Here is a 124,269-nt window from a genome sequence, read left to right as displayed (position 1 = left end):
ATTTAAAGATAATGAGTGAAGAAAGTGTGGAATTAAAACAAAGAACAATGGAAATTAAGGGAATTCAAGTGTTTGTGTGTGAAAGGTCTGAATGTGCTAGTGCAAGAATGGCTGAGTTGGAAAGAAAGTGCACCAGTTTAGGATTTGGTTTGAATGAATCAGGACAAGCCAAAGAACAAAGGATGGAGGATGGTGCAGCAGGAAGGTTTACAAGCTCAGGCAGCAAGTCAGGAATGCACAGGGGTGTGAACGTCCTAACAGCTGTGCTAGGTCCAGCAGTAATTAAAAAGCACACACACTTAGGTTCAGTAATTCGAAACCTGACTGACCAGTTGTGTAAAAAGACAGCCTATGAATCTCCATGCAATAAAATGGAGAAAAGTGAGCTGGTCTTGGGTAAAGAACACAGGTCAGTTTTAGGAGAGATGCTGGATTTAGAATTGGGATTTTGGAGAGGTTATAGCCCACACTTTCAAGTAGCAGTTACCATAAAGTAAAAAAAAATAAAAACGACACACAGGCAAATGAAAAAAAAAATAGAAGGGTAGCACAGGAAGACAGGAAAGGGAAAGTAGTTATTTCTGTTTCCATTTTCTGGCCTTTTGCAATAGTGCTACTTCTATTGTAAGGTTTTATGGACTTTAAGTGTTTGTGCAGGTAACAAATAGTGAAAGGCAATTAGCAGTGTAAAATCCATGCAGGAGATTGGGTTACCACTAACACATTGTAGCAGAGTGGCACTAGTGGCCAAGCTGTTCCAATAAATGCCAGGCAGCAAAGTTTGAGTGTTGGCACCAGGTTAACAACCAAGAAGATGAGATGGACAGAAACTGCTTTGTCACCTTCCATTTTGCAGACCTGCCTACATAGCGGAATGAAAAAAAAAAGAAAGAGGAAAAGACAACAAGCAAAGACTAAAGACAAAGACGTAAAGAAGAACTGAAGAGACAGCAAGAAAAGACACTTACTGGGGTTTAAGTGAGTAACAAGTCCACAAGTCATGCAATGATAAGGCTAGTCAGAATGGCTATAGTTTAAAACGAAAGGTTTGTTCATTACTGCAGCAAATTTATATTCCAAGGGGTGGAAACTGAACAAACCAGTTAGGAATGCCAAAATAAGGGGATTAATTTTGGGTTCATAAAGTATACATTCTGGGTATTAATTAATTAAGTGGAATAATAATATAATTAATACTATTATTAAGGAAAATGTATACTAAGAAAGTTGGTGAACATTTCAGGAAAGCAGATGCAGCTGGTACATTTGCAAGTCATATGGGCTCCGATGTTTAGGTATAGTCTAATTGGGAAAATACGGAAGCCCTGCTGAGGTTGTCAGCTGTGGTACAAGCAGAGGACCAGTGGGCCAATTCTGAACTGAGGTGTTTAGCACAACGGGTATGCATATGGTGAGCAAACAACTCTAGGGATGGCCTACAGGGGGAATGATGAGTTGCATAGCTGTGATGTCTCATGGTGGTGATGCCAGCCTATACTGGTAAAGGCTGATGGCAGTCAAGAGTTGCACCATGGGTAGGAAAGCACAAGAGGCAACTAAATCAACCCCAAATGTGTGAAGAGGGGCCACAAAGGTTGGTTTGTGAACAGTTTATGCAGTGGCACATGTGCTCTCACTTGGGCAGAACTGGTTGTACTGGCACCTGTGGCATGTTACCTTTGAAATTTTGATGTTAATTGTACAGATAGATAGATAGATAGATAGATAGATAGATAGATAGATAGATAGATAGATAGATAGATAGATACTTTATTAATCCCAATGGGAAATTCACATTCTTCAGCAGCAGCATACTGATACAATAAATAATATTAAATTAAAGAATGATAATAATACAGGTGAAAAAAAAAAAAAAAAACAGACAATAACTATGTATAATGTTAAATATTAACGTTTACCCCCCCTGGTGGAATTAAAGAGTCGCATAGTTTGGGGGAGGAACGATCTCCTCAATCTGTCTGTGGAGCAGGACAGTGACAGCAGTCTGTCGCTGAAGCTGCTCTTCTGTCTGGAGATGACATTATTTAGTGGATGCAGTGCTTAAATGAATAGTTTGGGACAGGGGTCTAATTAGCAGTTAGACACAAAACCAGTAAAGACCAAAGGTCACTTTTAGGAATTCACACAACAGACTAAATTGCAGTGGGCTAGTTTAGTGGAAGGTGTGGACTTGTCTCATTTTGAACCACCAGACCTGATGACATATGAAGACTGCAGAAAGCTAAAGGAACAGTTGAAGCAAGCCGGAGCAGATACAAGTCATCAGAAGCACATCCAAGTTCTTCAGATTGTCTTTGAAATAAAGAAGATATGTAATGGACAAATGGTCACGGACAACTTTTAACACTGGGACAGCAAATACTGCAAATCAATGCACAAGTTATGCATCAGACTCGTTAAACAATTAAGACTGTTTATAAAGACATTGTACAAAACATTCATCGGGGTGGAGTGTTGTGATGTGAGATTTTACATATAACTTGATAAATATTTTGTACTGTATATCTTTATTTGTAATTTAGACAAAGCAATGTAATTTAGTGTTTACCTCCCCCAAATTAGGAATGGGTCTGTTTGAATTTTACGACAGGATTTGGGGGATGTGTGTTTTAAATCAGTTTGGCAAGTGTTTCCTTGCTAAAGTCATTTTTACCCCCCGCAAATGGGCTAAGGTGTACTTTAACATATGGTTTAGGGGCAGGTGTTAAGATGTTCTATTTCCCCCATTGGTCTGAAGTATGGCTGTTTGGAATTGGCTTGGTTCAGAAGCCTTTAAGTACCATGCTGTGCTATTGGCTCTCAGGGTTGGACGGAACATCTATAAATGTATGCGTTTAACCTCAGTATCTCTCTCTTACCAACCAACATATGATGAAGAAGCATCTCTCTTGCTAACCTGAAGAGAACACAGTGAAGAGCACAGCTCAGCAGCCATTTTGAACAGACATGTGGCTGAAAGCTGAGCACCAATGATGCCTTAACTAGAGACATTTAAGTAACCAGAAGACTGTGTGCCACCTGAACTACATACAGGGCCGGATTTTCCTATAGGCTAACTAGGCTTCAGCCTAGGGCCTCAAGATCAAGAGGGGCCTACATTCAAATTGTTAGCAAAATTAAAATTACACTATTCTAAAAACAGTGAACACTAAAACACTGAACCGAAAATAAGGAGAAATTCTACGCATATGACTAATAAACAAACATAAAAATGTATTGGTTAATCACAGTAATGATGTATTTTATTATCTCTCATGTAATTTACAAACTTAAAAATGGAAGGTGAAAGGGCCTCATAAGTGGAATAGCCTAGGGCCTCTTTTCATATAAATCCGGCCCTGACTACATATCATCATTTAATCAGGTTGTATGGTTGCCAATATTCAAATGTACTTTGCATTTTGTTATTATTTATGAATATTATCAATAATACTAATACATTGTTTAAACTGTAACTTAACTTCTGCTTGTCTTTTACTACATCTAATTGCCTAAGGTTATCCATATTACTAACCGAGAATGCTAAACCGGATGATGGACGCAGGCACATCCGGCAATGGGCCGTAGCTGCAAAAAGACGTACTGCGCAGGCGCAAAAAGAGTCCGCGAGAGTCGGCTGAGGAGCCGAGAAAGGCGGACAAAAGAGGGCGAGAGAGGCGGACAAGACCACAGAAAAAAGGAGTGAGCACAGGAAAAATGGAGAAATGAGGCGCAAAGAGCACCGAAAAAAGGAAAAGGCACATAAAAAAGTATTCAAACGCAAGCAAAGCACGAAACTAGACCCAAAAAAAAAAAAAAAAAAAAAAAGAGGCTCGCGCACAACAGCAAGGCACCCCCCCCCCCTACAGGCACCGGACAGGACACACACCAAGAGGGGGATTCAAAAAGCCCATGCAACACAAAAAAAAGAACACAAAACCACCCCACAGACCCTACAAGCAAGGGACGGGACACACACAAAGAGGGGGATTCAACAACACACAGGAACACAAAAAGAAAGAAGACGCTCGCGCGACAACAATCCTCAACCCCCCCAACACACACACACACACATCCATAAGAAGTGACACCCAAAGCCACATATTCTAAAGTGAACATCAACACCTTCACACTAGACAGCATTGGTGGATCTCCTTACAATAAAGCACTATTAACCGTTCAACTGCAGAAAAGGAAACATATTAACAGTGACTGCGATCCTCCTTATTACTTATCCATATTTCGCATGCTGAGAAAGAAACAAGTCATGAATACACGGTCACGGGTACAAAACGAAAAGGAAAGGATAACAGGAACAAACACACGAACACGAAAGAAACAACAAAATAGACGGCTATGCAGCATAGGTGGATCTCATTACAATAAGGCACTATTAACCGTTCAACCGCAGAAAAGGCTCCATATTAACAGTGAGTGCAATACTCCTTATTACTTATCCATATTTCTAAAAGAAAAAATGACTCGACTCCAAAAACGCAAAGCTCAACTAAAGCTTCTAACTAACGATGTACCTAAAAGTAAAAACTTTATGAACTGCATTAGATCCTACAATAGTTCATTTGCTTTTGCATATACCGGAGTAAATATCAGGCCACCAAAAGGCAATGGCCCATACTGCTTTCGCATATGTGCACAAATACTGCATCGCATTGGAACAGTGCACCCTGAAACAAATCAACAACGCAAATATGCACAAATCTACATCCTAGATCCACATTACGCAAACTATCAATCAAAGTGCTGCATCGCAACAGGCACGGATTCAAAACGAAACACCTCCCGTCTCAGACATACGTTAATGGTAGCGAAGGCTACAACGGGCTTCTCACACAGCACAGGCAAATCGATTACAGCTCCAAAACAACACGTCCCAAATACTACACATGCAACAACGCGCCTCTCAAACGGCACAAGCAAAACATACACCAGGAAAATTCATTCAGGTTAATGAATGTCATTTGCAATCATTGTCATTCAGTTCACTTCCCTGAAGAAACAACTGGCAATACAGGTTATACATTTACACGTTGTTGTCAAAAGGGTCAAATTAGACTGCCTTCTTTACATTCATATACTGAATATCTACAGAAGCTTATAACTGACGATGTACCTGAAAGTGAAATCTTTATCAACTGCATTAGATCCTACAAATCGGTATTCACTATGAACATTAACGGTGGCACTGCACGTGACATCCGTCTTGAAAAAATGTTGTTTATTGATGAATGTTCAATGGCATCCAGTCACTTACTCAACACCATTCATAAACTTCTACAAACGTTTATGAATAATAATATTCGATTTGGAGGAAAGGTACTTTTATGAGGAGGAGATTTTAGACAGTGATTAGCTATTCTTCCAGATGCCATGCACTCAGCTATTGTTCAGTGCACCTTAAAATACGCAGACAATTGGCATTGCTTTCAAAAGATACAGTTAGTAAAAAAGATACGATGTCCAGAACCAGATCATAACAATTGCTTATTACAACTGAGAGATGGTACACTCACCAATACAGATGGACTTCAGCCACATATTATTACAATTCCTCAAGCCTTTATCTGCGACGACTTAGTTACAGAGACATTTGGAACAGCAATCTCATTAGACCAAATGCCCCTTTTAACACAACGCACTATATTATGTCCAAAAAATATTAATGTAGAAAACATTAATACCCAAGTCATTCCATTACTTCCTGGAGAGACACAACTCTTTCTAAGCTCTGACAAACTTGACTCTGATCACAACAATAACCATCTTAAATGACCTTACAAGTTCTGAGCTGGAATTACCTTTTACACTTAAACGGCGTGTACAAAGAAATTTTCAAATAAACCTTTACACTGTGCCACACACTTTATTGTTTGCTTTCTATTTGCATCATCTACACCGTCACACTATTCTATATCTCATTCATACATCACGCTCTTTGTCATTCCCAACACCAGGGGTTGGCGAGCGAAGCGAGCAGGGGGCGGAGCCCCCTAGTAGATATAGAAGGGAAGGTGGGGATAAGTTATATACAATAATACCTTATAAACAGTGGTAAGTCTGTGAGATTAAGCATTCTAAGGCTACATATTAATAATACAATAGGGGAAAGTAGAGCAATATATATTACTCTACCAAGACAAAACAACATCTCATAACGAGTTACGTCAAGTTCAGATACTGGTTCATTCCCTACCTTTGTCTCTATGTGTGACCTTGACTTGTTAGGAGAGCAACATGATTTACAGAAAGTTTTCTTAACATGTGTTACACTTGTCAATGAGCAACCATTCACACATTTACACACATTCTCCAATTTTGACAAAAGTGTTTTCAGATTTTTCAGATAAGGAAGACAGAAATTCATAGGTTCACACTTTTTTACATCGTTGAAATTTTCTTACAGGTGGCACAGGTTCACAGTCCTCAGGCCTCATGCATAATGCCATGTGTAGAATTCACACTAAAACATGGCATACAGACAAAAGCGGAAATGTGCATACGCACAAAAAATCCAGATGCATAAATCTGTGCGAACGCCAACTTCCATGTTCTTCCGCTCCATAAATCCAGGTCAGCATGAAAAGTAACGCACGTGCACACGCCTGCTGCCCCACCCCAACTCCTCCCAGAATTACGACTCTTGGAATATGCAAATCAATATACAGTTGATTTGAAAAGTTTGGGAACCCCTCTCAGCCTGCATAATAATTTACTTTCAACAAAAAAGGTAACAGTGGTATGTCTTTCATTTCATAGGAACATCTGAGTACTGGGGTGTTTTCCGAACAAAGATTTTTATTGAAGCAGTATTTAGTTGTATGAAATTAAATCAAATGTGAAAAACTGGCTGTACAAATTGGTTGGATTAGCTCGGTAAGCCTTGAACTTCATAGACAGGTGTGTCCAATCATGAGAAAAGGTATTTAAGGTGGTCAATTGCAAGTTGTGCTTCCATTTGACTCTCCTCTGAAGTGTGACAGCATGGGATCCTCAAAGCAACTCTCAAAAGATCTGAAAACCAAGATTGTTCAGTCTCATGGTTTAGGGGAAGGCTACAAAAAGCTATCTCAGAGGTTTAAACTGTCAGTTTCAACTGTAAGGAATGTAATCAGGAAATGCTGTTAAACCCAGCAGGTCTGGTAAGCCAAGAAAAATACAGGAGCGGCATATGCACAGGATTGTGAGTATGGTTACAGGCAACCCACAGATCACCTTCAAAGACCTGCAAGAACATCTTGCTGCAGATAGCGTATCCACATCATTCTACAATTCAGTGCAATTTACACAAAGAACATCTGTATGGCAGGGTGATGAGAAAGAAGCCCTTTCTGCACTCAGGCCACAAACAGAGTCGCTTGTATGCAAATGCTCATTTAAACAAGCCAGATTAATTTTGGAACAAAGTACTTTGGACTGATGAGACAAAAATTGAGTTATTTGGTCATAACAAAAAGCACTTTGCATGGTGGAAGAAAAACACCGCATTCCAAGAAAAACACCTGCTACCTACTGTCAAATTTGGTGGAGGGTCCATCATGCTGTGGGGCTGTGTGGCTAGTTCAGGGACTGGGGCCCTTGTTAAAGTCGAGGGTCAGATGAATTCAACCCAAAATCAACAAATTCTTCAGGATAATGTTCAAGCTTCAGTCACAAAGTTGAAGTTACACAGGGGTTGGATATTCCAACAAGACAATGACCCAAAACACAGTTCGAAATCTACAAAGTCATTCATGCAGATGGAGAAGTACAATGTTCTAGAATGGCCGTCACAGTCGCCTGTCTTGAATATCATTGAAAATCTATGGGATGATTTGAAGCAGGCTATCCATGCATGGCAGCCATCAAATTTAACTGAACTGGAGAGATTTTGTATGGAAGAATGGTCAAAAATACCTCCATCCAGAATCCAGACACTCATCGAAGGCTATAGGAGGTGTCTAGAGGCTGTTATAATTGCAAAAGGAAGCTCAACTAAGTATTGATGTAATATCTCTGTTAGGGTGCCCATATTTATGCACCTATCTAATTTTGTTATGATGCATATTGCATATTTTCTGTTAATCCAATAAACTTAATGTCAGTGCTGAAATGCTACTGTTTCTATAAGGCATGTCATATATTAAAAGGAAGTTGCTACTTTGAAAGCTCAGCCAATGATAAACAAAAATCCAAAGAATTAAGAGGGGTTCCCAAACTTTTTCATATGACTGTAAATAGCCCTTTGTAAATATATACTTGATATCATTTTCATATCATATTATTAAGTATGTGAATTTCCCCTTGGGATTAATAAAGTATCTAAGTATCTATCTATCTATCTATCTATCTGATGATAGGAGTTAAAGAATGTTATTAAACATGGGAACATGGTGGCGCAGTGATAGTGACGAGCTGGCGCCCAGTCCAGAGATTGTTCCTGCCTCCTGCAAGATGCTTGCTGCGCCGTGTGTGACCTTTGATGAAATAATTTATGGCAGCAGTTCTGTCTTTTTCAAATGTACTAACCCCCAATTCCTGTCCTTCCTTTTCTTTCTCCAAGTAACCAATCGCCACACAATCAGCTCTGTAATAGATGTTAACCCACCTGTAAGCTTAGAACGCTGATTCTTCAAAACTTTTAAGGAACATTGAAATTTCTTTGTAGTACATGTCTAATTATTCTATCCCTCTATCCTTTCAGTGCGAGGCAGGAACAATCCCTGAGCTAGCTAGCGCTGCGACATCGTGTCCTCACATATTTAATTATTAACAATATAGATTATTTAAATGATTTTAACATTTTATCTGTATAATGTAATAAACATATTTTGCTGCATTTCATCTTAAAAATGATACCGTTATCATATGTAAATACAGTAATCCCTCCTCCATCGTGGGGGTTGCGTTCCAGAGCCACCCGCGAAATAAGAAAATCCGCGAAGTAGAAACCATATGTTCATGTGGTTATTTTTATATATTTTAAGCCCTTATAAACTCTCCCACACTATTATAAACATTTCACGCACAATTATACAGCATAAACCCTTTGTATTCTCTTAGATATTAGTTAAGATTCGTTGAAATTATGTATATAAACACAGTTTACATACAGTAAAACCTAAATATTATTTTAAAGATATCGAGCGTCTCCGATATCACATATGTTACAGCCATTACAACAGACAGGCCACCATCAATAAATACGTACAATGCAAGAAAAATTGTATACAATAAAATGTGTGTACAGTGACACTAAACTATGTACATGTAATAAGTATTGTACGTAAATAATTAATTATGGTTACTCACCAACAATGACACGACGACTTGTCCGATAACGATGAGTTTAATTTTACTGCACAACAAAGGATAGCGTTACAGCTCTTCTAAAGGAGCCTCTTCAGGCGACTGTTTAGCACCGCCGTTGTTCTTCTTCCATCACTCTTCAATCCAAATCCCTAAAGCAGGTTCCATCCAGACTACTGCCTTACAACGTCCACTTGCAACTCATTTTGCGCCCTGGTTAAAAGACACTGCGGCCGTAGATCTTATATGCTTTTCCTCCTTTTTAAATAAAAAGAATCGTGGACTCATTTATGTTGTAATGGTGTCCTGCAGCGGTGTAGCTGTTTCCTTCCTTCAACATATCCAAAACTTTTACATTTTCTGCAATCATTTGCATCTTCTGTTGGCGCTTGTGCACGTTAATTCTGAATGAGTGAGATTAGTACTTCCTGGTTAATGCAGCACTCCGTCACTGAGCCAATCAGCAGCACACAGGAACTTAACCGCATGCTCTGATTGGGTAGCTTCTCAGCCATCCACCAATAGCATCCCTTGTTTCAATTCAAATGCGTCCTTGTTTCAATTCAAATGGGCAAATCAACTGAGGAAGCACACGTACTGTAGACCGCAGACATCCGCGAAGCAGTGAAAAATCCGCGATATATATTCACATATGCTTACATTTAAAATCCGCAATGGAGTGAAGCCGCGATAGACGAAGTGCGATATAGCGAGGGATCACTGTACGTGCTTTATAAAGTGTCTCAGGTTGTGCAATATTACAACTGTATCGCAAGTTTACAGTGAGGTAATTGTACTTATAGGTACAAACAGTTCTACAAGGAGCACTTGATGGACTGATTGAGTGCGTTTATAGTTCTTGGGATGAAACTGTTTCTGAACCGCGATGTCCCTACAGGAGAGGCTCTGAAGTGTTTGCCGTATGAGAACAGTCCAATAGACAGTGCGCATGGCTGAGGCAGCATGTGCTTGATGCTGTCTACTGATAATTCTCTTTCCGATCAGCTGCTGTAGAGCTGTGATTCCAGACTCAGATACAGTAGGATAAATACTCTGAGTGGTGCATTGAGAGGAACAACGTTAAAGCAGCTATAGTATTTGGAATAGTTTGGCCATTCCGTGCACCATTATATTGTTACAGGTTAATTACAATCAGATGCCTTAAAATAATAAACAATATGCGGTTAATTTCAGTGTAGTATTTGATAAAGCCACGTTAGGGATGTGGATCTAAAAAAGAAAGGGAAACCACACTTGAACAAAATCACTGCTTTGACGCTGGGTGCCGCCAGTTTGCAAAACCAAGCGGAGAACTTGCATACGCCAAGCATTTAGCTGGCTTGAAAATGTTAGTGGCTTTATGCCAAGATTAGGTTTTATACATCGTGATCTGAGCATGGAAATGGGAGTATGCAACATTTTTGTGCATACGCACTGTTTATACATGAGGCCCCAGGTCTTTCATGCATGGAGTTTGCACATTTTCCCTGTGTCTGTGTGGGTTTCCTCCCAAGGTCCGAAGACATACTGTACTAGTCTATGTCTGGCCTGTAATAGACTAGCACCCTGTTTGGGGTTTGTTCTCGACTCCCACACTATGCTAGCTGGGATACGCCCCAGCATCCCTTTGACCCTGGTCAGAATTAAGTGCATTAGGAAATAACATGACATTATATTACCTTACTGGATGCTGTGTTATTGGACTATAGACTGCTGGTAATTCCCTTGCGTGCCAGCAGATGCTGCTACATACATGCTTAAAACTGTTAAATTCATACCAACAAATAATCTACAATTGCAGCATTTACTCAGTAGTAATCAAAGATGGGATGAGATTTGAATAGGATGTAGTTACTGGATGTAAAATGTAATGTGCCAGATAATCATGAAATGCATCTTTCACGTCTAACTTCTTCAGAGGAAATCAAGTACCTGGTGGTAGATGGCCAGGGCGCCTCTTCCTTGTATGGTCCGGGAGAGCAAGCATAGACAGAACAGTACCTCCCCTGGGACACTAGATGGCAGCCCCCATGGGTGGCAGTGGTGCCTCGGATTCCCACAGGGCTCCATGGGAGATGGAGTTCTCTACAACCCTGTTGGGATCCAAGGGTGCCGCCAGGGAGTGCTGCAGTTGTTCCTGAGCCAATATGGGCGGTTCTTCTGCCACACCCGGAAGTGCAGCCAGATATAGGTCATCAAACACCTGAAGCACTTCCGGGTGGGCTATAAAAGGAGCCAGCAGCCACCACTCCAGGAGCCAGAGTTGGGAGGAAGGAAACCAAGCTTGCTGGAGAGGAGTGGAGGAGAAAAGAGACAAGTAGAACAGTTATTTGTATTGTTGTGGTAGTGCTTATTGGGATTGTGTTGTGCCTGTGGGACACGAGGAAGGCATTGCCCACAGGCGAAGAAAAGAAAACGTTTGCGTTTTATTAGTGTGCCTCCTGCATCTGGTTAAGCACTGGTATAGCATCATTGTCACAACACACATGCAGAAATGTACTAATTTTATTAGGCAAATTATTTAGGTAAATTATTTTCATGTATTGTAGCAATGAAAATACAGTGTTGCTTGAAAAATGATATAGAGGTAGAGAGTTAGCACAGTACTTAAATCTTTTTCATTGTAATGGGTTCAAATCCCAGTCTGAACACTATGTAATTAGTCTGTTCCCCTGGGGTCAGTGTGGATTTTTCTCAGAGATTTAAAAAATGTTCAGGGGCCTCATGTATAACGCCGTGCGTAGAACTCACACTATAACATGGCATAAGCACAAAAGCGGGATTGTGCGTACGCACAGAAAAATCCAGATGCAGGAATCTGTGCGCACGCAAACTTTCACGTTCTTCCACTACATAAATTCCAATCAGCGTGAAAAGTAACGCACGTGCACGCGCCTTCTGTCCCGCCCCAACTCCTCCCAGAATTACGCCTCTTTGAATATGCAAATCAATATAAATAGCCTTCTGTGAAAAGACAATGGGAAAAGCACAGGGGAAAATATAAGAATTTCAGCGAATACCAAGTGGAGGCAAAGGAAAAGCGTACTATTTGTTGGTTTAAACAGTGGTATAAACAACAAAAGGAATTTGATCGAGTGACAGAGTGTCGGAGAAACTCGAAAGATCCAAGTTCACAAAGTCGCACAGTGCCCGAAATAAAAAAGAAATCACATATCAAAGTCGCCGTGAAAAGGCAAGTTGTAGCCCACCGTCTGAGTGTCATATGAAAGCTTATTAGGGTACAGACAAAAAAAATAGGCACACAGTGGGAAAAAAGCACGAAATGGCAACTTTAATCTCGAAATTTCCACTTTAATCACATAGTTTATTTTGCCATTAAAGTAGAACATCATAAACTTCATCTTAAAATCATTTATTTTACTAGTTTCTCAAGTAGCATGTTAAATGCTTTGTTCTGTATTTGATCTTCTATGTGCTCTATATGTGTGTATCACTACGTTCTTCCGTTCTTTCTCTTTCTCCGACAGGACACAGAATCCATTACATTCGTGATATTACAGCTCTCTGAATAATTAAAATACTGAGATGTATATGTGATATCATTTTCATGATGATGGGAATGAAAGCATGTTATTAAACATGGGAACACGGTGGCGCAGTGATTGTTCATATCTCACGCAAGAGGCTTGCTGCGCCATGTGTGTGACCTTCGATGAAACAATTTATTACAGAAGTACTGTCTCTTTCAAACGTACTAACCTCCAATTCCTGTACTTACTTTTCTTTCTCCAAATACCCAATCGCCACACAATCAGCCCTGTAATAGACGTTAAGCCATCTGTAAGCTTAGAACAACGATTCTTCAAAACTTTTAAGGAACATTGAAATATCTTCGTAGTACATGTTTAATTATTCAATCCGTCTATTCTTCCTGTGTCGCGTCAGCACCAGCAATAACACAGCGCAAGGCAGGAGCTATCCGTGAACTAGCTAGTGCTGCGGCACCATGTCCTCACATGTTTAATTATTAACAATACAGATTATTTAAATGAAGTTAAAGTTTTATCTGTATACTATAAGCAACATATTTTGCTGTATTTCATCTTAAAAATGATATTGTCATCATACGCACTTTATAAAGTAGCGCAGGTTGTGCAATATTAACACCGTAGTGTAAGTTTACAGTGAGGTAATTGTACTTGTAAGTACAAACAGTTCTACAAGGAGCACTTGATGGACTGATTGAGTGCGTTTATAGTTCTTGGGATGAAACTGTTTCTGAAACGCAAGGTCCGTACAGGAAAGGCTTTGACGCTTTTTGCCGTGGTTGAGGTAGTGTGTGCTTGAAACTGTATACCGATAATTCTCTTTCCGATCAGCTGCTGCTGTGATTCCCCACTCAGATACAGTGATATAAATACTCTGAGTGGTGCAGTGAGAGTAATATGGAAAAAGATGATCCGCTGTGGCAACCCTTAACGGGAGCAGCTGAAAGAAGAAGATGCAGTGAGCGTAACAACGCTAAAGCAGTTATGGTATTTGGAATACTATGGCTATTCCCTGGTTCCATTATATTGCTACAGGTTAATTACAATCAGATGCATTACACTAATAAACAATATGCAGTTAATTTCAGTGTATTTATAAAGCCGCGTCAGGAATGTGGAGCTAAGAAAGAAAGGGTGACCACACAGGAACAGTAGCACTGCTTTGACGCTGGGTGCCACCAGTCTGCAAAACCGAGCAGAGAAATTGCGTACGCCAAGGTATGATGTACCGTGGAAATGTGCATGGCTTTACGCCAAGTTTAGGTTTTATACATCGCGATCTGAGCGTGGAAACGTTCGTACGCAACATTTCTGTGTGTATGCACTGTTTATACATGAGGCCCCAGGTTAGTTTGATAGGCCTCACTATATTTGCTTTACAGGTGTGCCCATTGCTGCCAGGATTAGCTTTAGTTATTTGGAACAAGTAAGTCTGGACAATGTACTGTGTATATATGTATTGTAGATCTGCTAGCACACACCCTGTTTAGATATTGTGCAGCCCCACCCTCACATACAGAGATACCTATATAGACTAAAATAAAAAAAATATATAAATTATAATGGTGCTGTTTTGTGATTGCTGCTGAAAAACGAGACTTTGGCTCCCTATGAACTTGAATTCAACCAAGTGTGCTATACATTTATGGAGAAGTTATCACTTATTCAACCAAGTGTGCTATACATTTATGGAGAAGTTATCACTTCACACAATGTAATGTACATTTAGAGTTTTAGCCTAATCGAACAAAAAAAGTGCTAGCCTACAACTATAAATGTTACATACAGACACACACAAATTTGTTGGTACCCTGAGTTGCCTGCCTCCTGTTAAGTCATTAAATGAAGAGTAATTGTCCCATGCACACCGGCATGCAGTTGACAAAGCAAACAAGTGTGAAAAGAGATCAAGTATTGCTTATTCTACAAAGATATTCTAAAATGACCCGGGTTCGCTTCCCGGGTCCACCCTGCGTGGAGTTTGCATGTTCTCCCCGTGTCTGCGTGGGTTTCCTCTGGGCGCTCCGGTTTCCTCCCACAGTCCAAAGACATGCAGGTTAGGTGGATTGGTGATTCTAAATTGGCCCTAGTGTGTGCTTGGTGTGTGGGTGTGTTTGTGTGTGTCCTGTGGTGGGTTGGCACCCTGCCCGGGACTGGTTCCCTGCCTTGTGCCCTGTGTTGGCTGGGATTGGCTCCAGCAGACCCCCGTGACATTGTGTTCGGATTCAGCGGGTTGGAAAATGGATGGATGGATGGATATTCTAAAATGACCAGGGCACATTTGTTGGTACACCTAGAAAAGTTCTTAAATACAGTAATTGGATTTGACTGATTTTTCAAACTAGCTGTTTTCTTTAATTAGTATCAGGCATGTCTCCAATTGTGCAATCAGTCATTTGGCCCATTAAAATGAAGAAAAGTAATCAATCTGCTGTTTGGTATCTTTGTATGCCCCAAACTGAATATGGACCTGAGAAAGCAAGGGTTAAGAGTATTCTGTGGAGATCAGAAAGAACATTATTGTGACGGTGCAGGTCGGCTCCTTGCTCCCACTTCATTTTTGCGAGCCTCTTGAATATAACACTGCCAATAATGTAAACAGATGAGCGTGGCAGATGAGGACAAAACACACCTGAAGCATGGAGATAGTGAAAAGTGCAATTGCTTTTATTTAATAAAAAAAAAAAAAAATACTCCAAAGAGTGTCCAAAGTGCAGTGCTCCATACTGTCAATAAAAAATAATAAAATGAAGTGTTCTGTACAAGGATTAAAATCAAAAAATAGAAAAATCCATTAAATATGAGGTTAAAACAACACAGTGCAGCAAACCCATTTAAAATATGCAAGCCCTGGTACCTTCCCTTAAAACAGATGTCTCTCTGGCTTATCCTATTTGGACCTCGCAGTCCAGAGTGACGTCGACCAGAAGGTGCAGACACCTACCTCAACAGGCCTGTGTCCCCATCACCAATTCCACAGCGTCTCCTGGCAACCCCGAGCTCTGCTCCACCTGAACCTCTGCCTATCCAGCTTCCACCCAGCACAGGCACTCTGCACATCCACCGCTGCCAATGGCTTCACCCGACGAAAGTACCTGCCGAGTATGATGGTGCTCCTACTTCCAAGTTGTTGAATAGGAACAACCCACAGCCCCCTTCCTGAGCAATGGCCACATGCTCCACTTTGGGGATTCACTCCTGTCCACCAGCTCCCGTTCATTCCACAGGCTTGTTCTCTCTTACCTATCTGCTTCATCTCCTGTCTTTTAACCTCCATTCCCTCTTGTGATCTTGTGCTCCCCTTTATAGGTTGGGGAACAGACGCAGGTGTGATTGCCTGAATGCTGCCCCGGACTGATACAGAGACAATCAGACCACGACTGATACAGAGACAATCAGACCACCCGTAAGTGCCAGCAAGGCAATACACAGTTGGCTGACCGCCTCGTACCAACCCGGAGATGAGCCATCCTCACAGACAATTGCCCGCACATGCTCCACTCCCTGAGGTGAGCGCATTATTTATTTATTAAAACTGCCAGTTTTCCTGAGCCGTGAACCCACTATACCACAATTACAGACAAATACACAGTACTAAAGGAAAATGCTGTAAGACTACCTCCAAGTAGACTGATGTTCCTGTGACAACAACTGTAAATATTAATAAGAAGTTTAAGATCCATGGTACTGAATCCAACTTCCATGGATGCAGCTGCAAGTGGAAAATCAACCCGAACGATGAAATCCCAAGACTTTCAAGACATTCTGAAGTGAAACCTAATGTCTAGTGTCAGAAAGCTCTGTCTCAGTTGCAGATCATGGATCCTCCAACAGAATAAGGACCCAAAAATACACAGCTAAAAGCACCCAAGAATGGCTAAGAACAAAACATTGGACTATTGTGAAGAGGCCTTCTATGAGCCTTAATTTGAATCATATCAAACATCTATGGAAAGAACTGAAACATGCAGTCTGGAGAAGGCCCCCTTGAAACCTCACACAGCTGGAGCAGTTTGCTCAGGAAGAGTGGGCCAAACTACTTGCTGACAAGTCTCGCTGAGACCTACAGCAATCGCTTGTTTGCGGTGATTGTGCAACAAAACATTACGTGAAGGGTCCAATCATTTTTGTCCCTGCCGTTTTTAATTGTGTTATTATTAAAAATACTTTGTTGAATCAAAACTCTAAAGCAAAGACTCATTTGTGTCAAAGACAGAATAAACAATGATGGGTGCCGACTTTTGTCAGTTTCAAGTTATTTCAGAGACAATTGTGAGTTCTTCTTTTTTCGTGGGGGCGTACCAACAAATTTGTCTACATCTGTAGGTGAAGTTGATTATTCCCTGTAACTGGAGAGTAAAATATAAAATTAGAGGAAACAGAAAATGCTCTTAATTAATATTTTCAAAGTTTTAATCTGTGTGAACAAGTTCGGAACCTCTCAATGGCTACAGTAAATATTAAAGAACATGAATTACTTAGAGGTGTTGCTATAATTAAAGAGGGAAATTTGAAATAAAATCTCTGATGCAAGTGCCATTTAATTAAGAATGCTCAAAGTGATTATATATGTAAATCCTGGTGTTTTTCATTTCTTACTATAAACAACACTAAAGACTGGAAGATGGAAAATGTTTAAAAAAAGTGATAATGCCAATCAGAGTAATTACAGGGCAGTTAACTTAATATTTATAGAGGAGAAATCTGAGGAAGCAATTAGTAAAAACAAAATTAAGCAACACTAAGTGCGGGTGCATTTGAAGAAGTCACTTAACCTCCATGGACTTTAACATAGTTCTCTTTAGGTCAATTGCCTTCAGATGGTGTATTGCTTAATTTATGTACTTTAAAGCTGAGCTCATCTTGTTGTCTTCTCTGGAATGTGAATGTGTATGTTTGCGTGAAGAACCCACAATTGGAAAAAAATGATCTCTTTTGTATGCTGGTGCCATGCGTTTTCTTGATCTATACAGGGAGAACGTTATGCAGTGATTATGAACACAAAACAGTGAAAGAATAAAAATGCTCCAAAACAAGAATGGATGTATGTGAAATATGAACAAACAATATCAAGCATGTCTTATTTCTTTATTAGTACTCCACACAGTCCTTTGGTATAAAATGAATTAAACACCAAAGTTACAATGAATACACAAACACCAAAATATACAGATGGGATACATTATTTAAAGGTAATGTCACAATTTTGCAGAAAATTAAATTTATAACATGAAGTAGATGGATAAAACAGGCACTTGTAGACATTCTGCTGTTCACTTTGGTGGGGGGGGGGCAAAATTATAAATACACAGTTGGTTCTATACTATACAGGCACTGAAAATTTTTAAAGTAAAATCTATTTTACATTATGAACAAAACATATTCAACATGAGAGCATCATAAAGCTCTAAATACACAATGAAATAAAACAGCAAATCAGCAGCACCATTTAAAACCTGCTTTATGTAATGTACTAGAATAAAAGTTTGACAATTACAGAAGATCTTTTCAAAACTTTAAAAGAAATTTAAAAGCCACTAAAATTATGATACAAAATACTTAATACTTATAATTTTTTTTTTCAGTATTGCATGTTTTTTGCTTTCCTTACAATGAAAACACGTATGCTATAATTTAATATAAAAAAGCGAAGTGACTATTGCATGTGTTCCAAGGCACAGGGGGTGTATGGCGGGATATCTTGCTACATGTAACTTATAAAACAGCAACAAAAAGAAAAACATTACTGTAATAGTGTTGTTGCAATTTCAGTCTCAATTTATGACATTTTAAGTGGCAGCAAAAGGAGGCATTTTCATTTTTCACCAGCTAAAAAAACCAGACAGACCATCACAATTAAATTTACACCTAAGTGTAAAGGTTTACCTTTTATTTCTTAAATGTCTAAATATTGTGATCTTAAAAATACATTTTTAAAATCACTTTGACTGCCTTTAAAATTATATTAATGACACTTATGAAATAACTTTAATCAAAATATATAAAAAAAAGGATGTAAACAATAACCATGTGAGAGTAGGATCAATTATTGAAAATATCACTTTTTTATAATATTCTCAAAACTATTTTTCACAGTAATTACAGATTAAATGAGAATTCTACTGTTAATGTTTAGTGTGAGGAGCTTTCAATTTTTAAACCTAATAAATACTTATTTTTAACCAGTACAGAAAAAATATATTTACAAGAAAGTAAATTTCATTTTAAAACAAATACTCATTTATGTTGTCTTTACAGATACTGGTTCATATTTTGTCCAAGACCAATCTTGATCCTGAAAACAAAAGAACAAACAAAAAGAAAAAAAAATTACGGAGTAGAAAACGTTTAGTTTGGCACACAAGTAACACATCTCGATTTTAGCTAATCCTTTGCTTTTGAATGAACATTTCTAACTTTTACAAAAAACTGTTACAATTACAGAACACGGTAACTCTGCTTTCACTAGCTGGCAAGATTTTCATTTTTGGTTTGATACTAAAAAAAAATCTACACATTAAGATTTATTGAGATAGCATATAATAAGGATGTAGACCCTGTGCACTAAGTAAACGTAAGTACTTTGGGATGCGTGCTTTAATGATTAATACATGAGATCAAATTTGCTGACATCTGCCTATGTCTGTATTGAAAGATAACATTGGTTTTTCCTCATTATAGTTTACAATGTATATACAGGTGCATCTTAATAAATTAGAATATCATCAAAAAGTTAATTTATTTCAGTAATTCAATTCAAAAGTGGAACTCATATTATATAGATTCGTTACACACAGAGTGATATATTTCAAGTGTTTATTTCTTTTCATTTTGCTGACAGCCGCAATTACAAATTATTGTGGATTATAGACAAATCTAAGTAACAATATATATGATATGAACTAAAAGATGTGCAAGGCAGGCATCGTGTAAAAAATGCATATTTGGTATACATTTGGTATACATTGGTCATAGGAATCCATTTTCTTTACTGGGAAGGGAATACATTTCATAAGGGATTTTAAAGGTGTATGTACTTCAGCAGCTAAAATGGGGTTCATTATTGTATAATGGCAGTTTAACTATACTAAAATATTATTCCAGCCATCATTATTATAGAAAAGTCCTCCTGAGAGTATACTCAGGGTAGGTTTGTGTAAAAAGGGTGAGAGCCAATCCAAAAAACATACACCGTACATCAACTGTTTTATGTTCCTTACCATTAAAAAAATGCTCATGTCTAACAGTTGCTTATATTGTATTAATTACTATTCCTTTTGCAGAACACGGTCATTTAAGCATAAATGTTCACTTGTGATCATATACAGTCATATGAAAAAGTTTGGGAACCCCTCTCTGTCTGCATAATAATTTACTCTACTTTCAACAAAAAAGATAACAGTGGTATGTCTTTCATTTCCTAGGAACATCTGAGTACTAGTACGGAGTACTTTTAGTGAAGCAGTATTTAGTTGTATGAAATCAAATGTGAAAATCTGGGTCCTCTTGTAATTTTGCTGATTTGAATGCATGTAACTGCTCAATACGGATTACTTGCAACACCTAATTGGTTGGCTTAGCTTGTTAAGCCTTGAACTTCAACTGCAAGTTGTGCTTCCCTTTCGACTCTCCTCTAAAGAGGAGCAGCATGGGATCCTCAAAGCAACTCTCAAAAGATCTGAAAACAAAGATTGTTCAGTATCATGGTTTAGGGGAAGGCTACAAAAAGCTATCTCAGAGGTTTAAACTGTCGTTTCAACTGTAAGGAATGTAATCAGGAAATGTAAGGCCATAGGCACAGTTGCTGTTAAACCTAGGTCTAGCAGGCCAAGAAAAATACAGGAGTGGCATATGCACAGGATTGTGAGAATGGAGGTGATCTGTGGGTTGTCTGTAACCAAAGACCTGCAAGAACATCTTGCTGCAGATGGTGTATCTGTACGTCATTCTACAATTCAGCGCAATTTGCACAAAGAACATCTGTATGGCAGGGTGATGAGAAAGAAGTCCTTTCTGTACTCATGCCACAAACAGAGTTGCTTGTTGTATGAAAATACTCATTTAGACAAGCCAGATTAATTTTGGAACAAAGCGCTTTGGACTGATGAGACAAAAATGGAGTTATTTGGTCATAACAAAAAGCACTTTGCATGGCGGAAGAAGAACACCGCATTCCAGGAAAAACACCTGCTACCTACTGTCAAATATGGTGGAGGTTTCATCATGCTGCCGGGCTGCGTGGCTAGTTCAGGGACTGGGGCCCTTGTTAAAGTCGAGTGTCGGATGAATTCAACCCGATAATGTTCAAGCATCAGTCACAAAGTTGAAGTTACGCAGGGGTTAGATATTCCAACAAGACAATGACCAAAACACAGTTCGAAATCAACAAAGGCATTCATGCAGAGGGAGAAGTACAATGTTCTGGAATGGCCGTCACAGTCCCGACTTGAATATCATCGAAAATCTATGGCATGATTTGAAGAAGGCTGTCCATGCTCGGCAGCCATCAAATTTAACTGAACTGTGAGATTTTGTATGGAAGAATGGTCAAAAATACCACCATCCAGAATCCAGACACTCATCAATGGCTATAGGAAGCGTCTAGAGGCTGTTATATTTGCAAAAGGAGGCTCAACTAAGTATTGATGTAATATCTCAGTTGGGGTGCCCAAATTTATGCACCTGTCTAATTTTGTTATGATGCATATTACATATTTTCTGTTAATCCAATAAACTTAATGTCACTGCTGAAATACTACTGTTTCCATAAGGCAGGTCATATATTAAAAGGAAGTTGCTACTTTGAAAGCTCAGCCAATGATAAACAAAAATCCAAAGAATTAATAGGGGTTCCCAAACTTTTTCATATGACTGTGTATGTATGTATGTGTATTATATATATATATATATATATATATATATATATATATATATATATATATATATATATATATATATATATATATATATATATACACACACACACACAGTAATCCCTCCTCCATCACGGGGGTTGCGTTCCAGAGCCACCCGCAAAATAAGAAAATCCGCGAAGTAGAAACCATATGTTTATATGGTTATTTTTATATTGTCATGCTTGGGTCACAGATTTGCGCAGAAACACAGGAGGTTGTAGAGAGACAGGAACGTTATTCAAACACTGCAAACAAACATTTGTCTCTTTTTCAAAAGTTTAAACTGTGCTCCATGACAAGACAGAGATGACAGTTCCATCTCACAATTAAAAGAATGCAAACATATTTTCCTCTTCAAAGGAGTGCGCGTCAGGAGCAGAGTCTGTCAGAAAGACAGAGGAAAGCAAATAAATCAATAGGGCTGTTTGCTTTTAAGTATGCGAAGCACCGCGGCACAAAGCTGTTGAAGGCGGCAGCTCACACCCCCTCCGTCAGGAGCAGGAAGAGAGAGAGAGAGAGAGAGAGAGACAGAGTTTGTTTTTCAATCAAAAATCAATACGTGCCCTTCGAGCTTTTAAGTATGCGAAGCACCATGCAGCATGTCGTTTCAGGAAGCAGCTGCACAAAAGATAGCAACGTGAAGATAATCTTTCAGCATTGTTAGACGAGCGTCCTTATCGTCTAGGTGTACGAACAGCCCCCCTGCTCAATCCCCCTACGTCAGGATCAGAGAAAGTCAGCGCAAGAGAGACAGAAAAGTAAGCCGGGTAGCTTCTCAGCCATCTGCCAATAGCGTCCCTTGTATGAAATTAACTGGGCAAACCAACTGAGGAAGCATGTACCAGAAATTAAAAGACCCACTGTCCGCAGAAATCCGCGAACATATAAAATCCGCGATGGAGTGAAGCCGCGAAAGGCGAAGCGCGATATAGCAAGGGATTACTGTATATAGTGCATATATATGTATATAACGTACACAAACACAGACACACCCACCCCTTATGTTAATATTTTACTTAAGTTAACACTTTTTTGCCATAGTAATGTCAGTTGCATGGAATTCAAGAGGGTGAATCTCACACATAATACATAATGACAACTGTAATGACCAATTTAACAAAAACACATTTTCTCGTAAAATGTGACCTTAGGATTTGATTAATTTTAAACAGTCACTACAGCCTTATTATAAATAAACTTTTTGTAGTTTAAAAAACCGTTTAGATTCTCCAGCATTAAGACTAATTTGGCAATATTTGCTATGTATAAAAAATGGCCACCAGGAGGCAGTTGGTTCACTGGAAGGAATTTCTCTGCATTAGTTTAAACAAGCATATACAGTACTATATAGTATTACATTAATTATTCATCTATTCATGTTCTGAACTCAGTTACTCGGGTCAAGCTTCATTAAGTACAGGACAGGACACATCACAGGGCACATTCATTCACAAACCCTTCTACCTTTAATATTTTTTTAATACAGGAATGTACATTTTTACATATTCTAAAAAAGCACCAAAGAAATTAGTGTACAAAAATGTATTTCACCTTAATTATATTTGCACACATTTGCATAGTTGAATGATAAAGTTGCATTTCTTTTCAACACACCACTGCTATTATAGCCAGCTATATCAGACGTATCTGATATAAGTAACCCCACAAAAATGCAAACACATTGAAGCTAAGTAGCCATAATTTACATTTACCAATTCACATTAAGAGAAGGTCATGCTAACTTAACAAGATCATCAGAATCCACATAATTTACTCTTAGCTCGAAAGAGGAATAAATAGATTATGCACTTTTAATTGAAAGGAAAATATTTTTGGTGAGGGGTTTTATTATTGTTATGTGAGCAAAACGTGACTATGAAAATAGCTTATCGCTGAATATGAACATAGAGGAAAATTTTAGTTTCATTCTTCATTTAAAATCTGTTTAAAACACACTATATTCCTACAAGCATAGTTTACAGTAATGAAAGATAGCTTGATCAAAAGCATAATGCATGAATGTTTGGATGGTTTACAATACCTAGCGGAAGTAAGCAAGTTATATGTTTCAGATACAAGAAGCACTAGTACACAGTAAGCAGTACTACAAACTTTCTTTGGCAGAAATCAAAAAATAAAATTTCTTTACAAGCTATAAACCAGGCTTGTGTAATTTACTGATGATATTGCTAAAAGGCTTTCCTGTTTGCCAGCTTACCATTATACTCTTTGTCTGTTCCTCTTCTTCCTGAATCAAACCTGTTAACTGACTCAGGAACTTCTGGTTTTCTTGTAGTAAATGTGTCACAGTGTCACTATAGAATAAATCACAACATAAATAAACACACCATACTACAAATATGAGAAAAAATGAATACAAAAATAATAATAAAACAGTTTACGTAAAATGGCTTTTGTAAATTGCCTCGAGTAATAGAATCTAATACATTTTTAGAATCATTAAAAATATTTCAAAATAACTTCTAAAGGGTAATTCGCTCCTTACAAGGGTCCCTGAACTAGAAGCATCTGTTGAAATAACATTGTGAAGGGTGCCTTAAGTAAATCTTAAAATTAAAGGTGGGCTCCTATGAACAAACTTCTAAGGATGTCATTTATTGATTACCTTGCAAAGTTAAAATCTGAAGCAAGTATTTGCAGCATTTCACAGGAAATAGGATTTTAAGTCATTATCATCAAAAGTGACTGAAGCAAATTAACGTTAAATTTGACACTACAATGTAGTGAGGGGAGGTTTAAGCAGGTCACTATTGCTGGGCTCAACAGTAATTAGTAAACATTAAGCTTGGTGATGAATATTCCATTTTAAGAACTTTACGTAGATCTTGTTATGAAATGGCCATGCCCTGTCTTTATTTAGTAATTCTGAAAGATCTGATGGGAATGGCAATTCAAATAATTACCCAAAGCAACATTTAAAAAATGAGCATAATGTAATCTATCAAATTTCCTTACTTTCACAAAATTACAACAATGTATTAGAATGCCCCATTTTATTAACTGGCTCATAAGAACATTCATAAATTTAGAATCAATACATTTGAAGGTTGTCCTGTCCAGCTTTAATTTCATTCTTGCACCCAGTGGTGCAAGCATAAGTTTTGCCTCTCTTTGAAATGGATGGAGTAAGAGGGTTCAGTACAACAGATGTCTGGATGGACCTTCGCAGGTGCAAATGTATGCTTGCTCGAGTCAGAAATAAATATTTGGTAGTCTGTCAATCTAATAAACAATTGTTACCTTCACTGCAGACCTCAAAAACTTACAAAATAATAAAAATGATTATAAAGTAAATAAAGTATTAAAGGTCCCCTCCCATGAAATATAAACTGCTGGAAAGCTAAAAAGCTACAGACATGCATGTTCCAAAACTAAACTCAAATGAACTCAAAAAATTATGTATACAGTATCTATAGGCAATAAACTCAAGGAATACAAATAGGGGATTGAAATTCACAAAAAACTGGAACTGGTATATTTGAATGCAACCATGTTATTCTTTCATTTTATCTTTCTGCTGCCCAGGATTCTGGGAAATCCATGTTTATCCGAGGTAACTGGAGTATAGCAGGAATTAGCTCTTAAATAAAAAGCCAACCAATCAAGAGACACACTAGCAAGCATGCCCAAAAATTTGGAAATACCTTGTACTAAAATGGCTCTGAACAAACAAGAACCCTTGAAATAAACCCATAAAAAAGACCATCAGATCATGCAGACTCTACAGAGAAAATGTTCCAGTTTGGAGTGGGATTTTCTACACTGCCACCACAGTTAATATTTATTTCAAAAACAGAAACTAATTTTAAAAGTGAACTGCGGGATTAGTTTCCTCCTAGGTCCTAGGTATAGATAGTACCAGGCCTTCTTGGAGTCACTGGAGGGGATCCTGGAAAGGGTCCCAGCAGGGGACTCCATAGTTCTGCTTGGAGACTTCAATGCTCACGTGGGTAATGTTGGAGTCGCCTGAAGAGGAGTGACTGGGAGGAATGGCCTTCCTGATCTAAACCCGAGTGGTGTTTTGTTATTTCTGTGCTAGGCACTGTATTCATAACAAACACCACGTTCAAATATAAAGGTGGCTCGTAAGTGTACTTCTCTAATCTATGATGGATTTCATCAGTTGTGAGGGTGTACGTTCTGGATACTAATGTGAAGAAATGGACAAAACATTCAACTGATCACCGCCTGGAAACCTCTGTCCAGAAAATTTTCAACTCCAACTGCAGAAAGAGCTCTTCCAACATTCCGGGGGAGGCTGGGGACATAAAAGTCCAAACGGGCCTTGTTCAAAGCCTCAGTTGCGAAAGTGGCTGCGAAGAGGTGCCTCTTGAGATAGCAACCCAAGGACCCAATGAAGGACACTAGGTCACTAGACACTGAAGGATGCCACACGGCTGAAAATGGAGGCTTTCCATGTATGGCCAAAATGAGCTTTCTCCTCAGAGAGGCTGGACACTCCTTAGAGATAGTGTGAGAAGTGCACACATCCGGGAGAGGCTCAGAGTAGAGCCGCTGTCCCTTTGAATTAACCATTCAAGCTGGTTCGGGTTTCTGACACAGATGGCGCCTGGACATCTCCCCATGGAGTTTTACTGGCACGATCAGCTGGAAGGAGACCCCAGTGAAGATCCAAAGCTCGCTGGGAGGATTGTATCTCCCAGATCACCTGGGAATATCTTAGGATCCCACAGTATGAGCTGGCAAGTGTGACTGGGGAAAAGGGCAGATAGGCTTCAGTGCTAAGATTTTTGCCCCCATGATCTAGCTTCGGATAAGCAGTGGAAAATGGATGGATGGATGGATGGGTGATTTCTCCTTTTATTTTTAATTGTGTCTATAAATTTCTGTGTTGGTTTATTCTTATAGTCCACTCAATTTTTATTGCAATACAAAATTCAATTTATACTGTATATGTCTTAAGTAAAGAAATGAACAAACACCTCATGTTGGATTTGACACGCTTATGTTGTTTAAAATGTAACCCAGCCACAAGGGATGCACAAACCAGTGTGTTTCTTCGTGCCGGTCCTAAGCCCGGATAAATGGGAAGGGTTAAGTCGAGAAAGGCATCCGGTGTAAAATTTTGCCAAATCAATATGCGGAAAACAATACAAATTTCCATACCGGATCGGTCAAGCCCCGGGTTAACAACAACCGCCACCAGTACTATTAGCCAACAGGGTGCTGGCAGAAATTGGGCTACTGTTGGCCGAAGAAGAAGAGGGGGGGGAGACGTGTCCAGAGGCAGGGGGAGATGAGAAAGGTAAAGAGAGTGGAACTGAGGGTAGGAACTTTGAATGTTGGCAGGTAAAGGGAGAGAGTTAGCAGAAATTATGGAGAGAAGGAAGGTTGATATATTGTGCGTGCAAGAGACTACATTGAAGGGGAGTAAGGCCAGGTGGATCAGAGGTGGATTCAAATTGTTCTATCATGGTGTGGATAGGAGGAGAAATGGAGTAGGAGTTATTCTGAAGGAACAGCATGTCAAGAGTGTTTTGGGGGTGAAAAGAGTGTCACAGAGTGATGATTATGAAGCTGGAAATTGGCGGTGTGATGATGAATGTTGTTAGTGCATATGCACCGCAAGTTGGCTGTGCAATGAATGAGAAAGAAGATTTTTGGATTGAGTTGGATGAAGTGATGAACAGTGTACCCAAGGTACAGAAAGCGGTGATTGGAGCGGATTTCAATGGACATGTTGGTGAAGGGAACAGAAGAGACGAGGAGGTGATGGGTAGGTATGGTGTCAAGGAGAGGAATGAAGAAGGTCAGAGGATAGTGGATTTTGCCAAAAGGATGGACATGGCTGTGCTGAATGCGTATTTTAAGAAGAGGGAGGAACATAGGGTTTACGTACAAGAGTGGAGGAAGATGCACACAAGTAGATTACATCATATGCAGAAGAGTTAATCTGAATGAGATTGAAGGCTGCAAAGTGGTGGCAGGGGAAAGTGTAGTTAAGCAGCATAGGATGGTGGTCTGTAGGGTGACGTTGGAGATCAAAAAGAGGAAGACAGTGAGGGCAGACTGCAAGGTTGTGTTTATGGAGAAGGTGAGACAGGCACTGGGTGGTAGTGAAGAATTACCAGACAGTTAGGAAACTACAGCAGATGTAGTAAGGGTGACAGCAAGAAGGGTGCTTGGCATGAAGGAAGTAAAGGAAACCTGGTGGTGGAATGGAGAAGTACAGGAGAGTATACAGAGGAAGAGGATGACAAAGACGTGGGATAGTCAGAGAGATGCAGAAAATAGACAAGAGTACAAGGTGATAAGGCACAAGGTGAAGAGAGAGGTGGCGAAGGCTAAAGAAAAGGCATATGATGAGTTGTATGAGAGGTTGGACACTAAGGAGGAAGAAAAGAACCTGTACCGATTGGCTAGACAGAGGGACCAAGCTGGGAAAGATGTGCAGCAGGTTAGGGTAATAAAGGATAAAGATGGAAATGTACTCACAAGCGAGGAGAGTGTGTTGAGCAGATGGAAAGATTACTTTGAGAGGCTGATGAATGAAGAGAACGAGAGAGAGAAGAGGTTGGATGATGTGGAGATGGTGAATCAGGAAGTGCAACAGATTAGCAAGGAGGAAGTAAGGACAGCTATGAAGAGGATGAAGAATGGAAAAGCCGTTGGTCCAGATGACATACCTGTGGAAGCATGGAGGTGTTTAGGAGAGATGGCAGTGGAGTTTTTTAACCAGATTGTTTAATGGAATCTTGGAAAGTGAGAGGATGCCTGAGGAGTGGAGAAGGAGTGTACTAATGCCGATATTTAAGAATAAAGGGGATGTGCAGGACTGTAGTAACTACAGGGGGATAAAATCAATCAGCCACAGCATGAAGTTATGGGAAAGAGTAGTGGAAGCTAGGTTAAGTGGACCATCTTTGTGGACCTGGAGAAAGCATATGACAGGGTGCCTCGAGAGCAGTTGTGGTATTGTATGAGGAAATGAGGAGTGTCAGAGAAGTATGTAAGAGTTGTATAGGATATGTATGAGGGAAGTGTGACCATGGTGAGGTCTGCAGTAGGAGTGACCGATGCATTCAAAGTGGAGGTGGGATTACATCAAGTATCGGCTCTGAGCCCTTTCTTATTTGCAATGGTGATGGACAGGTTGACAGACGAGATTAGACAGGAATCCCCATGGACTATGAAGTTTGCTGATGACATTGTTATCTGTAGCGAGAGTAAGGAGCAGGTTGAGGAGACCCTGGAGAGGTGGAGATATGCTCTAGAGAGGAGAGGAATGAAGGTCAGTAGGAACAAGACAGAATACATGTGTGTAAATGAGAGGAAGGTCAGTGGAATGGTGAGGATGTAAGGAGTAGAGTTGGCAAAGGTGGATGAATTTAAATACTTGGAATCAACAGTACAGAGTAATGGGGATTGTGGAAGAGACATGAAAATGAGTGCAGGCAGGGTGGAATGGGTGGAGAAGAGTGTCAGGAGTGATTTGTGACAGACGGGTATCAGCAAGAGTGAAAGTGAAGGTCTACAGCAGTGGTCCCCAACCTTTTTGACAGCAAGGACCACTTTATTAGATGCAAAATTTTCCACGGACCGGTCGGGGTGTGTGTGTGTGTGTGTGTGTGTGTGTGTGGGGGGGGGGGGGGGGGGGGGGGGGGGGGGGGGGGGGGGGCGGGGGGGCAATTTTATACACAATTTACATAACATTTCTTTTATTATTAAGTTATTAAGCAGTTCGCATACGTTTGCAACCTGAGATTTTTCTTCTTTTTTTGCATATAACAAAGACATAATACTTTGCATTTGCCATTCCAACAGATTGCAATCACAAACATTAACACTGTTATCGTTTTTTTCGTGTCTGCCGTTTCTATAGGAGGGTGACAATGAGTTAAATTCCAATGGATGTTTTTCAAATGTTGACAAGCAATAAGCAAAAGGAATCAATGAAAACCACAGACAACAAAAACAGCAAAAAAAAAAACAGTATGAGGAAAGTTCGAAGAAAGAATTTTTTTTTTACAATGTTTCTGTTTGGGGATCGTTGTGCAAACGTGCACATCTGAGCTGCGACCACAGAACTAACTGCTCTGTGGATGATTCATTCAGGCATTTCAAGGTCACTTCATTGTAATCAAAGCATCTGCTGAATGTACTTCGTAGTAACGCGATTTCTATACACTCGTGTCATATGGGGAAAATGTCGGGACCGTAACAATACTTTGTTGTAATACTCTCTCACCTCGGTCTCTCTCCTCTCTCAGCACCGCTGCGAAGCCCCGCCCACCAAGCGTTCTGAAAAGTCTGAGTGAGTCTCCGTTGCTGGCAGTTCTCTCGCGGCCCGGCTGTCAGACGGCTGCAGCCCGGTAGTGGGTCGCGGACCGGTGGTTGGGGACCACTGGTCTACAGGACGGTAGTGAGACCAGCTATGTTATATGGGTTGGAGACAGTGGCACTGACCAGAAAGCGGGAGACAGAGCTGGAGGTAGCAGAGTTAAAGATGCTAAGATTTACATTGGGTGTGACAAGGATGGACAGGAGTAGAAATGAGGACATTAGAGGGTCAGCTCAAGTTGGACGGTTGGGAGACAAAGTCAGAGTGGGGAGATTGTGTTGGTTTAGACATGTACAGAGGAGAGATGCTGGGTATATTGGGAGAAGGATGCTAAGGATAGAGCTGCCAGGCAACAGAAAAAGAGGAAGGCCTAAGAGAAGGTTTATGGATGTGGTGAGAGAGGACATGCAAGTGATGGGTGTAACAGCAAGATGCAGAGGACAGAAAGGTATGGAAAAAGATGATCCGCTGTTGCGATCCCTAACAGGAGCGGCCGAAAGAAGAAGATGTTTTTTAAAATGTATCAATATTTTTATGTACTGTAGTATAATTAACAATATGCATCATCACAAGGTTTTCCAAAGGGTAAATAAGCTTAAAATGCAAACAAGCCTTATATGTTGATGTATACAGTATGTCATAAAAATACAAAGCCTTCTATAACTCTTACAAACATAAATCACAAAGCAGAGTCCTACAGAGTAAAGAACAAAAGAGGAAAAACACATCTAAACAGACATGGCCTTTAATTAAGAGCAGGAATTTATCTCTGGTTATATAACTGTCCTGAAAGACAAAGTTTGAAAAGCATTTTTTTTCTTCAAGTACTGCAGAAATGTTTGTTAATAAGGTTCATGGACAATAATATGAATCCCAGAGCCTGTGTGTATTGACTTTAACATGTGTGTGATTTTAACCAACATTAATAAAATGTAGGTTATATGCTATTGAATGTTATTTCTGTATACAATGTGTAACTGAAAAATTACTAACTACTAAAGCCTTTAGCTTTAATATTTTTACCTTTCACTTGGCCTAGATAGGGAAGAGAGGGGATGAGGTGCATTTACATTGGCATTAGCGGCATGCCCTTGCTGGGTCCACTGCAACATCTGTGACGAACTGGAGGGTTCAGGGACTGGAGCTGGAATTGGTCGAGTTGAACTTTGAGCCTAAGACAATTCACAGAATAAAAGTTTAGTTAAGACAGACAAAAAAAAAAGCATGTGCGAAACTGTAAGAGCAACAATGGCCAAATGGATACAAATAAACGTAGGCAGTAATATGCAAAAAATAACATTACACATACACCCAATGAGCAAATTATCAGGAAGAATATACTAATTCTGGGTAGTGCCTCATTTTGCTCTCAAAACAGCCACAGTTCTTCATTGCATGGATTCTATAAGATGTTCACAACTTTCCTTTGAGATTCTGGTCCATATTGACATTATTGACATGATTGCAATTCTGCAGATTTGTCAGCTGTACAATCATGCTGAAAAGATCCCTTTCTACCACATTTCAAAGGTGTTCCATTGGACACAGACATGGTGACTGAGAAGGCCACAGAAAAATACTGATTTCACTTTTTGGTTCATGCGTCCTGTTTCAACCAAATTCTGCATTGTCACCTGGTGCATTTTAATGCTGGAAGTAGCCATTAGAAGATGGGTAAATCATGGCCATGAAGGGATGCACACGATCAGCAACAATACTCAAATAAGCTGTAGCATTCATGCGATGATTGATTGGTATTAACGGGCCCACAGTGTACCACTGCTCCCACCAGCCTCGACTGTTGACAAATGGTGGGTTGGGTGCATGGATTCATGGCTAATGCTGCCAAATTCTGATTCAACCATCTGTGTGCCTCTGCAGAAATCAAGATTCATCAGACCAGGCAATGTTTTTCTAGTCTTCAGCTGTCCAGTTTGTGGAGTCTTTGCCCACTGCACATCATTATGCATTCTGAGATAATTTTCTCCTCACCACAATTGTACACAGTGGTTATCTGAGTTACTGTAGCTTTTCTGTCAGTACAAACCAGTCTGGCTATTTTCCTCTGACCTCTCACATCAGCAAGGAGTTTTCCTCTGCATGACTGCCACTCACTGTATGTTTTTGCTTTTTTTTTTTTTTTTTTTTAACACCATTCTGAGCCAACTCTAGAGCACCATTTATTGGGATACGGAAAATATATGATATTGTAAAAGAATGAAAGAGGGAGTCAGAAGACAAAATGTACATAGTTGTAAAAATAAGAATCGGGTGGATAAAAGTGCAATCAAAATATGGGACTGCAAACTGGAGGATGAAATTATACAGGCTGAGTCTAGACAAATGGCACCAAGCCAAGATGGTAAATTTTACCTCACACAATTATTTTAGTGACCAAATATATCTTCTGAAAAACTACAGAAAAACAGACTATTTACCAAACAAAGGACAATAATGTTTAGTTTTCTTGTTAAAAACAAGCAACAATGCAAGCAACAAACTGCATTCCATACAATTAATGAAATATAAAAACTGTCAAATTTAAACTATTTTCAGTTCTACCCTACTCAAAAATATTTCACACCTGCAAAAAATGTAATTTTAAGTAAAAGGTCAATTGTACTTACACAAGCAATTTTTAACAAGTGCCAGAATTCTCTTTGCCTCTTTGCTTGCATTTGCATTACACTGTTGTCTGCTTCCTTGATATTTTCGAGAGCTTTTTCAATTTTTGGAAACAAATCAATAATCTTTTGCTTGCTTGAAAGAATCTTACTATGAAGAGAAAAATTAAATATTCTACATATAAACCAGCTTTCAAACTTTCAAAGCACTCATTTAAAGAAAATTTTTTATCTTCTGTATTTATTCTTTTTGTATTTCTGGACTTGTTCTTAATAAATAGATGATAATTTTGTGCTTATATTTAATTACATTTATATTAACTATAGCCTTGGCTCAGAGATCTGACATAAGAAGATATAAAGGGAGATTTTTGCTGTGTATTATCCGATTTACAAACACAGCTAAAACAGATGTAAAATAAAAGTAAATTTAATTTGAAGCACGCATAGTAAAAAGCCCTGAATATGTTAAATTAAAAAAATGTATATTTTACCTTAAATGAGAAAAAAGGTCCTTTAACACCTTCTCTTGACTCTGAATTGCCTGTATAACGACTTTTACCATATCTGCACTGTCACTATAACCAGGCTGGGATTCTGTAATATAAAGGTCAAAAAGTGAGAAATAAACCTAAATAAATTATTTAATGAATAACAATGCTAAAAAGTAACCATTCTGCATAACAGAAAAGAGGCTTTTACAAACCTTCACTTACGAAAATTTGGATTTACAGTACCTTTACATTTCTCTTTTAGACGCTTATATAATTCAATAGCTTTTTCTTCACTGCAGCAAAAAAAACAAAAAAAAAAAAACAAAATTAAATAGCTTATTACAATTAAACTCCATATTCTAAAGTCTACAGGACGGTAGTGAGACCAGCTATGTTATATGGGTTGGAGACGGTGGCACTGACCAGAAAGCAGGAGACAGAGCTGGAGGTGGCAGAGTTAAAGATGCTAAGATTTGCACTGGGTGTGACGAGGATGGATGGGATTAGAAATGAGTACATTAGAGGGTCAGCTCAAGTTGGACAGTTGGGAGACAAAGTCAGAGAGGCGAGATTGCGTTGGTTTGGTCATGTGCAGAGGAGAGATGCTGGGTATATTGGGAGAAGGATGCTAAGGATAGAGCTGCCAGGGAAGAGGAAAAGAGGAAGGCCTAAGAGAAGGTTTATGGGTGTGGTGAGAGAGGACATGCAGGTGATGGGTGTAACAGAGCAAGATGCAGAGGACAGAAAGATATGGAAGAAGATGATCCGCTGTGGCAACCCCTAACGGGAGCAGCCAAAAGAAGAAGAATCCCAGTGTACTGTATTTATTGTTTTGCGTACAATACATACATTCAAGTTGTATTTCTTATATGCAGGCACCAGAACAGAATTTTTATTTGTGTTTGGTCTCTCAGTATGATATGACAATGGACTTTATGCAAATGGTTGTTGATTTGCTTTCACATCTTACACATAACATTAAGATGCATCTTTGTAGTGATAAAGCATGTAAAAGTGATTATGTGTTAAGCAAAAACTTTTCTTGTAACCCTCTGTGTACCAGAGAATAGGCTATGCCTGCTCTACTGGCAGTATACCAGGTCGTAATCAGTATAAACAACAATGAATGTTACTGCATGAGCTACATGCATATTAGTGACAGGCTGTATCTGCAAGGCCAAAAAAACAAGTTTGCACTACCAGGTCTATGAGTGAAGCGATGAGCTAGTGTTAGGTTCAAGGACATAAAGTAAGTTGTGGTTTATACTGTGTTCCATTTAAACTGGGAAGTTGAAATTTCCAAGTTCTGAGTAGGACATTTCAACTGGAATGCTTCCACAAGTTGAATATCCTACTTGGAGAATCTAAGTGCCTCACAATCCCTGACTTCAAAATCTTAGATGGTTTCACCACACATCAACAGAAATGAAAGCTGTAGTATTACACTATTTGTTAGCAATTCTGTCTATTTAGGTATCATTAAATCAGTAGAAGAAGACACAGTACTCTCCAATTTCTATCTGAGTACATGTTGCTACGTTTCGATGCGGAAAATACAATGTAATGCGTTTTTATCAGCTTGTTCAGTAGTTGTCTGTATTCTGAAAGAGCAAGCTCAATAGATTTTCCTGGAGGCATGTATATTGATTTTTTGAATGTTTTACTGGCACATGGTCAGCACAGATGTGATGTCATTCCCAGTTCCGACATCCGATGTATGGGGTAAATGAACGTAGTATTAACCAGGATTGGTCCAAGGATATGAGACCTGAAAATGACAGTCAAGTCACTATTATGCCCCATTGGTTGAGGTGCAGCAGGTAAACAAAAAAGCAGTATAAATTCAGAGCTATACAGACTATGCCAGATCTGAGACAGGATAGCTCATAACATGAAAGAGATATCTAGGCACAACGGCTGTCTAGACTCCTAGCAAGAATAGCTGCTATACACCCAGGTTGGACTGATGTAATTTGTCATACTCATTTGCTTAGCTTCTGCTCTGGGATCATTAAGAACCTTAAATTATAGAATGTTTATCTATAATGTGTAAATTAAAACCTGGTGTCATAGATAGATATAAGATAATGGGAAAAGTTTTTAGCTGCAGTAGCAGTCAATCCTAAGAGCGACCACAAGTGCAGCTGTAGACTGCATCTGTACCTTCAGGGTAAGCTGGCAAGTATAAAACATACAAAGACTATAGTGTGGATTTAGGACACACTGTTCAAGTCTATTTAAGAGAGAGTATGAAAGTGAGAATAGGGTAACACTATAGGACCACTATATGATAGAGAAACTAAATAAAAAAAAAATAAAAAATGACAAACGTTTTCTGTTGCAAAAGGTATGTTATCTGAAAGGAAGTGCCTGGTAGTAAATCAAATTGCTGCAAGTTGTTTGGTATTCTTGACTAGACGCAGCTGGAAACACTCACAGGCTAGAAGGCCTGTAAAGTCAGAGGATTAATGAAGAGTGCATTGAGATTTCACTTTAGTTCACTATTTCAACCGATGGCAAGGCTCTAACTCATAACACTTTCTAAGGATCAATGACAACAGTAGATCAAAATCAATCTCTTAGAAACAGAGCAAATGCTTGATAAATACTAGAGCTCAGATTTTCAAAGTTTATCCTCTTTAAACATATCAATCCATCCATTTTCCAACCCACTGAATCCGAACATAGGGTCACGGGGGTCTGCTGGAGCCAATCCCAGCCAACACAGGGGACAAGGCAGGAACCAATCCCGGGCAGGGTGCCAACCCACCGCAGGACACACACAAACACACCCACACACCAAGCACACACTAGGGCCAATTTAGAATCGCCAATCCGCCTAACCTGCATGTCTTTGGACTGTGGGAGGAAACCGGAGCGCCCGCAGGAAACCCATGCAGACACGGGGAGAACATGCAAACTCCATGCAGGGAGGACCCGGGAAGCAAACCCGGGTCTCCTAACTGCGAGGCAGCAGCGCTACCACTGCGCCACCGTGCCGCCCTCTTTAAACATATCAACATTTCTAATGACACACACATGAACAGGTGGAATTCCACCATCCAAAATATGATTACTTTCAAAACTTAGAATTAAATTAAATTGTAAATGGTTTGGAAACCTGTTGCTGCACTGGTCTCTGCAACGGGGAAGGGAATCAGCACCTGGTTCTCTCTTGGTTAAGCCTGGCTTATTCCTTACTGGTAAGGCATTCCAGTTGCCCAAGTCAAGAACTTTAATTGTCTAGAAGTTGTGCTCTTGAATGAGTGTAAATCACTAGATTGTTCAATGAATTAACGCAGCTACAGTACTACTATAAATGTTTATCCTGGGGCATGATAGTGAAACTAGAGGTAAGTCCTCACACAGATCTTTCGATTTGCTGATCTAGCCTCCAGGCACCCATTTGGTGAAAGCCAAGGTATAGACCCCACACATGCTGTAGCAATTACATCTACAGACTGGTCTAAGGATGCCTTGAATAAAAAAAGATAATAGTATTTTAGTAACTTAGGCTTTAATACTTCCAATCGTCTCTACACCTTTTTATTATTTGAAGGTGCATAATATATTTTGAGGTTGAGAGGAGACTATATAACTGAACCAGTTTAAACACTATCAAAACATTGGGGACATTGATCAAAAAGAAAAATAGTTTTAAACTACTGAAAGATAACAACAAACATATTTAAAGTTCAGTATACTGACTCTGGCTACAAAAACTGATTTAATGTCACAGTTGTCCAATGGAAAAATGTCTTCCACTTGAAAATATATTGAGGATTCTAAAAAGAGAATTTTGAAATTTCACACGTTTGTTTCTTCAGTGTCTTTGAAGAGAAATGATTAACTAATGTATCATGGAAGCATGGACAAGGCTGTTAAGTTTTTAAATATGTAGTAACTGATGCACTGAACAAACAGATCTTTCTCTTGTACTCATTTCAGATGGGTTGATTTGGAACTACAGTAATCCCTCGCTATATCACGCTTCGCCTTTCGCGGCTTCACTCCATCGCGGATTTTATATGTAAACATATTTAAATATATATCGCGGATTTTTCGCTGCTTCGCGGGTTTCTGCGGACAATGGGTCTTTTAATTTCTGGTACATGCTTCCTCAGTTGGTTTGCCCAGTTGATTTCATACAAGGGACGCTATTGGCAGATGGCTGAGAAGCTACCCGGCTTACTTTTCTCTCTCTCTTGCGCTGACTTTCTCTGATCCTGACGTAGGGGGATTGAGCAGGGGGGCTGTTCTCACACCTAGACGATATGGATGCTCGTCTAAAAATGCTGAAAGATTATCTTCACGTTGCTATCTTTTGTGCAGCTGCTTCCTGAAACGACATGCTGCTCGGTGCTTTGCATACTTAAAAGCACGAAGGGCACGTATTGATTTTTTTATCTGTCTCTCTCTCTCTCTGCTCCTGACGGAGGGGGTGTGAGCTGCTGCCTTCAACAGCTTTGTGCCGCAGTGCTTCGCATACTTAAAAGCCAAACAGCCCTATTGATTTGTTTGCTCCTTTGAACAGGAAGATATGTTTGCATTCTTTTAATTGTGAGACTGAACTGTCATCTCTGTCTTGTCATGGAGCACAGTTTAAACTTTTGAAAAAGAGACAAATGTTTGTTTGCAGTGTTTGAATAACGTTCCTGTCTCTCTACAACCTCCTGTGTTTCTGCACAAATCTGTGACCCAAGCATGACAATATAAAAATAACCATATAAACATATGGTTTCTACTTCGCGGATTTTCTTATTTCGCGGGTGGCTCTGGAACGCAACCCCCGCGATGGAGGAGGGATTACTGTACTCACTATTGATCAAAAAGAACATTTCTAGTAATTTATTTTAAAAATTGACAAAAATGCCAATAAAATCTGATACTAGTGGCATCACTGAATAAAAATATAAAATTTAAACAGACAAGCTGCCTATGGCCTCTCTTATTTAAACATTGAAAAATTCTTTCACAGGTTTGTTCAAGTTAGATGCAAATTGGACTTAAAAAGATTATGAGCCAGAACCTGCACTGACTTTGATTGACTGTAATCCTCGTTATGTTGTTCCGTTCATGCCATTATTACACTTTTGAACCAAATTTATGTAAAATCTTTTCATTTTTGCCCTTGAGTGCCTCCTTCTGCATTAAATAAATATGGGTAACTAATGATATAAAATAAATTTTATATACTGATAACAGAAATGATAAATACTAGAAGAACAATTAAGAAAAGGGAATTAATAGGTCAGTTGGTCACTTACAGCTCTTCCATGACATCATTTTGCCTTCTGGCATAAGGACTTCTCTGAAGTTCAACTATTTCTGAATGAAGAGACATTATTTCTTCATCTAAGTGGCTGACCTCTGCAACCTTTATGAAAGGGTAGCAAAACAAATATATTTAAAAATATATACTAACACATGCAAATGTGGTTAGTGAAAGGCATTAAAATACAGCCTGTAGTCACTTTTCTAAAGTATATAAAGTGGGCAATACGACATTTATTAATTGAAAAGAAATATACCTATTAAATATTGTGGCCACAGGTGGACTTCACTTTGAGTGGTTAAAAACATTCTTGTATTCTTAAAGGTTACTGTTTTCTGGTTAATACCATTCATGGTAACCTTTATGCTGTATATCATAAAAGATTTATCATTGGCACTTAGTTTTATAAAGGGATTTGTAACAAAATTACGGTATACTTAAAATAGGTTTGTAACAATATTTTGTAATCATATAATTAAAATAAAGAAAACAACCTGTGCAAAGGCATCTGCTTTCTCTTCATTCTCTTGCCACGCCTTTAACATCTTTTCAGAAGCTTTGAAAATCAAAATATATGTTTTATTTAATTCACAAGAGAAAAAAAGATTTAAAGCTTTACATTTTTTTCCAAATAAACAGAAGCAAAACTGTAGTCTACAGAGTACAATATTAAATATTAAAAACATTATTGTAGGTGTTGAATGTTAAAAATGGTATAAAATGGAAACAGAATTTAACAGTGGCTAGTTTTACAACAAAGATGACATTTTCATTAAAATAATGAAACTGTCACAATTTCAAAGATACAGAAAATGCATAAAAAGTCACCTAAATGTTATTATTCTAAAAAAATGTAATTAGTAAGAAAGATCACTGTATTGAAACATTCACTATGTAAGTTCATTATTGTTCTTTATATTTTTAATTAACTTACATATTCCATACTGCATCTGGTCACTGTATTTCTCCAAGTCAAACTGAATGCTACTCTTAAAAAACTCCAACTTTGCCTTTAATTGCTGAGAGACTGAAAACATCAAATTCTTGAACCGTGTAAGGTTAGTGTTATACCGCAGAAGGCTTAACCTACAATTGAAAATGCACAACATTTTATAATATAGAAATCAAAATCTCCCCACCCCTCTTTCTATAGCACACACACACATTATATTATATATATCTATCTATCTATCTATATATATATCTATCTATCTATATATATATCTATCTATCTATATCTATCTATCTATATCTATCTATCTATATCTATATATATATCTATATATATATATATATATATATATATATATATATATCTATATATATATATATATATATATATATCTATATCTATATATATATATCTATATATATATATATATATATATATATATATATATATATATATATATATATATATATATATATATATATATATTATATATATATATATATATATATATATATATATATATATCTATATATATATATATATATATATATATATATATATATATATATATATATATATAATATAATGTGTGTGTGTGTGCTAGAGAAAGAGGGGTGGGGAGATTTTGACACACACATTATATATATACACTTGTATGTATATTATCCCAATCCCAATATTCAAAGGTATGTAAACTTTTGATCAGTCCCATTTGTTAGTTATCATTAGGAGTTAAAAAGGACATACCCAATTATGTGATGACAAATTGCTTTGACTGAGCACACTCCCTAATTAAAAGAAAAGCTTTCTGCATGGTTACTTATACTTTCCAAATAATGGCCAATATTTCACAGATTCTGAAGAGGAAAATATACTTATGAGCACAACTGTATATACACACAAACTACATATATCTGAACTGATGTATACAGTATATTATACACACACACACACACACACACACACACACACACACACACACACACACACACAGAGTCAGTGTATATGCATGTGAAAATAGCGAAATGCATTTGAAATGTAACTTTTTGAAATATAGCAATGTCACTGTATGGGAATATTTTATAAATTAAAAAAAACATAAAAATTAAATAAAATCAACATATTATTTACATACATTGCTGCACGCTGTCCTTGAAAAAGTCTGCTATAATCTTCTTTAAGACCACAGATATAACCTACAGCATCTCCCCAACCTTTTCTCAGTGTTTTGATAGGAAACTGTTTTTTGGACTCCCTCACTATATTTAAGAAAAAAAAAATACATATATCAACTTAAGAATGTTTGAATTAAAAATTTTAAAGACACTCATGAATAAATTACAAAAATATGTCATTTTTTAAATATAGATTATCTTACCAATATAATTCACATAATCTGGGAGTTTACGGTCAGCAAAAGGTCCAGGGTATACAGTAAGGCTTCTGTCAAACAAGTAAACAATATAGCTATCCCAGCCTCTCTAAAAAAACAAAAAAAAAAAACAGATAACGCTTTAAATATAAAATCATCAAATGTGTGGAGAAAGTAGGCATTGCCCCATTTTGGTTATCTGGGGTGTACAAGAACATACTTTATAAAGAAATACAGAAGCTGACCTGCCACCCCAGCAACCAACACATTCTAGAGGGACACATAATTGAGTGGTTGAGCTTCTCTGTAGATCTACAATATGACATTTACTCAGCTTGCTTTCTGAATTTCAGCTGTGCACCTCCCCAAAAATGTGACTATACTTCACATCAACGTGAAATGTACACAAACCCTATGACTTTGATTGGGCAATCTGGTAACTACGTATTTCCTGAAGTGCGTTCCATTTGTGTTCCACTATTCTGAAGTAAACATTTAGCAGATCAAGGAAGGACTTGAAGAAGTTAGATACTTCATCACAACACTACAAAAACAGCCAAATGGCAGCCAATTTGTGGTGCGAAATATCAGCTAACACTGGTTTGGAAGACGGTGAATGTATGAAATAGCTTAAAAATGTGAGGTATAAATATGGTAGTCCTAGAGAGCAAAAGGTTTTTTTTGTCCTGGCTGGCATCACTTTTAATGGATCATTCACTTTTCTTACGGTTCAAACATCGACAATTAGTGTTCAGGCATGTGCAGGCACAGAAATATAAACTTTTTTTGACATCATAGGCTTCTCATGTAGCTTTGGGGGTAGGCTTGACACAAAATTAGAAACCAGCCTTAAGTGGTGCCTTAAGGAAATTTATTTTAAGATCTGAATGCAAGCTGAACTCTGACTTATACTGAAGAGCACACTCATGGACATATAAGATGGATAAAAATAACACTGATATTTCTGATGAAGTTGTAAACTATTTCTGGAGTTTACATGGAGGCTACATATTGACTATATAATGGAGTATGTGAGCACTCATAAATGTGCCAAGTGATGATGTCTGGTCTAGGCAGATTTTTTCCCTTTTCGTGTATTTTTCTTTGACTTTTTGAATAAGTATGTTAAATTTTATTTATTTATTTTTTTACTTTTTCATGCTTTCTGGTTCTATACACCAAATACATATGTTTTTGCTGCATATGGCTATATATGGTAGGTCTTTGTAAATTAATAAACCTGACTGAAAACATCCAAAGAGCTATTAACTAATGTAGTGATATATCGCACATGAGACAATTTCTAAGAATGCTTCCAGGATGGAAGGGTCAACATTTAATTTAGACTTACCACTCCATCTAATACACATTGTGATGCAGGTTTCCTTGGGTCAAGTGAAATTCCTGTCTCCAGTAGTAATTCTTGATTAAGTGGAGAAATAAATGTTTCTTTTGCAATCCGTAACTGAAGAGAATGTAGACTTTCATCAGAGACCAACTGAAATGAATGGACCTTGGCAGAAGTCATATTCAAGATGTGCACCACCTGATAACAAAAATAAATTTACCACAAAGTCCTGCTACTTCAAATATATCAAAATAGAATTGGCCTCACAGTACTGTATATGAAAGTGAGGATGCACCAAAGTTCTTTTACATGTGATCACACCACATTAACTAAGGCAACAAAGTGTTTACACTGATGGATGGTTGGGGAAAAAGTTGTTTTTGTTACCCCAAATATAACTGAAAACACATTTGTGGCAAATGTAATATAATGGAATGAGAAAAGAACACAGAAATAAAAATACAGTATGCACCTGTTTAACGATATTAATGAATAAAAACAAACATGACAAAAATCGTTTGAAAGTTTCTACAGTAACTAAACAGGCACAGTAACACTTAAGAGATTACCAAAAACTTCAATGCTTCAGGGTGGCCTGATCACCTAATAACAGCAGGTATCATTTTAATCAACCAACCAGAACCTACTAGGAAATATCCTGTCTCAAGTTTTCATTCTGCTCATTCTCCACGGCATGTGAAGTAGCCAGTTAACAACTCACCAACAGTTCACTACCTCATAGGCTATTAAAAGATACACAACACACTCGGACATCATCCTGTAACAAGATGCATCTCATTACAGTGGCTCATTCTCCACGGCATGTGAAGTAGCCAGTAACAACTCACCAACAGTTCACTACCTTATAGGCTATTAAAAGATACACAACACACTCGGACATCATCCTGTAACAAGATGCATCTCATTACAGTGCTGCATTTTAAACATTAAGAGTTTATCCTAAAATTCTGAACACATCTATGTAACCATGACGGCTTATTTTTACAGGACTTGACAGATCAATGTGGAGGAACTACAATAAGGACATGTACAGTATCAATTAGGCACAGAGTACCTAAAAACGAATTTAGAAAGCCACTGTGCAGGTAGACTGACCGCTACCTGAGTTACCATACAACTGCAGTAGCAAAAGAGATATGGAATGAGGAAACAGAACATGAAATATCGGTAAGGAAATATGACTACTGAGTATTTCCTTTTATTGACGTGTGGGGTGATCTTCAGTTTATTCCTGTAATGATGTTTCCATTACCTTCTGCCACTAGTTGAAAAGTAAGGATATATTTAGGTTGAAATTTCCACTCACCTGACATGAACAAATGCATGTCCTAAACCAGAAAACAATTTCTGCTGATATCTAGTTATACTATTTATTTTTATGTTAGTAGAGTCTCAACTGACATCAAAAGAAAAAGAAAAGAAAAAAAAAAAAAGGACTGGCAAAGCTAATTCTGGGGAGGTGATAAATGACAATGTCTCAAAGTACACGCTATGGCTGTGGTGTTAAATAACTGCATTATGCAGAAAATTGAAATTAGGCAATTACAGTTCTTTTTTTTATATAAAACATCAAATAATACTACAAATAATTACTTGAGTGTGTTCAGAGGTTTCTAAAATAGATAAAAACTTTCTTCATGATGCCTAAGTTCTCTAATTCTCACTAACCTTCATGCTCAATATTTGGTCCAAAAGGAAAAAGCATTGAGGCCGCTTGGACTCAGAGGTTAAGCCACCTCCTCTTTGTACAGGATCCCACCTTAACATCAGCTGTAGCCAGTTTTCTAAAGGGTCAATGATTGCTCTGGAAGATAAATATTTAGATATAATTCATGGAAAAATAATAAGCTATTTTTTTAAATTATTCCACTTTGAGTGCAAAAATAAAATCATAGAAATGTATGCCTTTAGTACCCATTAACATGATTTTTGTCATATTTAAATAAGTGTATATACAGTAGTGCATATTACATTCAGTAAGTTACATCTTCTAAACTTTGTCTCAACAACTACCATACATTATAATATATTGTTAAATAAGCTCCATCTTTTGGTACAAGTAGACCAACAATAGGGTGAAACTTAAATCACATAAGCAATCGAGAATAGGAAATGCATTATATAAATAAAATGTTACTTCTATTATTATAACGGCATGGGAATACTGACCTGACTTTAAAACACATACATATTGGTATTTTAAAACTCCTATAGACATAAGTAGCTTTGTAAAAATACTAACATTAATATTCTGCTGGCTGTAGCATTCGATATCTGATAAGTGTAACATTCTTTTTTTTTTTACTGACCATGAACCAAAGGAAGTTTAAGTTTGTCTAACAGGGTAAGTTAATAAACCTATAGCAGCTCTTGAGCCAGAAGTACTTTGGTTTTTACTCTAGCTGAATGTATTTTATTGGATGTTAATCAGAAAAATTACTTAGACAAAAAGGAAATAAAATTTTAAAAAAATTTTGCAATACAGAAATGCATGTCAATAATATGTAAAAATGGAGACTATGAAATATTTTATGCATATACACAATGCATATAAAGAAATCATACTTGCTCAGGTTATTAGTATCTGGAAGGTGGGTGTAAAACTTGATTTCTCCGAACATATCTTCACAAGCCATGATGTCCTTTGGACCTTTGTTACGAATTTTATTATTCCTGGAGAGAAAAAATAATTGTGACTTTAATACTGCAAATATGAGGTGAGGCAAATTTAAAATGTTTTTATATTATTAGTGATGAATACATTTAAAATGGAATTCCATACCCATATAGATAACTTCTTACTCCATTCCTTTCTACTGCAAAACCAATTTTTTCCTAATTGTCTAGGGGTTTGTGCCAAAAAGGGGTCAGTTCCCTAACACTCCCCCATAAGACTTTGTGGCAGTGGCTAACTTCAGTCAAAGATGTTTAAGGAGTAAAGTGCTCAGAAAAGAGCCAAACCCATTCACCCATCTAAGGTGACTGCAATCATTACTGAAAAAAAAAACAGTTGCAAGATTGGATATCTGTGGAGAAACACATGAAATTTGCTCAGTAAGAGGTCATCATCAAAGCTGGACAGACAAGACAATAGCCATTCTGTTAAACCTCTTTTTTCTATTTGCATCATGAAAGTCTATTTGATGTTTAAAAATACAGCAATTTGTGTACTTAAATTGTTGTTACTTTCACCTTTACTGTTAAACTAGCATTACATTAATAAGGAAAAAAAAACAAATGATTGGACAAATATTTATATACAGAGTTATCAAAATGGAGAGCAAGCTATTAATATATTGTTGAATCGTTTACATCAGCACCATATATTAATTACACTCAAGAGAATGCAAAGGAACAACATGCACACTGTAATAACTAATTGTAGTGTTGACAAAACTACAGAAAAGGCTTAAATGGCCATTATAGACAAGGGTAACACCTTTTCAGCAAAATTGGTCACAACATGTAGTTTATCAAGCGCTAATGAGCATACAGTGTAGTGCAGTGCAGTGTTTCGAGAAATCAACTGCCACTGTAGTTTAGCACTGCAGGTTCATATCCCCAGGAGACTGGGCTGGAGTATTGTAGAACATTAGAACAATCTAGATGAGAACAGGCCATTCAGCCCAACAAAGCTTGCCAATCCTATCCATTTATCTTTATATATAAAAAAAAAAAAAAAAATCAAGTCTAGTTTTGAAAGTCCAACTGTCTACCACAGTGGTGCCCAACCTTTCATAATATGGGGGCCAAACTTGACTTTGCTGTGAATTTCGTGGGCCACAACGTATGCGAAAATTAAATATGGATATTTAAAATTATTCTAGTTACCGAAACGTGAGAAAAGAAATGAAAAATCAATAATTGGTGGACTCACCATCCGATGCTTATTTTATTAGTGTGATGTCTGCAGTTGTTTTTCAGAAACCAGTTTCGGAATTTTTGGGTCAAGATTTGTCACATTGATCCTTAACACAGAATGAAGATGATCATCTGTAATGCAAGAACGTGACCCGGTTTTTGCTCTCTTCATCACGGAGAAAGTTTGTTCACAAACATATGTGCTTGCAAACGCCATGGTCATTTTTAGTCCTTCCTTTCGCAAATTTGGAAAGTTCACTGGTAACAGTTCAGCATAAAACTCTGGTAGAGATTTTTCTCTAAATTTATCCTTCAGAGACGTATTGCATTGTAACTCGATCAGTTCCAGTTGTAAATCAGTTTGCGCAGTGGGAACGTCAACTGAAAACGGATTTTCAAATAAATGGATTTCACTCCCGAGGTCATGGAAATCTGCAAACCTCTCCTCAAAATTTTCACTCAGCAGCTTCAGAAGTTGGACCATTCTTCTTTTTGGGAAGTGAACGTTCATCTGTGCCTGTTGTAGTGCAGTACACGTCGGAAAATGCACCAATTGCTCCCTTTCAGCGTGTTGCATGAAAAGTCTCAATTTAGCTTGAAATGCACTTATATCCGCATACACATGGCAGATAAGCTTGTTTTTTCCTTGCAGTTTTATATTGAGTTCGTTCAAATATTGAGTTAAATCGCACAAAATTACAAAATCCCATAGCTACGAGGGATCGCTAAGCTCAGGAAATTGCTTTGATTTTTCAGTCATGAAGATATCTATCTCGTGCCGCAGGTCAAAAAACCGTTTTAACACTTTGCCTCGACTCAACCAACGAACTTCACTGTGATATTTTCTGAAAGTCCTGTGATTAAGCGCGTGTGATCTTATGAAGTTCACAGTTTTAACAACGACCTTCATAACATGTTTTAATTTCAATTGCTTTCCACAGAGATTCTGCTGTTGAATTATGCAGTGGAGCTGTAAGGGTCAAGAACCATTTGATGCGAGCACTTTTTGACTTATTCTGGAAGCCAACCCATTGTGCTGTCCAACCATGCTTTTTGCACCATCCGTAGTCACTCCTACAAGTTTACTCCAGTCGAGCCCAAGGTCGTCAATCACTTGTGATACTTCTCTGAACAAGTCTTCCCCAGTAGTTGTTCCACTCATACTTTTCATTGCCGCCAACTCCTCAGTAATTTGAAAAGTAGTGTTTGTACCACGAATAAACACCAACAATTGAGCAGTGTCTGTGACATCTGTAGATTCATCAGCAGCAATTGAAAACATTTCAAATTGACCCGCCTTCGTCTTCAGTTGCAGCAGAAGATCGCTTCCCAAATCTTCAACTCGTCTTGTGATTGTCATTCGAGACAAACTAACAGTCTCAATTGCACTCTTTTTCTCCGGGCAAAGTTCTTCTACCACTGCAAGAATGCACTTTTTCACACATTCACCTTCGGAAAAAGGTTTGGCTTCCTTACTCAATATGTGAGCAACCCAAAAACTCACTCGAACTGCTGCTTCATTTTCTTTTCTTCTATTATTAAACAGTTTTGTTAATCCACCAACCTCTTCACGCCACTTGGCAATCTTCTCTTCATGCGGCAAACTAACACATTGATCATACTTTGTTTTGTGTTTAGTTTCATAGTGTCTTTTAATATTGTGCTCCTTGAATACTGCAACCGTCTCCTTCCACTTGAGACACAGTGGTTTCTCATCTTGTTGTACAAAAAAATACAAATTTGTCCACTTCTCCTGAAAATTTCTGCACTCCGAGTCAACCTTTCGTTTCTTCCTTTCCGGCATTTTCCATGGCTACACCGATAGCACCATCCGCTCAAATCAAATGCCGAAGGCGAACTGTCTGACATGGGAAAATATCGCAATTACGATGACCCGTAGTATTTCTTGTAAGGTGCAGGGGGACGCCACACATGTTACGAAGCAAGTTTCTGCTTCATTCCTCAACGACGTTGAGTCAACGTGGTTGGTCATTATTCGAAGGTAGGAGGGGCGTGGGAAGACATACCAGACCCCATTAGCACCACAGATAAGAAAGAATTAACAAAATTTGTTCGTCTGGCTTCTGAAAACAGTTACGGTTAAGTAAAGAGCGACCCTCCGGCGCCATCAGGGATCGTCCCTGACTGAAAGTTATTCTAATATTAGCATACAGTCATACATCACTAAATAACTATGTGAATATAGGAATAAAAGAGTGGGCCATATGTAACACCTTCACGGGCCGGATATGGCCCGGGGGCCGTAGGTTGGGCATCACTGGTCTACCACACTACTTGGTAGCTTATTCCAAGTGTTTATGGTTTTCTATTTAAAGAACAAAAATCCTAATGTTTGTGTGAAATTTACACTTAACATGTTTCAAACTGTGTCGCATTGTTCTTGATGAACTCATTTTAAAATAAAAGTCTCAATCCACTGTACTAATTCCCTTCGTAATTTTAGGCAAAATCATGTCTCCTCTTAATCTTCTTTTGCTTAAACTGAAAAGGCTCTGCTCTTTTAATCCTTCTTCATAGTCCTGGAATCAGCCTAGTTGCTCATCTTTGGACTTTTTCTAGTGCTCCTAAGTCAATTTTGTAGCTTGGAGACCAAAACTGCACACAGTATTCCAGATGTGGCCTCACTAGTGCATTATAAAGCTTCAGCTTAACCTCCCTAGAGTTGTACTCTACACATTGTGCTATATAACCTAACATTCGTTTAGATTTCTTATTTCTTCTGAACACAGTCTGGAAGTTTATAGTGTAGAACATACAAACCTATCATACCAAGACTAACCTACTTGTCTAGTCATTTGTTGTGTGGAGTCTGCACACAATGCCCATATCTTTTATGAGTTACTCTGCTAATCCCAAATGGTTTTTTTCATTCACATCCCACCTATGTGATTTGTGACTTTCAAAAGGACCAGTACTATTGCATGCGAGTACCAAAGAGTGTTCCTCACTAAGGGTGAACATACTGCCAAATATTACTTTCTGCCCTATGGCGAATTTTGCCAGATAGGAGGCTCCAAATCCCATAACCGAGGACTTCATTAAGCAGGTTTGATAATGGGTGACCGAGTCTGAAATTGGATGGATTGATGGATACTGTATGTGTTATAATTCTATAATGCTAAATGTTATACTTTCAATTTTGTAAAACTAAAACACACCTAGTAACTTTGAATGTTAAGACCACTAATATTCACTAAAAGCTTGATTCATCATTGTCTCTGATGCAAATGAATTAATCATATTTTCCATCAAAAATAAATTTTATGAGAGCAAATAAACACTTGAGTTATTGTTAACAATTTATAATTTACAACAAAATACATATCTTCATATTGATTTCCAATTTTCAAGTAGCCAGGACCATGATTGAATGAAGCATATTTTTAGAAGGTCCTGAGTTAAATGTAAATGCCATGAACAACATCTATCACATTGTTTTAGACAAACAATTTATGTATTTGACATTACCATTGCACTGGTTGATGATTGTGTAAAAAAGGCCGGAAACCACAGCTGCACTCAAACACCACTGTACCAAAACTCCAGTAATCTACTGTCACTGTATAGGGTTTATTCTCAAATAGCTCAGGTGCCTAAAAAACGAATAAGGAAGGAAAAGAACATGTTACCCAACAGATATTTACAGTAACATTTAAAGGATTACCAAAACTGGATTGCAGATTTTAAATATTATAAACTATTCCATTATAAGCCAAATATTGTAAATATAAAATATGCGCAGCAAATCAACCTTAATAATTACCAGCAATGGCTTAACACCACAAAGAATACACTAATTACAGGTATAACAAAAGAAACTAAAGATGTGAATGCAGTGTGGAAGCGAGCCCTGGACACAGACAGACAGACCCCTCCATGTCTAGAAAAGCACACGATTATTTATAGTGAAAGTCCACAGCACAAAGTGCCACTGCACCAATCACCCTTCTTCTCTGTCCTTTACAAAGTCCTTTACAAGGTCCTTCACCACCTCCACTCTTCTCCACGGAGCTCTGTCCTCTTCCTCCTGACTGCAGGCATCAAATGGACGGAGGCGTCCCCTTTTATACACACCCGGATGTGCTCCAGGTGCCTCCCGATTAGCTTCCGCCGACACTCCCCAGTGTGGCGGAAGTACCGGCTGCACACCCGGAAGCACTCCGGGTGTCCCTGGTCTTCTTCCCCCCAGCACTTCCGGGTGTGGTGGAAGTGTTGAGGGCCAGGGCTCCATAGGCATTGGGGCGCCCCCTAGCGGTGACCACGGGCCCCTATAGGGTTGAGCTTCTAAGCTCTGTTCCCGTGGTCCCCAAAGCCACCAGGGCGGTCACCCCCACGTGGTCTGGGGGAGACACAAGCCCTCCTCCGGTCCTTCTGGGCATCCTGGCTAGGTACCACCACCAGCCTCCTGTGACAGCAGATGTACTATACACTATGAGGTGCTTTAATCTTTCTCAATGCACAACTCAGATTTACTTTTTAAACTAGAGTGACTGGAAATAATTACTTAATTTGATGCAATATGCCATGCATGCAGAGAGTAGCACTCATATTTTAAATAATTATTCAGGGCAGCAGGGCAAATAACAGCTTTTTAAAATATTTGCATTTTTGAATTGTTTAACTCTACTTCTATTAAACAAAATGTTTACAGACTGCAAAAATTAAGGACACATTCTTCACAACTTTTAAAATGAAGTGTAAAATACAGAATTGCATGTAACAATGATATTGATCTGATTGCCATTATGTTTATCTGGTACCGTCTCTTAAAATTGTGCATTGCTGTGCTGTTCTTCAATAGGCATACTGCACGGATTCATTTCTATTATTTTCCAGTTGCATACTTCAGGCACCACCTAAATGATGAAGGGTTAAAACAAACTCCATTAAGTAACACGACGCATCTTTCCGTGACACACCTTGACATTGAAGGGTGAAGGTTGTGTGATATTCACAAAGCACTGAATTGATTGCCTTGCTAAAATATACTTACTTGCTTGTTGCCAGCCATTACATTATTAAATGAATGGCTCAAAAGAGCATAACCAGTGTCAGCCTTTCAGTGTCCACATGGTTGTCAGTTGACATAGACAAGATAGTTTACTAAAGAGGAAGATTAATGTTTATTTAATTTAATCCATCTTTCTCACCAGCAGCATATAGCATTAAGCCACTTTGGATGGGAAACTACTCCACTAATTGCATATTCACCCAAAATAAACTTTTAACAGTAACTGTTTAAACTTCATAAATACTTTTAAAATTATATCAATTTATTATTATTTATCATTCAGACTCGTATATATATATATCTATATCTATATATATCTATATATATATATATATATATATATCTATATCTATATATATCTATATATATATCTATATATATATATATATATATATATATATATTATTGTTCATTAGTCATTTCTTTTCTACAGAAACTTGCACTTTATGGACAGTATCTGAATGTCTGTATATTTTAAATATTCTGGAAATTTATTAAACTCATAGCAGCTATTCTCAATGATATACTGAGTTGTGAATTGTTATTATCCTCTAGTCTTTTCAGACATTCATATTCAATTATCTTGCAAATTGTTTATTTCTTTTGAGTAAAAAACAAACAGATGCAGTTGCAAGAAATTTTATTGTTGCAAAATGATTAATTTTACTAATCCTGAGCAGGATAGTGCATGCTATTTTTTTCTTCCTTTATTGATATTCTTATTCTGCTCTCTGTTTTTGTAACTGATGCAGTTTACACTAACTTTTTATTTTAATAAGTTTAGAATAAAAACCAATTCTTAACACCTCTGAATTAAATTGTACCAGAAATGTGCAATACCAACAATCATGATTGTTAAGACAAAAGTAACTATTTACATTTAATTCTCCTATTTAATACATTTACCTAATCATCTAAAAAACACACAAAATAATAATATTATTAACTGATACAAGCAGGTTTTTTTTGCATTTGAAGGTATCAAAAAACATCTTCCACTGGAAATGCTCTTCTTGTACACGCCAAAACTCTGTGCTTATTTTGAAACTTCATAACACAGTTATTTCAGTGGAAGAGAGAAATGTACTTAATTATCAACACAGTTGGATGTTTAACTTGATTTATTTATAAAGGACCAGTAACAGCGGACTGCACGATAATGTGCAGTTAATACACTTGACTTATAGTTTTCATACTCTGTATGGTTAGCATTCGTTTGCTCAGAGGTTGATGCGCTTGCTGCTTCGTCAGCAGCTTGTTTTCTCCACTCTAGCAGCCCGCTTCTTCTCTTCTTCTGTCGGCATCTTTTCATGTTAAAGCTGATTAAATCAGTTTGTGTTGCAATTACTTAGTAAGTTTTTCTTAATTTTTCACTTAAGCTGGCACTTAAGTATTCAATCTGCCTCAAGAATGATTTAAGATATGAAGATGTAGGGGAAGTGACAGTGAAGGTGGTAGCAATGAGAGCGGCGTCCGTACGCATGCACTGCACGGCCGCCCTGCTGCCGAGAGTGGATTCTACAATAAAATAAAATAAAAATAAAAAGAGTAATAAAAATCATCACCCCGAAAGCAGACAATAGGGGTCACGTAGTATATGTGTACCAAATTACAGGTCAATAGGTCATGAGAAGCATATTGTTAAAAAAACGCTACTTTGAATCATCAGCAGCTTTAAAACTTACAAACATTCTAAGCAATCAGTCCGTTTATAGTGCCAACTACAATAGTGAGGATAATGTAAATAGAAAGGTGGAAAGATTTAATACTAAAGTGAGAGCTGCTGTTGACATAGTTGCACCTGAAAAGACGGTTAAAAAATCTTCTAGCATTGTTATACCATGGAAGACCCAAAGAGTGTCTGATTTAAAGAGAACATGTCGTAGAGCTGAGCATAAATGGAGGAAAACTAAACTAACTATCCACTATGAAATATTGAAGGTTAAAATAACAGAATACAATAACACAGTTCATCTTGAGAGGCGCTGCTATCTCTCTAAGATTATAAATAACAATGCTAGTAATCCCAGAGTCTTATTCTCTACGATTGATCGTCTGCTAAACCCAGGTAACTCAAAGGAATGCCTCCTAAGTACTTCCAGTAAAACCTGTGAGGCTATTGCTGTATTTTTCAATCAAAAAATTAATGATATTAGAAATAACATAGTATATCTTCCCAACACTGAGGATCCTCCTAAACCCCAGTACTCAGTTATAAACGAATTAAATTCTTTCACCAGGATAGATTTACCTGATTTACATAAAATCGTTTCTCAACTGAAACCTTCCACCTGCGTCCTTGACCCAATACCAACAAATTTTTTCAAAGAAGTATCGGGCGTGCTAATTGATAATATTCTTGACATAGTAAATTTGTCATTAGATACGGGGGTCTTCCCAGACTGTCTTAAGACTGCTGTAGTTAAACCTCTACTTAAGAAAAATAATTTTGACCCCTCTGCTCTTGAAAATTTTAGACCCATCTCTAACTTGCCTTTTTTAAGTAAATTTCTAGAGAAGGCAGTCATTATGCAGTTAAATGACCACCTCAATAAACATGCTATTCTTGATAAATTTCAGTCAGGTTTTAGAACAAATCACAGCACGGAAGCTGCACTCGTTAAAGTAGTAAATGACTTGCGGGTAAATGCAGATAGAGGCCATTTATCTGTTCTCATCCTCTTAGATCTGAGTGCCGCATTTGACACCATTGATCATAATATTCTTAGAAATCGCCTTAGTCAATGGGTAGGCCTCTCTGACTGTGTCTTAAATTGGTTTGAATCCTACCTGGCAGGGAGAAAATTCTTTGTTAGTTGTGGTAATTACAACTCAAAGACACATGATATCCTATATGGTGTTCCACAGGCTCTATCCTGGGTCCGCTGCTCTTCTCAATCTACATGCTTCTGTTAAGTCAGATTATCTCAGGGCACAACATGAGCTACCACAGCTATGTTGATGACACACAGCTGTATTTATCAATAGCACCTGATTACCCCGATTCTCTTGATTCACTAACACAATGTCTTACTTGTATTTCTGAATGGATGAATAGTAACTTTCTAAAGCTAAATAAAGAGAAAACTGAAATTTTAGTGATTGGCAATAATGGATACAATGAGGCCATTAGAAATAAACTGGATGCATTAGGATTAAAAGTCAAGACGGAGGTAAAAAGCTTAGGGGTAACTGTTGACTGTAATCTGAATTTTAAATTGCATATTAATCAGATCACTAGGACAGCATTTTTTCACTTAAGAAACATAGCAAAAGTTAGACCTCTTATATCATTGAAAGATACTGAGAAATTAGTTCACACGTTTGTCTTCAGTCGACTAGATTACTGTAATGCACTCCTCTCAGGAATACCCAAAAATGACAAAAATCGTTTGCAACTAGTGCAGAATGCTGCTGCTGCTAGAATCCTAACTAGGAAAAGAAAATCCGAGCACATTTCTCCAGTTTTGATGTCACTACACTAGTTACCGGTGTCATTCAGGATTGACTTTAAAATTCTGCTTATGGTTTATAAAGCCTTAAATAATGTCGCTCCATCTTATATATCGGAATGTCTGACACCTTATATTCCAAATTGTAACCTTCGATCCTCAAATGAGTGTCTCCTTAGAATTCCAAGAGCAAAACTTAAAAGAAGTGGTGAGGCGGCCTTCTTCTGTTATGCACCTAAAATCTGGAATAGCCTGCCAATAGGAATTCGCCAGGCTAATACAGTGCAGCACTTTAAAAAAACTGCTGAAACTCATTACTTTAACATGGCTTTCTCATAACTTCACTTTAATTTAATCCTACTACTCTGTATATCCAATTCTTTATAATAACTCTTCATGGTGGCTCTAAACTCCGTATTAACCCCTACTCTCTCTTCAGTTTGTTTTTCCAGTTTCCTTTTGGTGGTGACCATCATCATTTAGTCCTTCTGTGAGAACTCTAAATACAAAGAGGACTATTTCATTTATGTTAGGTAGAATGCCCAGAAGGGACTGGGCGGTCTCGTGGCCTGGAACCCCTGCAGATTTTATTTTTTTCTCCAGCCGTCTGGAGTTTTTTTTTTTTATTATTATTTTTTTCTGTCCTCCCTGGCCATCGGACCCTATTCTTATTCTATGTTAACTAATATGGTCTTATTTTAATTTCTTACTTTGTCTTTTATTTTTCTTTTCTTCATTAAGCAAAGCACTTTGAGCTACTTTTTTGTATGAAAATGTGCTATATGAATAAATGTTGTTGTTGTTGTTGTAGGTAAGAAATACGTACTGCATAATTAAAATGACAGTCCATATTTATAATTACACCTCAAGAGTTAGGAATATCTATCTGGCACATGGTTTGGGCACCCTTGCTTAAAATGTCTGTTACTGTGAAAAGTTAAGTGAGCAGAAGATGAATTGATCACCAAATGGCATAAAGTTAAAGATCATACATTTCTTTTCAGCATTTTATGCAAGATTAGTGCATTGTTTTTGTTTTGTACTATTGTAGAATGAAAAAAGGAGAACCATGCAAAAGTTTGGGTATTCCAAGATATTTGAGGTCTCAGATAATTTTTGCCAAGATCTCGGACCTTCATAACTTTTTAGGGCTATGGCTTATTTACAGTCATTGTTTGTAAACTCCACGTGATGCAAATTGCAAAGCTGTATAAAATTCTCGACTTCTTAAATCTTGTTCCAACAATCAGCAGCAACTGGCTCCTCGAAGTAGCTGCCTAGTATCTAAAAAATAAAGAACTGATGGTCACAATGCAGGAGAAGGGTACATGTAAAGTTATTAAGAAATGGCAGTTAACAGGAATGGTGGAGGTCAAGTTGAGGTCTGGAAGAACAAGAAAACTTTCTGAAAGAACTGCTCATTGGATTGCTAGAAAGGCAAATAAAACCTCTATTTCACTGCAAAAGACCTTCAGGAAGATTTAGCAGACTCTGGAAAGGTGGTACACTGTTCTATTGTGTAGTGACACCTGTACAAATATGGCCTTCGTGATAGTCAGCAGAACAAAACCTTTCCTGCCTCCTACCCACAAAATTCAGCACCTGATGCATTTTAGAAACAAGTTCTGTGGACTGATTAAGTCAAAATAGAAGTTTTTGGCCACAATGTACAAAGGTATGTTTGGAGAGAAAAGTGTGTTGAATTCCAGGAAAAGAACACCCCTCCAACTATCAAGCATGTCAGTGGTTCGATCATGCTTTGGGTTTGTGTTGCAGCAAGTGGCACAGGGAACATGTCGTTGGTAGAGGTAAGAATGGATTCAAATAAACAGCAGCAAATTCTGGAAGCAAACATCACACCATCTGTAAAAAAGTTGGAAGTTAAAAAGAGGAAGGGTCCTACAACAAGATAATGATCTGAAACTCACCACAAAATCTAGAATGGAATACTTGAAGAGACAAAAGCTGACAGTTTTGCTATGGCCCTCACAGTCCCCTGACCTAAACATCATTGAAAATCTTGGGCTAAATTTCAAAAGACCATTGCATTCAAGATGGCTGAAGAATCTTACAGAATTAGAAGCCTTTTGCAAGGACAAATGGGCTAAAATACACCAAGAAAGAAATGAAAGACTCTTAGCTGGCTACAACAAGCGTTTACAAGCTTTGATACTTGCCAAAGGGGTGTTACTAAGCACTGACCATGTCGGGTGCCCAAACGTTTTCTTCGGGCCCTTATCAGTTTTTTTGGTATTTTGTACTTGTGAATGATGCAAATAAAAATGTAATCTTGCTTAAAATATTAAAAAAATGTGTCATCTTTAACTTTATGCCTTTTGGTGATCAGTTCATCTACTTCTTAAGTAACTATTCTCAGTAACAGCCATTTTAATCAAAGGTTCCCAAACTTTTGCGTGTCACTGTATATAAATATAGCAAATGTATAAAAAGCTGTACTGCAATTAAGGATTAAAAATGATTAAAACATGTAAGTGCATGTATATTTACATTTAAACAGTGTTTAACTGCCAATATAATTTAACTGAACCAATGTGTGAGACTATATATATTTTTTTGACAAATTGTGAAAATATTTTTATGGTCACTGACCAATAAGCCTAAAGAATTTTGTTTTGTTAATAGGAAAAAAACAGGTAACTCCTGTGGTCTATAGTTTAAGTATAAAACTACTGATATTTACAGTTTAATACAGATCATAAGGCTTCTACTTTAGTCTTATTTATCTGTATCAAACTCAGAAACTGAATTTGTGCTTAATTCTCATCATGTAGGTTTCAGATACGACAGATAATAACCATTTGAAAAAAGAAGGCAGTTAGGAAACTGGATAGCAAACCCAAGAATGAGTAAATTTGAGTTATACTGGTCTGAGAGGACTAAAGTAAGCAGAGAGATATGTCAGCGCCATCAGTACCTAAAATTAAATGCTCATCCTCCCATACAATACTGTAGTGGACAAAGCCACCTTCAAAAATGAATGGACAAAAAAAATATTAACATACAAACAAAATATTTAATAAGTCAAGACTCACCAAGTACTGTAAAGTTCCTACGAATGACGTACAAAGGCTTCCTTGATCAAGGTCTTTAGCATAACCAAGGTCAATTATTTTATGAACCAGCTATAAGAACAAAAAATAAGGAAAAAAATGTTTTAATTGGATATTTTCATATTTAGCACAATAAATAGGGGATAGATCCATGTTTAATGAGTACTCCTATAACATGTAATAAGCACTGAAATATTTTTATACAAATACATGAGAAAAGAATACCATGCACAAATGTATCACTCATCTCAAGGTAAACTGGGTAGTTTGTGCATGGTGAAATACCAAAATTGCAACATTTTTTTTTTAAAAATGTGACTATTCCTGTAGTTAATGTAAATATTAATTTTTTAGTCCTTTTCATCAGTAAATCCTTAAGGCAACAACACTAAGAAAATGACTACAAAATGTAATTACCATTCTTATAAAAAAAAGAAGTAGAAAAATATATACACCTTTAGGGGAAGGGAAAAAGTTGTATATTATTGTGGACAGGGATTATTTTAACAAATTAAAAATAAAACATTTTTACAAAAAGAAAAAGTTTTTTTCAGCCTGTGTAGTGTGGAAGCATTTGCCATAGAGTAATTCACCCACAGGGTGGTCTTTTATTTAGGAATTTGGGGGGGGGTTCAGGTGTCAGATAAGCTGTCTCAAACACCAGTTGGAAATCCTACAAAAGTAAAGCCACAGGTAGGCTTTTACATGGTATACTGAGAATTATTATTTTCTTTGTGCTAATGTGTTCTCCTTGTATCAGGTTAAGACCTTGATTTTGCAGAAAGTGTGGTGCAGCAAAAATGGTACTGGTCTGTAAACCACATGTGCTCACTCTTCACCTATAACATAGTAATCCTGACAAAGTCATTAATCCCTGTTTGTGCTCCAGCTATAAAAACAGAATAAACAGCAAATAGAAGAGTATTGTGAACTATGGTGTACACTGTTTTAAAAAGTAAATACCAATCATATTAAATGTTAAACTAGTTATCAGTATGAACATAAATGTTTAAAATAATAATATTACAAGTAAACAGTCAGTCAGTCATTGTCCAACCCGCTATATCCTAACACAGGGTCACGGGGGTCTGCTGGAGCCAATCCCAGCCAACACAGGGCACAAGGCAGGAACAAACCCTGGGCAGGGAGCCAGCCCACCACAGTAAAGTAAACATTAAATCTGAAAATGGCAGTGACAGTAGATTTTTGTTGTCCCCCCAATCATCAATACCACCTCTGTCAATCTTAAATTCTGGAGGGCTGCATGGCTTCAGTGTCTCTTTCGTGCCACTTTCATCATTAGCAACCAATCTCTGCTGGAAATGAAGCATACTTATGTTGTCTCAATTTAATTGACTTGCTTTTTAACACCTAGACCCCTCTTTTCTTTTGTGTTAAATTGGCAGTGAAACCGTAATGAGGTGTAAAGCGAGCCAACACATAACAAGCTAACTTAGTCCCATTTGCACTTGTGTGTCCCTCATACAGCATCTGTTTTAATAACATTTGAAAAGAAAGAAAAGTGAAGATCTGAACTGATCTACTCTGTTACAATAATCATTTTGATGATCTCCTGATAAAAAAGAAAATCAACAGTTACTGAGATGTCAGGTGTGTCAGAGTGAGAGCACCAACACGAATGTGTTTCATAACAAATAGAATTGGATTGTAATTAAGAAATTGGTTAGAGTTTGCCCAATCCCCCCGGCTTAGCTGGTCATTTGTTGTCTTGCTTTATGACTGGAATGAAAACCTTCATCCATGGTGGCCCTCCAGTACGAGTTTGACACCCCTGCACCACACTTTATGCGAAAAGCCATTTTGTTTCACATGTGCATTACAATTAACAATGTCTTCTATAAGTACCTTATATACAACCCTTCAAAAACATCTACACTACAATACTTTCATCAAACAAAATTTTGTCAAAAATGAAGTTTGCTAGGAAGGGAAATTATTAACCAAGAAAAACTTGAAATACAAAGTATTATAAGGTTTTTAATGGACACATATTTTACAGAATGCATTTTCTCACCTTTCCATTAATGTCCTGAAGTACTATATTTTCTGGCTTTAGGTCTCTGTGAATAATCCTGTTTTCATGCAAGTACTGAATGCCTGAACCTGAAATTAAATTCAGTAAAGATTAGCATATGTCAATTTGTCGAAGTATACCTGGAGACTACTGCTACACATTAGGTGGATTATTCTGTTCAATGGACATGATGTCACTATGTCCTGGTACAAACAACAAAAAGTAAAAATGTTCTTTAGAACATTCTTTTAGAAGAATTAAATAAATTATTACCATGATTACTCTATCTTACACGTTGAGTATGCTTGTATAGAAGTTGTATAAATCAGAAACATTACTCCCTACATGATTATTTACTTAGTTTATTAGCTAATTAATTATTTAAACAACCTTAGTCTGTGTATATAAATGTTGGATTCCAGAGAGCCACAGTCAAAATATTGGCTGCACTGTAACCAGTCCTAGAATGGACACAAGTCTATGAAGCTAAGCATGTTTGAGCCCAATTAGTACTTGGATGGGAGAACATCTAGGAAAAATTTGGGTTGCTGCTGGAAGATGTGCTGGTGAAGCCAGCAAGGGATTTTGGAGACAACAAGTGAAATTAAAGAAGATGAAAAAGGAGACTGTTGAAATTATATACAGACAGTGCCCGAGTGGTGGCATCGTAGTGTATTCGCTATGTGAAATAATTACATTTAAAATAGGTTTATACAAAAAGTACTTGCATAAAAAGTAAAAACTACACATACCAACATCACTAAGTAAGGACAGAACTTCACTCTCTTTCAGTCCACAACAATTCTCCGGTTTATTTAATAACTATAAAAAAAAAACAAATTACTTTAATTAACCTGGACAACAAAATAATTATTTTCACTAGAGTTTGCTGTGGTTGTACATAAACAATACTGAAAATTCCACACTTACTTTTCTTAAATCACCTTTTGAACAATATTCCATAGCCAACAGAGGCAGATCATTAAAGGAAATGTTCTTCATTTCTTCTGGTACTTCCCTTGCTATAACTACATTAGGATGATTCAGCCTTAGAGAGATGAGATAGAGAGAACATAAAATTTTGGCATAATTCTGTCAAGTCCCAGAGATATATTTATCTCAACTCATATTGCAAAGAAAAATAGTTAAGTGGTTTGACTATTCTAATCTGGCCAAGTGTACAATTGTGGGTACATGGGCATGCGGTCTAGTACTTCTTCATGCACAGTTCTACTGTGATAGACTGTGTCCTACTACAACCAAGTAGGCAAAATGAGAGTTCAGAAAAAAGATGGATTTCAATTGCTAGACTGGTGAATTGTTGGATTCATAAAATTTATAATACCTAGTAAATGACTTTATTTAGCTATTTTGAGTGTCAATTATTTTTTAAAACAAATGGGGACTAAAAAGTAATTCATAAACTTACAAAACTGTAACATAGTTGTAGTTTTGAAAAATCTCTTTCCTACAAAATTGGACAATTGCTAGACATATGCATTAAAGGCTGGTGTAATTTCAGGTGCTTTATAGACATTATGATCATTAAAATTAATGGGTATTCTGCTTTACACATACTGTACGTAAGACCTATAAAGAAATGACTATCATTAAATAATTTTGGCACTTGCTAGTTACATTGTGCTATGAAGGGTCAATCAATACAATTGTGGATAAAAGGACTACTGACCCAATGCTCCAAATATCTGTGGTCTCTTGATGGTGGAAAATATATTTCAGCTTCTTTAAAAAGTGTACAAGGGCAGACACACACAAACACAATTTAATATTTTACTCCAAGAAACATGGCAAGGTTTTAAAGTATGTCAAACATTCACTAAACTACTGTAAAAATCTGAGTTTTGATTTGTATGCAAATATGTTACCAGCCAGATGACCAGCCAGCTCACCTGCTACCAAGTACACCAGCTCTTATTCAGTGAGTTGTCACACAAATAAGTCTGAATAACAAAGTCTGATCCATAAAATGTACTGACAGATGAGATTTTTTTTTCCAGGAAGGGCCCCAGTAACACATATTCACAGGTAAGGGCTACATCTATAAATGGTTATCAAATGAACTGTACAATTATAAGTTGTCAAACTAATAGGACTATTTTTGGTATGACATTTAACACAGAAGGTAAAGCCATATCTAGGTAAAAAAAACTTTTAAACAACGCTGAACTCGGACAACTCCCTTTATCATAGCTGTTGCCCTATGCATATAAACATCATGAGAGAATAAGACGACGAATGTGCCTGTAAAGTTAATTAGTAACTATAGCACACAGCATAAGTCTTGTGCAAATGTTCTTGAAAGAAATATTACATAAACACCTTATTAGAAATATTTTGTTATCCATTTCCATGATTTCGCAATTCTCTGTAAAAGCTGTGCTTTAAGGTTCTAAGCTATTCTGTCAGTTGGTCTTTCTATAGAGAGGTCTAAAAAGAGGAATTTTTGCGCCCAAAATCTTGAGCTGCAATAATGTGTTCTGCAGCAGTTGAGATGACCTCCTCTCTAGTATCAAATGGCTTTTTGTCTTTAGCTGTTCAATTAGCTAAATAATATACCATCAAAGCTGTCTATAAAAGCTTGAACTTTACTTTAACTGGTTTTTACACATTAATTGGCAAAAAAATATGATGTCTACAATGTTTAAAAGCTTCAAGGCTGCACAACACATATAAATTAGTGCAGCAAATTTTCAATTGTTGTAAATTCAAATTTAATGATTCATCAAATTTCCCTTTAAAATATGCACAATTCTTCTTTTACATTTTGCAGAAACAATTAATGAATGCCTATCAGCCAATACATGGAAAACAACTACTGTGTCTTGTCAGTTTCATCAAACCACATGTATTGTACACAATATTTGAAGGATGGGTGTTAATGCTAATGCATTAAACTTATATGTTAATGGGTAACTTCTTTAACCTATGGATGCAGAGATATGGAAAAAATGCAAGTTTCCTGTTAAGGAAAAAAGCACTGCCAGCAGTGCCCTGATCTTTCTACTGAGACATGATATACTGTATACAGCGAAGTACCTCCATTTACCAAACTAGTAGCTTGAAGACCTGCTTGACACGGGGTGTAAAAATTTCCAACTTTATTAATAAAGATGAAACTGGTGAAGCAAATACATCTGAGCAGCAAAGTAAACATCAACTCTCACATAGCTCAATAACTGATATTAAGTCACAAATAGTAGTATATAATTGTAAATGTTCACATATATATTTACTAACTATGCTACCAAAATGTTAAATAAGCATGAGAAACATGTGGCTGCAGCACACATTATTTCTTACAGCTAATTTACAATCAACATGTCTGTTAAGGCTGCTCAGCTTGAAGTACAAACATAAAGTTGCACATATATTGGTTAGTTAGCAATTTGTACATTTTCTTTTTTTAAACTTGAAAAATAGTGTTAGAGGTTCAAAAAGATCTTAACGTTAGATTTAAACAATGGTAAGTGGCAGAAACTATGCATACTATGGTTTGATGGATGCTCTTCATTGTGATAATGGTAGTTCCAATTTAAAGTGGTATTAAAAAAAAATTAAAATTTCACAAACTACATTCACATTTAATCATCATAAATTTACAATAGATTTACAAAGCTGAATGACTTTGAAGGTGCTTGGCAAACCAAGAACTAAAAAAAACTAAACCACCATGATATAAAATGTGGGTTTCTCTCGCACACTATTTTCTTAACCTTAATACAATGAATATGAAATTTTGGTACTGTTACTCTTTTTAACCTTAGGCCAAGTTTATAATCAGCCTCTACTCTTTTAAATATGAAATGTGATAAATACTTCCTAAATAAAATTTATAAATTTACATACTTTTTCATTATTTGGATTTCATGGCACCACCTCTCTTTATTTTTTGCGTTTAACTCCAATCGACATGACTTGACAGCAATTTTTTCATTGGTTTCCTACAATAAAAAAGTTAACATAACTGAGTGCATTTTTTAAAATTTTAATTGCAGTACATGAGTACAACATTTCAGTACATAAGAAGTTTGTCATTTTTAAAGTTCTTCTTTTAAATTACCATTTGGTTCATAAAATTAAAAGAAATCAATAAAAGTACCAATTGAGGAAGACTCTAAATCTTAATTCTCAATAATCTGAAAGTAATAACAGAAAAGTAAAAAATTGCTGCTTTCTTAACATATCTGCTAAATAGCAGAAAAGTACATATTAAATTTTCTATAAAGGGTTATTCAATTTTTAAGATTTGTATACCTATCTACTAAGTTTTTACTGGATTGATGTATAGCCCAAGTACCAATATTAAAAACAATCTCTGCACAGAAACAAGTAACAAGAAAAAGTATTACTGAATATATTAACATTTACAGTGTCTTCAATAATGTTTGGGACAAAGACACATTTTTCCTTGATATATCCCTCCGCTCCACAGGTTAAAATTACAAATCAAACAAGTCAGACATGATTAAAGTGCACATTGTAGACTTTCATTTAAGGGTATTTGCATACATTTTGGTCACACCATATAGAAATGATGCTTGTTCTATATGGTTCCTCCATTTCAGGTGCACCATATTATTTGAGACCCAGCAATGGCACATATATTAAGGCAGTCATATTCGGTACTTTGTTGCATATCCCTTGCTTACAATGATTGCCTGAAATCTGCGATTCACAGACATCTCCATGTGCAGAGTGTCCTCTCTGATGATGCTTTGCTAAGCCTCTAATGCAGCCATCTTCAGCTCCTGGTTGTTTTGGGGCCTTGTCCCCTTAACTTTCCTCTTTAGCATATAGAAGGCATGCTCATTTGGATTCACATATTTTCCATTTTTTAGCTCTGAAAAACTCCTGTGTTGCCTTAGCAGTATGTCTGGGATCATTATGTTGGTATATGATGAAGCACCATCCAGTGAGTTTGGTGGCATTTACTGGAACTTGAGGAGATGTTACTATACAATTCACTGTGCTACTGCTGTCAACAGTTACATCTTCAAAGAAGAACAGTTGTTTCAGTTTCTGTGGCCGCTATACCTGCACAAGCCATAACCCCTCACCCGACCATGTCTGACAGATGAGATGGTATGCTTTGGATCTTCGGCATTTCCTTTTCATCTCCACACTTTGCTCTTGCCATCACTCTGATACAAGTTAATATTTGTATTGTCTGTCTACGAGACTTTGTTCCATAACTCTACAGACTCTTAAGTTCTTTCTCGCAAACTATAATCTAGCCATCCTGTTTTGGTGGCTAACTAGTGGTTTGCATCTTGCAGTGTGGTCTCTGTATTTCTGCTCAGGATGTCTTCTTCAGATAGTAGTCTCTGACACATAAACAATTGCCTCCTCAAGACTGTTTGATTCGTCAGACTGGCAATTAGGGCTTTTCTTCAACATACTGAAGTGTCATCAGCAGTGGAGGTCTTCATTGGCCTACTAGTGCCTTTGCAATCTCGTAGTGAACTCACCAGTGCATTCTTTCTTCTTAATAATATTCCAGGCAGTTGATTCAGGTAATCCTAAGGTTTTACTGATGTCTCTAATGGTTTTATTCTCATTTTTCAGCCACATAAAAGCCTGTCATTTATTTATATTAAAGCTGCTGGGTTTTGTTGAAACAACTTCTCAATGAAGACCAGTTCATACTGTTGAATGAACTACAGATTTTATTAAGCAACGTTAAGCAGACAAAAAAGTCAGTGTACGGTTTATTCATTTTTTAAATATTCAAAAATAAAAGTGAGCTTTATTTTCTAAAATTGTTCATCTTTATTTCACCTTTTTTTTCATTTTTAATTCCAAAAATTACTGACTTTATGATGATCACACACAAGTGCTAGTTGCTAATGATTATCTCCTCTGTAGGTGAGGGAAAAATACTACAGGAACTACAAAAAACACCAACCACTAGTTTGTCTCACATTGTACAAATTAATAAAAGACTTACTATACCTCATTTTGATATAGATAAACATTGCCAAATCCCCCTGTTCCCAGTCTGTCCTTCATTTCCCATTTTCCACATGACTGAATCTGACGAAATGGGGGCTTATCCATAGTTTTGTGCCTATATTTAATCAAAACAAAAACACATCAAAAGAAAAAAATAACAGACACCATATTACATATCACGTTTCTTATATATTTTGTCTAAAAAGATTTTATTATAAATGACAACACACCACTTGAATTTTTTTGTTTTTATTTTATACGCAGAAAATACAAACTTACTCTTATTTACAAAAATTTTACAACTAAAAAAAAAAAAATCAGAGAACATAAATGTAACTTTAGGCATATTTCACATAGGAACATATGCTATATAATGAAATTTCATAATTTTCTTGTAACTTCAAAGAGCTAGTTGTCACATTTTGTTTATTAAATATTTTAGTGACAGTGAGGCATATTCAAAAATAACAGTGATAACAGAATGTAATTACATGTATTTCAGTTCTGTGGGTGTTTCACTATTTTGCTGTCAGGAGTGGCTATTGATTGAGTAAAAGGTGAACATATACAAAATTAAGATATACAAGCTGAAGCAACCTCTCTCAAAGGAAATCTGAAACACTAATCTAATGCGCAAATGAAGTTGCAAATAACAGTTCTCTGTTTTAAGATATATCCATACAGATATCTGCATGAACCTGCATGCTTCTGTGCTAGCTCCTTATCCTGAATATTGAAAACTCTAATTCTAAAACTCACCAAGTCACCAAGCACTGGCTGAATGTTACTGTTTTCCAATTAAAGGCATTTGAAACATAAAAGTCAAAAAGTCTCTTTTGGTAATTTATCTGTGGGCCAGCAATTTCACTTGTATTCACAGGTTTGCTTTCTTCAAAAGCAGAGATAGGCATGAAACTAAAAGTTGAGTGCCAGGGTAATTACAAGGAGGTAAAATTAGGTTTTGGCATTTTTTTTTTTTAACTTTTGAAAGAAGGCTGTGTTTTCTGCTTACACTTTACAATGATGTGATAAATTATGGTTTCACTTAATTTCTTAAAGTGCACTCTATATTGAAATACTAACAATGATAGACTTACTATATTGTTAAAAGTATTTCATCACCTACAGGCAGCTTCTAATCTACTAAGTAACACAGTGCTACAGATGATACTCCTGGAAAAACGGCAGCAAAATTGGAAAGTGGTAACATTTTTGTATTGTATTATCTGTTTCAGGTGTAGTGGACCCACACCTGTGAGAGTGAACTCTTACATTTTTGATCAATGTGGTTGACTCAGAGAAAGACTTTGCTTGCTCATCATTTGCCAGACCCGACGTGGGTGTGTTCTCACCAGGGCTGTGGAGTTAGTAGATAAATCCTTCAACTCCAACTCCGACTCCTTAGTTTCCGGTACTTCTGACTGACTCCCCGACTCCTCTGTATTTAATATGCTAATGTATTTTCCATGTTGATTGAAGGAAGGCAACATACACATCATTCAACCACAGAACTACTGGCTAGGAAGCTGACTCTCTACCGTATTGGCCAGTTTAAACAAAAGACAAGAACCCCTGAACACACATCAGGCCATAGCACACACCTCCACCAACATCATTACACTTGTTTACACTCAAATTAACTTGTTAAACACATTATATCTGAAATAAAATGAAAACACTTTTTGTAATGTACCATAATCCAGATTACAATATGTGAATGTCAGGTTATATAATAGCTCAGCTGAACTTCATACAAGTAGTAACACAACTATGCACTGGGCTTTATTCTTACATCAGAGAAGTACTTAATTATGACTGTTTGTGAAATGGGATATTTGAACTTGCTGTATTTTTTTTTCATTACAATTTAAATTTATTAGGAGTCGGAGTCGGTACTTTTTTGCCAACTCCAACCCCAACTCCAGGTACCCAAAAATGTCTCTGACTCCACAGCCCTGGTTCTCACATTGAAAACCGATCACAAAAATGTCAGCCAAGTTGCTCCTTTTGTATATCCAGTGTCTTGTGACATTTTAAACATTCAAAGAACATACTGCAGTATGTATCTGCATGCACAAACACATGCTACAAGAAAATGTGGCAATTTCAGCAAATTACTGTCATGTATGGAATCTGTGAAATTAACCCAACCCCAAAATCCAATATGCTGCTGGTATTATTGTACATTGTTACTTTTGGAAAATGTTAATAAACTGTTTCACTACAGGGCTTTTCGTATGAAAGTGTTTGTGCATTTTATTTAAAAAAAAGTTCATATTAACATACAGTATTTTAAGTTTGAATATGCACTTTCTTCCCTCAAAAGATCTGAAAATCTTCATGAAGTGTAATTGCAAAATGCTGCCTAGGCAAGCAAAAACCACATCAAAGGAAAATACAGACGTAAAGCATATTCTCACTACATTTAAGCATTATAATATTAACATTGTGGTGGATGTGGAAATTGAGAAGGATTATTTTTTATAAATGAGAAGTTAATAATTAGATTCGTATCTGAGGCCAGATAACTGTAATCAAAGCACTGGAAAACAAATTGTTTAACTTTGTTATTGTCTCACAGTTCACATATGGCAGCAAGAAGTGGTAGAGTGAGTGACTAGTCAAGGTTTCCTCCATTTCCTCCTTGGCAATGAATGCTCTTTTTAAAAGCTGAATAAGTGGCCTGATGGCAAATTGGCACTGCCAACTAAATCTGTCACATAGGCAAGGCTGGCTTCCTTGGAAAATTTGTTGTTTCTTACAGTCTTGTCTAACTGTGTCTCATACTTTTCTAAAAGAACTGGGACAACATTACGCCTGCTATAAGCCAACAGCATATTTTAAGTGCATTGTAAATTCTTTTTTGCCATGTTTGGTGATTTTAATAGCCCTGTGTAAAATGACAGTTAATTGTATGTGGGCTATATGAAAACATAGACAATGGCAGCAAGTCAATTGTTTGTCTGGTGTTTGCTGCTGAATGCTACCTATGTCATATTTAACTGGGGGAGGTATCTGCTCCTGATATAGGGTAATTAATGAACTGCCTGTGGCCTGATGTTGATAATACAGAAAATAAATTTTTGGAAGAGGAGATCTGCCAATGGATATATTGACATGCAAAAGAAAAATAGCATCCAACATTTTCTTTCAGCTAAAGAATCTACTGATTGTTAATGAAAAAAACAATGTTAAATAAAACCAATGAATGCATAATATGCTAATTTACTGTGTTCATACATCTTAACAACTCCGTATCCATGAGTTCCACATCTGTTGATTCAATCAACCAGTTATCAAAAATATTCATGCTAAAAAAAAAAAAAAAAAAAAAATTTAAAAAGCAAAACTTGAATTTGCTGTGTGACGAGCACTACACTGAATCCATGAGAATAAAGTGGCCTGTGGCTCTGCTGTAGCCTCCTCCATACGAGTAAACACACAGCTCCCTGTGACGATGTGGGTTTGCTGCATGCTCCCATCTTCTGTCCGGGAGCCCTTGAACCAGTCACCGTCGGTAATGTTACCGATGAGCTAAGCAGTGAGGCAACAACATAGCAAGGGGATGGTGCAAAAGTGCTTTTATTAAAACAACACAACAAAACAATGTCCAAATACAAAGTATTCAAAATAAATACAGTGCAATGCCTTCTAAAAAGAGTCATTAAATAAATAATCCATTAAACAAAACGTGGAGGTAAAAACATTACAATAACAATCTTTAAAAACGAGGTTACAACAACGCTGGAAACAGTACTTTAAAAACACAATTCAGAGCCCGGTGCTTCTTTTACCCTGGCGTCTCTCCTGCTTCTCCCGTTTGGGCCCCACAACAAGAGAGTCGCCTTCTCAGCAGCTGACCTTTTCTCCGCTCAACTGGTCTGGAGGCCTCCCGATCCCTGGTTTCAGTCGCGCACTCATCCCAGACCAAGACTTGGTTTCCTTGACGACCAGGACTCTCACATCAAGGACTTCACCCACCCTGCCTCCTGACTCCCGCTGCCTTCCCGGCCTTACGTGGCCAGTCGTCCTTCTGCCGGTCACTCCCATTCCTTCCTACAATGCTCAGCGGAAGCGACCATTTCCTTCTGCCCCCACCAAGTGTTTGCCAAACACCCTTCTTGGGGCTCACCTTCCAGCTGCCTGTCTGCAAGCCTGCACGCGCTCGCTCGTTCTCTCTTTCTCTTGCTCACACTGGCTCTCTCACCACCCTGCTTCGTGCTCTCCAGCAACCTCCATCTTTCTTTCTTTCTTTCTTTCTTTCTTTCTCTCTTTCCTTTCTTTTTCTTCTCCCTAGCCGGCTCACGCTTCTATTTTATCAAGAGGGCATTGCAGCTGTAGCAAATTAGCAGCCCCAGGAACAATCACGGATGTGGGCGGTCTCTCACCTGTGCACTTAGGTGAGAAACGCCCACACCGCGAAATCGCCCTGAGAACCGCTTCAGCCACACAACCCACAACAGCCCTCGATAAGCTGCGAGCACGGGGATTATTTATTTTAAAAACTGGCCTTAGAACAGGAGCTGGGGACCCGCTATACCACACTCCCATATGAAAGCCAATTGCCGAGTCACCACACAGGTCACACAAAGCACCCTTTCTCTGTTCAGTAGATCAACCGAAACCATTCTCTGGAAATCTGCACCTTTAAAAAAGGAAAGCTCTTTCTCACTCACCTATCCTGTCTCAGCCTCTGAGAGCTACCAATCTCCAAGGTGGGATGTGGTTTCTATCTTTACACTAACCCACAGTACTGTAACTCTTAAACAAAACATACAAGACATGTACATATTCTGGAAAATAAAGACATTCAAACAAAGAAGACCAAACATTCACTTACCAAAAAATTTAGTGAAAATCAGACTTCCTAAAACCTTTGTAAATAATATAGAGATGTCCAATAAGTTAATACCTTAAGTAACAGTACAAAGAACAGTGAAAGAAACTCCCTTTTCAATTATTAAGACTAACCCAAATGAATAATCACCGCAGTTTAAAAAAAAAAAAAGAAATTTAGCCAATTTACACACAGCATTCCCTCTTCCCTAAACATGGGTTTTTCAAAACCAGTCTAAGGTAACCCTTGTGGCTGCTGGTTTTCAGTTCCACGAGGTATTTAACAGTCACATTCTGTCATTAAGGGAATATCCTTGAGATGCATTGGGCGTTTGTAAATAACTATTTTTATTAGGTGAATATACAACAGACAAGTTATAAAATACTGCAGTCTAATATTCTAATAAACAGACAAAATGATGAAAATAAAGTATAGTAGTTTTGTGGATAAGAAAGTATTTCAACCAGATAAAGCTTAAATACAAAACTGCTTAGTTTCTAAAATTCAAATTATTTTATTCATTTTATGCATAGTGTTCGATTGTAAATGAGAGGTAGTTAGAGCTCTGCATAAAACTAACAAAATATGCTCTGAGAAATATAACCTAATAGTTAAATATATTCCAGAGCATATTCGTCCAGGCCTTTTCAACCAAACATACAAAAATCTAAAGCAAACAAAATTAGTGAAGTGTCAAACTTAAAAGATATATTTCAATATGGTTTACCAGAATTTTGTTATACAAAAAAAAAAATATATATATATATATATTTTTTTTTATAAAGTAAATAAAATTAAGGTTTACAAAGGACCATAAAGGAAATAACTCACATGACACTACTAACTTGGCTGAAGACTATGCTCTCTTACACTTCTAAACTCTTGGGGATGTTTAGTTTATGTATGTAATTTAAGTTACTCTCTCTATATAAAATATATATATAATATATATAAATATATATATCCTCTTTAATAAAATCCCTGTGTGCGTCCAGGTGTCCGCGTGTGTGTGTCTTCTGGTGAAGTGCGCATGCGCGGGGCACGGTGCAATGCGCGATATTACTATTAGAGAAAGTTACAGGCGTTTTACGGAAATACAAATCAGTATTACTGCGGAAGGAAATTAAAGGTAAACAATACAGTGACTCATATTACAGCCACATACAAACCAGTATTACTGTCAGAGGAGATTAAAGGCATATTACCGACGCGTACGCCTGTATTACCGCCAGAGAAAATTACCGTAGATACTCGCGTACAAGTCGAAAAATTTATGCCTTAAAATTCATTCAAAAAAACAGGGTCGACTTATCTGCGGGGCAACACAATTGTCCATAGAATTTGGGTAATGACATTGCACACTCAACGCTTCACAGTGTTAAGTCACCGGTCATCTGACATTTCCCATGGTCTTTGAAATAATTATAAGCCAGCAATACTATTGCTAATTAGCTAGTTTTTTTTCTAATTTCATTAAATAATTCTTTAAACTGTGAAATAATTGAATATGAGCATTAGCTTTTGCAGGTTTTGGATAACAAACATACCATTAGCTGCCACGTGCAACCAGATTTGGAATCAAAAGAACCAAGGCAACGCATGCTATCAACGCGATGCAAGCGCAGCCCGCGATTCAAAAAAATTTCTCTGCCTACCTGTTTGTCTCGTCTGACAGTAGCTGAAAAGCAGCATCAGGAGAGAGCAGCCTGAAGTAGTCCAGCAGCGGGTGATCTGTCATGCCCAACAGCAAGCCATGCTGTCTTGTGAAGCCCGGTAGCCAGTTCGGCTCCCACGGATCAATGTCTGGGTATTCCTCCCATGCGAACCTTGCCGTAGGTGCATCGACTGCATGAATACGTTCAGTTGGCAGCCGATCAGCTGGCGCGGCATCGGCTGGTGTCTGATCAGCTGATGCCGGCTTCTCACTCTCTTGCTTGATTCCTGATCACTGTCAATAAAATCCGATTCTGAAAAATCAGAGTCCGACTCAGCAATAATGTGTAAAACATCGTCTGCTGAGTGTTTTCTTTTCTGCACTCACTTCGCTCCCTTGTGACATATCGACGCCATCTTGCCTTTGTTTACATTTTGCAACTCACGCACATGCAAGGATTAGTTGCCGAGTCAACAAGTCTAGCATTTCTCCAAGCACAGAGGGAATGCCTGTGACGTGACAGTAAGTTTTGTCGCCATTAACAGCTGATTGTCGCCCTCTATCTCTGATAGCTGTCAAGTTTTACCCTCGACTTATATGCGGGTCATAACAAATTTCGTAATTTTCGGCTTAAAAATACACTCAACTTATCTGCAAGATCGACTAATACGCGAGTATCTACGGTAAAGGTATATTACGGACGTACAAGCCAGCGGACGTACAAGACAGTATTACTGTCACAGAAAATTAAAGACACGCAATACATGGCGGCAGCCCACGAAGAACGGTCAGTTCAACAAGTAAACATCAACAAAAGAAAGGCTGAAAGAAAGAAAAATACAACCAACAAAAAGAATGAGGTCAAAGTCCCTTGCCATTTAATATAGACTGTTCCTACTAATGTTTATGCACTACTGTTCTAGCACCCGTTATTGTAACGGGCTAAATGACTAAATATATAAATATAAATATATATAGACCACTTCCTTCTGCCCCCACCGAGTGTTGGCCAAACACCCTTCTTGGGGCTCACCTTCCAGCTGCCTGTCTGCAATCCTGCACGCACTCGCTCATTCTCTCTTTCTCTTGCTCACATCGGCTCTCTCACCACCCTGCTTCGTGCTCTCCAGCAACCTCCATCTTTCTTTCTTTCTCTTTCCTTTCTTTTTCTTCTCCCTAGCCAGCTCGCGCTTCCATTTTATCAAGAGGGTATGGCAGCTGTAGCAAATTAGCAGCCCCAGGAACAATCACGGATGCGGGCGGTCTCTCACCTGTGCACTTAGGTGAGAAATGCCCCACACCGCGAAATCGACCTTATTGTAACAGGCTAAATGACTAGTTTTATATATATAATCCAACATCTGCCTGTCTTTATGTCTGTCTGCTTTTCACGAGAGAACTACTTAATGGATTTAGATCGTGTTTTTTTCTATAATTTGCTTGAACATTCCGATTGATTTTGCAACTTCTCTCATCGTGCTAAGTATCATAGTTGCAGGAGCGATTTATCTGCAATAATCCGAGACAGAGGCTTCTGGCCGAGGGGAGTGGGAAGCTGGTACCTCCGCTTAGCTAGCGATCGATACCTGTTTGTTTATTGATTTTTTAAGTTTGTCCTGTTTCACTACTATGTAGGCAGAGCTATGGGGGACAGCTAGTTTAATTTAAAATGATCCCATTTACTGGTATTGCATGTTTTTTTTCTAGTTATGTACACAAAACCTATTAGATGTCATATTAACATAATGAATTAATGTTGAAACAAATCAACTTCAGGGACTGCTGTTATTATTTACCTATTTAATGTTAATCTCAAAATTAACACTTTTTTTTTTTTTATACTGAAAACATGGTATACCCATTTTGCCCCATACACAGTTAAATTGACGTAACTTAAAGTAAACCAATTTTATGTATAAAACTTTCCTAATTTTACATGAAATTTGATATTTTCTATAAAAAGTCACCACTTTTTTGCAATATATTCCAAGGATTTCCCACACCTTTGTATGATTGGAAAGAAAATACTTCAGTAATTTTTTTTTAAATGCCTTGGATTTTGTGTGGTTGTGGAAGCTGATTTATGATCATGGTTTGCTCCCAATACAATATGGTAGTTAATGTTTAGACTACATGAAAACTTCAATCAACTGAATTTAGTGTAAAAACAATTTGTTTAGATAATTGTAGTGATACAGTGTTGCTATATAAATGTTAGTAATACCAAAAATGTATATGGTTAGCTTAAAAACCTCAATGATATGTTTTGTTTTCTTTTTAGGAACTGTAAAAATCATCAATATGTAGATTAATTAATAGTGTATATATTAAACTCAATGTATTACTTTTCATTAGGATTTATTGAGGTAGAAAATCTTGATATAAAAAGGGGTCATTCCATTTACAACTATGTCAAATCAACCAATGGCCCACACTCTTCAGAAATTCTGGAAAAATTACTTAGTGTATCCATGTTAGTCAGGAGACACCCTGTAACGTTTTTTTGATGTAAGATCAATACTTTCCAAGATACAGCCAGTTACCAAGGGGAAGAGGATGTCGATTTTGTCTGGCCTCATTTTTTCATCAAATTTCACAAGTCCATAGCTCAAGAACTAAACCACAGACCAGGCTCAGACTTTGCACACTGGTATATTAATTGATATAGTATGTGACAAAATTGAAACATTTGGTCCAGATGACCCCTGCACGGTCAAAGCAGCCCCTTCAAACTGATCAAAATTGAAATTTGAGTTTTTGACTTAGCTATGTTTAGGCCTCAGAAACACATATTTATAACCAACACAGACTTTTGGTTTTTTTCCTTATTCAGATAACTATACAGGCTTTCTGATAAAGCAATAAACAGAAAAACAACTGTATCAGGATTTGAATAGCAGACCTCACAAACCCAAAAAATCATTTTGGATTTCATTTTCAGAAGCACCCTAACAGCATGTGGGAATGTGCCGGTAATTTAAAAAATATTTTTCATTTATTCTATTCTGTCCCTTCTTGCTCAAAACACAAACCTTATTTTACTTAGGCTGAATGCGCCATGTGTCAATAATGGTAATCGTTGAGTTTTCAATCAGTAAGTTATCTAAAATGTCAAACTTTTGTCAAATCAAATGATGATGTCCTCTCTCATGCTGCTGGCCAGAGAATGCAATTTTCCATGGCCAAAAGAGTACCTGGTACTCGAGAATATCACTGTTACACCCCAAAATCAGCCAGGTGTCTGATGAAGACAGTCAACTGACTGTCTGAATACTCACCACTGAAGCAGCAGCTGAGATCCTGCCCTCTCACAATCATACTCCTGATTAATCAGTTGCGTTCCTCACATTTGACCAGTGTCCTATTGAAGGCTATGTTGGGTGCATGTATGATGAAAAATGCTGGATTGGTGTAATTTGTGACGAGAGTGAAGTGGAAACAGAAATCCTAATATGTGTCATGCATCCAAGCTATCCTGCACAGTCTTTCCATTGGCCACCTAGAGACGATATTTGTAGGGTGCCATTACAGTGTGTCATTGTACTGCTTAGTGCACCTACAACAGTTTGTGGGAGGCAGTACCATGTTGATCTCAAAGACAAAGATGCCTAACACTCTGCACTTTGATTGAAACAGAAATTAAACGGGTCACATTCCTGCTGCTGGAATACTAAGATGTTAACATTTCAATATATACTAAGATGTTAACATTTCAATATAGCTAGTGTTGTATTTGATGATAAATCAAGCAGCTGTTTTTCAGGCATTGTGCTTAATGTGCCTTTGGTGATTTCTTTTTTTTCCATTAATCCGATACCCAACTTAGTGATGAACAACTTGATGATTATCATTACTGGCCAATGGTGAATTTAACCCATGTTTAGAACCGAAAATAAAAATGAAAGATTCACATAAGAAAAGTAAGACTTGGGAAAGAATGGTCCATGTAGGATACATGAAAAATAACTGAGAAAATGTCTGGACATTCCCACAGTGCATTAAGTCGGTCTGAAAATTATACCCAAATTACACATTTGAGAGGTCTGCTGGTCAAACCCTGATGCAGTTTCTTGATTGTTTATAGTCTTTTCAAAAGTCCTGTGTAGGTACAGGTATCTTAAACATGGGAAAAATTTCATCAGGCTGCATCAGAATTTCCCATTGGGATTAATAAAGTATCTATCTATCTATCTATCTATCTATCTATCTATCTATCAGTTAGAAATATGCTTTCTGAAAGCCTAGCAAAGCCAAAGATGCAAAATATTTTAATTTTCCATTTTTGAAGGTCTGCTCCTACCACATGATATCAACTGGACCAAACATTTTGATTTCGGTACATACTATACCTATAAAAGGTACCAGTTTGCTAAATTTGAGCCCGCTAGGTGGTTTAGTTCTTGAGATATGGCCTTGTGAATTTGATGAAAAAATAAAGCCATGTCAAATTTGACACCCTCCTCCCCTCACAAAATTAGCTATATCTTGGAAAGTATTGCTCTTTCATCAAAATATAATTTTTTGAGACCTAAGTGTTTGGGACTTCTGGAAAATTGGTTGATTTGACACGGAATGACCCACATTAATTAAATTTATGGATTTATTTTTTGAATGAACTCACAATTATGAAACAAACAGCATTAAACTACTCAATATGACAGAGTATAAACCAACTGGCAAATAAAATGTAATTACAATCTTGTACATTTACATGGAAAACATCTGTGAAACCACTTACAATAAAAAAAATTAACTTCAAAAGGCAATTTTTGTCAGTGCAAGTAAGACTGGCTTGTGACAAATATTAATAAAACTTCTTCTGGATAGATAGATGGATATATAGAACTTTATTTGTCCTCAGTGGAAATTTGACTTTTTAAAGAACTTATTTTACAAAATATTATTGAGGGATGCTCCAGTCGATTGACCACTGATCTAAAATCTGACGATTTTCACTACAACAAAGACTCGATTTGTAAATTGGTCGATCTCAAAGACCAATCTTTTCAGCCCCTGCTTTTCTAAGCCTTATGGTAATTTAGTTGCTTTCCTCCTTTACATGAGGTGCTACAGTAGTTGATTTTGTCCATGTGAGAATAAGCTTTCTGATGCATCCTCGACACCATGTGTTTTAATAATGGAAAAACAGACTCCACATACTGTAAGTTTTACCACCTTCTCCACCGCTACCAACAGGCAGGACGCAGTCCTGAATATTAATGAATGCAACTGATCACACTCATTAAAACAATGTAATAAAACAGGATAAATAAATTGTTTTAAGCATACATTTGTCAGCAATTACTTAGGTTAACCTAAGATTTTTTTTCTCACTGCAATCAGCAAGCAAACGTACATTTTGTACATTTCACTAAATAACCAATATAAAGCAAATTAAGCTTACAATTGATGAGTCATGTATTAAACTGACATGAAAATGATAGTCCCAAAACTATTCACATGCACCTTTGTTTTCTTATAAATGAGTAGAAAAAGCCTAAATGAAGCATTTAATTGATTAATGGGAGAACTTAAATTTAATATGAGAATTTAATGACTAATTTTATATGACAAATTAAAAATTAAACTGAAACAAACTTGCTTTGCACAAGAAATACAATCAATTTTACAAGTGAATTGTAATATTATATTAAATGTTTCATTTAGTAAACAAATCCATTGTTTTTTATGAACAATAAATAATATTCCCAAACACGTAACTATAAAAGGGAAAACAGAGAAACTGCATAGGATGTAATTATTAACCAGGTACATGGACCGATTTTGAGAATACTTAAGTCCTCAAGGAAATTTTCAGCAAAGTTCCATTTTAATTGAGATATTCTGAATACAGCGTGCAGAAAAACGTTTTGTAATTTCAAAACCTCTCATTGTCTGTGTTACGAAATCAATTAGAAAATAGTATACTGTGTTCAATTTACTTTGAAAGAGGTTACTTCAACTTTTATATTTTCCTCTTTGACTCATCCAACATCCTCTCCTGGAAGCAAAAACCATTGTCAATGCAAATTAGTAAAACGCTGGCAGAGACACACATGCAAATCTCTTAAGTATTCCAGCACACTTACTTAGGAGGAGAGACTCAGATTTAAACAGCAAGGCAGATCAATGCCCAAGATTTGGTTAAAAAGTCAGGGAAAAATAACTAATCTTTTCAGCTTTACTGGTACAACAAGGTGAGCTGGCTGACTAGAAGTTCTGTAACAAAGAGAACGCACTGTTGGCCATGCCTCTTAATGAAATCATCTCAGGTTGGTCAAAACTGGATTTTGGGGACATACAAAAGACATGAGAAAAGCAATGAACACATGAGTTAATGTGCACGGTTAAGTTGTCTTGGCAGGGTCAGAGCAGAAAATGCAATTAATGACTGTGTTCACATTCAGATAGCAAAACACAATGAAACAGTGAAACAGCCTAACTAACATCACTTCACTGCTTGGCCGTCAAGAGCTGGCATTTAGAGGGTATAATGAGGGCAGTGAATCTGCTATCAAGGAGAATTGCAGAGAATTCACTGGAACATTATCCAAATATGATTTTGTCTTGGCCACACATTTCTAGTCATCTGTGTTTTCTGGCATGTCATTCCATTCAAAATGATTTGACTTCTGCTATTGCGGCCACTGTTGTTGATGAAATCAAAGGTCAAGTTCAAACTGTATCCTTTTTTGAATGGCAAGTAGATGAGACAACTGATATTTCATGTCATGCATAACTGTCTGTCAAAGTTACATATGTGAATAGTGCAGGTCAAATTCAGGAGTGATCTGCTGGATTTTTTTGATGTCCAGGAGGGACGAGATGCCCAGTCTGTCTTTGATACTTTAATTGAAAACATGCAGGGCTACAGTTTCAAAGAAACATGTGTGGCTCAAATCTATGATGGGGCTGCTGTCATGGGTTCCACACTGAATGGACTTCAGGCTAAAGTTAAAGCAATAGCACCCAGTGCAATGTCTGCACACTGCTATGCACACAGACTGAACCTGATGTTGTCTCAGGGGGCAAAATGACTGTCTGAATCCAGAATGTTTTTTGCATCTCTCTCTGGGTTTGTTACATTTTTTCTTCTAAATCTACCAATAGGGTATCTTTTCTTGAATCCGCAGGGTGTTTAAGGTTGCCCAGAAATGCTCCTACTCAGTGGAACTTTACATCACGAACAGTGAGAACTGTGGTGAACAACTCCTGCAGTATTTTGAAAAGATTATCAAGGATGAGACCATAGTAAATGAGGACATACAGTACTTAATGTTGCCAAAAGCTTCTTAAGGACACTGCATGATTTTGAGTTTGTTTTCAGGTTGAATACATATGAACAAATCACAGAAACTGATGTGGTCTTGGACTTTGTGCAGCAGAGGGCTGTGGATGTTCTTTACTGCAAACAAAGAATTGAGTCTCTCCTTGCTTTTGCAAAGGAGAAGAGCTCAGAGGAGGCTTTTAAAGCTGTTTATGCAAAACATGGGGGCTCCACCCCCTGCTCACTTCGCTCGGCGTTTTGAACCCGTGCCCGCTGTGCAGCCATCCTGCTTCTGCGGTGTGAGACGCGCGTTGTAGGCGTCCATGTTCATTGTATGTGTCTATGCGGGCTCATTTCTGCAGCTCCGTTAGTGGAGCTGTATGGTTTTGGAGCCGAGACAGTTATGCTTCCACGGTTTCAGACACACGTTGTAGGCGCCCACGTGTATTGTGAAGCTGTATAGTTTTGGAGACGTGATCGTGACTCCAGTAGTTCTCCGTTGTGTACCGTTAGTAATATGAATAATTGCACTTACTGTTAATACGGAGCGATGTCTGTGGTTGCACTGTCAATAATGCATCACTGTAATGTGATTCACCCATGCTGTATAGTTTGGACGTGTGAGGATGACGTACGTTTAATACGGAGCGTTCGCCCGTGTCACTCTGGGGCAACCCACTGTTAATACGGAGCTGTGTCCGTACTATTATGCGGTGCATTGTGGACCACTGCGGACTCCGTAGTGTTTCCCGTTTCACTTTGTATCTCGGTCAGTCGAGCTCTTTCTTTTTGGAGCCGTGCCTGCCTGGTTTGCGGCATTTCAGACGTGCGTTGTAGGCGCCTGCGTTCATTAATTATATCCAGGCATGCTCTTGTTTGTATCTCGGTCACTCGAGCTCATTCGTTTTGAACCCGTGCCTACTTTGCCTCCGCAGTGTGAGACGCGCGTTGTAGTCGTCTACGTACATTGTATCTGTCCATGCGGGCTCGTTGTTGTAGCTGTGTTAGTTGTTGAGCTGTGTGGTTTTGGAGCCGAGACAGTTTTGCTTCCGCAGTATCAGACGCGCTTCTGCACTATGTCGGGTTTGATTTATGAACCTTTGTGGACTCCGTAGTGTGTCCCGTTTCACTCTGGGGCGGGGCGTTGACTCCTCTTGTTTTATTATGTCTCCTGCGTCCATGGGCATGTACCTGCTTCCATATTACTTCTCTCCCGTTTCACTCTGGGGCGGGGGGCTTTGTGTGGTGCCTGTGCACGTTCGTAGTCTCTCCCGTTTCACTCTGGGGAGGGGGGCTTTGTGTGGCGCCTGCGCACTATGTCTCCTGCGTCCACGGGCATGTCCCTGCGTCCATATCCGGTTTACCATTCTCGGTTAGTAATATGGATTGGCAAGTTTCATGTCAGACCCTAAAAATGATCCTAGGCAAAAGCGTCAGTGTGTCACAATTGCAGGATCCTCAGGATTGTTACAGAAATTGGTACATGGCTGCTCTCAGCATTTTTCAAATTTGGAAAGTATGCACTTCCTAGAGCTAATCAATCCAGGGAAATATGATGAAATGAGACAGGGATTTCCTGAGGAGCATTCCACAGTGTCCTGAAAAGTTCTGGCCATTTCTTTGGTTTAGGGAGACTGAGATCTGAAGTCCTACATTCAAATTGTGACAGGGGTAAGCTGTGTGATTTCTTGGTGTTTTTTAAAGACTTGGGAGTTGGATGCTACAATGCCTCAGTTATACAAGCTATTGACTTTAGTGACAATAATTGGTGCTACATCAGTAGGTGTTGTGAGGAGCTTCTGCTTAAAACGAGTCAAGTTGTACAGCCGCAGTATAATGGGTTAAAACTGTTTAAGCAACCTTGCTCTGCTGACCTTTGAGAGGAAATCGGTCATGTCTCTGGAAAAGACTCCCAGTTGGTATGACATGGTCACAGACCATTTTCTACAAAAAGAAAGAAGGGCAGAATTTACATATAACTAATATGATTCAATAGCTGACTGATTTTATGATGTAGGCCTATAAGGTGTTTTCCCTGTTTGAAGGACCACTGGTAGCAACTGATTACATTACAATAACTTCACTGCTGCACATAAAGGTGATTCTCACATTAAAATGTAATCAACAAAGAACCTGCTTTCCATTATGGTCTGGAGGGACAAACAATTTTACATTGACATTAAGAAACTGGAAAACAATTAGTCACAGATCCTCCACAACCAATAACTAATAACAGGATATTTTTATATACCTTGAATTTAAATCTGCTGTCTATGAAAGATACTAAGCCATCACAAGCCTATTAAGAAAGATTTTTTAATAGTGCTGTTAAAAATATGTATTTAATGTACTCTATTAACACATCTAATTGCATAATATTATTAGTTATGTTTACATATCACCCTCTGTTACAAAAATATTTAATAAATAAAAATGGGATAACTCCCAATTTGATGAAGTAGGAAAATATTAAATGCTTGAGCTCTTAAATCAGTCAGTTAAGTACTTGAATCTTACGCCACGTGCATTTTTCTGACTTATTTATCTTCTAATACCTCACTATCTACTATACTAATACTGATGTTTCTCATTTCTACAACCACGAGGAATCAACAGGAACAGATTATTTTGTGTGCGTCTCTACTCAATTCCTTTCCCACACCTCAAATGGTTTTAGAATCAGTCATCACTTCATTATTTTTAAATTCAGGAACTGAAGTGTTGCTGACAGGTATAAAGAACAGTAACAAGTTTTAAAATGGACATTGTACTTTGGCACTGTCATTTATACATAAAGGAAATCTACTCATATCTAGAAGATGCTTTACTATAAATTTTTCATGTGTCGGATTTCCCTTGTATTGCAATTTGTTACTGTGAAGCATTGAATGGTATTTTAGTGTGAACTGGAATGTGCCAAAGCACTTTTTAAAAAGCAAACAGTAACTCAGTGATGGGTGCAGTCTCCCTTTTGTTCAAGTACTGTTGACATTCAGTCAGTTTGATGAACAGAAGTGCATAGGTTCACTTCAAGAAAACTTTGTGCCTGTGGGTAAAATGCAATTCAGCTATTTTTTTCATTCCACACACAGCTCAGCAGACAAGGTCAGAGTGCTGGAATAAGTTGACAAACATGTCTTCTAAACTTTGTGCATTTTACTTTAAAGGTCACCTGAATTTAAGGAGCTGTGCTATCTTTGATTACTAAATCCAAAGTAACTGTAATGCTTTGATCATTACTTTTTATGGTACTAGGTGACTTTGGCTGGGAGGAATAGCAGGACCCTTCATCCCCAACCAGATGGTCTCATCTTTATCATACAATTTCCCAAACAGTCATTATGTTACTTTCATAATCACAACATATTCTAGTTTTGGTATTCAAGCACAGTAACTCAATATAATAGGCTTGTATAAAATGCTGTTTAAACAGTATACTGCTGAAGAAAACAATGTCCTTGTACATCCTAAAAGTGGCCCTGCTAGCCTCAAGAATAATTTAAGATACTCAATGACCCTATTTTAAAAGGAAAAGTCACAAAGTGAATAAATCAAAGAGAAAGTGTGCTAACATTTTATCCTGCATAGTCACCTTGTCCTACTCTAAGTTGTTAGATTTACCGTAATAGAAAATTGTTTTCCCTTCATAAAATGGGCAACAATTATATGTGGCTCTGTTGGACATGAAAGGACATTAAGAACAGATTGCTTTGTTATGTAGGCTATTAATATATAAGTTGAGACACTGCAATTCTTTACATGCTTAACAAATAAAATAACTGAACATACCAAAGGATGCACTGTGATGGTGTTTAAGTATTTATTATTTAAGGAAATACAAGTTAACCTCTACATAACTTGCATACATTTAATTTAGAAGTGTTGACTTTCTAATGTTCTATTAGTGGTGACATAGCACCTCCTAGTGAAATTATTTGTTGTTAATAGCTTCGTTTTTTTAATTTACTAATAGGAAACATAACTGTCTGCATTTAACATTTATTTGGACATACAGTGTATCTGAAATGCAACCAGCAAAGAATTAAAAGGTGGTGTAAGAAAAAATTATACAAGTGATTGAAACATCCAGGAGTGGTGTGCAAAATTCAGGACAAATCATTAGATACATTGGCTATATGTAAAAAGAAAAAAAAAAACTAATTTTGAAAAAATGTCAAAACCATCACAAAGAGAATTGGTATGGTGGAATTGTGCAACTGGAAAAATTAATCTACCCTTATTAATATATATTTATTTCTTCCTTTTGTTAATATCATAAACACATAGTGGTTACATTGTCATTAACCGCATCTCTGCATGAAATTTATCTACAGCCCAAACCTGAGTATACATCTCGTAGCAGTGGTTGGTCTTCCAGAAAATGACAGTACGTGTTGACTGCAGCAACATAAGAAGAAATTGGAAAGATTTCAATTTAACAAAGGTGACAAAAATAAAATTCATATTATTATATTATATTATATATATATATATATATATATATATATTGTGAGCTGCGAAGCTAATCGTACCCCCAAAAGATACAGACGCCCCTGGGAAAACCCCTAGGAAACATAGACAGACTACCTTCACATTTCTCCTTTCCCTTCTGGCTGGCTCTGTCGCGTAATCTGCCTCTCGCGCAGTGCTCCACCTTCTCAAAAAGCCTGCATAGGCTTCTCTCGGTTGTTAAACTGATTTCTTGCTTCTCCTTATCCCTCTCTCAAACTGTCATTCCCTGTGCTGGATGCGCATCTCTTCCACATCCTTCTGATATTTCTTAAGCATCTGTTTAAGCTGTATATTTTCCTGGGAAAGTTCACCAGTTTTGGACCTGTTTTTATCTGTGACTTGCTCCAGTAACAATAGCAGTCGTTTAGTTTCCCCCTTCATTTTGATGATTAATTCACTTTGCGAACTTAAAACTGCTTCAACTTCTTTAATGACAAACACCATGGATTTATTTATTCAGACAAGTCATTGGGACCACAATTGGATTTCAGCCATTTGTGTTGACTGTAGAATGGCACGGCCCTAATTTGCCCGGAAATTGGTCAAATGGAAGGCATCCGTTTTCAGACAGCATAGTTTTTTATCCTTTTACTTTGTAATCCCATGTCTCATAGCATGAAATGGCCTACAACAACTTAGTTTAGTGCTCCCATCTTCCAGTCCCTGAAGTTACGCTACTGCCCTCTCTCTATTTTAGGATAGGTCTTAATGTTTCTTCCATTTCACAGATATCTGTAGTTTCCTTATGCTCTTTGACAGACCTTATCGCATGCTCTTTTGGCCTCAGAACATCAACAGTAAGCCCACCTCCAATCCAGATGAGGCAAGGCTTCCCCAGCTTCTTTTTAAAATATTATCCAATATGTCATTTGGAATCTCCAATGTAATCAGCAGCTAACAGCTGCAGTGTTTTGTATTGCCATTTCACAAGGAGATATGAGACATAGGATTACCCACTTCTGGTACCACTTGTCACGCTTGGGTCACAGATTTGCACAGATACACAGGAGGTTGTAGAAAAGAAAGGAACTTTATTTCAAAACACTGCAAAGAAACATTTGTCTCTTTTCAAAAGTTTAAACGTGCTCCTTCATGACAATTCAGAGATGACAGTTTGAGAGAGGGATAAGAAGAAGCAAGAAATCAGTTTAACAACCGAGAGAAGCCTGTGCAGGCTTTTTGAGAAGGCAGAGCACCGCGCGAGAGGCAGATTACGCGACAGAGCCGGCCAGAAGGGAAAGGAGAAATGTGAAGGTAGTCTGTCTATGTTTCCTAGGGGTTTTCCCAGGGCCGTATGGATCTTTTGGGGGTACGATTAGCCTCGAAGCTCACGGGTACGATTAGCCTCGAAGCTCACAATATATATATCCATATTACTAACCGAGAATGGTAAACCGGATGGCATGGACGCATTTACACAGCGATGGGACCATGAGACATACTGCGCAGGCGCGTACAGCGCGCGTCTCATAAACCGCACGCGAAGTCGTATCCACCGCGAACGAAGGAGTCACGGCCCAAAAATGAAACAGCTCAACTGACGTGAATGAGAAATGAAGCAACTACGCGCCCATAGTTAACGACTAACGACACAGCCATACAAAAAAGAGGAATCTGCGCTGCAGCCCAGATTCAAACGGAAGAGGCTCTGGCGGCCCCACAGGTCCACAATGATAGTACAGAAGGCGCAGGCGTCACCGCCATATTGTGAGTGGCACTACTACAGAAGGCGCAGGCGTCAACGCCATATTGCGAGTGGCACTACTGCGGTGTGAAGTTAGGAATAATGTGCTGCTTGGGACTGTACAAACCGCTGAACGCTTTACACCGAATTCAAACACAATACAGCTCAACGATACAAACACGAGCACACCTAGATAAGATCAATGAACGCAGGTGCCTACAACGCGCGTCTGAAACTGCGGAAGCAAAGCAGGTACGGGTTCAAAACGAACAAGCTCGACTGATGGATATACAAACACGAGCCCGGCTGGATAAAATCAATGAACGCAGGCGCCTACAACGCGCGTCTGAAATGCCGCAAGCAAAGCGGGCACGGTTCCAAGACAAACGAGCTCGACTAATGTATTTCAGGATACCCAACGCCGGGGGAAGGCGAGCGAAGCCCCCCTTGTATATATGTATATATATATATATATATATATATATATATATATATATATATATCAAAACTTCAAATCTGTATGTGACAATTTTGTGTAATTCCAAATACAAAGTCTATTTTAGCTAGATCAAATAAATAAGGAAATCTGACTGGCACACAAGTACCACATGTTAAACACAGCTTTTTTGCACAGCCATTGTTGTTTCTCTAGTGAGAAACAATCTTCTTAAGTTCTCCACAACTACATACACTTCCCAGTCACTTACTAATTTACATTCAGTCACCTTACAGGTGTACAAGTTTGTTTTTTTTATCACCTGACCTTCGACTTTAGTACTTGTTTATACCCATAAAAAGACAAAGGATGAAGTCGATATTGAATCTGAGTAGCCTTGAGGGCAACATCGGACTGATTAGAGTACCAATGAGCAGTATTGGTGCATCCTTTAAAAATAAAACAGTTCAAAGGTAACAGACAACACACTTGCAGTGGCTGTTCTTCCATCCATTATCTGGACATAGTTAGGCTTCAGCTCTTCAAACCCCATATCCACCTATAGGAGTAATAGGAACAAAGCCGTAAAGGAAGCTGGATGGAAGATAAAAACACCTAATAGTACATTTGCATATCCAGCCACACTCACTCATTCCCTTCACACCAAGTGTCAACACAAAGTCTGTCTGAGATTAACTCAGAATTCTCTATTTTTTTTTTTTTAACTCAACTACATTTTTGAAAGATAGGTCTCAAATCAACCAGCGACATAAATGTTGAAATCTACATATAGGACATTCAAAGCAAAGCAAAAATGACCTCTTACCCCACCTCCAACATTGTGTATCATAAACCAGGCAATACCTGGATACTTACTGATACCAAACACGGAAATGTCAGTCAGAAAAAAGGAGATATGAATTTCAAATGTTACTGTACTGATAAAATGAGTTCACCTAAGGTATCATAAACACAGTCTTTACAAACCAAAATACACAATCAGAATAAAGATGATTCCAGAGGAATCCACAGAATAAAACCGGTAGACCCAAAACATCTGATGGTGTTAGGTTGTGCAGTAGTGGTTAAGCACTAAAAGATTTGAATGGGTTTACTAATTCCTACACTGGAATACTTTCAAATCACCAGAAAAGAAAATCTGATGTTGAGCTGGTGCCCAGTTTAAGTAACGGATCAATGCGACATTCCAGAATCTAAAACAAAAGGCGTGCTGGAGATAAATTTTATAATGTTTTAAGTTAAGTAGAAAAGATGGTGAAGACTTTGCAATGGAGGTTAAGTTAGTGAAGGTGGCTAAATTAGTGAGTTACTGTTATGTGACAAGACCTTAAAAAACAATTTGTTTGGTCTTAATAAAACTGGCTAGCCCACAGCATACTGTACCTATTGGTTGCTTACTGCTACATTGCCAGACTTTACGAGGCTTTGTTTGTGTTATGAAGCAATGAGTGACTAACAGATGTATTACAGCAACTCCTTAAACTCTTATTCAAACGTGTCACCATAACAAAATTCATCAACTGCACGACCAAACTGTTACCTTTCCAAAGAATGAGTTACATGGCTTGTGGTTTTTAGCGTCTATGTACACTTAGACACTTGAAGTTTAAACCTGGGATTTTCTTTGAAAACCAGTCCAACCAGATATTTAAAATCCTCAAAGACATAGTAGATGCAGCAGAATTGTTTTATCTAAAAGGCAAATCACGAGAATACAAAAGTGTGATTTAAAAGAGAAGGGCTTTTAGGAAGCACTTTATTACTCAAAGAAATATGGGAATCAGGAACAAACTACTGAGACAAGCAGTTGAAACAGAAACCTTGACAATCTTTAGAAAGTATCTGGATGAGGTGCTGGGACACTGAGCAAACAAGCCTAACAGAGTGAATGGCATCCTCACGCTTGTCAAATTTCGTGTAGTTTATTGTTCTAATTTATACACTGGTCTTATGCCTATCATCAAGCTGTCCAAAAATAATGAATATGAATTATCCCCGGTTTGAATTTGTTGAATTGGTGTTAACATGGGTTACCTTCCCATATATTAAAGGTGTGTCTATGGCAACTGGCAGTTCTGCTTTAGCTTAACATTAGCACACCCTGTACTTCACTTTCAAATCCTTGCCCACACTGGCCATTGGGGGTTCGGGAGATAATATATATGAAATCAAATTCATTCTGCTTTCTTGCTAAATCAAATACCAACAGAAATAGAAAAAAAACAGTATTCGTGGTATTCTATTTAGCAGTTTTAATCCATCACTACATTATGAATGTTGTGAAATTCATTATTATTTTGTATTTCTTCAGAAAGTGCATCATGTAGCGAGGCATAGGAATAAACAAACATGTCGAAATGTTAACAACACAGCAACAGGAAAGTCAAAGAAAAAAGTGACAGAGCAGAGGTGCAGTTCACATCTTTTATGGTAGAGCACCACCTGCCCTTTCAGATAAAGACAGAATTCAGAGGTTCCATGACACTCTTGAAAATCTGCAGTCTTGCAAAATCAACAAATTCATTGATACACACTGCTGTGATTTTATATTTGAGGATCTGTTTGTCAGCTAAATATACTCTATGTAGCTATAAAGAAAGTTTAAAATAAACAGTGATAACTGGAGTAGTGATTCAGCATTAATTTATTTATACACCCAGAACTCATCTGAAGGTGCCCTGCCCCTCCAAACCAACACAAACCTCTCCCAATCAGTCAGCAGGTAGCATTTCCTAATTATACTTGTGTATAGCCTAAACACAACTTCACTTTCTAGCAAGTAAAACTGGTTTTAAAATAAATATTATTGGACAACTAAACTTGTTTTGGCACAATGTGTATCGGGATGTTTGTGAATACTGTAAAAGACAGTCGCTCAGAAACCTACTGTATGCCTATATGAAGCTCAGTCCTTTTCATAAGCAGTCACAGGGCTAGCTTAAAGAGTAAGTTTGATATTCTTCAAGTCAACATTATTTCTTCGCAATCATGTTATGCATTCATTTGCCACTTAAAACTGTGTTCTGAAGTGAACCATTTTTATAAGTTTTAAATGTATATACATGTGTTTGTGCAGCTTACAATGGGACCAATGTATACACACCATGGGCTAACGGTGAATATAGAAAAAGCCTTAAAACCAAACATTTCCAAGGATTCAATTTAAGAAAACATGGCTTTCGCATTTTATGAGGCATCCTGGTGAAAACAAAAGGAAATTAGAAAAAAATATTTTATTATAGATTCTTGCAACTATTTTCTTCAGATAAGAACATTATTGCCTTTCTGCACAGGTCTGCTCACAGACTTTGTCATGTTGGAGTTATGACAAACCCACAGTGCCAAGCTGTATTCTGTTCATTATCTTACTTTTTCCTCTGCAATTCAATTTTTTCATCAGTTATGTTCAGCCATGGCATACAATGACAGACAGATGCACACTCATATGCTATGATTAGTTTTTCCTAAGTTATGCTTTCTGTTCGCCCATCGAATTCTGTAGTTATTTTACAAAGCCTACAAATACAGATTCACACTGACTGGCAGAATAGTGAAAAGAGCACATACCAACTTCATTGTACTTTGTACAAATAATCAAAATTCATAGACGGGGAGGACATGCAAAACTCATGCAGTCCCTAGTGCTATGAAACAGGAATGACAGCTCTGCGCTACCTTCAAAAGTCGGCGGTGGTGGCGATGAGGTGAGGACACAGACACAGCACTAGCGGAGTCTTTAAACTGTCATCTTCTTTGGAGGTTCCATTAGGCGTACCTCTTCATGACACACTACCAGTACAGTCTGCATGTCTGGTAGAGAATTGCCGACGGAGATTGTGCTACTGATGTGTAGCCACTGACAAAGAGCTGGGGAAGGAGTGGCATATGAGTTCCCTCCGACCCTGAGGGAACACCGAGAGGCAGAAGCATGTGTCACTGCATGGTGGAAGTGACCTCTGACAAAATTAAATAAGTTCCCATATGGTGAAAGAATATAAGCAATCGTAAGGGGGCCTATTTATTTACAATTCCCAAGTCGTCTACAGAACACAGACAGCAATTTGCATCATTCAGCATCAACAGCAACACTTGGTGGCGATTTGCCGAAGTGAATTCACGCGCTGGCCCTGAAAGATGCCAAGGAAGAAGAGTGAAGAGAATAAAGTGCTCAGTCTCCTTTAAAAATGGCTGAATGCTACCACAATGTTTTGTTTTGTGCATGGATACGCTGGTTTGCAATATGTGTGCAATCTCAAGTGGCGGATCAATACTAAATAAGATTTTTGGCATCATAAATGGAGTAATTGGTAAGCTTTAAGGCTTTTTTTTTTTTTTTAACCATTGGCACCACTGCAAGAGCAGACATGGAATTTTTAAAACGTATTAAAAATGCTTAATTTTAGAGCACAATCTTATGTGGCAAATTAATATATTCTATGATTGTGAAGAAATAATTTCAACTTGAAAAACACTGAGCTTATCCTTTAAATGGTGCAACCTTATCAGACAGCAGACTTACTGCAGCATAATTCCTCCCCAAAGCTAACGTTTTACCTGTTTTATATATGGGCATGGTGCTGCTATATATTTGATTTATCGGATATATTTTGGTTTCCATCCTATAAAAATTTGTGCTCTTATGTTTTTATTTTTGTCAAAAAGGGGGATGACTTGCATGGGATTATATGGATGTCTGATTTTATTTATCTTCAAATCAATTATATTTATTGAATGCATTTCTAGCACAAAAGTGATTTCCAGATTACAATTATTGCTGTCAGTAACAATAATATTACAGTAATATTTTATTACTATACCTTCAACAAGGCTATCCATTTGTCAATATGAGTTTTAATATGCCTACCCTTTGTAAGATTAAAAACAACATTTATTGTGTGTGACGAGTGAAGTAGCTCTCTGGGTGATGAGTCCCTGGAGCTGATGATTGAAATTATTTAGCTCTCCCCCCCAAAAAAAAAAACTGTGCCACAAGCTGCAAATTTTCTCCTGTTGACTGATGGCCTATCATGTCGTTGGCTTTAGCTACAAGTTCCTGCTTATCTTGTTTGTGAACAAAAGTTCTCCGCAGTGAAGCTTGTAAAGAACAGGCTAATAACCTCCGTTATGCAGGACTACCTTGAGGCCTGTATGCGAGATTCTTGTTGGACTTGACGCTGACAGTAGAATTGACAAGGTTGCAGACAGCTGTGGACTCTTGCGCCACCTGCTGATTCTCTAGGCTGGAGGTAAAACCATCTTTTATATGGCATGTATAGTGTGGCCTGGGCGGATGAGAGAGACCAGCCCTTAATTTTAATCCAAGTCTGGCTCTACTCAAGTCTAATACTATTCTGAAGAGCTCCTGGTCCTCGAGGACCTGAAATGGGTCAAGCCTGAAATTACTAAGGCGCAATGTGTGAGTTGACCTAAGCACTGCGCCACCCTACCGCCTAAAAAAAATACTCAAAGAGTAATACTGATATCCCTCGGTTAATATTCAATAGCTGGCATTTTAGAAATGAATACCCTACCAATTCATTTCATGATTCCTATTTTTCTAGGGCTAAGTGGCGGGAAGAAACCAATACCGGTAAAATACGCAAAATAAACGCCTTCATATTAAACGAAACCTGTAAAACGAATCTGCACCGGAAGCAGGTTTTACAAAGTCTCGGAAATGTTGCTATCTGAAAAATCTGCTGAAGACGCTGTGTGCGCACTGACAAATATTAAGCTCTTACTAATTTTGGACAACCTTATTTTCTTTTGGAAAGCGACATCACATTAGATATTATAAGCACTACAGACATAAACGCAGGCGGGGATCTGTCGAAAACATACAAACTTACCAGATGCGTCACTTTCAGAAGTCTTTGCGATGTGGCTCGTAAATCCAATAAGATGAAATGGGCCCACTAGTGTGTAAATATCTGTTTAAACCTCTCCTTCTCAAAACTTCAGGCCTTCCACACTGATGTATACAAACACCTTTTCATAACAAAAGTCCAACGTCACTGCGTATACTGAACGCCACCATCTCGATGACACTTTTCAATACAACTGGAAAGACCTTTGTAGTTACGCAAAAGTACCTTACAGCTTCCACTACAACAAGTCTGAAAAAAAGAAAGAAAAACATTCCCTTGCTAGCACCACAGCACTAGTTTTCTTGAAGTGCTACTATCCGTACTTTCCCAGAAGTGACGTCATCTTATGGCCACATTTTGATTGGTCAGTATTGGTATATGACTTCTTAAATACGCCCCCTTCGAAAGACAAATGTAATAAATGGCAAGTACGACTTTAAGAGGCCGGGTCACAACGCCAGGTATGAATCCAGTTGTCCCCCATTGGTTGTTAATTTACATTGTTAGGAATAACAAAAAGATGCCGGCTTTAACAAGCGTGTCACAGTCCAAAATATCCATTCAGTTTCCTCTTAATCAGTTCAGGATCGACAGATTTTAACATATAATTTTTGAAATTAACAAGTAGAGAATTTAACTTTAAGGGAAAGTCCTCTTTTTTTCTTTAGGCAAGTTACTTGATATATTCATACATATAGGCAATACGATTGTAAGAAAACCACTTAACAGATAAAACTTATATTTATTTAATTGGAATTGTTTTAAAATCGACCAGAATTTGTTTCACTGTAGCTTCAAATTTCAGATATTCAGATATCTGAAAATATGAACTGCATTTTAAGATACCAGAAATTCAGTTTAAAACATCTCATAATAATAATAATTTGCCTTGTAGATGACGGGTATAAGCAGCTTTAACAAACATCTTTTTGACGTATACCATAAATGTATCTTTGATTTGCTATCGTTTTACAGTGGATCAAGGCTGTGAAATTCTTCTTTTAAGCTATTGGAAATCAGTCACAGGCATGAAACATAGATAAACCTAATTATTAACTAAGCTCATTAACTTATTGTTACCCTATAAAAAGTAATATGTCTTTTTGATATGTTGATGGAATGTTAGAGACTGACAGAAAAGCAGATGCAAATATAAGGAATGTTAGCAGGATACAAGAAAGAGCCACATCACCTGATTGGATAAAAAGTAATGAAAGTTCCCAACTGATCAAAATAAGAGCCACTGTCACACATAGTAGCAGTACATTTATTCACCAACTATCTGTGCCTCTCTAAGAAAGGGTGAAATCTAAGTAATCAACGTTGACCTCAGCATTAACATTTGCAGTGTAGCATGCACGTATATCACTGTTAAATGCCAGTAGGTGTGGTATTCATAAAAACAGTGTTAATGTTTGTGATGCACCATCTGTTAGAATGACAAATGAAATGCATTTTATTACTTAACAACTTTGTGATGCACAATTGTTTGGAATGACAGAGACAAATGAACCTGATGGACATACAGACAGACGCATAGACACTTATCCTTTTATTATGATCCAGTAAAATTATAAACATTAATCAATCAGCAGTAGAAAGCCTGACTTAGATATTAGATAGGCTGCCTTTCCATCACAGATGAACAAACAAACTCACACACATCCACACTTGAACTCACCAAATCATGTATATGGTTCAAATATAAACCGTCTTACATGTCTGTGAGGGTACCAGGAGTACATAATCAAAAAACACACAGACACTAACTAGGCTCGAATGCACATTTAGACTACTGGAATTGAGAAGCAGCAGCACTGACAAGTACTAACAAGAAAGAATGGCATCAACTGATTGGATAAAATAGTGAAAATCCACAACTGAACAAAGTCTGGCCTGCAGTCACTCACATCGGCAGCACATCTATGTTCCAATGAAGTCATCATTAATCAAATGGAAGTAGCAGTCTTGTCAGAAATGTGCATTAAAGGATAAGTTTGGTATTTTTCAAGTCAGTTATTTCTTCACAATCATGGTATATATTGATTTGCCCCATAAAAATTGCATTCTAAATTTATAAATTTAAAAAAATGACCAGCCTGCTCTTACACTTCAAAATGGAAGTGAAGGGTTTCTGGGGTCCAAATGTATAAACAATAGACCTAAAATGTACCGTATACATCTATTTTAGCAAAAGGTTTCTGCTTGCTGTGGCCATCACGGGTGCAGTTATGACAACCCCCACTTCGCCAAGCTGTACTCTGGTGATTATCCTGCTTTTTGCTTCTGCAAATGGTTCTTCAGTGGTTATGTTCTGCCATGGCTTGTAATAACAGACAGGCGCATGCTCCAGTCATGTGATTATTTTTTCCTATTCAGCACTTACTTTTCACCTGTTACATTCTGTGTTGTTATTTTACATAGCTTATGGAGTGAGACTCATACTGAGTGGCAGTGTAGTGACAACAGCATATAACTGTTCCATTGCACTGTCACACGTGTGCGCTTCGTGAACAACTTACAGGCTTAGTTGATGACAATTTTTTTTGAGTATCTCTTCTTCTTTCCCGTCTGTAGAAAGGAAAACTAATGTGCCACCATCTGTATCTGCCTTTGCTTCCCAGGAAACTTCATAACCAGGGCCACCACCATTTGGGGGCAGACTCACTCACTACAATGGGACTAGTCTCAGTTTAAGTGCCTGCTGACCATTTTCTTTTGTGCCTTTTGCGCGCTTTCAATATAAGGGGTTTGCCTCTGGGTGCCCCAGACCCTTTACAGCACTTTATGCACATAACAACAAATCTGAACTGAACTGATTATGTCAACTGATGACACACACCCACTTCCTTACTTTCAGTAAATCAGGAAGGACAGTCACTTTGAAAACTCACTGAAATTCTTTTCTCCCCAGTTGCATACGTCTTTTTAATAAGCAATATCAGTGATAATTCCAGAAGTATGGAGTGTTTTCTTATGTACCATGTACCCATTTTATATTAAACATACCATAAAACTGGTAGATGTAGTTTTAACCAAAAAAAAAAAATCTGTTTTTCAAATGATAAAAACATTTATAGAATATCTGTGTACGTTTTAACCTGTCTTGTCTTTTTGTCTATTTCTGGATGCAAACAAAAAGGACAGACAAATTTTATATTTTGTTCTGTAAACAAGACTAAATAAAACCTGGAACATGGCACTGTATTTTTAATAAAGGCCTTAGATTTATGGACAAGTCAAGCCACCTTTACCATGGCCTGTCTTGCACAATATAAAACAAAAAAAAAATACAGAAAAATGGCAGAGATTGTGATAAAGCAAATTGAAGTTCCACAAAAAAATCATCAATTTTTTAATGCATGATAAGTTGTGTTTGTTGAGGAAATGATAATAAAAGAACTCGGGGCATAATTTTTTAGTGATTAAACTCACTGACACCCATTGATCCTATTCAATCTGTAAATATTCTGGGAGAACATGCACACTTCATGTAAAGCCTTTGTTGTGAGTCAGGAATGACAGCTCTGTGTTATCTATGTTAAAAACTCTGTACTATACTAAACTTAAACTAAACATTGCTAAATTAACCCTAGTATGTTTGTGTGTTCAGCCTGTGGTGGACTGGTGCCCTGTTCAGGGACTGTTCCTGACTTGCACCCAGTACTTGATAGGAAAGGCTCCAGCTTCCTCGTGACTCAGCCCTGGAAGAAAGGATTAGGAAGATGGATGGATGGATGGATGAGTGGGTGGATGCCTATAACCTCTGTTCAGTTCTTGACACTTGATTGGATGATGCACAAATTCTCAAAATTCTCTCGCATGTGTGCATTATCATTGTAGTGGTAGCAGACTATATCTTTGCAAAATAATGAAATAAGCTTTTGGATAGGGAAAGAATATAAGCAATCACAAGTGTGACTTTTTTCAGTTATCAAGGTCTAGTTGTCTAAAGACACAGACGCAGCAATTCACATCTGGGCATCAACATTCATTGTCAATAACTGTGTTTGTCAAGGACTTTCAGAAGGGAATCCACACCTCTGGTCCTGATGGGTACAGCAGAGGGAGATCAGTGGCAATGTGAAGTACACAGCCAGTCTTATTATAAAATGGCAGAATCTCACAAATTTTTTTTCCTTCTTTCCTTTTTAAAATAACATGGAAACACTATTTGGCAAATGTGTGTGATCTTAAGGTGAAGATCAATACTTGAAAATATTTTTGGCTTGAAAAATGTTTGTGTTTGGTAAGTTTTAAGGGTTTTGTTCACCATAGGACTCCAGTACCCATAAGACCTATTATAAAATGCCAGAGTAGGCTAGTTATTTTTTATTTAATTTATAACATATGCTACAGTTTAGAACCCAGTTTTAGATGGCAAACTAATATATACCATAATTGTGAAACTAATAACTTTGATTTGAAAAATACCAAACTTATCATTTAAATGCAGGGGACTGACTAAAGAACGTGTAACGATATAAGAAATAACAGGCTGGAAGGTTTGGGACACCAAGTGATGAAACGCTGTTCAATGGCAAGTTTTTGCCATTGAAAAAGGAATATTCAACACGTGGTTGAATGTTCAGACATGAGTCTTGTTCAGACTAAGGTCTTCCTGCTTCTCTGGTTCTTTTATAGGTCCTGACCAGAAGAGACATTAGCAGTTCTTTGGCTGACAATCCTTGGATCTGAGGGCAAGTAGAGTAGAGGATGCAAGTGACAGTACCAACCTGTGGGACAGAATGTCTAACAATGATTAGCGTATCATGAAGTTAACATGCCACAAAACTAGACTGGAATTTGATCATTTGTTATATTTTAGCCAAATTTCCTCCCCTATCTAGGGTTCAAATCATTGTTTTATGCCTTCTTTGTTCATTTTTGATTCTTTTGTATTTGATTTTGTAAATGTATCAATGCTTTTGTTATGGGCCATTTTTTGTGGGTGGTCCCCCAAACAGAGAGACCACCTGCTCATCAACACCGGGGACTGCCCTCAGACCTATAAAAGCAAGGGCTACACAGCCACCACAGTTCCTGGTGGCTCATTTAAATGTGCAAGGGAGTGGTGAGTTCTTGTGCTTTATGAGATGTACAGTACTTGTGCTTTTGTGATCTCCTGGATTTTGGAAGCTGTGCTCTGTTTTTTGACTTTGCTTTGGATTTGTGATTTCGACTTGTTCACCTTGGATTGCGTTGCTTTTTCAGGCAATTCCTTTTTTTCCCGTTTGTGTTCCATGGAGCTTATTGTGTTACAGAGCATTTTTGCACAGAATACATCATTTTATTGTATATCGATTCTGTTTGCCTTGTTACTACAGTAGCTGGGGTTTTGAGGGCAATATCCCCCTCTAGTGGACATTTTTGGAAGTTTTTGGGAATAACGTGATTTGAGACTCCTGATTGAAATTTGGTATAAAGACAAATAAGCTCCATCTATTATTGGTTGGTAGGTAATTCTAGAATTTGATGACCCTATAGTAGAAGTATAGTTTCATTTATGTTTAGAAGTTTTACAAGACCTACCCATAGACATTACAGCATCTCTCTTTCTGAACAGTGTAGGGATAGATAGATAGATAGATAGATAGATAGATAGATAGATAGATAGATAGATAGATAGATAGATAGATAGATAGATAGATAGATAGATAGATAGATAGATAGGTTTTATAAAATAAAAATGACAAAGAAATAAAAGGCTCAGAAAAATAACCAAATTTAAATCAAGCCATACTGATAATAAAGTATACAAAATAACCAAAAGGAAACAAAAATAATTGCGAGCTTCCAGACACACCCTGATGTCTGTAGAAGTAATGAATGAAAAACAAAGAATTAGATGCTGACTCTAGAGTTAGTAAGTGAGGCTCCTTGAGCTGTAGTAAGCTTCTGTAGGCTGTATACGTATGTCTTCCTGCAGGACAGCAGTAGTCCCTATTAAGCAAGGACTACTGGGTAGACTTTGGCTTAATTACTCACTGTAGTGGACGAGATTGGAACTGACAGTGAGGTTAATTGTCCTCTGGGGTGTTCTCCTCCATTCTACAGGAAACAGAAACTGGCCTAATGGTTGTATCACATTTTTAATTCCCCCTCCCATGTTTCCTTATACCATTATCCGTGAGACTCTGCCAATGCTTGTGTGCGTGACAAGTTAAATAAATGTAATCTTTTCATACTGAGGACTGACAAAAAAATCCACCTTAATAAAAGAATAAGTGTTTGTGTGCCTGTCTGTGTGTCTGTCTGGTTGCTATATCTCTTTTATTCCAAAAAATGGCTCATCACAAAATTTTAAGTAATAAAAAGTATTGCATTTGTCATTCCAATAGATGGCACATCACAAACATTAACAATGCTTTTATAAATCAAATACCAAATGGTATATAACAGAGACATATACTGTACATTGCATGGTGCCCTGCAAACATTAACGCTAAGGTCTACATTGATTACTTAGACTTCAGCCTAGACGGGTAGCACAGCTACTTGATTTGAATACTTCACTGAAACTGCATGTTTGTTATTTAATCAATAACCTCTGAATTTAAGACAGCGTTGTTGAGGATTAAAACTCCTTCAGGTTTAAGTCAGTGTCCATAAGACCAATGGTTAAAACATGTTCAATATGTAAAGCATTCAATAACAGTTCAGTATGTAAAATGTATCAGAACTGTAGCAAATACATACAGAGTATTTGGAAATGAATGGAAAAAAAGATAAAACTGAGTAATTTTATTTTTTAAAGAAGATAAAATCATTGGATTGGAGCAGATTTCAATGGACATGTTGGTGAAGGAAACAGAGGAGACGAGGAGGTGATGGGTAGGTATTGTGTCAAGGAGAGGAATGAAGAAGGTCAGAGGACAGTGGATTTTGCCAAAAGGATGGACATGTCTGTGGTGAATACGTATTTTAAGAAGAGGGAGGAACATAGGGTAACGTACAAGAGTGGAGGAAGATGCACACAGGTAGATTACATCCTATGCAGAAGAGTTGATCTGAATGAGATTGAAGACTGCAGAGGGGTGGCAGGGGAAAATGTAGTTAAGCAGTATACGATGGTGGTCTGTAGGATGAAAGCTATGAAGAGGATGAAAAATGGAAAGGCCGTTGGTCCAAATGACATACCTATGGAAGCATGGAGGTGTTTAGGAGAGATGGCAGTGGAGTTTTTAACCAGATTGTTTAATGGAATCTTGGAAAGTGACAGGATGCCTGAGGAGGGGAGAAGAAGTGTACTGGTTGCCTATATTTAAGAATAAGGGGGATGTGCAGGACTGCAGTAACTACAGGGGAATAAAATTGATGAGCCACAGCATGAAGTTATGGGAAAGAGTAGTGGAAGCTAGGTTAAGAAGTGAGGTAATAATTAGTGAACAGCAGTATGGTTCATGCCAAGAAAGAGCACCACACATACAATGTTTGCTCTGAGGATGTTGATGGAGAAGTTTAGAGAAGGCCAGAAGGAGTTGCATTGCGTCTTTGTGGACCTGGACAAAGCATATGTCAGGGTGCCTCAAGAGGAGCTGTGGTATTTTATGAGGAAGTCAGGAGTGGCAGAGAAGTACGTAAGAGTTGTACAGGATATGTACGAGGGAAGTATGACAGTGGTGAGGTCTGCGGTAGGAGTGACTGATGCATTCAACGTGGAGGTGGGATTACATCAGGGATCAGCTCTTAGCCCTTTCTTGTTTGCAATGGTGATGGACAGATTGACAGCCGAGATTAGACAGGCGTCCCTGTGGACTATGATGTTTGCTGATGACATTGTGATCTGTAGCGATAGTAGGGAGCAGGTTGAGGAGACCCTGAAGAGATGGAGATATGCTCTAGAGAGGAGATGAATGAAGGTCAGTAGGAACAAGACAGAATACATGTGTGTAAATGAGAAGGAGGTCAGTGGAATGGTGAGAATGCAGGGAGTACAGTTGGCGAGGGTGGATGAGTTTAAGTACTTGGGATCAATAGTACAGAGGAATGGGGCTTGTGGAAGAGAGGTGAAAAAGAGAGTGCAGGCAGGGTGCAATGGGTGGAGAAGAGTGTCAGGAATAATTTGTGACAGACGGGTATCAACAAGAGTGAAGGGGAAGGTCTACAGGACGGTAGTGAGACCAGCTATGTTATATGGGTTAGAGACGGTGGCACTGACCAGAAAGCAGGAGACAGAGCTGGAGAAAGCAGAGTTAAAGATGCTAAGATTTGCATTGGGGGTGACGAGGATGGACAGGATTAGAAATGAGTACATTAGAGGGTCAGCTCAAGTTGGGTGGTTGGGAGACAAAGTCAGAGAGGTGAGATTGCGTTGGTTTGGACATGTGCAGAGGAGAGATGCTGGGTATATTGGGAGAAGGATGCTAAGGATACAGCTGCCAGGGAAGAGGAAAAGAGGAAGGCCTAAGCGAAGGTTTATGAATGTGGTGAGAGAAGACATGCAGGTGATGGGTGTAACAGAACAAGATGCAGAGAACAGAAAGATATGGAAGAAGATGATCCGCTGTGGCAATTCCTAACAGGAGCAGCCGAAAGAAGAAGAAGAAAGAAGATAAAATCATTTACAACTAGACATTTTCAGATTCATGTAATCCAATTAAGGGTTGAATGTGGCCATTACGGGGCCTTCTTGCTCACATTCTCATTCACTCAGAACAAATTTAGAGTCACCAGTTAACCAGTTATCCTAAATGTGTCTGGCAATATGGATGGAAAACTGAAGTATCCAAAGGAAACTTGGTGTGTAGGTCTCACAGAGGGACCCCTCCTTATCCATAACATTCCCCAGTTTAACCTCTACTCATTTACTGTATCTAGTAGTCAACTTGTCAGACTGTGATATCTTTAACTGACAATGATCATAAGCAGACCACACCAGGACTGACTGCATGTGTCATATTATCATGTAGTTACTCACAGACAGGAAACAAATTGCACAGAAATTAAGCAGGGGAGCAGGTGCATCCTTTAAATTCTGTTATTATAAGTCATAACCATAAATGTCCTTAATTCCTAAAATGTGCCTAAAGCTGAAGCAAACTGGTTATGGGCATGGCATTTACCCCCAATATAAACTAGATGGATAGCAATGCTTGTCATAGAAGGCTAGACACCCAATATGTCTAATGCTGAGGTGCCAGGTCTTTGGCATTATGTAGTGAGCTGGTCAGTCTTTCTGGCAGGGCCTCACTTTACAATGGCTGGGATGGAACCCAGACTGTCAATTTACCATGGCATTTATGTCTTTTTGATACTTCCAAGCAGCATTTTTAGGCCAATGGGGAGTCAAAGAGGAGGTGACGACACCCTTGTTATGGTGGCCTCAACCAATTTCATCCAGGTTCTACCTTTATTCTCAATTCTCCCATTAGAAAATATTTTACCCATTACAGTCTCAAAGGATGTACCTCATGCTTTTATACTTTCAGCAACACCACTCTTTACCTGCTTTAGCTATGCAGCAAGCCAAGCAGCTGAGCAAATCTTATTGCAGAATAAATACTAGACAAAGTACAATTAAGCCTATATTTTTCAAAGCTTTTGCAGTACATACTTTTATTATTTATTATATTTATTATTATTTATTTATATTGTATTATGTGTCTATCAAAACATGCATAAGATACAGGATACATGGCACGTAATTATTCCTAGTCCATCCTAATCCATATGTCAGATACCCAGAAACAGAATTTGAATTGTTAATTTTAATTTGCAATATATGCAGTCATCTACTGTATGTAGTGAAATTGTGTCTTCCATTCCTACTGTAGATTTGGAAAACTGTTTTGCTTAGAGTGCTATATGGTATTTCAGCCAGGGTTTCACCCCAATGGCTGTGGTTCAAATGCCATTTTTATGTCTGTTTTGTTCATTTTTAATTCCTTCATTTATGTTAATATTGTTGGTCATTTAATTTCTATGTATCTGTGTAGCTTCCTTTATGTTGTGTGTTTTGTGATTGGTCTCCCAGCTTGTCCCTTGAGGTTCATTCTGAATGTGCTTGTCATGGTGGTGAGTTCTCCTGTATGTTGTGCTTTTTGATTATTTTTGTGAATTACGGCATTTTTGATCTTATGTATTGTTTTTGCTGAATTTGTAATTAGAACTTGTCTGCCTTGAATTCCCTTTGCTTATTCAGACATTTTCTGCTGTGACCTTTGAGCTCTTCGTAACTTCTTACTTTATAACAGAGGCTTTTTTAAGGAAATAAATCTTTCATTTATGAAGAGTCTATGTTATCATCTGTGCTTCTAGCTGGCTTTTGATGGTATTTCCCCTCTAGTGGTCATTTTCTGTATTTTTTCTGGTCTTTGTGCTTTAAGACTTTCTAGTTCATGACAATGAGGGTTATCTGCAATATGGTTTCTAATATGGAGCTATAAATTCAGATATCTGGATATAATTGAAAATGTAGTCATTTAGGTGAATTTGGATAGATAGATAGATAGATAGATAGATAGATAGATAGATAGATAGATAGATAGATAGATAGATAGATAGATAGATAGATAGATAGATAGATAGATAGATAGACGGATGGCCGGGACCCATGCCTGGCCGGGACATCCCTTTACCACATATTCCAGGGAGACAAGGGTGGGAGACCCAGTATCTCCCCCTGAACACTAGATGGCAGCCTCCCTGGGTTGCAGCGGTGCCTCAGACTCCCCCAGAGCTTCATGGCGGTTGGAGTTCTGTGCAGCCCTGTTGGGTTCCACAGGTGCTACCAGGGGGTGCTGCAGCAGGACCTGCTGGCCTCTTTTGGGCATTGGTCTCGCCACACCCAGAAGTGCAATCAACTGTCGGCAATCAAGCACTTCCAGCACTTCCGGGTGCCCAATAAAGGGAGCCAGCGACCACCACTCAGCGGCCAGAACAGGGAAGAAGAGGATGAGGTTGCCAGGGAGGAGTGGTGGAGGAAGAGAAAGTGCTTTGGGTTATTGAATACTGTGCTTGGGATTGTGTTGTGGCTGGAGGGATTACGGGGAAGACATGCCCTCCAGCTGAAGAAAAATAAACAGTTTATTTGTTTTACATGTGCCTCCGTGTCAATCTGTGTCGGGTTGGGCGTAATATAGCGCCTTTTCTTACAATAGGTAGATAGATAGATAGAGCTTCATTTGTCCCCAAGGGGAATTTTGGCTTTTTACAGAACCTCATTAAATGAAAATACACACACACACACACATGCACACTATGGTCTGGACACACACCAGAGCGACTAAACAGAAAGAAAAACATCTGACTTGACTGCCACAGTCACAGTGAGGCATTATGCAGATGTATTGCAACAACTCCATGTCAATCTCTGTCCATTAGAAAAATGTTTTTTCCAAGGCATAGAAAGTCACTACAACTCTTACAAACTAATCTGCGGAAAAAATGGTAAGACAGAACGCTACACAGAAATAAATTTCCCTTTTCATGGTGGCGCCATTGTGGAGCAAAACCAGAGTGCCAAAAGGTTTTGATCCAAAGAAATATCAAAAAGAACTCACAAGGCTGGTCTTCGGCTCCATGACTGCTTAGAACCCATCTTCTTATAAACAGAAAAAAGTATTTAATGAAGCGAGTGCAGGGCTGCATCAGAGTTACTGAGGCATGGCAGGCTGCAATTGAAGAAGAGATTAAGCAGATGCTAGAAGTAGAGGCAATCAGGGAATGGAACAGCAAGCTGAATATTCTGGCTGTCACAGTAGTAAAGCTTTATGGAAGCATTAGGTCCAGTTGTGACCTCAGACAGCTGAATAAAGTCTCCAAATATGACACTTGTGTTGATGAGTTTATATGTAAAAATGGCCCTTTCATAACTTTTTAGATGTATATTTCTTTGTTTTTTAGTTTTATCTATTTTGAATAGTCTCAATAATTTGAAAGGATTCTTGAGATTCCTCTGCCCTTAAGATAAAAAAGCATATATCCCTTGAAAGATTACTTTTCCTAAGTGGCAATGGCTGAGACAAAATACAGAACAACAGAACATGTAGTTGAGTGTCAGAAAAACTTGTTACAGATAATTCCAGGGGAATAAAGAATTCAAGGACAAGGAAAATACAATAGTTAAATAGCTGCAAGTGGTGGTTTATTTTTTGAAATACATATATGTATTAAGGGCGGCATGGTGGTGCACTGGTAGCGCTGCTGCCTTGCAGTAAAGATACCTGGGTTCATTTCCCGGGTCCTTCCTGCGTGGAGTTTGCATGTTCTGCCCGTGTGTGCGTGGGTTTCCTCCGGGCGCTCCGGTTTCCTCCCACAATCCAAAGACATGCAGGTTAAGTGCATTGGCGATCCTAAATTGTCCCTGGTGTGTGGGTGTGTGTGCACTGCGGTGGGCTGGCGCCCTGCCCAGGGTTTGTTTCCTGCCCTGTGTTGGCTGGGATTGGCTCCAGCAGACCCCCGTGACCCTGTGTTTGGATATAGCTGGTTGGAAAATGACTGACTGACTATATCTATTAAACATCAATCCCAAATGTCTCTGGTATAATTTTATAGTACTAGGGTGTTGTACCATGTTAACCATTATGGATGTAGCGAGAAGTCAAGCAAAATGATAGCCTAAGTTTATTGTCTAACTAAAAAGATTACAATATACAAGCTTAGAAGATTAGCAAAGACAGCCCCACCCTTATATAATTTGGCAGCAATTTCTGCCACAGGTAGCTTACATAGGCACCCAACAATGATAGTCATATGCTTGGCAACCAACATATGAAGTACAACCTGTCTGCTGTCATTACTGCAATGACCAAGATATGAAAAATCAGGTGTTAGAAATTACAAGTTGGTACCTCCCTTGGTCTGTCTGTCTATTATCTGCAACTTATTCTGGTGTCTGCAACATGAACTATGCCCCTATCTGATTTCATTTCGCTGAATCTTGCAGACAACTGAATCTAGAATGCCTATCTTAAGAATCAAAAGTAAGCTCCTCTCACTATTATAAGAGATATTTAGTGAAGGGGTTACAATGCAGTCTCATGGGAGGTCCTAGATTCATATGGAATCCATGGTTTCAATTGTATGCAGTTAGGGTGTTTTTTCCAGGGTGTTGTGCTGGTCCAGTAATATCACTTCAAGAGAGAAAACTAATGGCAATTGTGAACAATACTGAACATCACCTCTAAGACTCAATAGCATCGAGGACTTGCAGCCAACAAATTATTCAGCAGAAGTGTATCAAGAAACGCTGCTGGAATTCCTTCATACCTACAGCAATACGCCTTTATAAGGGCTCACCATGACAAGTCAGAAGTTTTTTTGTGTGTATTTGTTTCTTTTAATAGTTATACATACATAGTTATGTATTGATTTATGTATTTATTGAGCTTGTGTAAAAAGCCAAATTCTCCCCATGGGATAAATAAAGATCTATATATCTATCTATCTTTAGATGCTTCTTTGACATTTTACTGCAGATTTTATGCAATTTGTATTAATTCATCTGTGCTGTGACATCTTCCCACATTTTTTTACCTGAACGATTTGTTCATTTCTTTAAAAATTGCTTTTTTTCTCTCTCATTGTACAAAAGTCCCCTACCTGTGAATTCTGTGAGAAAATCCTGTGACTTATCAACAACGGTTTGTGCAGCCTGGGTATGTCCAGGCATGGAATCAGGCCAAGTTGGAAGCTGTTCTGTGGAAGTGGACATCCTGGGCAGGTCTGAACAAGCTTGACGCTGTCTCAGCATGCTATAAAGGTGGCTTGCATACACTGATCCTGCTCATTTGGTTAATATAGATAGTCAGTGTGTATGTATAGTATCAGTATAGTAAACTATAGTATCTGGAGCAATATAACAGTAAGTAAGCTTGATGCTATAGACGTTTTGGTGTTGAGTGGTATGTGTTGTAAATGTCGTAACAGCTGCAATACATTCTGCTATATCTGTGGCGAATATACACTTGTGCCTCAGAAGCATTGGATGACTGCTCTTGTGAAGAAAGCTTATCATCTGTATTTCGACTGCAAAATTGGTGATCAAGACAAGGAATGGGTGCCTCACATTTGTTGTGCGACATGTGCTGTCAGTCTGAGAGCCTGGCTCAGAGGCACTTGAAAGACGATGCCGTTTGCTGTTCCGATGATATGGCAAGAACAGAAAGACCATGTGGCGGACTGTTACTTCTGTTTCACTAATGTGTCTGGTTTCTCTGCCAAAAACAAAAAGTCAATTGAATATCCTAACCTGCCTTGAGCAATGAGACCCGTGCCACATGACGACAGTCTTCCAATTCCGAAACCACCAGAGGATTGGACCTTAGATGAACCAGATGAAGAAACTGCAATGCAGGGTACTGACAGTGACATTGACCCGGATTTTGAACCATGCTCATCAGGCGATCCACATCTGATAACACAGTCCGAATTGAACACTTTGGTTAGAGATTTGGGTCTGTCAAAAGCAAAAGCCAAACTGCTGGGTTTGAGACTGCAGGAATGGTGTTTGCTGTCACCAGGTAGGAAAATTTCTGTGTTTTGAGGCCGACATCATGATATAACCATATTTTTTGCACAAGTCGACAGTCTCTGTTTCTGTTGTTACATTGAAGGATTGTCCTCGGCCTTGGGTTGTGATCACAACCCAGAAGAGTGGCGTTTCTTCATTGATTCATCAATGTTAAGCCTGAAAGCTGTTCTGCTACACAATGGCAACGTTTATCCTTCAGTACCTGTTGGCTATGCAGCACACATGAAAAAAACGTATGAGAATATGGAACTGTTGCTGAAGCACGTCCAGTATAGCAGGTACAACTGGAATATCTGTGGAGATCTTAAACTCGTTGCTCTGTTACTAGGACTGCAGCTCTGCTATACAAAGTACTATTGTTTCATCTGTGAATGGGACAACCGTGCCAAAGAGTCGCACTATTCTCGACAGAACTGGCCACTCCATAAAAAGTTAGTTCCAGGACAGAAAAATGTGGCACATGAATTGCTTGTTGACCCGGCAAAAATATTTTTGCCTCCTCTTCACATAAAACTGGGACTCATGAAGAATTTCTTGAAAGCACTGAACAAGCAAGGCGAAGGTTTTCGTTATTTAAGACTGATGTTCCCAAGAATAACTGAAACAAGATCAAAGAGGGCCCCCAGATCAGACATGTTATGAGTGACAAGTGGTTTGAAGATCTGTTAGTTGGGCTGGAAAAAGTCGCCTGGAAAGCCTTCAAAGACGTTGTTGACAATTTTCTGGGAAATTACAGAGCCCCAAACTACATTCATCAAGTAGACAAACTTCTCAAAGCATACAAGACAATGAAGTGCGTGACATGTCACTCAAGATTCATTTCCTCCACTCACACTTGGATTTCTTCCCCACAAATCTCAGTGCTGTCAGTGACAAAAACGGTGAAAGGTTTCACCAGGACATTGCTACGATGGAGAAACAATACCAGGACAACTGGAATCCGTCAATGCTTTCTGACTACTGTTGGACACTGCAACGTGATGCACCAGACATTGAATACAAAAGAAAATCAGGAGCAAAACACTTTTAATTCTGTTGAATTTAATAGCTTATGTGATACATAAACGTGACTAAATACATTATTATCAGTAAACATATAAATGTCTATTTCTCAGAGTTCCTACGTGGTGCAGTAAAATCAATATAAATGCACTATATTTGTGCATACCCAGTAGGTACCTGTCACAATCAGCAAAAACTTTTCAGGAAGCAAGACTTTTCAAAAAAATTGTTGTGCAGTGTAGTTTACACTTTGCTGTGCATTAATGATAAAAACTTTACACTTTTTTAGCATTCAACCATTACTGCTAGGATGACTTGTATTATTTCTTTTACTTAGTATAAAAACTCACATTAATTTAATAGGCCTTTAATTTCCTGCTTTCCAGACAAAACTGTAATATTGTTAATCATTACTTTTTTGCAGTAGTCTAATCCCCTGACAAATTTCTCATTCTTGAAATTGTATCTCCCTGAAAGCCTCAGAGGAGAATCCAAATTTACCTTTACTACAAACTGAAATTACTAAAGCAACATTTTTAAAATCAGAAATACACCAGTTCAGCCTAATCAACCCTGACTTTGTGAGACTCCATGTTTTTTGCAAGTGTACACTTGTTCACAAAAATACACAAATACAAAATGTATTTTACCAGTACAGCATTTTGATTTTTAAAACTTGAAAGCCTTAAATGCATTAGTTCTCAAGACCTAAACAATAATCTATCAATTTGTTTGTATATTAAAATTCTGTTTCTGGGTATCTGACATACGGATGGATTAGGATGGACTAGGAATAATTATCTGCCATGTATCCTGTGTTTGATGGACACATAATACAATAGTGTTTAAAGTATGTACTGCAAAAACAGGCTGAAAAATCTAGGCTGAATTGTACTTTGTCTAGCATTTATTCTGTAATAAGATTTTATCAGCTGCTTGGCTTGTTGCATAGCTAGAGAAGGAAAATAGTGAAGCTGGAGGTTAGTGTTGGCTAAAGGTATAAAAGCATGAGGTATGTCCTGTAAGACTTTAATGGATAAAACATTGTCTAATGAGAAGATTCAGAAGAAAGGTAGGACCTGAATGAGATTGGTCTAGGGGCCAGAGGCCACCATAAGAAGGGTGTCGACCCCTCCTCTATGACTTAATATTGGCCTAAACATGCTGCTTGGAAGTATCAAAAAGACATAAATCCCATGGTAAATTGATAGTCTGGGTTCCATGCCAGCCATTGTCGAGGGAGGCCCTGCCAGAAAGACAGATCTGCACACTGAATAATGCAAAAGACCTGCCACCTTAGCACTAGACATATTGGATGTCTAGCCTTCAATGACAGGCATCTCTTCTTTGCAGTGAATAGAAAAAGAAAGAATGAGAGGCTGGAGCTCCTGTTAGAGTCACTACAGTTACAGGATGATTCTAACAAATTTATAGTGAATTACCAAAGCAGAATTGAATTGGAACTCAGAAATCAATGTTGGCAGATCCCAGTAGTTAATGTGCTTTGAGCTTCTGTGATTAAGCAGGGCGGGTCTGTGTCAAAGGTCAGAGTACACTGTAAGGTTCAAGGGCTCTTCTTAGGACTTCACAATATTGGGTCATTAAGGCCTCTCCTGCTGCTTTACTAAGACAATTCATTTGTCTGGAATTGTTTGTAATATAAAATAGAGACAAGTTAACAAGCTTACAGCTAAGAAAGAAAAAAATAAATAAATAAAGTCACAAGTTAATTTTTAAATTTTTTTTTCACCTTTGAACTCTTTTTTTATTATTATTGCTTTTATAAGCACAATATTTAACATTATGTCAAAACTGTTTCCCTTTTTATTACTTTGTACACTTTTTTATCTGTTTCAGATTTTGTTTCATTTTCTTGAATTAATTTTAAATAGCAAGCATGTTTTTCATTATTTAATACTTTAGTTAAAAAGTCAATTAGATGTACACTACCGGACAAAGGTTTAGAACATTGCAGTTTTTTCAGTTTTTATGGAATGCATGCATTTTATTGTCTTAATGTTTCATGAAATCAACGCATAGAACAAATAAACAATGGCAAATGAAACAAATACTTCAAGGAATCATTAAGTGTACAAAATTGTATTCAACCTTTTGATTCATCAAAGTGGCCACCTATATTATAATATAACGGCAAAACTGTGCAAACCCTTTTGATTCACAATGCTAGTCACTCTGTGCAAGTCAGCAACTCTGCCTTCAGCAAAAGAACCCCAGACCATCACACCTCCTCCTCCATGTTTGACAGTTGGTGTCACACACTGAGGGACCATCCTTTCACCAACTCGAAGGTGTGCAAACACCCTGTGAAATGAACCGAGGATTTCAAATTTTGATTTATCATTCCAATGAGAAGTCAGGCAAAATGACACCTTTTGTTGGTTAACTAGAAAGATTATAATATGCAAGCTTTCGAGGCAACTCAGGCCCCTTCTTCAGGCAGTTTGCCATCATCAGTCCATAAGACTTTCTTCCAGTCTGCAGTAGTCCACAGCCAGTATTTCAAGGCCCTATTTTATCCTTTTTGGAATGACTTTCTGACTGTCACTTGCCCTGTCAAACCTGCAGCACAAAGTCTAATCTTCACAGTAGAAACTGAGACTTGCTTTATTCGACGACAGTTAAGCTGTGCTGTGCTTGAAGCTGTTGTGCTTTGAGGCTCTTATCACGCAAGCTGGTGACCCTCAGAAACTTGTCTTCTGATTGGGTGGTGACTTTGGGTCTGCCAGATCTCTTCCAATCAGAGTGTCTTCCAGTTTCCAATTGCCTTTGGATTGTTTAGGACACCACAGTACTCACTGACACTTTGATTTTTTTTTTTGCAATTTCTCTAAATGAAAGACCTACATTTTTAAAAGTAATAATGTTCTGTTTCATTTCATTTGTTAATTGCCATTTTCTTGCCATTATCGTAGTACTTCAGAGGGTGAAGTAACACAGTCTGTTCCAACTCGGCTTTAAGACAGCCAATGGTTTTTTTAAGTAAACAGAAGCTGGGACACCTGTGCAAACTGTTTGCTTCAGTGCCTTAATTTACTTTAATTGCTGCAGAACATCTGTAGGTTGTAACCTATTAGTTGTTTTCTGAAGAAGGCCCATTAGTAATATTCTGATATTTCATTTTTTTACCATTTGTGCTATCCTAAACTTTAAATTTAAACCTCTGGCATTTTACTGCTTACCTTTTGCTGTTTTATTCATTCATTGCATTTCAACTGATTAAACTTGAAGAAAAACTAAAGTGTTCTAAAACTTTTGACTGGTAGTGAAAAAAGTACAGATGATGCACTTAAAAAGTCAATTAACTCAATCAAGCACAAATATACCATGAAGACACACATTATTAATGATTATTAATGATTTAATTAAACAATGTTAAATATGTCTGTATAGTTTTAAAAAAAATCACATCTATCTGTTAATAAAAATGCAGCGTATCCAACATAAGGTAATACGGTGCTATAGCCTTTCCAAACTCAATCCAGGTTAAGATTAATGTTCAAAACAAATCTAAATAGGAAAATACATTTAAAAGCTTGCACTTTTTTTTGGCTTGATTCAAAAGAACCTGACTTGTGTTACCAAAAGGCCCTACAAGTTACAAAAGTTCTCTGTGCTGTGGTGCAAGTGTTCCCTGAAGTTACAAATGTTCCCTACTATAGTAACAAATGTGCCCTACAAGTTGCAAATGTGCCATTTCTAGGTTAGAAAAAGGCCCTAATCTATCTGATTTTATAAATTTTTAAATGACTGAATTGTATTTTTTGTTTGCAGCATATTAACTTAAGAGTGTGAATGTAATTCAGATTGTAATAGTATTCTGCATGGTTCGAAATAATACGATTTTCAAATTACTGTACATAGTACCTTGAACTCTAATTGAGTGTAAGTAGCAAAACGAAGAGTTGAAATCACACCCCTCAGTGTTTTAGTATGTAGATTATTACCTATTCTGAAGGTGTTTTCACTCAAGGCTTTTACATCAGTACACAGTACAATTCTCTGCATATGTACATGCTGTATATATACATATATAGTAATTGGACTACTGGCCTAGTAAATGACTTTTCTAAGATAAGGAATATTGGGTATAAAGTTCGGTTTCATAACCATAACATCACACCTTGTGCCAAGTTCTGCCAGGATAGATTGTGGGCCATTGTAATCCTGAATTTGATTAAGCAGGTATAATTTTTGCTTGTAAGTAAGAATGCAAGCAAGCATTTCATTGCAGTGTTGTGCATACTATAATAATCTAAATTAATTTAATAATTACCACATTCTAGTAGGAATTTCACTGTACTCTGTACATGTGACAATAATGACTGTATAAAGCTTTAAACCTATATTTATCCAAAACGTAAGGGGTCTCATAATATTCCCATTTTGGCCACTAGATGGTGTCAGAGTGTCACATCTACAGCTCACAATTGAAAGTAAAGTAATGATTCATCCTCTTGTCTAGGCCGCCTAATTGAATTCCAGTTCAGCCACAATGAACACAGTTATGGAGAGCAATTATATTTTTATTGAGTGCAGAGCTGCATTTAAATTAATGCTGCATATAATACTAAACACATTTGTCACGTATCATGCTATAGCCCTGAAAAAGACACTATTTTTTCATTGAATGTAGCATTTACTGTCCTCTTGTGAGAAAAAACGTTAAATAGTGAACTATAACAATGAAATACTCACTTATGCTTTAGTGGTAGTAATGTGAATGTTTAAAGTTGAGTTATTAAATATTAAAATTGTTTATTTGCTTATAGAGCAATAGTTATGAAGTGCTGCTCATTTGGTGAAATAGACTGAAAGTCCTTCTCTTGAAAATGATAATATGAATGAATTAATATTGAAATATCAGTCTACTTTACTTCAGGGTTACTGCTGCAATCTCCACAGCCAAGATACCACAAGTGGTTTTACATTACAGTTCAACACAAGTACACAGTATCACTATAGAATGCAGATAACTTCTTCTTTATTTTCATCTTTTCTGACTTCTGTGTAGGGTCAGTGGGCTTGATCAGCCTTCTCCAAACAGCTTGGTCCTGCACCTCCTCCCCTGTCAAGCGCTGTTATCTTCAGATCTTCTTTTACTTTACCCATCTAACTCAGCTTTGGCTTCCCTCGCTTTTGCTTCTTCTGTACTTCCATTCACATTACTCTTTTGCCTACATATTCATTGTCTCTCCTCATCATACCTACTTCCTTTTTTTTTTTGATGTCTCTCCTACTTTTCTTGCACCACTGATTGTCTCATTTCTTATTCTGTCCTTTTCTGTAACTCCACACATCCATCTCAACATTCTCATTTCTGCCATATCCAACTTCTTCTCCTGTGCACTCCTTGCTGCCCTTCTCTCATCTCCATACATCATTGCTAATCTCACCAATGTTTTAAAAACTTAAACCTTTTTAATATAAAGTCTATGTGAGTTTATCTCCATTCCACCTCCAAATGCAACATAATCATTAAGAGCCACATAGGCTACATTCACACTACTATGTTATCATTTAAAAATGATGCTTTCATGAAGTGCAGGTTTAAAGCGCTATATAAATGTAATGAATTATAATTATTATTATTTTTATGATTTAAACAAAATTTTGATTAGAACCCATTTATTTACTACTAAAGCAGTATTTTATAAGCTTAGTTTCAGTTCACATGTTTGTTATGATTCAGATCCCTTAATTGTCTATTTTAGTTTTAAACTCCTGCATTAAGGTTTTAATTGTTGCCTGTTTTCTTAATCCACCATCAGTTAACAATGAGGTGCAAATGACAAAGGAACAACCAGCTCCCCAGCTATTGTGCTGTCTTTTAAACCTGGTTTAACCACAAGGGGGTGCCAGAGATCACCAAACCACAGCCACAGTAACACATTCTCCTCACAAGCACCTCTCCAAATCACCAGTTCATCCAGTTACATGCATACAATAAAAACATACAAAATCTTCCTCCTTTTGACCACTGTTGAGTGCTGCATGTTGCCTCCCGTTCAAGTGTGTCAACAAGCTCCTTTTTAAGACAGACCTGGGAAGGCTTCTGGTGTCAAGCTGCAACTTCTGGGAAGCACTTTCAGGACATAAAGAAAGTAGGGAGGTCTTCCGCAGACAGTATCCTCTATTGGTTCATAGGCTGGGACTCCTGCAGGGCTGCATTTCTGGGTTCCATCTCCCAAGCACCCCTGCTGTTGTCCCAACTGAGTTCCCACGTGAGGATCACTGCCGCCTAGATTATGGGGGATTGAACTACTCCTGACTTCCAGTAATTGTTGGTCCTTCCATTATTTAACACTGGCAGGACACAAAGTTATTTATTTGTTCTGCCAGCCAATTTGTCTGCATCATCACTCAGGCCTCCTGTCCGGGTAATGGATCTTCCTTCATTCCGGCTGGGATGCCTGTTCTCTTTTCACACTGGGTACATGCATCATGAAGTATCTGTCAGTCAGTCATTGTCCATTGTGTTAATACAATATTTTGAAATAAATGTGAGAAAAGGGAAGAACCAAGCAGTATAAATCTGTTCTGAGCCATATGGATAATGTTTTCAGAGGACTAAAAATCTACAGTGTGATAAAGATTTGTCTTGGAAGAACGAGATCACTAAGAAGCCATTTAATGAAATACCAAGTTTCATTATCTGCTAGGCCTGGCTTATAATTATGAAACTAGTTGGAATGAAAACCGGCAGCCACTGCATACCTTCAGGACCAGAGTTGAGTACTCCTGACGTAGACATTCGCCCACACTGGGCATGTATGCATTGGCAGAAAAATCCTTTGAAGGATAGTTAGACTCCTGGCCAAGAGGTTTATCACAGTACTGTACAGAACTATTAAGTATTTGCCTATTGCTCATGAATGTAGTATTCAAACTGTACAAAATGCACTTAAGATGTGTACAAGAAAGCAACACAACAAGTGCCATGAAAAGCAACTCTTCCCCCCCTAATCCACTAACAGCTGTGTTTGATGTACTTCCAGATGGGCTTAAAGTGGAGAAGGACAAACAAACTGTGATCGCCTTTACTTCACTATTGGCACGTAGACTTGTCTTACTCAATTGGAAGAATCCTAACTCTCCTATTCTAAATCAGTGGGTAACTGATGTTATAAACTATTTGAAAAATCAAATTTAGACTTAGAGGATCTGTACAAAACTTTTTCAAAACCTGGCAGGATTTAATCACTAACATTTTAGAATAAGCATTTAAATTGAGGAAGCAGGTTCTCTCCCCTCTTTTACTCCATTTATCTTAATTCATTCATTATTTTATCTATTCATTTGTCTTTACTAGCATAAAGTCTTACATTGCTGGCCTAGCTCTCTTTCTCAGGGGTGGGGGTTGATTTGTTTCAAACCTTTTTTTTTTTCTTTTTGTAAAACTTGAGTTATTTGTATGGAATGTTATTTGATTTTAATAAATTCAATAAAATAAAATAAAAAAAAAGAAAAGCAACTCTTCTGTGTCCACTATGTTGGAATCTGTTTTTTTTTTCTGTGAAGGGTAACTAATCAGGGAATAAGACGCTGTAATGAGCAGGATCCTTTTGGGAAGAGCTACGTAAATAAACATAAACAAATCAGAAAGTCTATGTTGTCTCCTATTCGACATTATAACAGTGAACTGACATTTTCAGAAGCGTATGGCTGTGGAGACATTTTCAAATGTCTCAGTTTTGGGGTAGTGTGGACAAAAGGTGTAAATGGAGACTAGTTTCTGCATTTTAAATTGAGAACATAGTAGGAAAGATAAAGCCTTATGCTAAATTGAATTGATGAAATGTTATTGTCATCTTAAAGGCACAGGATCCCCAAATGGAATATGGACTCAGGGATTATGACAAACTATGCCATAGTTGTGTAATTGAGTTAAATTAAAATAACATTAATAAATGATTAAAAATAATTAAAACATTCAACAACAAATGGGTACTACAAAAATACCTATAAATATACCATTAAAACACCTTAAAAGCCTGAGTACACAAATGAGCTTTTAGCCTGGATTGAACACATTCAATGGTGGGGGAGGATCGAACATGAAGAGGAAGACTATTCCACAATTTTTTGCCCAGCCATGGGGTATCCTTTACGTCTCAAACGACTGTTTGGGACAGAAAGCAGCTGCTTATTGGCTAACCTCAAAACGCTACATGGACAGTAGGGTTGTTTGAGATCAATGAGGTAAGCTAGAGCTAACCCATTCAAAACTTGAAAAAATAATTTGGACATGAGTGCCAGTAGGCGTTGTGCCCTTGGAACCAAGTTACCCAAGCTATTCCATCACATTTCCATAACATTTTTTCCCGCTCTGCCGATCTTTCTGATCATAAAATAGGTCACTACGATAGCAATTGACGAAAAGAATTCATAATTAATTGCAGACGTATGATATCTGAGGGTTCCTCTAGTGTGCATCTTTCTCTTGCATGATTTGGCTCAAAAACTAATTAGCACATCATCATCTCATAACAGGCTTAAGTTTCGAGTTTAGTATTTTTCCATCCAGACTATCCTCAAGAAACTGTGACACACAGACACACAGACTCACACAGACAGACACACACCCATCATCAAGATATCAATGTTTTGGGTATCAGAGGAACCTAAAACGCTGAGATCCACTGAAGATTTTTGACGAATCTAAAGCTTTTGATCCTCCCCCATAGATGATGGTTATGGTGGGGGAGGGCGCAAAGCAAGAAAACAGTAAAATTTCACAGGTAACCGGCCTAAAGGTGCTAAAATTGGGGTAATATGGTACAATGTCTTTGTTTTTGTTAACAAACATGCGGCTGCATTTTGCATAAGCTGAAGATGAGACAGAGTAGTCTGACTAACACCAAAACACAACCCATTACAATAATCCAGACGAGAAGAAATAAAAGCATGGATTAATGTCTCAAAATCTCCAAAAGAAAACATGGGCCTTATTTTGCTTAAAACTCTCAGATGATAAAAAGAGGCCTTAACAACAGCATTTATTTGCTTATCAAAAATGAAGTCAGGATCAAATAAGTTGGCAAGGTTTTTTGCATAGGATTTAACATAGTGAAAGTGGCCCTAACATATCTTAACCTCTTAACATAGGGAAAGTGACCCTAGATCACAGGTTATATTATTAACAAGATTCGGAGATCCAGAAATTAAAATTTACGTCTTGCTCTCATTCATTTTTAAAAAATTGAGGAGTAGGCTTTCAATTCCTGGAGTTACACTAAGACTGTAGATTTTCATTACAACTAAATTGTTGCTGCTAATCAAACCTCTCAACAGTAAGCCTGAGTTCTCTAACCATCAATGCAGTTTTTTTTTTATTTGTGACTTTCAGAATGTTGCTTATTGATATCAGTGCTTTCAGCTCACTTGAGCACTTACAGGAACTGGAATTATCTTGGACCCCGTTTATGTCACACATCAGAATCAACAGTGTAAAATTAACTCTTATAGTGGTAAAGTCAACCTTAAAAGTATATATTTCTGGAAAAAAAACTTTTCATACTGTATATTTAAGATTTCACTTAACAAATAGTGATATTGCTGTGCATGCCCACCACAGGCTGCTCATCTTTCAGGATTTGAATCCTCAGGGTTCTACAGAGTGGAAAAACATGAAGCTTACTTTACTAAATTAATATTCCTGTATCTTGGCAGTTTGCTTTCACTCTACTGTCACTCATCTTCAGGTGTAAGGGTATTGATGCTATTGCTCCACTTGCAACTCTTGTATGTATTACATCATTTATTTATTTTATTTATTTATTGGGGCAGCTTAGCTATTAGCTAAACAGACGAGCTTGATGGACTGAATGGTCTCCTCTTGTTTGTCAAATTTCTTATGTTCTTATTTCAGTTTGGGGTGGTGAAGAGCCACAGTCTGTCCCAGTAAGGTAGTGGCCTACTGTTCTTTTGCACTTGTTCATTTCAGGGCGCACACTGATGCTCTTTCACAGTGAACCAATTTTGAGCCACATATCAAACTAACACACACACACATCTTTCAGATGTTGGATGAAACTCCACTCAGAGAGTGATCAGGATTTAATCGCACATCTGTGGAGAAGCAGGGCTCGTTAGTGATTTTAAAGTGTGACCTTTTTGTGACAGGGTCTGATTTTAATGCTTCCACAACAGACTATTTATTGTTAGCCTAAATTAATTTGGAAAGAAAAAAAAAATGACAATAATACTGCACTGATTTGAATGTGTTCTGAAAAAATATTGTAAAATCGATAATGTTTCTTGTTTTATAATACACTTAATTTCCTGAATTGTGCAAAGAAATGGGAGTTTACATAAGCATTATTTTTAATTGTTGACCCAATGTACTTCACAAAAGGTTTGTTCAGGACAGATTGCTCAACATAAAATGAAACTCTAGAAGATTATAAACACAAAGAACATGCTAAACCCAGAATTCAACAGGAAGAAGAAAAATATAAGTTTACGCGTATTTTATAAATTATTTTGTATTTTATACTTGTACTTAATTTAAATTACTTTGCAGAAATCTGTTTTCACTTTGATATTAAAGTCTTTTTTTCTGTTGAATAGTGGTGAAAAACACACAAACAAATCAAATCCAATGTGATTGTATGTTATCTAACAATAAAATGTGAAAACTTCCAAGGGGGTAAGCACAGCATGACTAAGGTTATATGAATGGGGCAGTCTAGACATTGAGCCACCACTGAAGTCTGTCTAGAGAAAAGATAAAGGTAAGACTTTTTAAAAGTTATTGTTGTCTGGATGGTGTTATAGTATACCTCTTCATTTACAAAGTGCTATGCACATATTATACTTTTCTTATTTTATTCTTCATTTAAAGCATGTGGTTCTTGAGCCCATCCATACCAAGGAGGAACAACAGAGGAAGGAAGATGAAAGATAAAACAGTAAACCTTTAACAGCCCCTTCTGAACTCAAAAAACAACTGACCTCCTAGAAGGTACTGAGGTTATTTGTCTGTGTGCATTGCTATTGCTGTGACACACAACACACAATATTCCAAAATGTCTGGATCACTTTCATTTAGCACATCTTCACAACCAGTTCATTTCCTCTGCACTTCATACCATTGTTGCACATCTGAATAAATAAAACTGCTGTGCCATCAATGTGAACAACAGGCTTGAAACTTCTTAACTGGCAAATCCCAGCGTGTGCAGCCTGCTACCATCACTTCCTCCATGATATCACCCCTAATGCCAGAAAAACAAAGGAGCTTGTCATAGACTTCAGTAAGTAGGAGGCACACAGGAGGTGGTGCTGTGGGGAGGGTCAGCAGCTGTAGATTTCTTGGGGTTAACATGGCTGACCACACATCTTAGCTATAGTCAAGAAGGCTTAGCAACACTTCTTTGCTAATTCACCTGTTTCAGCAGGAACATAGAACAGCACTGGGACTAGAACCTTAATTTAGTGTTGAGTGAAAGCTTATGATGAAGCAAAACATGGGGTTACAGGCAGTCTTCTGTTATTGGGGTTTGGGGCTTTCCTGTGGCAAATTGCATTGAGGAAATTGATTGAGAGGGTCATAGCAGAAAGAAAGCAGTGCAATCTGCTGAGCATGAAGCAAATTACAGAAGCTGATTACATGATAGGAAGAAAAAATGGCAGCTCTGGCATCCATTAATCATTGAGTACATATGGCGTGGCAGCCTGCTTGTGCTGGCAAACTACTGAGGCTGAGACCTTGATCTTGGGAGGACCATAGGTCAGCGTATTTCCTAGTAGAGAATAAAATCATAAGTTTAATGTCTGGAACTATGCACAGAATAAATAGTATATATTTCAAGGGTGGTGTCCCAAAGCAAATGTTGCTCCCATGCCCATGTGTCTCTGTTAAGGGTGAAAACCAGAATGATAGGAGATGTCTGATTGCTGTGGATAAAGAAGGGGCGCAGCGTACCAGTCAACATAAAATGATGAGATGATCTGATGGCAAGGTGGGGTGAGGCCTGGTCTCTCTTTTAAAATAAAGAAAACGTGGCACATCAGCATTCACAATCTTAGTGGGCTACAATTCTTCAATCTTTGCAACTCACAGATTAATTTCTTACATGTCTAGGTGTCATGTAAGAATCATTAATAACAGTTCAAAATCAATATTTGTGAAGAATGTGTGTTTTGAAATTTGATAATGTGGGATCCTTGCCCTACTTTACACTGTAGTCATTTTGTGGGAATGGGACAGATGACTGGAGCAATTCATACAAAAATATGAGTAATTGAGTGCTATAAAGCAAATAAAAACTCAGGAACTATGCCATCACCTCCACAGTTTTTGTTAATTGCTGACAACTTTTCATTTATCTAAAGCAATTGAGTAATCAAATGTGACAGACTTTGATTTAGAGGGAAACTGGAGGTTCACCCTTCAGAATACTTTACAAAAAGACTGGAAAAGATTAATTTGGGGAGCAGAAAGTCAGTTGAGAGGTTTGTATTCATTTCAAAAGTAATGTTTTTTTTGCCTTATCTAACATATAGGAAATCTTTTCTAAGTGGATTTGGGAATTTCCGACATGCCTGAAGTAAAGTTTTCTTGTGAAGCTTTTTTTTCCCTTTCCACTCATCCAAGAAGCCCAGAGCTCTCCAGCACCAGCAGCATTTTCACCATGTGTTCTGTGTCTTACATCACAGTTGTGGAAGACTGTAATGCTTAAAGTGTTTTAATGAGTCTCCTTGTAGCATACTCGGGCCCCTTTCCACTCGGTTAGAAATGTTGTACAAATGAGTTATGTAATTGTAGCAAAGTAATTATTTGTATTTTGGATTGTTTATTTACTGTATTTTAACAACATATCCTGCTGCTAGTCAAATGGTTCATAATCTGGAACCTCATCACACTTCCCCTCATAAAAGATGGTGTCCACACTTTAAATCATAGAGGAAAGGCTCTCACAATTTAAAAACTACTACACATTAATTTGGGAGTAATAAATTTAGATTTTTTTTTGACTCCTGTTTTTGATATCATTTAAGGTTTGGCATTTTGGTAATTGTTTCCCTAGTTTCAGCCCCTCATTTGTCTTCTGTAGATTGCTTTCAAGCTGCTCTTAAAATAAAACCTAACACTCAGTATTGGAGGTCACCCAACACTGATTCACATTCACCATGTGTCCTCAATCTTTATAAAGAAGCTTTCTTGTATTGTTCAGGTGACTGGTGTTTAAGAACAACCTTATTTGTTATATTAGAGTCATAGAGTGACTCTATTCTCCCCTTTATACTCTTTAATATGTAGACATTATCAGAAAGACTCAAATCTTACACTTTTATCACACTGTCAGGATTGACTTCTATTGTAATTAAATACTCATCCTTCTCTTTTACATCTATACCCTCAGGCAACTAGACAGAGTACCAGAACAGGCAGGAGAAAAGGTTACACATTTACTTATGTATTATAGATAATACACCGAAACTATAAGCAAGCAGAGTACAAATGTCAGTGTTGTCAACATAATTTTAATACAACCTGGTAATAATCAGTTCATCTTGCCTAGACTACCAGATGGCTGTCAGTCTTGGTCTTTGCTCCAGCATGGCCTTTGAATATGATAGTAAGAGTAATAGCATGGCCTCTTCTCAGGATGAAAAATGGTAGCGAGGGAGAGAGAGAACATGCCTTTGCTGGCATCATTTATTTAATTCTAATAGTCCTTGACATGTTTGTCCAGTAGGGGGTATCGTAGATTCCCCAAACCTCAGACATAATTAACCAACAACAGTCTTGATTGCTAAAGGACCTTTTACTATCACAAAATTCCTTAAAAAGGCTCCCTCTTTTTCACAGTTCCCACACAATGCTTTTCTTTTCTGTTACCCTTTCCCTCACTCCTCCAGGCAGGCTTTGTCCTTTTCCTCCCGATTTCCCATGTGAGTTGAGGTCGCCCCTTTTATGAATGACCCAAGAGTTCTTCCAATATCAGGACAATACAATGAGGAAGCGCTTCCAGTTTACATGGAAGCCCCAAAAAGAAGGGACAACCCTTCCTTGCAGCTTCCCTTGGTGGCACCCACAGCACCCTGCAGGGCTGCCCCATGGGATTACAACTGCCAGCATTCTCTGTGGGCACATGAATGGGCATACCAGCCCAGGAATGCTGCCACCCAGCCTGCATTCTTGGTTTCATGAACTAGGAGCCCTGCACACTAAAGAGTTCCAAAGCTCATAGTTCCAAACACTTTGAATAATGCCCACTAGAGGGGGATATCACCATCAAACCCCAGCTAGTAATGAATCGTTATAAAATAAAATAATATTCTTCACAAAAAGTATTCCATGGAGAACAAAGACAAAATGGATTTGCCTGCAGCAATGGCAATCCAAGTTGATCAAATACCACAATACAGATATTCAAAGAATATCAAAAAATAGAGCAGACCAAAAATTCACAAATCCTACAAAACACTCACAAAAGTACAAGAACTCACCACTCCTCAACACATTCAGAATAAACCACCAGGAACCTGTGGAAGACCCTCTAGATTTATAGGGCAGAGGGCAGGTCCTGGTGGTGATTGGTAGGTGGCCCAGCCTTTTATGAGACCACCCATAAAACACATGGAACATAGCAAAGGCAGCTTATATACATAGACAATAACAAAAATAAAGAATGATGCACATAATCTACATAAGTAAAAGAATCAAAAACAAACAAAATAGACAAAAAAACATGTAATCTGAAGCCCAGTCAGGTTGAGGAACATTGACTGAGACTTGGGAGGATGTCTCCCTTTGTCCATCCATGGGAATAGGGTTCATCCCAGATGGGACTCCAGTCTGTCCCTGCCATCCATCACATACAACGCTTGCAAGAATGGTGTAACTCCCAATGTCTCACCTTAGGCAAATTCAAATTCCATATTTGTTTCTGTCTGAATTTTCCCCAGATTCAAAAGATGCACAAACATAGTTTAGGATAAACAAGAAATAATGAAGTCATAAACTTGCCTTCTCAAACTTGCCTTCCAGTCCAGGTTATTTTCTAGGAGGGATGGCTGATAGAATGATAAGAGTTTATGCACACCTGTCCCACCCTGGTCAGCTCTTCTCCCCTTCCCTGTCACAAATGGCCAGAGTGCTTAACAAAAGGCCTTGTCTGATTCAGTAAGTCACAAATGTCCCCAAAGCAAAGACAGGATTAGACAGCTTCCCTGCATTTTAAAATATGATATTGTTAGACAATGATAAAAAAAAAAATTATGTACCTATACGCTAGACATTATTTTCCGTCACATAACATTATCACAGATTTCTTTTGAAATTACATTTGTGTGGTAGTTTTTGTTTAGGATTCATTTTAACAACTATGAGACATCCCAAAGATCAAAAAATGTATTTAACCTAAATCTGTATGAAATAACTTAACTGCATCCTTGTGGACTCCATTCAGCATGTTACAGGACTTACCTCAGTGACTATGTTTTGCAGGTTTGCCATTGAAAAGACTCTAAAGAACAATGGAATCAGAACACTTTGCTTCATTTATTACCTTCAAAGCATATGTAGAATTTCTTTCTTTAGAAATCCCATTTAAATACAATAAGATTCGATTTCAAAATTAATTTAGGGTCCAAATTTTTGTTCAGGCCTAGTCCATGGTCTTCTCCTGATCAAATGACAGAGGTATGCAAATTTTGCACAAACACACATACAGATTTTAGATAGATAGATAGATAGATAGATAGATAGATAGATAGATAGATAGATAGATAGATAGATAGATAGATAGATAGATAGATAGATAGATAGATAGAACTTTATTTCTCCCCAGAAGGAAATTTGACAAATATCTGTCAAGTATTGTAGACTTTGCCAGTTTTCTTCATTGACTATACTGTATATCTTATAATTCTTTGAATACTCAATAATATTTTACTGCATTTTATAATAACTTCTGCACATTTATTAAAGCTAGAATAATTGGTCAACAAAATCCTAAATCTATTTTGGTGATCTTCCTCTGGTTGAATCAACTGCTATGAAGGTAATAAATATTTGTTTAACTTTTTCTAAGTATCTGTTTCTCATAATGATATTTCTAATTATTTCTAATGTCAGCTGAACAGAAATCTCTAAAACAGTCTCACAAATTAATATGTGAAGTGTCTCAAACTTATTAAGCAAGCGGAAACACCAGAGTAGAATGCCTCCTATTAAGGTGTTCTTTTCGTCAAATGACAACAGTCACTGTATTTTTAGACCGCAGATATGGATCTCAATACAAATGCGTTAGCCACAACAGGACGTGATTCACAGCTTTTGCGAAACTAAGGTCCACATTATTCTTTTTTACATTATTATAAGCGTTTATGTCTGAAACTTGTTCCTCATTTCTCATGCTGCTTCTAAAATACCTAATAAGGAATTTATCTTAACAGTGGTCACATGAAAGCAACTTTATTTTGCTGGAGTACTATTTTAAAAACAAATATGAGTAAAATAAACAGGTATTCAGCAGTTCTTTGATGTAACTGTTTAGAATATTATGCAATAACATACTTCTTTTTCTTCTTCCTCTTCATCTTTTCCCTGTTCTACAGTATGTGGAGTTAATTAGCTTGATCAACGGTCTCCAAAACAGCTCAGTCCTGCATCTCCTTGCCAGTCAAGCCCTGTTCCTTTGGATCTTCTTTTACTTTATCCATCTACCTCCACTTTGCACTCCCTCACTTTCTCTTTTCCTGTACTTCCTTTCCCATCACTCTTTTGCCCCCATATGCATCATCTCTCCTGTTTAAATGTCCTTACCACTTTAACTTACTTTCCTATACATTTTTTTACATGTCTCTCTACTTTTGATGCACCTCTGATTGTCTTATTTCTTATTCTGTCCTTTTCTGTAACTCCACACATCCATCTCATCATTCTCATTTCTGTCACATCCAACTTCTTCTCCTGTGCTC

The 124,269-nt window shown here is 37.7% G+C and overlaps 1 protein-coding gene across 1 annotated transcript; it reads right to left on the bottom strand.

Moving 5' to 3' along the window:
* Positions 1-17,881: 17,881 nt before the first annotated feature.
* On the bottom strand, positions 17,882-92,193 carry chuk (component of inhibitor of nuclear factor kappa B kinase complex). The gene is made up of 22 exons (XM_028795589.2): positions 91,821-92,193; positions 65,561-65,675; positions 63,455-63,549; positions 60,518-60,635; positions 60,340-60,409; positions 59,588-59,676; positions 57,535-57,624; positions 49,487-49,611; positions 44,702-44,809; positions 43,805-43,940; positions 42,119-42,313; positions 40,774-40,876; positions 40,531-40,654; positions 39,378-39,529; positions 38,938-38,999; positions 38,436-38,545; positions 33,412-33,461; positions 33,169-33,271; positions 32,678-32,825; positions 31,074-31,222; positions 23,946-24,042; positions 17,882-19,107 (listed from the first exon to the last, which is right to left on the bottom strand). The coding sequence occupies exons 2-22, from the start codon at positions 65,663-65,665 to the stop codon at positions 19,054-19,056; spliced, it is 2,283 nt and encodes a 760-aa protein (XP_028651422.1). The 5' UTR covers positions 65,666-65,675; positions 91,821-92,193; the 3' UTR covers positions 17,882-19,053.
* Between the last annotated feature and the right edge of the window lie 32,076 nt (positions 92,194-124,269).

The sequence above is a fragment of the Erpetoichthys calabaricus genome, chromosome 2 (assembly GCF_900747795.2).
Source record: "Erpetoichthys calabaricus chromosome 2, fErpCal1.3, whole genome shotgun sequence".
In the NCBI taxonomy this organism is placed as follows: Eukaryota; Metazoa; Chordata; class Cladistia; order Polypteriformes; family Polypteridae; genus Erpetoichthys; species Erpetoichthys calabaricus.
This window is presented reverse-complemented; position numbering and strand designations above follow the sequence as displayed.

Bases quoted from the DNA above. Each gene is read 5' to 3' on its own strand.
- chuk (XM_028795589.2), bottom strand. From the start codon at position 65,665: ATGGATAAGCCCCCATTTCGTCAGATTCAGTCATGTGGAAAATGGGAA. The intron at 40,877-42,118 runs GTAAGTCTAAAT...TTGTTTTTTTAG, and splicing joins AATGTGTATTAGATGGAGTG to AGAGGCTGGGATAGCTATAT. The intron at 39,530-40,530 runs GTATGTAAATAA...TTTCAATTGTAG, and splicing joins CAAGGACAGCGTGCAGCAAT to GTTAAGCCTTCTGCGGTATA.